At 39.8% G+C, this 144,179-nt stretch overlaps 6 protein-coding genes across 12 annotated transcripts; 2 read left to right on the top strand and 4 right to left on the bottom strand.

Annotated features, from left to right (window-relative positions):
• Positions 1-65,767: 65,767 nt before the first annotated feature.
• On the bottom strand, positions 65,768-71,080 carry hccsb (holocytochrome c synthase b). Of its 2 annotated transcripts, none has more exons than XM_026291990.1 (8): positions 70,978-71,080; positions 70,304-70,397; positions 70,147-70,194; positions 69,841-69,974; positions 69,224-69,372; positions 68,727-68,846; positions 68,497-68,583; positions 65,768-67,116 (listed from the first exon to the last, which is right to left on the bottom strand). In XM_026291990.1, exons 2-8 carry the CDS (start codon positions 70,389-70,391, stop codon positions 66,918-66,920), a joined length of 825 nt encoding a protein of 274 aa, XP_026147775.1. In that variant the 5' UTR covers positions 70,392-70,397; positions 70,978-71,080; the 3' UTR covers positions 65,768-66,917. The 2 variants fall into 2 exon arrangements, with proteins under 2 accessions (XP_026147775.1, XP_026147776.1); XM_026291991.1 differs by having other exon boundaries at positions 70,304-70,392; positions 70,978-71,040.
• An 11,847-nt stretch (positions 71,081-82,927) lies between these two features.
• Positions 82,928-98,108, bottom strand: cnn3a (calponin 3, acidic a). Of its 3 annotated transcripts, none has more exons than XM_026291984.2 (7): positions 97,725-98,108; positions 87,389-87,510; positions 87,064-87,130; positions 86,644-86,781; positions 86,411-86,527; positions 85,095-85,241; positions 82,928-83,463 (listed from the first exon to the last, which is right to left on the bottom strand). In XM_026291984.2, the coding sequence occupies exons 1-7, from the start codon at positions 97,779-97,781 to the stop codon at positions 83,122-83,124; spliced, it is 990 nt and encodes a 329-aa protein (XP_026147769.1). In that variant the 5' UTR covers positions 97,782-98,108; the 3' UTR covers positions 82,928-83,121. The 3 variants fall into 3 exon arrangements, with proteins under 3 accessions (XP_026147769.1, XP_026147771.1, XP_026147770.1); XM_026291986.1 differs by lacking the exon at positions 97,725-98,108 and adding an exon at positions 97,550-97,665; XM_026291985.1 differs by lacking the exon at positions 97,725-98,108 and adding an exon at positions 95,209-95,336.
• A 674-nt stretch (positions 98,109-98,782) lies between these two features.
• Positions 98,783-107,084, bottom strand: alg14 (ALG14 UDP-N-acetylglucosaminyltransferase subunit). 2 transcript variants are annotated; one of them, XM_026291995.1, is made up of 5 exons: positions 106,908-107,084; positions 105,579-105,718; positions 102,874-102,996; positions 99,626-99,894; positions 98,783-99,401 (listed from the first exon to the last, which is right to left on the bottom strand). In XM_026291995.1, the coding sequence occupies exons 1-4, from the start codon at positions 107,050-107,052 to the stop codon at positions 99,664-99,666; spliced, it is 639 nt and encodes a 212-aa protein (XP_026147780.1). In that variant the 5' UTR covers positions 107,053-107,084; the 3' UTR covers positions 98,783-99,401; positions 99,626-99,663. The 2 variants fall into 2 exon arrangements, with proteins under 2 accessions (XP_026147780.1, XP_026147779.1); XM_026291994.1 differs by lacking the exon at positions 98,783-99,401 and having other exon boundaries at positions 99,421-99,894.
• Positions 107,085-109,259: 2,175 nt separating this feature from the next.
• steap2 (STEAP family member 2, metalloreductase) lies at positions 109,260-115,124 on the top strand. Its single transcript, XM_026291976.1, has 5 exons — positions 109,260-109,656; positions 110,976-111,142; positions 112,529-113,056; positions 113,537-113,701; positions 114,419-115,124. The coding sequence occupies exons 1-5, from the start codon at positions 109,260-109,262 to the stop codon at positions 114,710-114,712; spliced, it is 1,551 nt and encodes a 516-aa protein (XP_026147761.1). The 3' UTR covers positions 114,713-115,124.
• A 4,364-nt stretch (positions 115,125-119,488) lies between these two features.
• On the bottom strand, positions 119,489-136,688 carry plag1 (pleiomorphic adenoma gene 1). 2 transcript variants are annotated; one of them, XM_026291978.1, is made up of 4 exons: positions 136,389-136,688; positions 130,616-130,729; positions 128,475-128,830; positions 119,489-128,270 (listed from the first exon to the last, which is right to left on the bottom strand). In XM_026291978.1, exons 3-4 carry the CDS (start codon positions 128,720-128,722, stop codon positions 127,103-127,105), a joined length of 1,416 nt encoding a protein of 471 aa, XP_026147763.1. In that variant the 5' UTR covers positions 128,723-128,830; positions 130,616-130,729; positions 136,389-136,688; the 3' UTR covers positions 119,489-127,102. The 2 variants fall into 2 exon arrangements, with proteins under 2 accessions (XP_026147763.1, XP_026147764.1); XM_026291979.1 differs by lacking the exons at positions 130,616-130,729; positions 136,389-136,688 and adding an exon at positions 129,614-129,803.
• A 139-nt stretch (positions 136,689-136,827) lies between these two features.
• Positions 136,828-140,703, top strand: chchd7 (coiled-coil-helix-coiled-coil-helix domain containing 7). 2 transcript variants are annotated; one of them, XM_026291998.2, is made up of 5 exons: positions 136,828-136,969; positions 137,079-137,198; positions 138,841-138,900; positions 138,997-139,095; positions 140,030-140,703. In XM_026291998.2, the coding sequence occupies exons 3-5, from the start codon at positions 138,847-138,849 to the stop codon at positions 140,132-140,134; spliced, it is 258 nt and encodes an 85-aa protein (XP_026147783.1). In that variant the 5' UTR covers positions 136,828-136,969; positions 137,079-137,198; positions 138,841-138,846; the 3' UTR covers positions 140,135-140,703. The 2 variants fall into 2 exon arrangements, with proteins under 2 accessions (XP_026147783.1, XP_026147784.1); XM_026291999.1 differs by adding an exon at positions 137,649-137,742 and having other exon boundaries at positions 136,877-137,198.
• Positions 140,704-144,179: the final 3,476 nt, after the last annotated feature.

Raw genomic sequence — 144,179 nt, 5'->3', positions numbered from 1 at the left:
CTGGGTACTGAGTATAAGCAGCCGCCTCGACAGCCAACGCATGGAATCATAGCTTTATGTCTCCTCCTGCTATCAGAAATACAGCATGTGGGTGAGGAGGTGTAATCAAAGGCCTCATAAGTCAACAAGCAGCTTTATCTGAGGTCTAGCTCATAGTTTTCTCGGATTAGACATCCCTCTGCGCTACTATCAGCTGCTTTCATTGTCAATCAGGATTCAGTGGTCACATGGGATTAACCTAGGATTACTGAGGCTAACTGATACTGTAGATGTTGCTTCTGGAAAGAGATGCTGTTATATTTTCTCAATGGAATTTTTTAATGCTTTAAGCCAGCCTGGGGGTGGAACAACAATATATGGTCTAAGTGACGAACTAATGTTGGGGTGGTTTGATACTCCTGATACTGTCTGCAGGTCTTGTTTTGACCATCATTACTTGATCACTGATTGGACTGACATTAAACAATTGGGTCCATATTTTCTGCTTATGTGGTATTCATGTGTGCAGCAAGGAATAACGTGCTTTCATTATAGAAAAATAAAAAGAATGGCTTTGGATTTGCTAAATCATATAATAGTAATGAAACAATTCATTAGTACTAATGTATCAGTACCAGTATCAGATTTTGGTCCAGCTCTCCATTATGGATCTAACCCAGACTGGATGGCATCACCACTCCTTAATTAATGGTGTGCCAAAATAAGATTTTTCACCATTGCTTAATTTCCTAAAAATACTGTATAGTTTTCCCTGTCTCTAAAATTATTTGATTGAACTGTTCACAACTCACACACATGTTGTGATACATGTAAACATAGTTTTGTATTAAGGGGTCTAAACTCAAAGGTTTTTTTGGTTTATTGAAAGATATGAAGTGTTGTCAGCTGATTCTCTACATGAGGATGGATCAAGCATTCAGGCTTTATGAAACATATGTATGCACACTTGTGTTCTGATCTTAATGCACCATTAGTACCAGTTGAGGGTGTTGATGGTTGCAATCAATCAAATTGCATCGCAGGCATTCTGTCAAATATAGACCAAAAACAAAAAGTCAATACAATATATTGGTCTAACTGTGCTAATAACCAGAGCTGATACACAAATCCTTCTTGGGCCTGCCTGAGGGCATCAGTTGTGTGGCTGTGGACTGCGATCGCTCTTTCCACAACAGCAACAACATCCAATCACAATTAAACTAGTCTCCATGTGGTCAACAATCATGCAATGTGACAGGACAATTTATATAGATATGTATATGTATCGGTCAAACCAAGCTTTTGTATCTCTGGGGCCAAGCACAATACAAAATGTTTTATATAGTCTAAACAATTATACAGAATTTTGCATTTTACTCCTGCTTTTATATTATAACCATGTTTTTATTTGATCTGGTCCTGTTTTAATAAACAGGCAGATTAAAATTGAACCAAGACACCCACCTCTGTTTTATCTAACATCTTTCCTCTTTGAAAAGCATAAATAGAAATATATTGGCCTTTCTGGCCAAATGAATAAATAAATAAATTGTTGCATTGCTTTGTTGTGCTGCCATGTAAACTTAAAAAAATAGACTAAGGAATTGTCATATGTAATGATTTTTAATTTCTGGCTAACTTTAAGCCTTTGTCTCCTGATCAACTCTGCAAAGCCAGAACCATTTCTCATGACTTTATTAAAATAATTCTCAGGTTTCCAATTTTCTTTTACACAGTGGTTCAGCTGCACAGACTGGGGCTATTGTAAAGTAGATGACTAAGTGTCACATCAAAACCAATGGAGATGGACTGTGAGTCGCAGCCACCTCATTTCGTCTGTTGTTATTCGTAAAGCCTCTAAGATCAACAATGGGGAAAGAATAAAAGGGCTTTGATTTCAGTGGTCCAGCCTTTTAAATGATGTGCTATCCTTGAAACTCTTGGGTTAATAAACATTTAGATACAAGGAAAATAAGTGGTGGCCAGTGGGGACCTGTTTGATCAGTCTTTCATTTTGCTGCATGTCAAGTTGCTTCTTTGTGGAGTGAGGAAATAATTCAATTTGTGTAGAACCTAATTGTAATATTTTACTGTATTGGTAGTGTGCCCTAGGCCTTTTCTGTTGTCAGATTCACTGAATGACTTGTGACATGGTAATCATCTTATTTATAGTGTTATCTATACCACCGTACAGGGTCCTGAGGGCTGGGGCGCTGGAGCCAGTCCCAGCTGGCACTGGGTGAGAGGCAGGCTACACCCTGGACAGATCGCCGGAGTATCACAGGGCTGGCACATAGTGACAGACAAACACTCACATTCATATTCATATCTACAGGCAATTTACCAAATAACCAGTGGGAGTTTGGGAGCTTGCCAGAGTAGTTTTAAGGCTACGAATAGGGGTTTAATTTTAAATGAGGATATACTGTAAACTTCTTTACCCTCTCTTGAATGTCTCAAAATATGATTTGTTTTAAATGATTAATTACCATATGTCAAAGAGGGAGATTGTCATAGAGAGATTAAAGGATTTTTTAAACCTGTCTCATTTCCTCATAAATTGGGTATGGCGACTTTATAGCTAAGACTTCCTCTATTGTAGAAATCTGAATATAGCTATAGAATCACCTTACCCACCTCTAGAGGATATTCAGAAGGATAAAGGAAAAAAAAAACAAGTCCGGTCCCATCAGCCAAACCTGATACACCTGCTACATACATAAGAAAATAAGCAGGGAAGGGAGGAAAGTTACAAAAATAAACAGAGAAGCATGTCTCACATCAGTTGTCTGATTCTTCATCATATGCAAAACGATTACGAAACTACTGTACATATGTTGGATTGTCAGACACGGTTAAATATACCCACTGCTTGGGATGTTTGTTCTCTGTGGTGAACTGATTTGTCTTTCCTGCTGTTGAATAAAACTAGTGTTGGCACACTATTCAGTTTTGATTGTCAGTGACAGAAATGTGGTTCAGAAACTTCTTGTCATTGGCTAATGTGCACCCATGTTATGTAGGTGACCTGTTGTGGCTGTAGAAAGTTTTAATGCAAGTATTTTGTTTTTAGTTTTCAAGCTTAAACCTAACCAAGTAGTTTTTGTTCATTAGCCAAAGGACATACAGTGGGTACGGAAAGTATTCAGACCCCTTTAAATTTTTCATTCTTTGTGTCATTGCAGCCATTTGCCAAAATCAAAAAAGTTCATTTTATTTCTCATTAATGTACACTCAGCACTCATAAGTATTCAGACCCTTTGCAGTGACACTCATATTTAACTCACATGCTGTCCATTTCTTCTGATCCTCCTTGAGATGGTTCTGCTCCTTCATTGGAGTCCAGCTGTGTTTAATTAAACTGATTGGACTTGATTAGGAAAGGCACACACCTGTCTATATAAGACCTTACAGCTCACAGTGCATGTTAGAGCAAATGAGAATCATGAGGTCGAAGGAACTGCCCAGGGAGCTCAGAGACAGAACTGTGGCAAGGCACAGATCTGGCCAAAGTTACAAAAGAATTTCTGCAGCACTCAAGGTTCCTAAGAGCACAGTGGACTCCATAATCCTCAAATGGAAAAAGTTTGGGACGACCAGAACTCTTCCTAGACCTGGCCGTCCAGCCAAACTGAGCAATCGTGGGAGAAGAGCCTTGGTGAGAGAGGTAAAGAAGAACCCAAAGATCACTGTGGCTGAGCTCCAGAGATGCAGTAGGGAGATGGGAGAAAGTTCCACAAAGACAACTATCACTGCAGCCCTCCACCAGTCGGGGCTTTATGGCAGAGTGGCCCGACGGAAGCCTCTCCTCAGTGCAAGACACATGAAAGCCTGCATAGAGTTTGCCAAAAAACACATGAAGGACTCCCAGACTATGAGAAATAAGATTCTCTGGTCTGATGAGACCAAGATTGAACTTTTTGGCGTTAATTCTAAGCGGTATGTGTGGAGAAAACCAGGCACTGCTCATCATCTGCCCAATACAATCCCTACAGTGAAACATGGTGGTGGTAGCATCATGTTGTGGGGGTGTTTTTCAGCTGCAGGGACAAGACGACTGGTTGCAATTGAAGGAAAGATGAATGCGGCCAATTACAGAGATATCCTGGAAGAAAACCTCTTCCAGAGTGCTCAGGACCTCAGACTGGGCCGAAGGTTCACCTTTCAACAGGACAATGACCCTAAGCACACAGCTAAAATAACAAAGGAGTGGCTTCGGAACAACTCTGTGACCGTTCTTGATTGGCCCAGCCAGAGCCCTGACCTAAACCCAATTGAGCATCTCTGGAGAGACCTGAAAATGGCGGTCCACCAACGTTCACCATCCAACCTGACAGAACTGGAGAGGATCTGCAAGGAAGAATGAGGAGGATCCCGAAATCCAGGTGTGAAAAACTTGTTGCATCATTCACAAGAAGACTCATGGCTGTACTAGCTCAAAAGGGTGCTTCTACTCAATACTGAGCACAGGGTCTGAATACTTATGACCATGTGATATTTCAGTTTTTCTTTTTTAATAAATTTGCAAAAATTTCTACATTTCTGTTTTTTTCTGTCAAGATGGGGTGCTGAGTGTACATTAATGAGAAATAAAATGCACTTTTTTGATTTTGGCAAATGGCTGCAATGACACAAAGAGTGAAAAATTTAAAGGGGTCTGAATCCTTTCCGTACCCACTGTATATAGCCCATATAAAACTGGAGCACACCCTATTCATTACTGCGATGACGATATTGATGTATGGGATGATAACGTCCTGCTGAACCTTACAGTAGGTGAGTAGGGACTTTCTGAGCCACAACTATCATCTGATAATGCTATCTGTCAATCAGGTTCCATACCATGACTTTTAGGTAATTCTGAAAAAAGCATTTATAATATTTTGTGTATCTGTGACATTTTGGTCCTGATAGCTATTAGGTCGTTTTGAAGCAACACAGTCTCTTATAAATTATGTTTATATACAAACATACAGAAACAGTAAATTGTTGGGTAGCTGGAAAGTAGAAACCAATAGTTCCATGTTTTTGCTTTATTTGTTTTTGCTTTTTGGTACGATTCTGATTCAGTATAGGTAGACAGACTGTGTGTATACTCAGGCTTTGTGGCCACACTCCTTCATTTTGATGGTTACTGGCTGTTGATTTTGGCCAGTGGGCTCATCCAGGTTGTGAGACAGCTGCTCACAACCTGGAAAAAAGGAGTACAATATGCATCTGCAATTGGTTTCCCATAAAAACTAAACTAAACTGCAGATTGTATGATTTATTTTTATTGTATGATGCTTTAATATTACTCATTGTGTTCATTCAGAAAAATGACTTTTACACATGATCATTGTCTAGAGAAGGAAATGTGGAACTAAAGCCAGTGTTTCACTTCAAGTTATAATAAAAAAAAAAATCCTCTGGTCACTGAAAAAAAAAAAAAAACTTCCACATTTGTCTTTTCAATTAACAGCAACTGCCTTTCAAGAACAGAATCTGCTGTCAGTGTGAAGACCATGGTGAAAACAAGGCAGAAGCAAAGGGAGACAAAGTGTGAAATTATCAGGACAAAAAAGAGATGCCCTTCTTTCTGTGAACATAAAAGACAAAATGAAATTTGTCAGTCTGAAGCAATTCATTGAGTCCCAATGTTTATCAGCAGTGTTTCTGTGTTATCATGCATCATTGTTACCCTATTGCACAAAAATTATGCTTTTTGTCAGACTGCATTTAATGTATTGCACATTATTTTCACATAAATGAGCACAGATCTGTCTGTTTCACTTCATGTAAATTTACATTATGCTGTAAATTAGTTGCAACTGGTACTCTGCACCCACTTGGTATGGAAGTGCCAGGAAGATGCAAAGGCTAAGTTAATACAATTATTTATCTTCATTTATTATAAATAAACGATGTAAAGGATCAGCTCTGGACACAAATATCAATTTCTGTTGTCCCTGGGGAGGTTGTTTTTTTTTTTTTTTTTAAATACCATAAATTAAAGTTAACCAGGTGAGGTCTTTACATAATAGATATCAAAAATCATAATAAGAGTAAAATTAGATATAATTAGATATTTGAAGATCAAAGGAGGCACAACAGCAGATGCACACACATACACACAAATAAAAAACAGTAAATAAAATGGTGCCATTACTGCTCTTAATTTTCTAACAAAAGCACCATATGTTTTTATAATTCTGAAATGTGCCAGCAGCTTGTTCCAATCATGTAAAGAAAAGGCTGATTGAGCAGCACGCTCTAATGCAGCCACCTTTATCTACTGACCTCGAGTAGCTTTCCTCACAAATCCAGCTAGACCTCTATGTATTGCATATTTTACTGAATTATACCAACTTAAAAGTTAATATTTTCATAAAATATCAGTGATGATGCTAAATTTACTCGTTGTCTAAAACCCTCAGGGTTTCCTTATATATTATCCCACTAGAGTTTAAATCTAGTCTCATGAGTCTAACTTGTCAAACAGTATATGTGGTATGAGGGAAAGTCATTGCATTCCTTAATAACTTTTCAGCTTTAGCTGTCAAGTAGTTTCTAATAAATCTCATATTGGCCAAGTTACATTTTTGTGTATTCACAACTTTCTTTACTTGCTTTTTTTAAGAGAAAGGTGTGAATTAACTGATTCCCAGGTACTGAAATTCATACTTTTATACATTTCATACATTGACGTTTCTCTCACTGACCAAAAACCTCAGGGTCAGTATGTAAGTGATAATGTGTTTTAAAAAAAGAACTGAGCAAAATGAAAGTAGCTGAACAAAAGTTAAAATATTGAAACTGAATTAGTAAAAAAAACAAAAAAACAATAGTGCTGTGAAGCCTGTGGAGAACAGATATGTATGGTTTCTCTGTTTTTAAAAGAAAAAAAAAACAGCCTTACTGGTTTGAGGTGCTTTGCTCCCTATGATGAAAGAGAAAATCATAAAATGTTAATTTTAATGACCTGTATCCTCTCAACTAAATATTCCTTTGCTAAGAAAGGAGTGAGTCTGGCTAGCCAGGCTAGCATTATTGGGAAGAATATTAAGCAGAGGGTTTATGTGAACAAAGCCTTAGAGATAATATAAAGCACATTTAAGATAAAAACCCTTCCCTACAGCAAACTTCTCTCTCACAAAGGTACTGACATTCCTCACTGTCATGCTTTGACAGGAAAAAAGGAAGTGTGCATTATGTGAACATTTCAAGAAACAGCAGCCCCAGCTACATAACAAACTTTTTTTATTTTTTTATTTTTTTTATTTCACTGGGAATCCATTCAGATTTGGGGTCTTACTCCTATGCATTTATTAGCATTTATAATCTTAAGGGTGTTGAAAGTGGCCCCAGACTTTTAGAGTTTCTATAGCCATTTAGGGAGTAACAAGTCTGGGAATTCTAGCGTGTAAAGTTGTGTGTAATAAACCATGAGGACATTTCTTCAAAGGTAGCATTGCCATTACTATCTCAAATTTAAGTTTTTGACTGAGACAATAATAGGATTACAGTTGCTATGCCGGAACTAGCCTTTTCATCAGATTTGTATTTGGACTCATATTGTATGTCTTGACCCCTGTGTTACTGCCTCCCTATTAGTGACATTGTCACTCTAAAACTGGTCTCTCTTTATAAGGTTCGGTTCTCTGTGATAATGTATTGTTTATCAAGCTGCGTTCTAGCATCTCTTAGCTCCTACTGTCAGAGCTTTGAGATTCATTTTTGTAAGATACATTAAGACACTGCAGTGTATTATTCTAATAGTGGCTAATGCATCTGGGCCCTCTAGCATCAGGCAGAGATAGGGAGAAAGATTTGGTGTTCTTTAAAGCTGACTTTCTAACTCCAGATTTTTTCTTGAGATATTTTTGATTTTCAGACCAAGCGACGCTGATTGAAATTATATTTATAAAACTTCACAAAACTCCTTCTTGTGATTCAGAAAACAGAAAAAATGTCTGTGCAGTAGTACTCGCCAGCATGTGGAAACAGATGTTTTTGTGGAAAATCTCTCCACTATTTGACAAGTCTTTGGTATTTTACCAGTGGTGCTCAGGTGTCAATAACAATAAAATATATTTATGTTTTAAAGAGAAATGTCAATCTCAAAGACAGAAAAAAATGTACTGACATCCAACTGTCCAAAAAACAAACAGAGCATGACTAAATAGAGAGGAAAATAAATGAGCACCGCTGAAAGGGAGTATTGGGTTGGCTAATCCATCTATTCATTTATTATCTACTGGGTGGGAAGTGGACAGGTCAACATCACAGGACCAACAAATACAAACACTACATTTACACATAAGGGCATTTTACAGTCACAAATTAAACTAACCCCAAACTGTATGTCTTTGTGGGTTTTCTGCAGATGCTCCAGTTTCCTCCCGCCGTCCAGTCTACAGTCTCTGTTTACTGTGCAACTCTGCCACCATACCCCTACTGCTCTCCAATTCTTCGTCCTTCCTCCAACACCCCTGCCCTGCACTCTAGCAGAAGTAAGTACTCTTCTCTTCCTGGCAGGTTGCTTGATACTATGAGACTTTGATCTACTGCGACCTTTTAACAAATTCTCCATTTCCTGGAGGAGCTAAAGTGATCGAAGGAGCCCAGGGAGAAGGAAGAGGGAGGGGCGCCTACAGAGGGAGACAAGAGAGGGGTGAGACAAATAGGCAATAGAGGAAAGACAGAAAGGGAGGAGGCTGAAAAAAAAAAAACAGGTCACCATGATCAAAGCAGACTCCATTTCTTTTCCTCCCCCTCTACTTCCCCCTCAGTTTCAGAGTGATTATCAAGCCACAGTGTGGCAACCTTACAGAGTTGGCTCCTTATTGAAAAGTTGTCTGCCCACGCTGATAAAGTACTTCCTTAACTTTTACCGCACACGGGCCTGGGTGGGAAAGTAGCTTACCACAGCTTTCCTAACATGTTAATAATGTGAGGCCTCAAACAAGTTTGTACTAGTTAAATACTGTAAAGCCTGGTGCTTTATTATGTAGTAGTTCAGTAAAGTCCAATACTCACAGCAGTGACACTAGGGTGTTAAAATGCATCGGTAAGGGTTTCTTTATTAACGGACATGAACAGACACTAATGTAAAGACTTTACCTTCTGTAATTTTAAATTCTTATGCATCAGAAGACTAATGCCTTCTAGTTTAAAGCATTCACCCAGATGAAGATTTGGTCTGTGAAAACTGCTGATAAATCCTGTGGTTTCTGGGCTGTAGAGCGAATGGATCTGAATAGCCTGATTGGAAAAATTTGACAGTACAAAAAGTCACGTCACCTGCAACGATTGTGACACGTCTCATCTAGGGTTCTGACCTGAGCTGCCACCTCTCAAGCAGACATAAAAGTAGCATTTAATAAATAAATAGTCATGTTTATTTTCAAAATAATCTGTATTACTAACCTGAAAAAGGAAAAAATGCTAAATAGAATTTTTAAAACTTGATTTCATAAAATTTTATTTTGTATTTAAAAAGTAGAAGAGCTAAAGAATATTTGTCTATTGTCAAAATAAAGCAGTTTCAATTTCATTTTATACCTGTTGCCTACATGGACAAAAATCAACCACTCTGTGTACAGTGTAAATAAATGGTCAGGGCACTTTTATCATTAAATTATTATTAAAAACCTTCAGTGCTACACATAAAATTATTAAAAACATTCCCAAACACAGCACAGCAGAAATGTCAAGAAAGATGTCATTTCTGGCTCAGTTTTCCTCAACATTAACTCTGAATATCCTGATTTATTTTAATGTCAGCTATATACTTATGGAATAATCGTCACATTTTAAAACTAGAGAATAGAGTGCCGGTAGATTTTCTTGTAATACTGTGAAAATTTCAGTGACCATGATTTTAATTAGTTTTCATTTAGTATTTGTACAAAATCTCTTAAGTTAACACTCCAGTGTGCTCCAGGTGTGGTGCAGAGCTGCTGCCAGTAGTTTTGCATTTCTGTCTGGAACACCTTGACTCAGTTAATCAGGGACATAGACTTGCTCCGGCAGCTTCCGTATCCATCCTGATACTGTATAAAACTCATTGTGCCCTTTGCTTCTCTTCTCTCCGGCAGACTGCTTTACCACTTTGTTGTGATGGTGGCTTCTTTGCAAAGGCAATTAGATATTCAAAAGATGTTTCAGTCTCAGTCCATTTCAGATTCTCCATAGAATGTTGAAGGTTCTCAAAATTTCCAGACACTGTCTTCCTTCTCTTGTTACCAGTATTGAGACTTCTACACAAGCTGCATTCACCATCCGATTTGTATATGGGAAAACATCTATACACTGGATTATAGATATAAACAGTATAATCAATATAAATGCTGTACAGATTTCCAACTGTGAGTGTGTTCCACAGAGCACAGCTCTGTCTGGATTGTTTTGTTTGTTGCCTTAAAAGCTGCTGCAGCTGCAGGTTGTTATATTTAAGCTCAGCCTCTCAACATGTGTTCTGTTTGTAATACTGTAATACTGTCTCCGTTCTCTGCAGGAGCAACATGCATATAAATATTCATGAGTGTTTTGCATTGATAAATTATGGGCATCTGTTTTGGGTGAAACATGAGGGTCAGCACTGTGATTTTTTTTTTTATAGACATTCATGTGTGTAGTTTTAGAAATCTTATTATTTTTGGACTACAATGTAGTTCCAGCCAGAATCACACCAAAATTGTTTTAGCAGAGTTTTGGACCACACTTTTCTCTTTCCAGTGTGTTCCAGCTGAATTTAATGTGTGCATTGTCAACACATCGCTTCCAATATATTAGTTGACACATTTTGTGAGAACAAGACCCCTACACACTTCACATGCAACACTTGTGATGTAGAAAAGAAATGAGCTGTTCTACAAGGAAGCTAGTTAAACTCTTTAATATTATAGCCTCTTTAATATTTGCATATGCTCACTAGGAATCATAGAATTTAAAGATGGTCGCTATAGTTTTTCATGCTCCAGTTTTCATTTTGGTAAATTAAAGCTACACCAAACAGCAGTTTATGGAGGCAAATCTAATTGCTGTCTTCAACCCATCTGAAGGTGAAACCTTTCCCCAAAAGATATGATGAATGGCATGACCTCAAGTTCTTCTTCTGTTTAGCATGAGGTGAAAGGTATTTCCTGCCTTCAATGTACACTGTGGAGAGACAGATATGCCCTGATGGAGCATTATACTCTTCATATTTTATTGAAGCTATCATCTGAGTTAAGTCAACATATTAGTGTTTTACATTATTAATTCCAATTTCTCTTGGATTCTGTTTGAACTCTCCCTGTATAACTGAGGTCAAATCCTTCCTTTTTAGCAAACACACACCGTTCTCTCTTTTGCCAGGCGCAAAGAGAGAGAGGGTCAAAGGGTGGATGGAAGTTAAAACTGTTTCCTGAGGAGGAGCTGCAGTGAGTGGGTGTGGAACTATATTCAGTCTGTGGGTTTTTGAAGCATTTAGATTGCCTCTGTGGATTAAACTTTATTTACAGATCGCCTTTCTAGAGATGTTTAAAAAATTATTTATGCAGAATTTAAAAAAAAAATATATATAAAAACCATTGATTGTTTATACATGTGTGCTTGCATTTTTGTTAGTTAGTATAAATATGTATTTTTAGTGATGTGATTTTCACTAGCTGATGAATATCACTGTCAAAGGCACTGGTCCTTTGCTGTGATTAATTTTAAATGAGCATGAACTTCTTTAATGTACAATTGTGTCCATCAGAAAAAGGCAGCACTCATTCAATCATCAATTTGTAATACATTGTCCCAATTTATAATCTTTCTTTTATATCCTTTGTAGCAACCCTGGACAGTTGCCCCCTGGATAAGAAACTAAAAATCCTTAATTTCATCTAAGGAAAAAGAAATGCAGTATATGTTTCTGCTCGAAGGAACCTCTATTTTACATAACAATAAAATGAGACACTTTATCAAACCAAGGGAAAAGTGTTCATTTAAAAGAAACACCCAAGGACACCAAGAGTGGAGAGGAGGCCTGGCACCTTACTGTTTTCCAGAGATGGATCTCATTAGAGTCAAACATACAGCCGTTGTTCAGAGATGAACTCTTCTCTTAATGGACCCTTTTTTCATAATTTAGACTCACTCAACAACCTTCCAGACAATTCAACGATCCTTCATACTGACTTTAGTGGCCCAGGTCCCAGTTGCTAATCCTGGACCTACCAAGCTTTTTAGTAGTATAGATGGACTCATAGTTCATAGTTCTATATGAATGAACAATATAAGTGACAATTCATTTTGTTAACAATGTTCATTGACTGGTTACACAGCAGTGGAAGTAACTCTGGGTTCTTACAATTTCCTAGAGCCCAGATATTCTGGTAAACAATATTTCCTCCACAGCAGACTGAGCCTGAGTAAACTAGTGGACGTCTTAACTATTTATCAAGAGGGCCACTATTTAGAAATGTGTCAGCAGTGGCTGTAACCTAAATGTGACTAATGTTGCAGTAAATGAAATGCTTGCTTTCATATTGTATTTAGTATTTTAATAATGTCATTTGATTTTTGTGGATTGATTTGTGAATATTCTCTGATAGCATATATCTAGACAAACCAATAACTAGTTTTTGTTAATCCAGCCAGCATTTGTTGTGCATATGCTCTAATTTAGTTAGCTGTAGATATTATAAATCTGCTTCATGAATATCAATACCTTGTAAAGAATATTTGGTTCTGTCATTGTTCACTGCAGAAGAGACATTAAGACTAGCCAGTTCTGTACATTTTGGATAAATTTATTTAAACTAGTTACAAGATTTACAAGAAGATATATGCAAGATGGGCAATTATTGGCTGTTGTCTCCACCCTCATATGGGCTGATTCACGGCTGCTTTTCTGGGATGAAAGACTCACTGTCACACTCTGACTGCCTTCATGCCTCCAGACCTTGACACAGTGGATGCTCTCTTGGACCTGAATAATATTGGGCTTAAGTATCTTGATGTTCCTTCTCCTCTTAGACCCCAACCGGAGAACTTCAACCTTTTCTGTGCCCCAATACATTGGGTTAAGCTTATGCCTCCCACACTGGCAGCACCATGGTACTAATTGTAGTGTATAAGTTCACCAAAATGGCACACTTAATCTCCCTTCCCAAACTCAAGGATATTGCAAAGGTCCTTCTACAACAGCTTTTTGATTACACTGACTGACAGTCCTGAAAAAAGAGGCTATAATATTAAAGAGTTTAACTAGCTTCCTTGTAGAACAGCTCATTTCTTTTCTACATCACAAGTGTTGCATGTGAAGTGTGTAGGGGTCTTTAGCTGTCCTGAATCAATCTTACGGGTCCCCTGCTGGTTATAACACTACTTATTGCTTCTCCTGCCCCTCTCTCTAAGTGTCTTCCTCTAATTCTGCATTTTCTTGTTGAAAAATCTAGAAAAACTCACTTCTGAAATTCCCTTTGATGATGGTACACTTTAGTGCTGCTCCATGTTATGTGTTACTTGAGAGTACATGACATTTAAAATACAGTATATTTACTTGCTAATCAAGCAAAGATAGCCTTCCTGCATTGTTTGGCTGTGCATTTGGAAGACCTATTATCTAAACATCATGAATAAGTGTTTGTCCAACACAGTAACACACCCGCAGCTCTTTGATATTAACTACAATTGAAACAACAAAAAAGTACTTAAGGTAGTGAGATATTAGGAGAGTTCTGTGTTTGGGCTTTGAGTAACACTGTAAAGAAAATTCAGGAAGAGGAACATACTTCTGGAATCAGTGGCTCCTCCCATATCAAAGCTCCATTTAATTTAATGTAATTAAATCATAGAAAATAGTATCAGTAATGTTCTTCAGATGAGGAGTCCTGTTCCTAAACTTACACTAATGGCAAAATAGTGTTCCTTGCCTGTACATTATAAAGAAAATATACTCAGCATTTTCAGTTTGACTTTTCTTTTTGTATCACAATTGCATCTTCACTTTTTTATCTCTTTTGTAGGTACTATATGCTTTTGCTTGAATGCAATGCAGAAAGTGTGTGTTTGCGTGGGTGTGTGTGTGTGTGTGTGTGTGTATGCGTGCATGCGTGTGTGTGTGTGTGTGTGTGTTTGCTTGTCACCAGGTAGCTGGGTCCATTCATCACTGTTTGGAGATGACAGGAAGGGGTAAGTGGTGTCTGGCCCAGTGTATTAGACTCCCCTAACTGTGCACACACACACACACACACACACACACACACACACAAATACAGAGTGGTTTCACAATGTATGCTTTGTCATGTTGCATGTAAGAAAGAGGCAAATAGAGGAAGAAAAGGACAGTCAGCTGGTGGTATAGTAGCTGGTGGGCAGTGAGAGATTATGAATCAGAATCAGTTCATCCTTTTAGGAGCTAGTTAAACAGATGGAGCCAGGGTGGATTTAAATCTGTAATTGGAGATATTTGTGTGTATCGACTGATGCTGTGGGGTGTCATTGCAATCATGTCTTTTAATTTTGACTGTGTCCTTATAGTATTGAAAATGTTGGTAGCTTGAGTAAATACCTAGTCTTTCTGCACATGTGCGTGTGAGTTTGCTCCTGGGAGTCCGGATTAAAATTGTTTTTCAATTTCCTGGGTAAGGCATCAGAAACTCACTCTGAACACCCACATGGGTAGCAGGTGTAAAGCTGACTTTAGGGAGTCCAATGCATTGCCAGTGTGAATATCAATAAGCCTTACCCACCCTGGTGTGGGTGCATTTGTGTGCGTGTGTTTGGAAAGAGGTACTTTTGGATCTGTGGCAGATCTCATGTTGATACTTTGTTATTCATCCTTATTAAAAAACTGCTTGGATATACACACACATACATCCTGGTGTGGTCTCTCTGCATTCCCTACGACTTTACCCTAAGCTAAACTATCATCACTCAGTATTTAACCTGAACCAGTATCCCTACCCTAACCTAAACCTAATTCTGACTTTCAGACAGATGTAATCAGATTGTACTGTAATTAGTTCCAGTGTACATCTCATTTTGTCACAGCAGCTAGCCACATAACCCTCACATCACTGTTGATGCTATACCTGACCTTACCCTCACTTCTTAATCACCTTGATGACCACGACTCACTCCTGTTCATAAAAAGAAAATGGAAATGTATAGAAATTTTAAACAAAAAAGCTCTACATTTGGATTTGCCATTTGTCCCTCCATCTGTCAGCTCCATACTGACAGCACACATCCTGCTGTGTTGTCTAAGGTCAACTAAGTTTCTTCTCCCATAATTTACTCCATCTGCTCATCCATCCACCCATAGTATATTAATGAATGCATCTATTCATCCCATCTTTCCACAGATTCATACAGAAGCATATGACATAACACATATTTTAGTCTTTTGGTCATTTAATGATAGACAGATTTTGAAAAGGAAAAAAATAATGTAAGACCACATGCTGAAACCAAAATTCAATCCTCTGTCTCTTGGATTACATTCCTCCCATTAAGTATCTGGATCATCAAGGTGTAATCAACCTTAGTTGTGGCAATTAAGTCTTTTTTTCTTCCTTTGTCTATTTTGGTTGTGCTCCTAGAACCTTTGCTCTCGGTGCACATGTTTTTTGCTTTTTTGACCAGGCACTTTAACACCCATTCATACTGTGGCTTATGGGACCCTAACACAAAATATAGCCTTGTGCGATAATGACCTATATATGATCTCAACTCCACAATGGATGAAACATCTTCAAAAACCTCAAAACAAGTCCAGTTGGCAGCACGTTTTTATGTTAAATGATTTGTGCAATTTGTTTATTATAAAACCCTTGTACATTAAATTTAGGATAATGCTTAAATTATTCCATATTCTCCTTGTCAGATCCCACAAAAATACACCAAAACAAACTGCAGTCTCTATACTTTCTGAATTTCCTACCTTATCTGTGGCACACTAGCTGATAGATGCATTGATAGCACTGGATTAATAGCGAGTGCGCAAATATTTCAGACAGCAAACTTGTGGCATGACATGCAGAATGATTATATTTTTTTAGGTTTCAATTAAGGCACAAAACAAACTTGGTACGGTTTAAGAAATAAAAGTAAGTACTTTGTTGTGTTTAAAGTACCTTCACTACAGGTATAGTAATAAATAGATAAAATAATTTAGAGTAAACAACATAATCTGAACCAACTGAACCTACAGTGGGTACGGAAAGTATTCAGACCCCTTTAAATTTTTCAGTCTTTGTGTCATTGCAGCCATTTGCCAAAATCAAAAAAGTTCATTTTATTTCTCATTAATGTACACTCAGCACCCCATCTTGACAGAAAAAAACAGAAATGTAGAAATTTTTTATTAATTTATTAAAAAAGAAAAACTGAAATATCACATGGTCATAAGTATTCAGACCCTGTGCTCAGTATTGAGTAGAAGCACCCTTTTGAGCTAGTACAGCCATGAGTCTTCTTGGGAATGATGCAACAAGTTTTTCACACCTGGATTTGGGGATCCTCTGCCATTCTTCCTGGCAGATCCTCTCCAGTTCTGTCAGGTTGCATGGTGAACGTTGGTGGACAGCCATTTTCAGGTCTCTCCAGAGATGCTCAATAGGGTTTAGGTCAGGGCTCTAGCTGGGCCAGTCAAGAACGGTCACAGAGTTGTTCCGAAGCCACTTCTTTGTTATTTTAGCTGTGTGCTTAGGGTCATTGTCCTATTGAAAGGTGAACCTTCGGCCCAGTCTGAGGTCCTGAGCACTCTGGAAGAGGTTTTCTTCCAGGATATCTCTGTACTTGGTCGCATTCATCTTTCCTTCAGTTGCAACCAGTCGTCCTGTCCCTGCAGCTGAAAAACACCCCCACAACATGATGCTCCCACCACCATGTTTCACTGTAGGGATGGTATTGGACAGGTGGTGAGCAGTGCCTGGTTTTCTCCACACATACCGCTTAGAATTAACGCCAAAAAGTTCAATCTTGGTCTCATCAGACCAGAGAATCTTATTTCTCATAGTCTGAGAGTCCTTCATGTGTCTTTTGGCAAACTCTATGCAGGCTTTCATGTGTCTTCCACTGAGGAGAGGCTTCCGTCGGGTCACTCTGCCATAAAGCCCCGACTGGTGGAGGGCTGCAGTGATAGTTGACTTTGTGGAACTTTCTTCCATCTCCCTACTGCATCTCTGGAGCTCAGCCACAGTGATCTTTGGGTTCTTCTTTACCTCTCTCACCAAGGCTCTTCTCCCACAATTGCTCAGTTTGGCTGGACGGCCAGGTCTAGGAAGAGTTCTGGTCGTCCCAAACTTTTTCCATTTGAGGATTATGGAGTCCACTGTGCTCTTAGGAACCTTGAGTGCTGCAGAATTTCTTTTGTAACCTTGGCCAGATCTGTGCCTTGCCACAATTCTGTCTCTGAGCTCCTTGGGCAGTTCCTTTGACCTCATGATTCTCATTTGCTCTGACATGCACTGTGAGCTGTAAGTCTTATATAGACAGGTGTGTGCCTTTCCTAATCAAGTCCAATCAGTTTAATTAAACACAGCTGGACTCCAATGAAGGAGCAGAACCACCTCAAGGAGGATCAGAAGAAATGGACAGCATGTGAGTTAAATATGAGTGTCACTGCAAAGGGTCTGAATACTTATGACCATGTGATATTTCAGTTTTTCTTTTTTAATAAATTTGCAAAAATTTCTACATTTCTGTTTTTTTCTGTCAAGATGGGGTGCTGAGTGTACATTAATGAGAAATAAAATGAACTTTTTTGATTTTGGCAAATGGCTGCAATGACACAAAGACTGAAAAATTTAAAGGGGTCTGAATACTTTCCGTACCCACTGTAAATATCCCACATACTGTTCCAGCTTGTCAAGGATTTATTCCACAGAATAAATGGCTAAACTGACACCAAGCAGCAGCATAACTAAGATTTTACCTGAGTCAGTAATGATATGAAAGTCATTTAACACTGAAATCAGTGCAATTTCCTAGCTGTGCTACTTGAAGCCACTGAAATTTAATTTAAGTCCATATCTGTATCCTCTGGTCTAACTGAATTGTTCATCTGCGGTGACTGTAGTGGTCTGTTTGTGTTGTTTGACATAGAGGAATTTATGAACAGTCTGATGATGGATTAGTGAGATTCTCAACAGTGGCCGACACAACAAGAATTTTTGATATTCCTGTTGATGATGATGGATTGTCTCGCCTTATTTATTACTGAATTTTAAATACAAAGCGTCTCTTTTGAGCCCTGAGATTCTGACAACAGGACTTGAAATATCACCACCTTTGCTAATAACTAAATCCAGGGTTTGTCCTTGTTTGTCTGTGGTATCTTTTCACCCCCAGAATTTTGCTAACTTTGTAAAATTACTGTAGCCTACACATTTTCTTGTGCTACTGGATGTGCTGGGATTTTATCAGACTGGATAGACAGAGGGGATTATTCTGATGCCATTGTGGAGGAGGATGATGAGGTGGATGGGCACAACTTAGCCATGAGTTAAGTCTGGCTGGGGACTGCAAACCAGAGGTGGTGGATGCTGAGGGGGAGCTAGGGAAGAGGGGGAGCTTTGAAATTGAACTTTATTGAAAACAGCATTGAAAATTGCGAGGTCTTAAGTTATATCAGAAATATGTCTATATCACAAATAAATTGTGTGTAATTATAACAAAAGGACATTTAAAGTTATATTGAGACCTATGTTTCTGGACTGCGTTGTTAGGCAGAAAGATTATATCTTAGAGAAAGAGAAATGACGGGGCTAACCACTTTGCCACTGTGCTGCCTCCCAGTCGGTTATGTCAGAGTGAAAAAGGGCAATGCTTCAAGTCTATTATGGAACAATGCAAATACATTTGTATTCTCTGCTTCTCTTTTCTTTTGTGCGGCAACAGAGTGGGTGTGAATGCTGCTTACAGAAAGACAGATTGAGCAGATGGCTCACACTATCTCCAGTTCCAATTAATGTCTGGCTTTTACTGCAGCTCTTCTTAACCTGCAGTCGCTGGCCCAATCATCAAGCTACACCAAGACCCATATGGTTGGAAACTCGCAGAGGTGGCAGTTCATCCCTGGCAAACTGCCAGATAAACATGCTAACACTGCCCACGCGCGCATACACACACACACACACACATACACATACACACACACACATATATGTACTTCGCTCTCTATGAGGATATTCACATGTATAATGCACTCCAAGCACCTTACCCTAAGCTTAACCATTACAATTAAAGGTCTAACTTCAGCCCTTACTCTAACCAAAACCTAATTCTAATCTTCACCCTAAAATCACGTCTTAATCCTGAAACAACTCTTTGAAGGTGTCAGGACCAACCAAAATATCAAAATTTGTCCAGAAAGAAATGCGAGAAGGGATGGAAAGAAAGTAGATGAATAAGGGAAATAAAGTATAGTATTTCCATAAAGCACTTTTTTCTTGGCAATAATTTTTTTTTCTACATTCAACAAGTGGGTATTGTTTTATGTCCTTGAATACAAAACTATGTAATGTACTTTACACTATAAACTACACAATTTATGGTTCTGAAATTGTGGCTCAGGGATTCATTTCCTTGGAAAACGCAAAATGACTAAAACACAATCCACCTATATTTCCTAGGCCTACTTGTGCAAACCAGTGGAGCGAAACAACAGAAACCCTGCACCCCTAACAAGGGCACTGCATTATGCATGAATTAAAAAGAATGAATGAATCCTATCCCATGAAGTTACGCATGGAGTGTCAGTATCCTCATTTCTTGTTTTCGCAAAAATCCTAGCAGGAGAATTATGAATTAATTCCAGGTGATGAAATGAAGTCTGTGTGACACCTGCACACAGAACATAAAAATCTAGTGGAAATAAATGTAAATATGGAGGACCCTGTATAAATTCTCATAAGAAAGCCAAGAACTGAATTTTAAAAATCTGAACAATCTTCTGTACTTGGTCATCACAACAAAGACCAGAATTGAATAAGACACAAATTTATTGCAATTGGCTTAATGCTGTGTGGCAAGACTGTCGGATTAAAGACTATTTGTCTGAAAGATTTGGGTGGGCTAAACAAGAGAAATATTTTGTCATGACTGAGTTTGAGGAAGATTTGGGAAATCTAGTATTTAATATTGTAACGACTGGTGGGTTTTTTCTGGAGCTAAGCTACTCTAGCAAGCACTGGCCCTGTACTAGACGGCTAGCAGGATGCTAGCAGCTATCGCCGTACTTGCTAGCGAGCGAGAGCGCTCGTGCCCCATACACCGCACGACCCCGAGCGTCTCAGTAAATAAGCGCAGTCTTCTTGATTGACCAACAGGAGGCAGTGTTCCTCTTTCACGCAGTTTATTGCTCAGAGAACAAGCCATCAAACTCCACACACTTACCAGCGCTGTCACCAAGCCCCTTTTCCACACACCTCGCCCAGAGTCATGGTGACAGCCACTCCCACTAAACAACCCCACACAAACACACACAATCCCTCCCTAACACAACCCAAAGTACACAATAACTCCAAACAGAACGTAACTCTTATCACATTTGAACAGGTAACCTATCTAAACACTGATAACAACTCCCACAATGTGGGACCGTGAGCGCGGGTATCATAGGCCCGCTTCTGGCGAGCCCCAGCGCCCCCAACGTCTCTCTGGCCAATTGATGGACCGTGGTCAACCGCTCCCTCAGGCGCCGAACATAGTCCATCTCCGGACCGCCAGCAATCTCCGGCTCAGGGGGCGCTCCGAACACCAGGTCCACCGGGGTTCGGAGTTCCCTCCCGAACATCAGTACTGCAGGAGTGCACTGACTTGACTCCTGCACTGCTGTCCGGTACGCCCACAGAACAAGGGGCAGGTGTTGGTCCCAGTCCTTCTGGTGCTGGCTGGTCAGGATGGCAAGCTGAGTCGAGAGCGTGCGGTTGAATCGCTCGACAAGCCCGTCACTTTGGGGGTGAAGCGGGGTGGTCCTTGTCTTCCTCACCCCCAACCGCTGGCACACCTCTCCAAACACCCGGCTTTCAAAGTTTCTCCCCTGGTCACTATGGAGTTCCTCCGGCACCCCGAACCGCGTGAACATCCCGTCCACTAGAACCCGTGCCGAGGTCGCCGCGCTCTGATCCGGCACCGCATACGCCTCCGGCCACTTTGTAAAATAATCCATCGCGACCAGGACGAAGCGGTTGCCAGCATCAGTGACAGGGAACGGGCCCAGGATGTCGACTCCGACCCTTTCCATGGGGGCCCCCACCAGGTACTGTTGCAGCGGTGCCCGGGAGCGTTGGCCAGGTCCCTTCTGAGCCGTGCAGACATCGCAGCAGTGGACGTGGATCTCCACATCCTGTAGACACCCTGGCCAGTAAAACCGCTGCCTCAGCCGCCGCACCGTCTTGCCATTCCCGAAATGGCCGGCTCCTGCCGCCCCGTGCACCCAGCGGAGGACCTCAGGCCGCAAGGCTCGGGGGACCAGGAGCTGTAGTCGGTCACTTCCTCCTCCCGGTGCCCGCCACCGCCGGTAGACCACGCCGTCGTGGAGCTCCAAGTTGCTCCACTGGGAATGCAGCGACTTCAGCTCAGGCTCCTGTGAGGACACGGCCGGCCAGTCCGGACGCGTCCCCGCCTGCAACCAGCTCCTCACCGCCCCCAGCACTCGGTCACTCGCCTGGCGTGGCCCCAGCTCCTCAGGGAGGAATGGCTCCGACACCCCGCGGCCACCCTCTGGTTCCGCCGCCGCTGCCGTCAGGCCCCGATACCATTCCTCCAGACGCCCACAGTACCGACACTCCTCCGTGAGACAAGGGCGTCTGGAGAGAGCATCGGCGTTGGTATGCCGCCTCCCTGGTCGGTGCTGGATCTCAAAGTCATATTCCTGCAATATTTCCAGCCACCTGGCCACCTGACCCTCCGGCTGGCGAAAGTTTAACAACCAGGTCAGGCTGGCATGGTCGGTCCTGAGCAGGAACTTGGTGCCCAAGAGGTAGGGTCGGAAGTGGCGGACCGCCAAAATTACTGCCAACAGCTCCCGCCGGGTAACACAGTAGTTCCTCTCGGCCCGGCTGAGGCTGCAGCTGTAGTACGCCACTACCCGCTCTCCAGCCTCTCCCCTCTGGGAGAGCACAGCTCCAACCCCCACGTTACTGGCGTCCGTGTCCAGCAGGAAGGGTTGACTGGGGTCAGGGTACGCCAGGACTGGGGCAACCGCGAGGGCGGCCTTCAGCTGCTGGAACGCCGCGGCACAGTCCTCAGACCACTCAAACCGCCGGCCCTTATCTGTTAAATGGTGCAAAGGGCTGGCAATGGTGGCAAAGTCTTTGACGAACCTTCGGTAATAAGAGGCTAGTCCTAGGAAGCTTCGCAGTTCCGAGATGTTCGTTGGGGGAGGCCAGTCTCCCACTGCGACCACCTTCTCTGGGTTGGTAGCCACCCCCCTTTCGCTCACCACATGTCCCAGGAAATGCGTCTGGCGAGCAAGCAGGTTGCACTTGGCCGGGTTCAACCTTAACCCGGCCCCCCTGATGGCTGTCATGACCTCTCGGACGTTAGCAACAGCTTGCTCAAAGTCTTTGGCGTGGATCAGCAGATCGTCCAAATAGACCACGCAGCGGGTACGGGGAATGTCTTTGAGGACCCTCTCCATTAGTCTCTCAAATGTAGCTGGTGCATTGCATAGTCCAAATGGCATCACTGTAAATTGCCACAGTCCTTGCCCTATGGTAAACGCAGTCTTGGGTCGGGCCTCAGCGGCCAGTTCAACTTGCCAATACCCGCTGCGGAGGTCTAGGGAGCTGAACCAGCAGGACCCAGCTACGTAGTCCAGGGCATCATCGATGCGGGGCAGGGGGTAAGAGTCCTTGCGGGTGACCGCATTCAGGCGCCTATAGTCCACGCAGGGTCACCAACCCCCGGTCTTCTTACGCACCATAACCATAGGTGCGGCCCAGGGACTGTCTGACGGTTCGATGATGCCACTCGCTGCCATCTCTTCGATCAACTCCTCAGCAGCCTGTCGCTTAGCGAGGGGCAGGCGGTGGGGGCGTAAGCGGATGGGAGCAGCAGAGCCAGTATCGATGGTGTGCTGCACCAGTGCCGTCCTGGTGCAGTCCTCCTCCTTGGCTGCGAAAATGTCCATGAACTCATTCAGTAGACTCTGCAGCTGTTCTTGTTGCGTCGTACTTAGATGCTCGCCACTTCGCCGCCCCAACTCCTTCACTGCGGCAACAGTCTCAGGTGACGGGGAGACGGGTGGACTGGGCGGAGGCCCAGGCTGTGATGTGCTGGCCCGGGCTGCGTTAACTCTCCGGCCCCCTCGCCGAGTCTTTGCTGTTCTTGGTCCGTGGCTGGGGTCTAGAATTGGGGGGTATGGAGGCTGTCGGGGTGTCAGTGGGACAGGGGTCTCTTCCTGGCTGCCTCGGCCCACCCGGAGCTGCACGGTTTCAGTGCCGAGATGGATGGCGACTCCCGGCACGTCAACCCGCGCCCCCCACTGGCCCAATAAGTCTAGTCCAAGGATGCACTCATCTCTTATGTCTGCGAGCCAGAATTCATGGCTCGTCTGATTCGTCCCCACCACCACCGACAGAGTCTTTTTCCCCGGCATCATTGTCTTTTCCCCTGTAACCGTGTACAGGGCAGTGTCCGTGGGGGTCCAATCCCCCGGCAGCGGACCAACTGTCTCTGGTAGCACTCCTCTCCGCAGCAAACAAATGGTGGATCCCGTATCCACCAGAGCACGGCAGGGCTGCCCATCGATTACACAGTCTAGATACAGTCCTTGTGCAGGCCCGCAGCGGCCCACCGTTGGGTAGTCATCATAGAGAGGAGTTGGCGATTCGGGCAAGGGTCCTCTCACTGCCTCGCCCCGCGGCCGTTTCCCACCGGTGGCGTCATCGGGGCCCTGGGACTAGGGGCAGGGCAGTTTCTAGCGATATGGCCAGGCTCCCCACACCGGTAGCAGCAGTCTGCTCTTGGTCTCCGACGGGGAACCACTTCTAGTTGGGCTTGGCTGGCCTCCTCATCCCCCGACTGTGCTACATCCACCTCCCGCTCGACCGCTCGGGCTAGTCGTCGCTGTAGCAATGGCTGACGCATCTCCGGCTCTTCCCTCAGAACCTCCTCAGCTCGCTCGGCCTCCTTCACCGCCTCTTCCAGGCCTCGAGGGGATGACAGGCGAACGTGCTGCCTCAGCCTCTCTGGCGTGAGGCCCCGCAGGAAGGCGTGGAGACCCAGCTCTTCTCTCGCTGCCCTCGGGAAGGTAGGGTAGCCCCTTCGGGTGTGTAGACGGATGTCAGCGGCGAAGGAGCCCACTCTCTCTCCCTCGCGTCTGCGTCTGTGGGCTAGCTCCTCCCTACTCTGCTCGGCCGAAGGTCCCTGTCCAAAACGTCGGTCGAGGGCAGTGGTCAGGGCCTGGAGGTCGCGTCGTTCGTCAGGGGGCAGGTCAACGAGAACCTGTAGCGCCGGACCCTCCAAAGCAAGTGCCACATGTGTTGCGGCCTCCTCCTGGCTCCACCCATTATGGGTGGCAGCCAGTTCGACTTGGGCCAGGTAGGGTTCCAACGGCGTCGCCCCACTGTACCGCTGCAGCTTGGCTGTCGATCGGGCGGGGAGTAGCGATACAGCCGCTGGAAGCTCCTCTGGCCTGACATAATGGGGTGGGTGGTTCGTCCGGGAAGCACTGCGACCCTCAGGCTGGTGTAACTCTCTGCCACTTCGCCTGGCCTGGTCGACCAGGTGCTCCAGCAACATGCTGTTTTCCCGGACCGCACGCTCTAAATCGCCTATAGCTGGCTCCATTGCAATGTCTTCTAGACACTTTAGTATCCCACTTCTGACACCAATGTAACGACTGGTGGGTTTTTGCTGGAGCTAAGCTACTCTAGCAAGCACTGGCCCTGTACTAGACGGCTAGCAGGATGCTAGCAGCTATCGCCGTACTTGCTAGCGAGCGAGAGCGCTCGTGCCCCATACACCGCACGACCCCGAGCGTCTCAGTAAGCGCAGTCTTCTTGATTGACCAACAGGAGGCAGTGTTCCTCTTTCACGCAGTTTATTGCTCAGAGAACAAGCCATCAAACTCCACACACTTACCAGCGCTGTCACCAAGCCCCTTTTCCACACACCTCGCCCAGAGTCATGGTGACAGCCACTCCCACTAAACAACCCCACACAAACACACACAATCCCTCCCTAACACAACCCAAAGTACACAATAACTCCAAACAGAACGTAACTCTTATCACATTTGAACAGGTAACCTATCTAAACACTGATAACAACTCCCACAATGCACCTGGCCGCCAACTCCCCGGCCAGGTTGCTACAATATCTAAAAGCCAGTGTGGCTATTATTAGTGTACTGTGGAAGACATACCTGGGTGTTTTCAGCTTAATACTGGTACTTTACATTATGTTTACTAATGACCTGATCCAAGCCAGCAAATAAATGGAAAACAGCAATAAACCTAGAGTTGACCCTTGTTGAACACCAATTGTGAATTTCCTCTTCCCTGTAAACTGCAGACTTCATGTACAGCTCACTGAACTCTTTCCTGAAAAGGTTCTGTGATGACTCTGCAGTGATCTCAATTCAATTATGTCAAATGACAGTGTTCCTAAGCTAATTTATGTTCAGTGACTATATATTTTGACCTATATTTAATCTTATATTGATATTTTTATTAGCAAAGTCCAGCATTACTTTAGTCTCACCTTTTTATAAATGAAACAATCCAATTTTAGGTTTAATTAGTTAATACTACAGAAATTTAGACCCCTTTTCTCATATCTGTGAAATACTTTTTCACAGATTTTTCTCTGCTGGCCTGTAATAACTATATTATATTTTCAATTCATGCCCTTAAGTATTTTATATAACTGCTTTTTATAAGGCAGTATTAAAAACACAACTAGTTTTTCTGTGCCGTTTAGGATAATGAAAGGTTTAGGTGTTTTATTCAATGTTAAATCTGGCTAAAATGTAGAAAATGCAAAAATAAACATTAAAAGTACGGTCACATAAGGTATTCACCACCATAGTTCATCCATTAACTGTGTGTTTCTGCTCATCTCCTCCACCCTTTGCTGTTAGTAAAAAAACATTTTTTTTCTCTATGCATTTGAAAAAAAAAGTTGGATAGCTGGATATGTTAGTAAGTGTAAGGCTGGCTATAACTGGCAAAGAAATGAGCTGACAGCAGTTCAACACATTCTCCTTTGCAAAGAAGCTCAGTTTGTTTTAATGAGTTAGCACCAATCAATGGTGTTATGGATGGTGAAGACAGGATCCATGGCAGCTCAGTGTGTGTGTGTGTGTGTGTGTGTTGGTCTGTGTGTGTGTTGGTCTGTGTGTCGAGATGAGAGAACAAGAAAGAGAGAGGCACATGGAGCATGCTAATATTTCTGAATGTGTGCATGTGGGACTTTAAGTAATTGCAACTCAGCCAGAGAGTCTGTGCAGCTGGAGCAAGGTATGGTGACCTTTCCAAATGTGTCAGTTAAAAAATGACACCAGCAGTCGGCACAACACCGAGCGGAGGAGGCCGTAGGGTGTTGATGGTGCTGGCTGTCCTCGAGGCTCCTCTTACTGTTGATGTTAGCTGTGGAGCAAGGCACATCATGAAACACGCTACAACACTGCTTCATTTTGACTATTGATTTCTGAACTTCATTAAAATATATCATAAAAATCAATAAAAACAAACCTATTCACCCTGAGGTGTTTTCAGCTGATTTTCACAGCACTAGCGTTTTACACTTACATTTTTGTGCAAAATACTAATATTGTACTTACAGCATAGTAACTCACATCTAGATAGCACCATATGATATCGGGGAGGTCAGACCAAAAAAGAATAGTATTAACATAGCATAATATCACAATAACTCCCCTGGCAGCGTTGGATTTCAAATTAATTTTGTTCATGCTAGAGAAGTTCCCTGAATCTTGACCACACCGTCCTACCACAACAGATCAATACAGACAAATTACCATATTACACTACCTCAACATGATTTAGAGAACATTTGAATGTCAGCTCTTGACAGAATATACTACTCCTACTGAACTGCAAACTTAGACATGTTAAGTAAGGAATGTATTTGATGGTTTAATTATATTCCAATATAACATGCTTTTGATTGAATCATGTTCTACCTTTTCCTACAGCAACAGCAACACTTAACGTTCTACAGGAAAGGTTGGTGGAGGTAAACAATGTGTGCTTTCATGCAGGAGATGTGAGTTTGCATCTGCTTGACCCTGTGCTCTGATTTAGATGGGAATTGCTTTTAATTTCCACTGTGAAACACATAATACAACTTTAAGTAACTTAAAATTAAAGTAATAAAGTAAATAAAATTGAAGCTACAGTCAGAAAACCAACTTTTGTGCTGGAGGATCAGATATTTTACCAGTTTGTGCATGTCTACGCAGCAAAATCACCAGTGTCTAATTAACACTAAAATGTGTTTATTTTTGAACAGTGAAAACATATATAGTAGGGGAGTAAACGCTTAAACACCATAAATGAGTACTTTTTAGGCATTTTTTTTTTTTCTATAGGCGAACCATTATTATTACCCAGGATGCGAATTGCAGCATGGGCTGACCTATTAGAGCTGATTGAGATTTTCAGAACAGGGCCTTAATGAGACAGGACCTTGCAAAGATATGCTGCAAAAAGTATGAGGAAAATAAAATTGCATCATATATACCTTTTCTAGTAAATCCATGAAATAAAAATATAAACCTGTAAATGAGCAAAACATGCCTCCCAATTGATCTTTCAAAACAGTTGAAGCTTGCAAAGCTAATAAAATGTTATTCTTATTTCAGGGAAACCTCTCATGCTTTTTGCTTCTAGGTGTATATATCATGTTGGCATAGTACTAATTGACAGTGGGCTGATTAGGAAAATGTTTTCAGATCAACAACAGATGCATGAGCAGAATTTCTGAGCCTGCTTAATTCACTTTTTTATTAATGCAGAGTCAAACCCATTTTATTCTATCTTTTGAATGTAAAAGACTTTTGACATGCTTTGTTTGAGTTATGAAAGGGCACCATGTACTTGTATCTCCTTCCCTTTTGTGCCTAATTCTCATTTACATTTTACATTCAGCAGCAGCCCAGCAGAAATCTCAGTTCTTTTAGTTGGAGTTTTTTCTGTTTGTCCTTTACCTTCCTGCCAGCCAAGTTAAACACAAGTAAAACTTCTCAGTCCTGATTCACGTAGCCTACCATACATTCTGGATGATATGCCTATTGACTTTACATCCAAATTATTGACAGAGATGAAAGTTTAACTGCTAAAAGCCATTTCTGAAATGGATGAAAACTGATACTGAGGTCAAATAGAGTGATGATATAGCACTGTTGTGAAAACTGAAATTCCACATGTGCTTGTCCAGCAGTGTTACAAAGTGATGCTTCTTTTAATTCATAGATAATGAGAGACAGCAGCTGCGGAGACCACACATACCCAGCCAAGCTTTATTTTGGCCTACCCTCACTTTACGAATAGAATTAACATAAATTAGTGACAACTGACATGACCTGCCATCTGTGACATTAACCAGTGAATGATCAGCATTTCCTAAAAACGAAAATGATCTTTGTTAATGGCAAATAGAAAAGAGCTATAAGAGCTTCGTGGCATTTTTGTGTGTGTTTTCCCAACTTAGATGTAAAAACTTTGTCTATTCCTCAATAATAAACTAAAATTTTCTCTTTCAAGCAAAATAAACTTTCTCTGTTAAAACAAATTGCAGAGCACTGCAACACAACCTTTTGTCTTTTGTCTGGATTATCGGCATACCTGTTTACTGACTTTGCCTTTTGCCTGCCCCTGTTGGCCAAACCTTACCACTAAGGTGAACTGTTTGAACTTTTATCACCATCTCTGTGGTTGTGCATGAGAATCATATTCCTTTTGCGCCATGACATGTTTAAGTGTATTCACAAACATGTACAGAAAAATCTTGTGATAATGCACTGTTCCAAATTTGGTAATGAATACTAGAACAATGTAGTATTATGACTGTAACAAAAAATAGGGTGTTCCCATCTTACGCACATTGCACCCAAATTTTCATCAAATGGTTTTCAAGGTTTTCTATGCATAAGTGGCTTTAAGGTTAAATTGAATTAACACAACTTCATTTAGGAATCTGTCCTATGCACAGTATAAACAAAATAACTGAAGTCTTCAAGCTAGATTTTAAAACAGAGAAATGAAATGAGAAGTGGTAAATGGCATGCAACTAAGATGCAGGGTCAGACTATGGAAAAAAATTCAAATTAATAGGGTGCTTTGCAGTTTCTGAAAATCTTTTGTGACAAATATAATTAAATTATGTAGCCAATATAATTAAATTGTGGAGTTTTATGTTCTTGGAGTGCTTTCTAATTCTCCAAACATGGCAGCAGTCGTCCATGTTCTGTGCTGAAACTGGAAAATATTTCTTCCTGGTTGAGATATTTCATTTTCAGCACTGAATAGATTCCCTGGCTGATTCAGATATAGACACAGCAAAGATGACTGCTTAACCAGCTCAATGATTCACCTCCTACTGCTGTTCATCCACATTACCCTTCTGTTCCCAAGGACCAGTGCAAGCTTAGTGTGTCCATTATGGTGTCTTTGAGGACAGCTCTGTCAAAGCCATGAACATTTTAATGGAGACATTAGTGAAAGGCAACACGTCATTACATGACCATTTACACATAATCACCCACTTAAAAACACCCCTTAGACAGAACTGCATAGCATGGGCCATTTACACACCAATACGTGTCTGTGAGTGCACATATGGACACTGATGTGTATACAGTATATGTGTGCGTGGATGCATGTTTGCACATATGCTCTGGGCTAATAGTCCGTCTGACACATGCCTTATGGTGATGTTCAGAAATAACTATAAAAATGACCCATGTGCCATCTAATTCATGGCATCACACTCCAGTCCTGTTCTGACTGTCTATTGCCTGCCTGGCTCACAGACACTCTTACAGGGAATTGCAGGCCCAGGTGGATAGACTGAGAGGCATTGGCCCTCATTTTTTGTATGATTCCCCATGTCTCAGCCGTTTACTGTGGGGCTTTTGGCTATCATCTCTCCATATGCATGTTATTATACTTATTGAGAATTGTCATTCTACAATACCCTTAGATGATACTCTCTGTTCTTCATAATCTATGGGAACTTAGTCCAAGAGATATATTTAAGCAATATGTAAAATTAATTAAGGCCAATACTTTACCTAAGACCAGTTATTTTACCATATATACAACACGATGATAACTGAAACCATATTTCCCACAAAATATATTTAGACAAAAAAAATAATTTGCTTTTACATTTTTTTAATGAAAGAAGTCGTTAGAGAAGGTTGGGTGTTTGGTTGGCTGCATAAACTCACAGACCTGTAACACTTGAGACTGCCCCCAGTCTCATGTCCCATCTCATACATGTGGTACGATTTTGTAACTAATTGCTTTGGCTAAAGGGGCATTCACTGGTATTTTACGCATTATCCTATAAATCAAATGAAAATGGGACAGGTGTCTCAGCTATGCTGCCTCTTTCTGTGACACTGCTACCTACAGTTTTGTTGTTTCTCTATTCTGTTTTGAAAATATGGTCTGCCTAAGGGCTGCCTGCCACCTACCAAAGGTTATAAGAAGCGTTTTTCAAACCACAGTCATTTCAAACAACCAGCAAAGGAGAAACTCTTGGCATCCAAAAGCGGTGAATGAGTTATAGATAATATTGATTGGTCACTTCTTAAATTGGCTTCTAGTTATATGTCTCAGCCCATACATCACATATTAAATAGAAGTCTTGTAAGTGGGATATTTCCATTTCAGTGGAAAGAGTCAAAAGTTATTCCTATTCCTAAAAATGTTGCCTTTAATGTAGTAGACCTATTAGTATACTTCCAATCTTGAGTAAAATAATGGAGAGAGTTGTTTTCGATCAGATTTCGGATTATTTGTTTGTACTGCTCTTCATTTGACAGGTTATTGGTATAAAGAGGTAAATTAATTTGGGTTATATTTCTTGATTTTAGTGCTGCTTTTGATATTATTAATCAATCTTTGTTGGCTTTTGTTTTTTCACCCAGTACTCTTGCATGGATAAGATATTTATCAGATAGGAAGCAAAAGGTATACTATAATGGTTACTTTTCAGAATGGAGTGTATTATGGTGTTCCTCAGGGCAGCTGCTTAGTTCCACTTTTATTTTCATCAATGATCAATGCCTTATACTTAACAAAAGTCTTCCATTGTGATGATTCTACAGTGTTTTATTCTGCTCACAGTTCTCATGATTTAACTGATGTGTACATTTCTGAGCTGTACATTATGTATGATTAGGTTGGTAAAGATGATATGGTTTTAAATGTTTTAAAAACAATGATCATTGGAGGTAGATGAGATTCATTGAGATCCCTGTGCTGAATCTGACCATTAAAAATGGCATGAATGATCAAGTGGATCAGTTCAAATTGCTGGGAGTCATGCTTGATCAATATTTAGCCTTGTCAGAGCATATTGATTGTATTAAAAAAATATGGGAAGTGCAATCTCTCTTAGCAGAAAATGCTCGGGTATTGTCACTCCGGCCATCATCGAAAGAGTTATTCATTCACTAGTCCTGTCGTATCTTAAGTACAGCTCAATTACTACTGCTGCTGCTAATATAAAGAATGTTAATAAATTTCAGATAACTCAAAATAAAGTATCTACATTAGTCCTAAGATGTTCATGCAGTACCAGTATTATTAATATGCGTAATAGATTATCTTGGCTTCTAGTTAAAATTAGACTACTACTGAGCTCTTAGCTGTTTTGTGGAAAGCTTTATTTTTGTGAATTCCACAATTTTTTAATTGATGATTTGGTGTATTTGAATCAAATTCATATGCATCAGACTCATCACAGTTCACAACTTAATTTAGTGCTTCCACAGCCTAAAACAAAAAATTAGAATGCTCATTTGTTTACAGGTCTTTTGAGGTATGGAATGAATTAGTTGTCTAAAACTGGTTACTTTCAATTTATAAAAGTGGCTGTTTCCTATTTTTTCATAAGTGCAGAAAATCTTCCACATCGATGTCCATTGGGCAAGTTTAGTCTACAACAGAGATATGAATAACTGTAAGTACTTCTATAAACTGTGGCTTGGCAAGAAGAAAGAACAAATTCAGACAATTGTCATCTTTATGCACCAAGTCTATTAAAAACATGTCAATCAAATCAAATGGATAATCTCAAGACATGCAGGGTGATGCTCAGCACTGTGTGTGTGCTTTGAAATAAAGTTGTCAGTCAACAAGATTACATAGACCTCTGTAATATTATGGGAAAGGGCCAGAGGATTCTGAATTTGTATGTGTGTGTCTGTGTGTGTTCTTGTACTTATCTTTGTGAGGACCATTTTGAGCACAAAACTATTGTAGTGAGAGAAGATTGGGAAAGTAAGGACATGCTCACTTTTTTACATCCACATTTTTAAGTTAAAATTAGAATTAGACTGATGTTAGGGTTAGGTTAAGATTTGGTGTTAGGTATTTAATTGTGATGGTTTCCCAATAGCATCCAATCTTGGGAGCTAAGCAGGGCTGTGTCTGGTTAGTACTTGGATTGGAGACCAACTTGGAAGACCAGGGGTCTCTATCCTCAGTGTGGACAGTGTCTGTGGATATTCATAGATGTTATTGTTGCTGGCAACAACGTGAACCTGTTTCATTACTCCCTGACTCTCAAGCAACAAAATCTTTTTCCAACACTTCCTTGCTTGCTTTTTATTATCATTATCAGTTTCTTTCTGTTTCCATCACTCTTTGTCCCTGTCTGTTTTTTTTTCTTATTACATATGTATTTCTATCCCACTCCAAAGGTGGCTCATGTTAAAACAACCATGAGAATCATCCATGGAGTGACAATATGAATGTTTCAGAAATGAGGCAATAAACAAAGGGAACCTGCAGGGGTCCTGTTTAGCACACTACCCAGCTCTGAGTGAGTCCAGCCTCATTCCAGTCACTGAATCAGCTTTTTACACCAGTTTGTCCAGCCGCTTTGCCTCCTTCTGCTTTATGCTGCCTCCCCGCAGACTGCAGCATAAAACAGCACACTGGCTGCCATAGTTTGGTAAAACATGTGCAGCATCTTCCTGCAGACGTCCATGGACCTGGGTGTTCACCTAGATATTTGCAGGCTGCCACCACTTCAATGTGCTCACCACAGATGTTGACTAGATAAGGAGGGGGCATAGACCTTCAAAAATCCACTACCGTCTCCTTAGTTTTAGAGGTGTAGAAGGCAGTTTTTGTGACTCCAGTCATTTAAGGATTTTATCAGACCCCTCCTCTTCCTGTCCATTCCTGATACACAACAAGCACAGTATCAACAGAGTACTTCTGAATATGACAACACTTAAAATTGTATGTGAAGTCTGCTGTGTACAGCGTGTACAGGAATGGAGCCAAAACAGTCCCCTGTGCTGGTCAAAACTCATCAAGCTCATGTCCTTTCCACTAACATGGAATGGGTGGGGTTTGTGGCCTACAACCAGCCACCAGGGGGCAATCAACTTATAATGGTTTCACTTCCGGGAAGCTATCATGGGATCCATCTTTATGTGCAATATGTGGTTAGAGCAGACAACGTGCAAGCGCTAATATATCACGCATAAGCAAATGTAGAATGCAACCTGATGACGATGTGTTTTGAATGAGAAAACAGTAAAGACTGAGCTTTGATCCAGCTTCAGCTATATATTATCACTGCCAGATAACGATGTGCTCAACCACTGACAAGAAACAAAGAACACATTTAGCTGGCCCATTTATCTGGCCCACTGAGGCTTTCAGCCACTCCCAAGCTGTTGATCAGTTGCTGTCACTGCATGCATCACAGATGAGCCTTCATAGCAGCAGGGCTATTTGAAATCAATGGGGTCATAACTGTGCCATAAATAGAAAGAAAATTGAGCTGCTCGCTAGAGGGCAGGGGAGCATGTGGCTGACATCAATAGCTACGACCCCAAGTGGGAGAAGCAGCGCTCTCCAAGCTCAGGCTCCAAATTCCATTCCATGGATAAATAGATGGGAAATTGAAAACATTGATAAACCCCAATGAGCTGCATGAAAGCTTTGAATATGTGTGTTGTTTCTATAATAACCAGCACACACAGGGCATTTATTGATGATAGGACATAGGATTCTGTGTGTGGTACACTGTATTTGATAATATGGTACCAAACAAATTGTAAGGGGGAAGATGATGAATCACTGTTGTTATGAATGGTAACACTCTGTGGGTGGACTTTGGTTGGACACTGGAAATTCTGAGCACTACAAACCTACTGGAACAGCAGTAATGATCACAAATAGAAGAATGGTTGTTGAATTATTTATATTGTTAGCTGGGTTTACAATAGACAAAATGTTGTGATATTTTTCCCTTCCCTCCTGATGTTTTATTCATTGCTGCAGTCATGGCAGCTTTGATAAAGCGAGTCAGCCTATACACAGTATTTCAAAGGGAGGTGAAAAGGTCATTGCACTGGAGTTGCATGCAAATCTGTTTAAGCTAAGCCATAATTTGATGTGACTCTGTAAAAATGACACTACTTTTTCTTTGTCAGTCCTGTTTAAGAAAAATTGATTCTCAGAAATGATGTAAGAAAAGGTCCGTGTTTTTAACTAAAATAATTAATAGGATAAATCAAAAGCTGTTGCAGAGATCTGAATGGGATATTCATAGAATTAACCAAATGAAAGAGGTATTAGTATTATTTAGTGTTGCACTACCATGAATTGGGAGATTTAATCAAATTTTAAAAAGAACAGTTCGTTCTGTAGCAACAGAAAATAATATATGACTGTTTTTACTGGATGAACACATTGTGCCTCATGACATCAAACTGATCTCCATGTACATTGTAATTGGATTGCACTGGAGTTGCATTTCCAATTTTCATTGGAAGTTCATTGGAAGTTTCATTGGAGAGTCATTTCCCAATTTTAAAAATTGGGAAATGACTTTCTTTCTGAAAGTGAAGTGATAAAATGTAAATATTAGAGCTACATGGTCAAATGAACTTATCCTAACTGGACACATAGACTGAAAGCAGGAGGAAAAACCTACTTCTGGATCATATTAGCTTGGAGAGAATCTCTGCTTCTCTCCATTCACCCTGGTCCCCAATAATCAATTCCATCGCATAGAGAGGAGTGTCTGGGTGGTTGTGCCTTTGCTGCTCTGAGCTCTGTCCGGGTGGTGTTGGAGTCCTGATGGCTCTGGGCGCTCAGTTGCCTCCGGGGGTGTGGGAGGCTGTGGCGGCTGTGCTGTAGTAGTTGTGTTTGGACGCGGTGGGCTTGGAGGTTCACAAATCAATATTTTAAGGAGAGAGGTAATCGTAAACCAGAAGAGAGCTAACTATTTCTTATCAGACAGAAAGCAATGGAAAAAAATAACACACACACACAAATCAAAAAATAGGAGACTCAGATGAGCAGCCACATGCATGGAAGTCATCTCTGTAATGTAATAATTTTTGCAATGAAAATTTTCACATTGAGACATTTGTCTTTACCACAGATTTGCTACAAAAATATTAATGTAGTTCATTAATAGCTCAGTTCTTCAGTACATTGGTTTGGATTTCTATTCTATTGTTTTATACAACTGGTGACCTGTCCAGGGTGTACCCCTGTCTTTCACACAAAGAGAGCTGGGATAGGCTCCAGCAGATCCCTGTGACCCTGGTTAAGGAATAAGGGGGTGTAGATAATGGATGGATGGTTTAAACTACATAAACCAAAATAAGCCATTTGTAGGGGTTTAACTTGCTTTAAATGTTGGAGGAGTCCAGAGTTATTGTTTCATATAAGCCATCATTAGTCAGAGTTTTAAGGCTTCCCTTTAGTTCTCTTTTGGATGCAAATGCTGAGAAGTTGTAGTGTGTCTCCATCTCCTCTGTCTGGAAACTAATTGCAGTAATTAATTTGTGTGACCTATAGTTTGTTCCAGTTCCTGTTAAAGTCTGGTCTGGGTATTACTCAAGTGTAAAATCAATTTACTGCTAATCACTGGGGGTGGCTGTCTGTAGGCTGCATCTGAAGAGCCAGTGGACACATGAAATGAAAGCAGCTCCTAAACCACTGCTTGTGTTAAAACAGCAGAAAGAGGGCTGGAATGGACAGAAGAAAAGCAGAGTACTGTGTTGCTTCACTCTGTAGCAGAACTTCATCTGTGTTGTGCAATGGTGTGATGCTGTTTAACTCAGCAACAGTCCACAGCTTTTACCATTTAAAGTTAAAAATCTTTCTCAGTGGTCAACGGATAGCTTACATCGAGATATTGGTGTTGTTCCAGCTTAGATACTGTATGTCAGACATATGTAATATGTAAATAATAATGCAGAAATTAGCTCATAGGATGGTAAGTTTAATAGACAAAGCAGCAGACTCACAAGCAGAGCTTTCATTCTGTAGAACGGTCCAATACTGATTGACCCTGAATACAGACATCATCAGTCCTGCTCAGCAGTTTGTATTCACACAACAGTCAGTCACATGTAAATCACACTTGCACAACATAGACAATATACTGGTCAGCAATGTAATTAGCGAGTCTGTGTGACTACCTGTCCTTTTTCCTGCTTCCTGCATTTTAGTGTCAAAAGTCTTTGTTGAATTCAAGCTGCTGTTTTATCTTTATTTTATTTTATTCTTTTTATTGATTTTTATCTCTTTTGTCACACTATATTATATACATATAATAAATGTATATATATATATATATATATATATATTACATGTGTTTTTTTCGATGTACAGTGTGTTGTTTAACTTCACATTTAAAAATGTATATTACATAACTATAATTTAGTTAGGTGTTGATTGATGTCTGCCCTTTGGCTTACTTGACTTACACTGTCCCTGGTTCTGATGGATGGACGCTAACATAAAATTTTCTCTGCATCTCATTCAGGAAATCTGCACTGAAAGATTTGAGGTCTGTGTTTTTTTTTCCTTTAGTCATTTTTCATGCTTGGAACTTTTTTATTGTTCTGCTTGTGTTTGTCTGAACCATTCTTGCATTATCACTTTATATTGTCTTTCCTTGGACTTATTGGCATTAATTTCCTTATTAATAGTGTCACACTCTTTAAGTTGAATGTTTACCAAGGAGATTAAATGAGATATTTAATTTCTTTATTTATAATCTTCTCACTTGGTGGCTCAGTCAGTGCTGTTGCTATGGTTACCTACAGATTAATACGAGCATGTTGATTTAGAAGGAAAAACACCTCAGTCATATGAAATGCATTGAGGCCATGCATTCCTGTAGTTAAACTTCCGACCAATCAGGATCCAGAATTTTCACTGGGCATGACATATAACATAAGTGACAAATTTAGTTTGCTTGAAAACCTGTTTACATAGTCTGGTGACTTGTTTGCACAGCTAAGACATCTGTAATTAATTTTTCATGTGGCTTTATGAGGCTTTGACAGATGGCACCGTTGATACAGTAGCTACAGTCAGTGCTGCAGCGCTTGTAGACCCAAAGAAGAGACATCTCCCCTGGCTTGTTTTTTACTTTGTTCTGTTATTTCTCCTAATCCTTGTCTGTTCCTGGTCTCTGTGACACCAACTAATCTCATAATTATGAGACTGTGTTCTGTAATAAATATATGAATATACATTTTCAACTTTTTCAGTGAAAATATCAAGGTCATTCATATTTCTTTCTTTGTAAGAGCTGCTCTAGATTGGCCTCTCTCCCTTTTGTGACGTCATCTCCAATTTGACTTTTTTGAGATGAGCAGTAATGAAAAAATGGCTCATTTCTGTGAGGACCTGTGCAGAGATAAGGCTGATGACCTGGACGAGGGGTCAGTTGGAGGGGCTATAAAGAACAAATTCCAAAAATACAATTACATTTTTGCTTTGACTTTTGCATCTGTCAAAATAGTATTGAAATATACTATACTGATTAATTAATAATTCATATTAATTATTATTTATTGTATCATTTAATGTAGAGTATTAGTGATACGCTAATAGTCTAATAGGGATGTGATAAAAATAAAACAGATAATACACTCACATCTATCATTCTGCAGGGACTCAGATGTCAAACTGATGAGCTTCAGGGGCCATTAGGGGCCATTGCAAAAGGACATACAATATGGCATTGGGGGACACTGGAGCAACAGTCTAAGGGATGTGGGAGTGTAAGGAGTTGTTTAGGGTTGATACCTGCAATGTGAAAAAGTGGAGTTAGCTGTTGAGAGGCAGGCACAACAGGCAGTAAGATTACAGACACTGACTTTATTCCTCTCACCTTTCAGGTATTTGAAGCTGGTTTAGTTTTACTCAATATTAGGAAATTTATGTATAGGAAATGCACAAAAATGGAAAAACTGTAATCCCACATCACTAACTCCAGCTGCATTACTACAGGGGCTCTGTGTGTATCTGGGTTTGAAGATAATTTGTGAAAATGTGAAGTGCTTCCAGCCGAAACGGGATGTTAAGTTGTTTTTTTATATGCAGGAGGAAACAAATCAGTGCCAGACTGAATAGAATATGAATTGATTGTGAGCTTTGGGCATGTCAAGTATGGGTTGAGAAAAGAGAAGGATTTTTGGAGCTTTAGGAACAATCTTAGGGATTACAAAGAGGGAATATTGGAGCTTTGATAAAATTGCCATCAGTGGAATCCATAATTTGCATTTCTGCCTAATGTTCAGCGTGATTACAAAGTCATAATGCAGAACATATTAAAAGAAATATCATACTTGGGATCATGCTGCATTGCTGTCATTGACTCTGGCATATGTCTTCCCTGACAACCACAACACAATCTCCTTCACCCACCCCAATACTTCTTTGACAATCTCAGGGCCCTCAACCTCAGGGTATGCTGGATGCCATTTTAACCACAGGTGTCGACTGACTTATTCTAAATTACGCCATCAATAGTTTTCTTTGCTCTTTAGGCATTCTTTTATATTGTAAAGTAGTACCTCACAGACACACTCACACTGTGAGCCCTGAGGCCGTTTTGTTGGTATGCAGACAGTGGCTCTCATTTTAAGCAGGGGGCCTAACTTGCTCTCCTTGAGACGTGACCCAGCAGAGCTATGGTCTGCTTGAGAGTGTTTGTGTGTCTTTGTGAATACTTGCACATAAACTGCAGGTCAGCGGCACCCACACTGTTCTCTAGGTGACAGCTGAGCGATAGTGATGCACATGTAGCAGAATGTAGACTTGACGTTACAAGAAGCACTGATCTACCCAGAGAAAGCCAGTCATATAGTCTTTAGCACGTTACTGCGGAAGACGTCCATTGTAGCTTGTATTAAATTATATTTAATACTTTTTCAAAGTTGTGTAATGCAGGAGGGCACAGTGTTCTGTCTCAACGGGGCACACCCCTTTAGGCTATTGGTATGGGTCCTATCCCATCTCTGCAAAAGTGAACTGAAAAGAAAATATCTGTGGCCACCTGGTGGGCCCCCCTCCAGCCCCCCTCATGTCCACGAGCTTGTTCTTTTTCCAGCTAAGGAGTGATTTCTTGAGATGGCTTCCTCTAACAGTGTTTCTAACAGAATCTGCAGTGGGTGCGTAGGGTGCATGGGTGTGGAGCATGTTGGTATGGCTCTCACCTACAGGGCAGCCTGTGACTTCTGCAAGCGACTGTCCCTCGAGAACCTCTGCCAGTTGAGTTGAGTTCTTTATACCACTTTATAACAATATAACAACTGCACAGCTGGTCAATAAAAAAATTATCTACTCTCTCAGTTGTCGTTAGACTTGAAAGCAGAACTTTGCTTGAATCGGCAGAGGGTGGGGGAGGAATCTGGTGCCACACATGAAGACGCGTGAAGTATTTCCATGGTAGCAGATGTAGGTACACATGCATGAAAAGCACTGAAGGGAAAAAAATGATCAACTCAACAATGAGTGATGTTTTTTACAGACAAAGTAAATCCTTAGCCATGTATAATTAACAATGAATGACACTGTTAATTCTGAATAAACAAAGCTTTTGTGGTTGATCTGTTCAGACAGTCTATTTCTACTGACAGATGTACTAGACTATATGCACATAATGTGGCACATACAGTAGCAAAACAGCCCCATTTCTATAATGAAGTAGCCTAACTGTACACGCTTAAGCCACAATCACAGCTCTTGTTTTCAGTGTATGTGTTTATTTTCTGTCCTTTGTGTACGTCCTTTGGTTGTGTAGAATAAAAGTAATGCAGAGATGTTTTTTGTTTCCATCGGCGACTACTGTAATTACTGGCAGTCTCTTTAAAAATTCCATCCGTACACAGCAAAAATCGCCAGTTTTAAATAAACTCAGTGTGTTAATTTAACATTCCTGGAATATAATCAAACAATCGAATTTGTTCCACACAAAACATATTTATCTTTGCAGCTTAGTTTCACAGGAATGTTTTAGGATAGAGGGTTGTCTGTCCTCATGAAATCAAACAAAGATTTCCAAAATATTAAAGTAAAGTAACATAATAATTATCACAGTTTACAGCTATCCCTGACCACAGGGCTTTTTTTCATGTCAATTTCTAAGCACACATTCATTATACTATGGGCTACAGTATGATCTGTGCATGTGCTGGGTGTTGTACGTGTTAGTGTAAGCATAGCGCCGCCTACAGACATTGTAGTGTAGTACATGCTGTGCTGCGGTACAAATGACAAACAGTCGAGGTAAAGGTGTCAACAACAACAAAGCAGAGTGACACTTTGAACCACTACTACTATACAAATACAAAATATAATTTTTAGGTACATGTTAAATATCTGAGTAGTGTATGTATGTGCAGACCTGTAAATAATGGAAGTCAACACAGGTTACATTTACGTTGCTTGTCAGGAGGCAGGAAGTTTATTTGGCACACTAGGCTGTGTAAATGATTGACTGATTTCTAGTACCACTATGCCTGAAATGGATGTAGTATTATATGCTTCAGTTATTTAATATCAAATCTGGTACAGTTCAGATTTATTGTAACAGGTTCAGTAGAATCATTGCAATGCATTTAAGTTTTTCAAGTTTTTAATGTTTTTAACAACTGTCCCTTATCCAGAGCCCAGTATTGTTTTTTTTTTAAACTGTACTAATAATAACCCAGGTCTAAAGGGGTTAAAAGAGAGGATGTACAAAAGTATGATTGAAAGATGCCATTCAGTGCTGACAAAGCAGCTGGGAATGCATTGTTGGACTGTGTTTACAAATCAAATGTAAGTGACTGGTCTGATTACAGTTATGTTGATGTAGATGGATTTGCTTTATACATTGTGTGCATAAAATCTAACTCATCACTATTCACATCATATTTTATCAGTGTATGTGCTACTTGCTGTGTGAATCACCTTTTAAATTTCTGATGAAACTTTATGTATAGTGTTTTATGGTGGTATCATATCATACTGTAGATTCACCTATTTGCCTTTTGTATCGCTAATGATGTATGTGTTTCTCATTGCAGTTCAAACAAACATGACAATGAATATGAAAAATAGAGCCAAGCAATGTTCTTCACAGTGTCCTGATATCACTGCTTGTTTTGTGCCAACTTGTACATTGCACATTGGCACCTATCACAATATCAGTGATAACAAAGACATACACTGTAACAAAAGCATCAGTCAGCAGTTTGATTAGTGTGCACTGCCTTTTGTAAAAGTTCAACAGAACATGAATTCAGTACCATGCAATGCTACAACACACATCCATTACACAAACATTTTGGATTCTCCTCCCATGTGTTAGCTTTTGTTATGTATATGAGCTATTATGTATGGGAAGTGATTGTATTTGATAGAGAGGAAGGGGGTAGCATAAGGAGGGGTGAGATTTTAATTATAATCTTCTGTGTTTGACACGAGGGAGGGCTATTTCTCCAGGGGGATGGTCTTCAGCTGATGCTGCCCCCTCATCCTCCCCTGGTGCTCCATTATCACTCCTTCTCTCCCACTTGATATTAAGACAACAGAGGATTGCACCATGTGACGACAGAGAAAAACCAAAAAGCAATTTGGTCTGATGGAGGATGGGGGAGGGAAAAGAGGTTGAACTGCAAGGCTCAAGTACTTGAATCTAGTCTTATATTAGTATTTATGGGCATTTGATTCTATTTTTTTTTTTTTTTTTTTTTTTTGTCATTGGTCACAAGAATTTTTGTTAGATCCTTTTGTAGGTCCTGCTTCCTGACACTTTGTAGCAATAAATCAAACATTTAGCTAATGATAGAGCCATGATTAGATTTATATTTTAACTTTAAATTAACTGCAGCATCAAAAACGCTACTTGATTCTGACTGAGGTGGCATCGACTGATAATTTGCAAATGTGAAGGTAGAGACTCCAGTGACCACAGTTAGATGTTTCCTGGGTCCAGAGCCACATCTAGTCAAATTTGAAGCTGCTGGCTGAGGATGATCGTAAATATGGTCTGATTGTTATTCACGTTGGCAACAATGACACCTGATTACGCCAATTGGCGGTCACTAAAATTAATATTGAGTCGGTGTGTAACTTTGCCTAAACAATGCTGGACTCTGTAATTTTCCAGGGCCTCTCCCCAATCTGACCAGTGATGACACTTTAGTCGCATGTCATACCTTAAAGACCTCACTGTACTATATCATCCTAATAGAGCACTTCGCTCTCAGAGTGCAGGGTCTACTTGTGGTTCCCAGAGTATCCAAAAGTAGAGTGGGAGACAGCTCCCAGTCTGGGCTCAGGAGGCAGACATGTCCTAGACTACTAAGGCTGGACTTAAAACCTTCCTTTTTGACAAAGCTTATAGTTAGGGCTGGCTCACATGACCCTGAACCATTCCTTAGTTATGCTGCTACAGGCCTAGACTGCCTGAGGACTCTCCATTAGTGCACTGAGCTCCCCTCCCCTCCTCCTCTCCTCTCCTCTCCTCTTCTCTCCCCTCCTGTAATCGACTCACTGGAAGCTATGATCCTGAATCCACATTCCTGCTCTCTTCCTCCTCCCTGTTGTTTTCAGAGCTACTGCTTCTGGATGCAGTGTAGTGTAGTGTTTGAAGCATATATGATTTATAATGTTGTTATTCATATAGAGTGAGTTAACAATATTAACAATACAATACATCAATGATAAGTCAGTGGGTGGAGCTGCAAGACTGAACGGACTCTAGTGTTAATACTGGATTTTTGCTACATTGGTCCTTAATTGAATAAAACATGTGATATAAGAATAAACCCAAACAGCTTAATAATTTATTAGACTGCTCAAATAGGTTGGGATCACTCATGTCTAACTGCTGTCAAAATCTCTGATTCTTATCAAGCACATCAGCAATGAGTGGCAAGATGGCTGTGATAAAATGGAGAATCTGATAGGGGCAAAATCATTAAGGATTAGCCCTGCAATGAAATAGTGGTTTTTACTTTCAACACAATGCTTTTAGGACTTTAAGTCAAACCACACTGGTGGGTTTGCATCAAACTCTTATCTGGACTGAAATACTTCATTAGTGCACATGAGAAAACATAGACCTTTAAATAGAAAGGAAAATAAAGTCTTTCTTTCTTGCTGTTGATAACATGTTCTCCCAGCATTGATGAGTGGCTATATTTTCAGCACGCTTTTCTCAAAAGTTCCTTCAATCAAAACAAGCTGGACGGCTCAAGAAAGCAGACAAACAGCCTGACTAATAAAGCAACAGGAAGGACCGAGGACAGGCTGCCAGAAAACCATCAAGTTTGATTATCAGGCTTTTAGCCCTGATGCCCTTTACCTCTTCCTGCCATTTGTCTGTGGTGTTTTCTTAATGAAAAGCCTGCAGCTGAACCCATTCCAGATCTATCTGTAGGAAAGGAGTCCTAGCCAGGCAACACTGACGCTGATCAATAGCCTGCAGAGAAGACAAGCGTGGCCCCAGACTCTCTGGGCTTAATGGGGGGGAATGGACGTGGAAGTAGAAAGAGCAGAGGTGTGCAGTTAAAGGCTGGCCCAGTAATCTTGGTGGAGAGAAAAATTTCAGCGAAACAAGCAGAGTGTGGGTGCTGGCAGAGAGCAGGGGCTTAGAGAGAGAATTATGTTTAAATGAGATTATAGGTTGCTACTTGTAGCTCGGGGGTTTGACCTGCAACAGGCAGGTTGTTTTTCCCTGAAATACCCTGCCCAATAGTTTTATGGGGGTGGTGGGAGCAGCAGACACATGGCCCACAATCACCAAGGGAGTGAAGGAGCCGATTTGATGACATCATACATTTGTTTATGTTTTACTATAAGTTAAATGTTATCTTTACTCATTACTGTGTTTTTTAAGGCAGAGAAATTTTCAAAAACTATGATTTAATATCAACAAGAGAGTATGCACCTGCAGGCACTATAGATTCCTGCACTGATGTTTGTCTGACAGCCTTTGAAGGGGCCTTCTTACCTTCATGGTCCCAGTAGTCTACTCCAAACAATTTCTTAAAACACAAAGCGAAAACATTTTTATTCATCCATCCATCCATCCATCCATCCATCCATCCATCCATCATCTATACTCACTTATTCCTTTAACCAGGGTCACTGGAGCCTATCCCAGCTTTCTTTGGGTGAAAGGCAGGGGTACACCCTGGACTGGTTGACATTTTTATTCATTCATAGTTAGTTTTAAACAACACATTATAGTGTTATAGGGTCCTTAGTCTTTGATAATTCTAGTATGGATACCCCAGATCACAGAGCCCACCATATCCAGGTCTCTCCATTTCTTACTGCAAATGTTTAATACTGACTCATTTAGGGAAATACTGACTCATTTAGGGAATGTGGGAGGTAATGATATGAGGTTTCATTTCAAATTATCTATTAAACACGGGTCTTCCTCTTATATGCATAGGACCATCTGTTGGTGAAATGTTTTATCAATCAGATCTACACAAAACAAAAATAGCTTTTTTTCTGTGTGAGCGTATAAGTTTCTCTGCCTCTTCTCCCTCCCTTCAACAAGCTAAATGATCGCAGCTAATTACATGGTTAATTTAGCCACAAAAATGCAAACCATTAGCTCAAATGTTAAATTAGGACAGAAAGTAGGAGTACTCTAATGGAAAATTACAGAAAGAGCTCCGAAACATTATTTCTTAGGAAATCAAATGCAATTTTTATTCAAACAGATTCAGAAAGACAATCAGAATAATTCATGAACACATTTTAGTTGTGCACCTTGACTCCCTACCACATTTACTTGAGAAAAATGAACTAATGACAAGCTCCTCCACATAAAAATCAAAAAATCATTATTTAGCTAAATCCTAATCTGGTACAGCAAACCTATCCACCTTCTGTGGGAGCTGTACAATACAACTATTGTTAGTACACTAACTGTTATTGTTTTGCATTAATTGAACTGTCAGAAAAACTCTTGAAGGTATAGTTTGCTAAATTTCTGCTAGTACCATTTGAAAGCCATTCTCTGACAGTGGACAAAAGAGAAAAACAAACCAAGGACTGTTTTGTCTCATCTATTGCAGGATAACAGAGTAAAGACAGACCTCAGTTTAACCAACGCATTGTTGACATGTTGTCAAGTACATTTTGTGCCTCATACAAACATTGAACGATACCTTTGGCATCGTTTAAATCTAGTTTGAGTTTTCCATCTGAGTTATATTTCAGTCATTTATTGACCATTGGAATAGTGAAACAGAGTTAAACACTACATTACATAATGATAAATATAGCTGCAATTTAAGTATGCTGTGATTCATTCATTCTCCCAGTATTGATGCATTTGCACTGCTGCTCAGAATAACATGAAGCAACATAATGACAATGATTAGAAATAAAACCTATGCTCTTATCTTTTCTGAGAAAAAAATACATATAATTAAATATTTCTTATGATTACACATATAACATTTCTATAAGATTCAGAAGTTGTTGCCTGTTCTCACTTCTCCATAGAATGAGTGTGGTACTACTCACATCAGCCCTGGTACAACGGCTGATAATAGTTTTTTCAATGGTAAGACAACAGCCAATTCTTCTGACATTTCAGAGTAGATCGTATTAACTGCTTTTCTTATTTCTTCTCCTCTCCTCCTCTGCTTTGGAAACTATCAAAGTATTACAGCTATGTTTTTTAAGTACATTATATATCGCCAAAGAGCCTTGGGGATACCAGCAGCATGTATGAAGAACAGTTTATCTTATTCTGCCTCATTTCACAGAGCCTCACACTGTGCATCCTGAATAACCAGTATCTCAAAGCCTGTTATCAACAGTTTCTGTTCTCTAGCTCAGCTCACGAGTGATAGTGTGTGATGTTTGAGATGTCAGTCACTGTGTTAATGTTGCTGTAATCTCTGAGAGTCCCACTGATACATGTGAACATACAGACCAGAACCTGCAATTCACCAAGACGTATTAGAGGCACTCCTAAAATAGCTTCATTTAACAGCAGCACTAATAGTGGGCCTGTACACCTGAGATTAGAGTCATTTCTCCTGGAAAAAGTTTAGAAGTGGCTTTACGGTTTACTGTCTGGTCGATTCTTAGTTCTAGTATCAATCTTGTTTAAGGGATCAATTAAGTCAATATAGAGTTTAACAGTAGCAGGTTGATGTATTACTCAGTTGTGACAGACCGAGCAGTACCAAAGGATTCAACAGAAATTGCACATTTTATCATAATTCAGGAAAATCACAGTTGCATATAATAACAATAATATTTAGATGAGCCAGTTCCAGGATTGTGGTATTGTAGCTGGTCACTGCTCTCTGGCTGTCATTAATAAAAATTTGTTTCAGCTAAGCATTTCCTGCTAGTCAAAATATGCTATATTGCAGTGGGCTACAGCTGTACAGTTTCACTAGAAAGTACCGTATAATTGGCACTGATTTAGTAAAGGGATTTGCACTTATATAGCAGTTTTTATGCAGTCAAAGTGCCTTCCAATATTTGTCCATTAATCCCAAAGCTATGGAAACAGATTTGAGACAATAAGCACTGAACACCAACATATTAGCTGTAATTACTCTTTGGCAAGGAGAATACTGTATTTTACTGGTTATACTGGGTGTTTACAGGTACTTAAACTGGTACAAAGGTACTGGACGGTTTATAATTTACAGCAAAAATGCAGAGAGTCCATCACTTCATTTCATTTTTCAATACTTATTTACTTCCAATGTCCTCAGTTCTGGGCTTATTGTGTCAAATCTCTTTCCGTACAAAGCTGCCATAGTATTATTTACACACACTAACAGCCCACTGGCAATGGCCACCAGGATCAACTTACAGTTCAGTGTTTTACCCAAGGACACTTTGACAGATGGACTGGAGAAGCCAGGGACCAAAACAAACCCGCAATTTGATCTTTGGAGGAAACACTGGAGCAAATAAGTTGGTAGAATGAAGCAGAAAAATATAAAGAAATAGGGAAGTTAAAGTTGTCCAGATAGTGCTTTACAACTGAACCCATCTGTGAAAAGCTGCTATAACCTGACAAACCTAAAAAATGTACTTCTTTAAATCTGGACCACTCTCAATGTAGCCTGAACATTTTCTAACACTTTTCCTTTATTGAGTAAAGTGGAGATACAGAGATGAAATATGGTACGTATTTACCACCCTCACATTACTGTACTTGTTGTCTGTTTCTGTGGATACAATATAAACACTGTGATCTACATAGAAAAAGTATAAGGTTATTATCATTTGTGCAAATGCAGTGAAATTGGGCTTAAAATCCACAAACAGAGAAAACAAAATGAAAGTTGTTGAACACACAACTCAGACAGTGATGAAAAAAATATGTATTCATTGTCCTGCAAGTCCAGCACTGAAATAGACTGCTCATTCAGTGAACACTTGGATCAATGCCTCTGGACTGGCAGTCGCACCTTTTCTTATCCAGGTTCAAGATCGTGGTTACAGACAGCTGGTGCCAATTCTTATGCTAGTTAGGACACCATGCTGTTTTGTTGAATGTGTGCAGCTGAAAATCGATCAGATGACAGGCTGTTGTGTGGACTTTAGTTCTGTGCTGTGCTGTCATATTTACAGGCCAGTATCCCTGGATACCTTTTATACACTGTTGTACATAAAAGGGCAGAGCTTGAAGCAGGTAGAGAAGGATTTACTCATTTCAAATGAATCTAATGTAAATTAATTTGAGTCTGAAAAGTAAACAGCAGCTAAAGTTATAAATCGTATGTAGTGCAGTAATTACTCTGAAAAGTAGTTAAATATAAAGTAGCAGAAAATGGAAATGCTCAAGTAAAGTACAAATACTTCAAAGTGTACTTTAGTACAGTACTTGGCTGAGTGTACTCATTACCTTCCAACCACTGGTCCCTTGTTAAGATGAGTTAGCTGAAGAGGCTTGGCTGATTACTCTGATGGCTGATGAGGAGGCTCATAGGCTGCTGGTCAATATGTGGTGGCATATTGTTGGCTCTTAGTGGCAGACAGAAGTGTACGTTCTGTGGTTTGCCAAGATGGGATGGCTGGAGAAGATTGTTGACTTATTCAGGATCCCAGGTAGCAGTGGAGTAGGAATGAAAATCTAGGCAGGACCAAAACATCTTTTACTACAACAGTCCATAACTACAAGAGCAAATGTGTTTCTGTCTCTTTGCTATTCATTTCATCACCATGAGCAGCAGGCTGCATAAATAGATTATTTTTGCACACACAGTCAGCAAAGTCCTTTTGTTTTTCTGACTCTCCTAAAGCTGGCTCTAACCAACAATGTTGTGGTTCATAATCATGGATGCCGGGATGTCCATAAGTGTATAGCCACAACCTTTTTCCAATTTCTATCACACTTACTACATACAAAATACAGTTGAAGCAACAAATTATTATGGCGATAGACAATAAACAAACAATTCAAAGTTCTCCAGGATTTTGCAGATTTGTCCTTCAGCATTCTTTGAAACAAATGTTAAACTTTTAGTACTAGGAATGCACCTTTCCAGCTTTTCTTGTCTCTCTACTGTGTTTAGTGATACCAAGTTAATGATTTCAGACCAGTGCTGACTTTATCCCATTTCGTCTTATTAAAATAATTTTTATTTGAAGTAGCAGGTGGCCAGAGATTGGCAATTTTATGAAAAATGTTGGGTAAAACACAAAATTTTATGGAATTGATTAAGAAACTGCATTTAAAAAGTAGGAAAAGTCATGGCTAATCCTTTTAACATGATTGTTACTGGCATCTGCCCTGCAGCCTTCAATGCTTTGAGATGCAAAATATGATTCTGTCTTTATTTACTGACCTTTCAATCACTCAGAATTAGTTCGTTTTACCTAATGTTATGATGTTATGCTTTCCCCACTGTGACTAATAATTTATGCATTCAAATATGCGGCAGTAGGGACATATTATGGCCTACATTGATTCAATATGGGAAAGAGCATTTTATTTACCAAAATGGGACCATCCTGTATTACATGGGACGGGTGGCAACTCTAATTTCTGCTGCTGTAATTTAAGAGACTAGTACTTTAAAGTCATTTTTTCTTGTTTAATGATAATGATAAGGGATTTATAAAGTAACCTGTGTAAATCTTCAGTTAATGAACCTCTATCATAGTGGCAGCGCACAACAAAAATATATTATCAAAGATGTTAAGGGCATTGAAATGGATTACGTATTTGACATTAGTGTCATGAAAAAAAGTGGTTTTAATAATTTTTTAATTGATTCATCACACTGAATCTCCAGGATCAAAATGCTCTTATTCACCATAAATGGAAACTGCTATTCATGCTTTTATTTCTCTCTTTTTTCTGTCTGTAGTTAAATTGCAATTAAAGTGCAATTATATGCTGTAGATGAGCACACCACACCTTTTTAGCATCTCTGCAGTGGTTGGCAGTCAATTTTAGGATTCATTTAAAGCAATTCCTTATTACTTTTAAAGCCAGAACAGGGCTGACTCTAAGCCACATGTCAGACATCACACATCTGCAGTCAGATCTCTGCGACTATGGAAGACAGCCTCCCTCAAGAAATCAGGTTGATAAAACACGTTTGCATCTGGCCTTCCTGAGATCTTTTATAGTAATATCTTCTCTAATTCTGTTTTAGCGTCCTTTATTGTTGTTGTTGTTGTTGTTACGATTAATACACTGTGCCATGTTGCCTATCCTGTATATTAATAGCCAGGCAAATGTTTGACTCAACAGGTTTTATTTGAATTTAGAGATTGTGTCAGACCCTTAAATGCAGCCTCACTTTACTTCAAAAGAACAATGGACAAGCTGGCTATGGATGTGCTTGTATTATTGCGTTGAAGTATGTATTTTAATTGGTTTTGGCCTCAAATGTAGGAGACTGTATTTACTCTGTAGGCTTATATTTGAGCTGCAGGTACATTATGATTTAGAGTGAGGGGAAATTATGAAATTGCAAATGCAATCCCCATTATGACAACTAGCAGAAAAACATGAATAATTGAAATTACTCTTTAACGGAACTCGTTAAGGATCTACAGATCTTCTGGTGAAGAGGTAAAATGAAGCAAAACTTTCAAGACTCTGATATATAAATACACATAGATAAATGCACATTTTACAGGATCTTACATCCATGTCACATGTGTGGCAACATACAAGGAACCACACACACACTGATAGAAAATGTGCAAGTAGACTGTCCGCTCAGTCAGTGAGTTAATATGAGCATGTACACAAATACATACTGTTAGTGAAAAACAAATACTCCAGTGTTATTTAAAGAAGTCCAATTAAACCTAATGTTCAACATAATCTCTCTCCACTTTCATTAACTTGTGTTGCTATAGGAAGGTAGGCGAGATGAGCACTGACAGGGACCTCCCACGCCTCTGACAGCTCTGGCCAGTCTGCTGTTGCTGCACAGTGCAACAGTATCCTCTAGTGGCAGCATGCAGCTCCTGGGCTGCTCAGTCTTTAAAGAGCTGGATTCAACTTAAATCAAAGGTAAAACATGTGGCACTCTATGAGAGACTAATTCACTCAGGATAAACTAGATGTTTTATGTTTTTCGGATGCCAGGGAGGAACAATTTACCACACAAATAAGCCTCTCAAATCCCTCTGTTTGTTTCATGCGTCCACGTATCAACACAACACTGTTTGACATCCTATTATAACTAATTATATCAGCATATAATGCACCGTAATTTATCAGTAGATTTCCAGCTTCCTCCAAACATATATAGCATATATATATTGAGGTGGCTATATATGCATATATTGCATATATAGCATATATTGATGGTGAGACAGGTGTCTCTCCAAATAGATTTTTTTTCTATTAAAATCTGTGAGCTGTCAAGAAAATAGAAGAACATTCAGCAATTGCTAATCTATACTTTTGAAAATGCACAGTGATGTGATCCATTGTGAGAAAAGCAATAGAAAATTTTTGGTAATTACAGCTTGCATACTTTTTTAAGACAACACTGAATAAATTCAGCAAAAACTAATTTTTGTTAAAATAGATTTTATTTTGGCACTACAGGAATACTTGTATAAAACCAACCTCCAGCACTTGTCATGTAAACTATGGCTACAGTGATATCTCTATTTATTCTTACAGTATGCAGTCCTAAGGCTTAAGATTTCCCTGTACCAGCACAGTTTCATTTCCCATCTAAGCTTTCATGTGCATATCAAAGCTCTTCATCAAAAATGAATATCTATAAAAAAGATACAGCTAAAAACACAGCAGGGTAGCACTCATTGAAATGTGAAGCATGAAGGAGAGCAATAAGCCAGTGACACAGCTCAACAGGAAAATAATATTAATGAAGACCTGAGAGAGGCGTATGTGAATGTGATACTGACCTCGTGTCAGTCCACTCTGATTGACCCCAATGGAAGCTGGCTGAGCACCAGAAGTGTTTCAGTTCACTCAGCTCACAGCATCCTCCACAACACAGGGAGGTCGCCATTCAAACTCTAATTTGGCGCTGATTTATCACAAGCTAAATCGTATATTGTAACTTTGGCCAGTATTTTTAATGGTTATGATAATACCGTAACTCACCAAAGTAATTGGTGACAATCAGGAACACTGCAACAAAGTCTGTAAGGAAAAAAACATTAGTACCAGGCAAAGAAAATAAAAGATAAATACACTGGGTCACAGTCACTACCTGCAAGCATAATAGAAAAATGTGCAGCTATTGAAGATGGACAGATTAATATAAGGGTGGATCTGTTCTATCAGACGTGACGTAATGCTCACGTTGTCTGGTGATCAGCTGATAAATCTTTAATATCTTCAAATGAAGCAAACATCTGTTAACACTGACTTTTTTACTAAGTGACGACAACATAGTTATTTGTATGATTTCATCATGAAACTGTTCACATTCATGGGTGATGTCCTGCCCTTACCATTAGACACCCTAGATTAAAAAATATTATTGCTTTCTGCTTCTGGTGCCTCGTATCAGTGCAACACTAATTTTTGATAAGTAAAACCAACCTCTTGGATTTAATTGCATGGCTTTGCATTTTTGTCACATAACAACAACCCTGGTTAATCACAGCAGCACTGTGTGTTTCTCTGCTTTTATTCTTGAGAGTATGGTGCAGCATGCTAATGAGCTAATGCAGTCACACTGTTACTGCAATTAGGAGTGTGTACAGCGGCTAATGTGAGGAAGTGGTGACTAACATTAGAGGCTAATAGAAACAGGTGTCTGCTGGTGTTACTCTGTATGAGGTGGGGAGGCATGGTAACATCTCAGATAAAGAACCTTTCACTCGTCTGTGCTGTACAGATGATAGAAATTGTCCTGAGCAGCCCTCTGCTTTATGAAACACAAGAACACAAGAGAAATATCTTTGTATATTTTATTTTCACCATTTCCCTTTTTCCTTCATCTTATTTTGTCAACATTTCCTACTCACACCCCACCCCCAACTCCCTCACCCCATCAACCTGCACCCTTTTTCCCTTACCCACCCCCACATTCTCATATTTGCTGGTGTAGCGTGGCAGTCTATCACAGCAAATGGCTGTTTTTATTTCAATTTCACAAAATTGGATTTTAATGAATTCTGCAATGAATAACCAAGCAACAAATTATTTTTCAATATCCTCCAATGATATTCCACCATCTCTCTGTATTAGTGGAATTAATACTTGGAGCGTGCTGCAGATGCTGCATCAGGTGATGCAGGATTTGATTAGTAGTTTAAAGGTTTCAGCAAATCAGGTGTGGGGGCCCAATCATGTTTTCTTTTCATTTTTTAATCTAGGAAAAAAATCCCTCAAGCACCAGTGAGGAACACTAAATTGCACGAATTTAATTAGTATACTGGGCAAGTGACTTTGCCATTTCCTCTTACGTCTTGAAACACTTTGGGGGCTGCCTGCAGTAGTATATCCATCTTTGATGGTATAGGGAATATCTAACATTTATGACAGGCAAAGCCGATCCGAATAGGGTGCTGCTATTGTTGCCACTCCCTCCAAATATTCCACCCTGACTGTGCAGTGTTTAATGTCATAAAGATAAAAATCCAGGTGGTCTGCATACAAATGACAAAGTCCATAATGCACAGCTATGTTATGTTATGGTCCCAACCCTAAAATACATATTTACATACTACTTCATGAGTTTGTTGTATGCAGTGTACTTGCTGTTGGATTAGGTTAACTGACAATGTTGTTTCTAACCTGACTCTTTTGATGTTGTCTACAAAACAAAGTAGTCCCAACAACATCTCTAAAGCCCATTCATCCCTGAGAAGCACCCAGATCTGCAACACTCCTCCCCTAGTGGAGTGTGCATGGATATCGACCAGTAGATCTCTCACCGGCACAATGTAAGCCTGACTAACACTGTTGCACAGCCAGTGAGACAAACACTCTGCTGATGGAGGTGAGCCCAGCAAATTGTCTCTATAGTGCACAAAGAGATGCTCTGAATGGTGAATATCCACTGTGGCTCCTCATAGCATGTCAGAGCACGCACTCGGCACAGATGATGAAAAGCCGCCTCCTGCTCAGAAGCATGCGGAGGAGGGAAAAACCCCCCTTCCAGAGTGATCACTCTCAATCTAAAGGAGCTGGTGATCTTGGGCATGGAAGCAGGATTAGAGCATAGGACAGCTGCTCAAGTGCCCGAGGTATTAGCCACCACTCCAGAGGAAAATCCCAAGCCCTCATTTTCAGTGACCAAACCCACAAGGGCTGGCTTATTACCTGAAACTAAGCTACAGCAGAAACATCTCTCTGTATAATGTATCACAAGATGAGTAAAAACAACATCATCCAAAATGATCACACAGTTGAACCAACACCTTTCTGAAAATGAATATTATCTCCTTTATTATCCATCCGTCCACCCATCTCCTTCCGCTTATCCGGGGCTGGGTGGTGGAGGCAGTAGCCTAAGAGGGGATACCCACACTTCCTTCAGCTCTTCCGGGGGGACACCGAGGCATTCCCAGGTCAGCCAAGAGACATTGTCCCTCCAGCGTGTCCTGGGTCTTCCCCGGGGGTCTCCTCCCGGTGGGACATGCCCGGAACACCTCCCCAGGGAGGCGCCCAGGAGGCATCTGGAACAGATGCCCGAGCCACCTCAGCTGGCCCCTTCTCGATGTGGAGGAGCAGCGGCTCTGCTCCAATCTCTCCCAGGGTGACCAAGCTCCTCACCCTATCTCTAAGGGAGCACCCAGCCACCCTGCGAAGGAAGCTCATTTCAGCCGCTTGTATCTGAGACCTTGTCCTTTCGGTTATGACCCAAAGCTCATGACCATATTTTACGTTTACGTATCCTTTATTATCCATTTCAAATATCAGCCGGCATTGGCTCAAACCCCATTACCAACTACAGGATAAGCAATGGATAGATAGTTGGATGGATTATCACCTCATGAAGGAGGATTTATTGCAAAACCCATTAGGCTTAAGTGTAGTAAATAAACTGCCAAGTGAGTACTGTATATGCATATACTGAGTGTAGTCTTTTTTTAGAACAAAATGAATAATTAATGACTAATTTGATTTCAATTGAAATTTTAAGGACATCCCAGTTTTCATTCCAAATTACACTGCAACCTTTTGGAAGTTATTGAAAAATACACATTTATAAAATAAGGTGTATGGCTGTTAATTTGAATTTATTCATTGCTCATATAAAATATTAATTAATTAAACAGCCTGTATTTTCTTTAATGCATCAGATTTCTAGTTTTCTGTTATTGGAAATTACAGACACGGAAAGTTAGGAAATTAAACAATTCATAATGCATCACAGGGCTCGATTTCATATTTTTAAATAAAAAAGGAGACACTGTACATACAGTGAGAGGAGTAAATATGTTTTTACTGCACCAGCACCTGAATCAAATGAAACCTTGGACCTTTATTTTTTCATCTCTTCTTAATTCTTCCCAATCTGAACTCCACCCCGTCATTCAGTAATCCCTCCCAGTATAAATGTTTCGTCTTGTTCTTCCTCACTGAAGACAGGATTAATTAGGATTAAGTGACTTTGTAAATTATCAAGGCAGTGTTTTGTATTATTGATCTGCTATACATGGTGAAATAGGGTGATCATTGGAGAAGTAATTATAAAGGGCCTCAGTCCCCAGTCTTTCTCCTTGCTTTTCATTGGTGCGCTCATTAAAAGACATTGGCAGGCAGATGGGACCTATTTCTCCATTTGCCAGTTGACTACACCGTAAAGGTTGGTGGGTCATGGCTCCCGGTAGTGTGATAAGTGGCAAGCGCCAAACTGGAGGAGGACTGATTATGTCCCTGAGGAAATGCGTGATGAAGCTGTCGGCTCCATCCAGGCTGTCTACTTCTATTTCATCCAGCACCCCATCTCTTTTAACCCTCTCAGCTCAGTTAACTTTGCCTTCACTCTCTGTGCTGCTCTGTTTCGGCACGAGTCCTCTCTTTGTCTAACTCTGATGTGCTCTTTGATTAATGTCTTGGCTTTCAAGTCGGCCGATGAATAATACTTTTTAAATGGTTTTCAAAAGCTGCCATGAAATCAACATTATTCTGTGCAACAACAAATATAAAATCTTATTTGTCTGGCTGATAAATCTTAAATAACTGTACAAGAAGGTGCAATAAGTTTGGATGTTAAAAGATAAGTATAACCGGTTCTTAGAGAGTCTGAAGTGGCTCTAACACCAGCTCCAAAACAGCACTTAGTTAGAGTCATTGTATAGTAAGATTGCTGTTAGCAGGGAAGACTTTACTTACTGTACCATTCTTCATCCCAGCCAAGTCTCTGGCTAAGAGTGCTCTGTTGTTTGACTAGGTGGTCGTGGAGGAGATGTGAGGTGCTGTATCCTTTCCACAAGCAGCTCCACAGGCTGGAGAGAGCACAGAGCCAGCTTTCCTGATCAGTTTGTTGGTGGGTCTGACTTTTAAAACTAATCTTAGGAAAGTTTTCTAAAACAGAAAGATTTTTTTAACAGATTTTTCTCTTTTTCCATCAAACAAGTTTCAAACACACACACACACACATATATATGTATATTTTTTGCAGGTTGCTCTGGCTCTAAAAAGTCTCGTTTAACAAAAGAAGCCATAAAGATCATTTTTCTTTCATTACTCAGCTAAATTGCTGACTCCTTTAATTAAATGGCAGGTGCTTTAAAACTTAAACACAATCCCACTATTCTGATATAGGCAGTTGAAGTTGAAAGGATCAGACTCTTCCACTTATGTTTCTGTCCCTTTGCCAAATGTGAAGGTCCTTCTGTGAATGCAAGATTTTGTGACAGTAGCAACATTTATTACCATTTAAATTTATGGCATTCTACAGAATAAATGTACAAAGGTTTGTGGGACTATAGTGATGCTGTGTTTAGATGATAACGAAGGAGCGAACAAACAGTCTCTAATGCAACCACAAGGGGGCACAATCCAGTGTCCTCATGTGGCGGTCCCAAGTCCGGGTAAATGCAGAGGGTTGTGTCAGGAAGGGCATCCGACTTAAAATCTAAGCCAAATCAAACATGTGAATCAGAAACATGACAGAGGATAGGGTTAAATGGAGGCAGATGATTCCCCTGAAGGGAGCAGCCAAAAGGAAAAGAAGAACAGAGTCTCTGTGGTAACAGAGGGGATGCAGGCTTGACCAGCACCAGCCCTTTCAGAGCCTTCTCCCCAGCAGCCCTGATGTCAAACCCAAGTCATCTTTAATAATGTATCTGCATCACCTACAGCCATTGCAGTGCTGCATCCTTAGCTGGACAAACCAATGCTAAACATACTGCCTCGGGCCTCTTCAGGAGAAAGCATCAATTAAACAAGGACAAATTCTCAGGGCTTCAGTACCAAAGTGTTAATACAGAAGTGTTTACCTCCACAGCACAATGTGGCCACAGGGCATGAAGCTATGTGCAGTAAAGACTGTGGTGAGGTGGAGGCCTGTACAGGAAGACACTTTTCTGTACAAATTGTAAAGAGTGTACAGTGAGAATATGAATGAATTAACAATATTTTCATTTCAAGTGCTATAATCACAGCTTTGGCTGTTGTTTTTTTTAAAGAAATATACCACAGCCTAACTTTCCTCCCCCTAATCACAAAATAAATAAATTAATATAAAATAAGGACAAGCTCTTTCCTCTGTGGAAGACCAATTAGTCCACCAAATCCATCTGTCATCCTCTAAGTTCACTGTACTCTTGGGAGAACTGGCTTCCCCCTGAGCTTTATTCTGCTGTCTTTCCTTCTCCCACTGCTTAATTCCAGTTAATGAGCAAAGTGCATTAATAGGCGTTGCATTGTACACTAGAACTAAATATAAACAAGGCTGTAAATAAACATCTTTGATTTCCGTTATACATATTGATGAACTGCTTTTGGGATTTTCCAGCACACATTAGGCCCTCTATACATTCACTGTGCATCTGCACATGCATATAGACTGTGACTTTTACATGTGATCCCCCTCTAGTCTCACATACATATATTTTAGCCTTTTTTGTGTGTACTTGATTTTTTTATTGTTTCCTTAATCAAAATGATCTCTCACTTAAAACAGGAATACAGCTGACGTTTTCATTAACTAGTTAGTTCTGTTTTAAACATTTCTCTATAACAGTACTAATTAAAGCTCATATTGCCTGTCATATTAGATATTCAAATAGATAATTAACACCTATGAATAAAGGTTTCTGATTCCTTTTTTTTGCCTGTTTAGTGAAATATCCTGGTAAATATTCGATGGCTTGCCATAAAATTTGGATATTCATGAGTCCCAGAAAATGAAACTTAATAACCTTGGTGAATGGATCGACATGAATTTCAGCATAGATGTCCGGGATGCTCAGCAGATGAATCCTAATGACTTCATTGACCCTTTGACCTTTCTTGTAGTACCACAGCTTGTTAAAGGTTTCACTTATTCAGTGTAATATCTCAACATCTACTGAATTAATTGGGACAAATTTGGGCTCAAAGATTTATGGAACAATCCTAATGACTTTAGTGATTCCTTGATTTTTCTAGCACCTTGAGATTGTTGCATGTGGTTTAAGTGAAAAGTCCCAACTACTTCTGGACATAGACAAAAAATTTGTTTCAGACATTCATACTCTCCTAAAGATTAACAGTCATGTTGTAGCTTATGTTACTCAAAGGTAGAGATACAAAACATATATTGTCATTTAGGTTGGAGAAAGCTGATAAAAATTGCAAAGTAAACCTCGGTGATACAAAATATGACTCATTCCTAGGTTTCTGTAAAATGTAGTATTTTTGACAACAAGTATGGTCCAAGAGCTTTTAGATGAGGTGACAGCCAGGTGTTTCCATTATGCCCTAAGGTCTTGAGGCTGAAGGAGATCGACTGTGGTGCTTTGTTCCACAAAGTGCAGCTGCCTTTTTCTCCTGAGAATAATGGTCAGAATAACATCAGAGTCAGACAGAAATCTAACTAGCATGCACTGTGCAGCCATCTCAGTCATCTGTGGTGGTTCTGTATAGGTCTGTCTCATCTCTAACAAACCCATCGTAATCTTCTACTTTGTTTAGTCTGTTTAAATGTAATGATCATGAGATGTCATCTAACATAATATTGTGTATGAAGATAAAACACTTTGACACAAAATGTTTCTTTTTGTCACAAGGTTGCAGCTGCTGGTTATTATACTTGTTTGAAATCAGAGTTATTCAGTTCAGGTCAAAATACAGCACTGTGCAAAAGTTTTAGGCATTAAAAATACACTGGGGATGATTTTATTATAAATGAGATAAATAGTTTTTCCATTTATAAATTAATTTGATACAAAGGTAAGTAAAGGGAACCAAACCTAAATCTAATCAGTAGTTCCAGCACTCCTCTTTGCCCTTAACCCAGAAGCAGTTTGGTTTCTCCTGCTACTTTGCAGCACCTTGGAGAAGCTGCTGCAGTTCTTCTGTAGATTCAGACTGTCCCAGTGTTTCTTTCTCTTCATATGATCCCAGACTGACTCCACAATGCTCAGATCAGGGCTCTTTGAGGGTCAGACCTTCTACTGTAGGACTCCTGTAGGTTCTTATTGTCCCTGAGAATAGTTCTTCATGAACTCTAGTGGGTTCTTTAGGAGCTTGTTGTCCTGCACAATGAACCTGGGATCAATCATCTAAAGATCCTAAACGCCCTGCACAGTACCATATGTCAGGAAATTGTTACTGTGGCCTAGATCATCTGGCTACTGGCGATTCATTACATTTAAATATTCCATCATTTTCCAAACCATAGCTGTAGTATGTTTGTACCATGTTCCCTCTTTACATTTGAGCCACTGTTGTGCCCCTAACATTTTACCAGCTTCATGATATGCTTTTATTTTAACAAGCACTGCTGAATCATAACAGAAATGAACATAGACAAATGTTGGCCTTTTCACTTCAGCCTGGTTCAAATTAATAAATGGCTAAAATAATACCTCAAGCACAAACTTAAAAATTGGCTTCAGGTCCCAGTACTTGCACACAGACATGCTAATGATTCTGTGTTCAGGCTATTTATCTGATAAGTCAGCAAACATGCCCTGTTGATGTTAAACAGCCTATAGAGCAGTCTAACAAGATGATTCCTGACACTGATAAGTGGACAGAGCTGGTTAATAGTGGGGTAGGAGATAGCTGGTGGCAGACGGAGAGCTAGAAACTCCCTTGTTTGATATGGAAGTGGGGCCTGTGGAGAGCAGATATGATAAAATATCTGACTCTCCCACAAAATGCCAGGGGCTGTTTGGACATCTGCTGTGTGCTGTGCAGCTATCTGGCCTCTCTGAAGCTCATGGGAAATCAACATGCACATTATTTCAGGCAACATACGCATAGTTCTGCAGTCGACCCACACAGTCATGGATTTAACGGAGGAATTCACCCAAAGGACCAGCTGGTGACGTATGATGCTTCCCACACCCACTTTGTTATTATTTCTACCAGCCAATTATAGCCAATGAGACACTATGTTGACATATCATGTTGTCTTCAACATGGAGGGTAAATGTTCAGGTTTCAGCTACCTTCAAATTTAAAAAGAGGTGTTTTCTGCCATGATCTCAGCACATTTCTGGTCTCATGCTTTTATTTTGTAGCACTTCTGTTCCCTGGTTTCTCTCTTTTTGTAGGTAACTTTATTTTTGTCATTTGTTTTCACCTGTGCCTTGCTATTCCTGTCTTTCAGGACCCCTAAATAACCCGATTTACTTTCCCTGAGTGTCAGATCGTACTCATGAGGTAGCCAGCCACCTACACCCGCCTGAATTAATCTATTTTTTGCTTCATGTGAGGTGTCTTAATTGTTTGGTTCCTCTGCACACCAAATATGTCAAGAATAGTGACAACACTCCCTCATGTGTTCAGCTTCACAACTGCAGTATAAAAATGTGACCCTTAAGCCCTAAAGAAAGAAAACATTTGATGGTTTTACTAGATCATGCTTCAACTTGTTCACCAGCCTCAGCAAATCTTTTCTCTCCACCAGGCTTTGACCTCTGCAGCACGTTAACATCAGGATACACACTGACCAGTGGGTGGTGGATGGTGACCTTTGAAGGTGAAGATGTGTATGAGGTCCGTTGCTGACACAGTTGTCGATAACGGTAAGAAGTGTGTAATCAGAGTACACTAATAAAAATAATGATAATACACACATACAGTCCTGTGTAGAAGTTTTAGGCACTGTAGGTGTTTTTAAATAATCACATGACACCATCAGGTGTGTGACTGATCCCAGGCTCATTGTGCAGGACAAAAGTCCACTAGAGAACATGAAGGACTGTTTTCCAGGACTGACTGATCCAACATGTGGTTTCTGCCTGTGTTGTCTCTGGACCATTGACGGTGTATAGGGGGTGGACCTAAATGATGTGACGCCACACATAGCGAGGTACCATATTTGGACAATGAGGCAGTATCAGAGAGCGTTCCCATGGCGACCACTGAGCCAATCAGCAGCGAGCATGTTGAACATACGCGCCCTCTGGAGAGAGCGGCTAAAGCTACGAGCTCAACAAACTGACCTGACATCAGCCATAATTCTTAGCCTGAGGCTAAATATCAATATCTGTCATGCAGAATTAATTCTACGTACAAAATCGAGGGCGAAGGCGATTTGTGTGTTGGTAAAGCGACCTGTCAATCAAATGTGTCAATCATCCCACGTAGAAGACGTAGATTAAAAGCGGCACCTGATTGGTCAGTTATTTATCTCAATATCTTGTGTTACGAAGCAAATATATGAATAAAGGCATTAGGGCTATTAAGAGCGTGTTCAAAAAAGACGGCAAAGCCACAATGATTACTGTGGCAACAATAGTGACTTAGTAGTTGGCGCTGATTTTTCAGTAAAAGTCACTGGGAGCCTGCGGCTACTTCCTGTAACCACCTCGTCTACAGGTCCGACTACGCTGACACTGTTTGCTGGGTTAGTGGTTCCTCTTCCTGTTGCTAACATGTGTTTCTGTGCAGCTCGTTTACAGATTAGCTCCAGTCTAACTCACCTAAAAAACTAAATAGATTCTTTGTACAACAACTAAGAAATCGTCCCATATTCCTGTACTAGTCAAGTACCGTCTTTTTGTCCGGTACTTCTTACTATTTCCAGACTTTGCGCTCATTAGCCTCCCAGTTAGCTCAACTAGCTGCTAGCATGGCCTGTCCCTGTGTCTCCTGCTCGGTCTGCCACATGTTTAGTTTTTCCTCTGCCTCCTTTAGTCACAGTGAGACCTGGAATAAGTGAGAGCTTCTGGTAGTTTTGGGGACGAGGATCACTGGACTAGAAGAACCAAAGCCAGCTAGCTTAGCCCCGTTAGCGGTTAGCATGTTAGCTGTCCAACCGCAGCTGAGCTCACTAAAATTAATGTTGAGTGGGTGTGTAACTTTGCGAAAACAATGTCGAACCAAAATAATTTCCTCTGGACCCCTCCCCAATCTGACAAGCAGGAGTTATTTGTAAAAATGAAAACTACTTCAATAAGAATCCTCTTATTGAACAGAAAAACAGAACAGTCAGATGTGGATTATTAAATATCAGGTCTCTTTCTTTTAAATCTCTTAGTAAATGATTTGATAACTGATCACCAAATTGACTTGACAGCAGGATGAATATGTCAGCTTAAATGAATCAACCCCCCTCAGTCATAAAAAATATCATGTTCCTCGAAGCACAGGTTATTGTATTTGGGCCTGAAACGCTCAGACTTTGTGTATCTAAAAATAATAAATTTAAGGAAACGATTCCATCTTTATTTACATCTATGCCATGTGCCAACACAGTGGAGGGCAGCTGCCTCAATCTTATTCCCTACCAAGTGGATTATCTTGACAGTGCTGTAGCCTCACTGCTTGAAATTGTTGATACTGAGGCTCCTCTGAAAAAGAAGTTAGTGAATAAGAGGAGAGCTCTCCGTAAAGCCAGAACTGCATACTATTCATCACTAATAGAGGAAAATAAGAACAATCCCAGGTTTCTTTTCAGCACTGTAGCCAGCCTGACAAAAAGTCACAGCTCTGTTGAGCCCAGTGTTCCCTTAGCTCTCAGCAGTGATGAATTTATGAGTTTCTTTACAAATAAAATCACAACTATTAGAGATAAAATTCAGCAGATGCTTCCTAAACCTGCAATATGTGAATCTTCTACTACAGTAGCTCTTGAATCATCTGTAAGACCTCAGTTATGTTTAGACTGCTTCTCTCCTATAGATCTCTTTGAATTTACATCAGTAGTTGCTTCATCTGAATCATCAATCAATGGGAGCCAACGGCTACTTCCTATATGGATTCAAACCCAGAAGTGGGCTCGCCATGTCCACCCCGTCTACAGGTCCAAATCTGGGACTACGCTGACAATGTTTCCGCTGGTAAGTAAAACCACTTTTGCTAACATGTGTTTCTGTACAGCTCGTTTACAGATTAGCTCCAGTCTTAACTCACCTAAAAACTAAATAGATTCTTTGTACAACAACTCAGAAATCGTCACATATTCCTGTACTAGTCAAGTACCGTCTTTTTCTCTGGTACTTCTTACTATTTCCAGTCTTGGCGCTCGTTAGCCTGCATGTCGTCATTCCGTCACTGGCTGTCCAGGTGGTGTCCAGCAAACGATGTGGGCTTCATAGACACTTGGGCCACTTTCTGGGGAAAACCTACTCTGGTAGCGAGAGACGGCATCCATCCCACTTTGAATGGTGCAGCTCTCATCTCTAGAAATGTGGCCGAGTTTATTAGTTTATTATTGATTTGATAACTGATCACCAAATTAACTTACTCTGTCTTACTGAAACCTGGCTACAGCAGGATGAATGTCAGACTGAATGAATCAACCTCCCTCAGCCATAAAAAATACCATGTTCCTCGAAGCACAGGTTATTGTATTTGGGCCTGAAACGCTCAGGAATAGCTTATCTAACAATATAGCTACTAAGAACTACAGTGAAAATCCTTGGAATTATTTTTGACCAGGACATGTCCTTTAACTCACACATAAAACAAATCTCTAGAACTGCCTTCCTTTCACCTGTGCAACATTGCCAAAATTAGGAACATCCTGTCTCAAAATGATGCAGAAAAACTAGTCCATGCATTTGTTACGTCAAGGCTAGATTACTGTAACTCATTACTAGCTGGATGTCCCAGTATCGCCATAAAAAGCCTCCAGTTGATCCAGAATGCTGCAGCCAGAGTCCTGACAGGAACTAGCAAGAGAGATCATATTTCTCCTATATTACCTTCTCTTCATTGGCTCCCTGTAAAATACAGAGTAGAATTTAAAATCCTTCTTCTCACATCCAAATCCCTTCATGACCAAGCTCCTTCATACCTTAGAGACCTCATAGTACCATATTATCCCAATAGACCACTTCGCTCCCAGAGTGCAGGTCTACTTGTGGTTCCCAGAGTTTCCAAAAGTATAATGGGAGGCAGAGCCTTTAGCTATCAAGCTCCTCTCCTGTGGAGCCAGCTCCCAGTCTGGGTTCAGGGGGCAGACACTCTCTGTACTTTAGAGGCTAGACTTAAAACCTTCCTTTCTGACAAAGCTCATATTTAGGGCTGGCTCAAGTGACCCTGAACCATCCGGTAGGCTTAGACTGTGTGAGGGCTTCCTGCTGGTGCACTGAGCTCCCCTCATCCCCCCCTTCTAATGCCTAAAACTTTTGCACAATATCTATCAGATTAGGTCAGTCTGGATGAAACACCATGCTGGATACCACAGGCATGTTGGTCTTTCCTTATTTTCTTTGGCAGGGACATCTGTGCCAGTCAAACCTGCCTGTGAGCCACAATGGCCAAAGATATGGCAGCTCAAATGTCCCTTGTCAGCTGAGCATGAGCGATAAGGACTGAGATGACCAGGCTCATTGTGTTGCAGTCATCTGGGTGGGTTTTCATTCTTCTTAATAGCCCCCAACAAAATGGCCAAGAGTATTGTTTGGGCTGATAATGTGACTATATTGTATGTACAACATAAAAGGTGATAGATTGTGTTGCAGTCCTTCTCTGGGCAATGTAGGATGTTAGGTTCTGGGCCCAGGATATCAGAGTTGACATTTCCCCCTAAAGCTGGGTTATATGTGCAAACTGAAGTGTAGTTAGTTCTTGACAAACTGAATTAAATTTTGGAGGACTGGACGTTGTTCCTCAGTTTCTACAGCACTTAGAGGAAACCACTTAGGGGGATGACTTGAGTCTGAGTGCTTCCCTGCCAAAGAGGGAGTTGTGTGTATACAAAGGGAGAATATGGGTACCCTACTAATGCCTGTGGGCTTCAGAGCACTCTGTATACAGATGTGGGCAAAATTGGTGTTCCATTAAAGAAAGAAAAACCCACAGTGGCCACTGAAATAACTTGAAACTGACAAAAGTAGTAATAAATAAAAATTTATTGAAAATGAACTAATGAAAATCAGACATTGCTTTTAAATTTTGGTTCAACAAAAGAAATAAAAAAAAAACTGGCCTGGACAAAATGATGGTACCCTTAACTCTTAATATTTTGTTGCACAATCCTTTAAGGCAGTCACTGCAATCAAGCAATTTCTTTAACTCTCAAGAGACTTCTGCACCTGCCGACAGGCATTTTGGCCCCCTCCTCGTGAGCAAACAGCTCTAGCTGTCTTGGGCTTGAAGGGTGCCTTCTCCAGACTGCATGTTTCAGCTCTTTCCACAGATGTTCAATAGGATCAGGGCTCATAGAAGACCACTCAGAATAATCCAATGTTTTGTTTTTAGACATTCTTGGGTCGTTGTCCTGTTGCAGGACCCATGACCTGTGACTGAGACCAAGCTTTCTGACACTGGGCAGCACATTTTTGTATCCTTTGTGTTGTGTTTTTCTATTTTCTAAAATATGCTTTCTATGGTTGCTGTGTTTTTTTGTTTTTTTTTTTATACAGTATTATCTTAGGTTTTCTGTATCCATGCTTCCTCTATTCCCTGTGAGGCAGAGGATATTTAATTTCATTAGTTTTATCAGTGATGACCAATTGCAATGTTGTAGTATGTCCAGCAGATGGTGCTAAAATACACTAAATGGACATGGTTGGTCTATGGATATTTTTCATAGTTCAAGTCATCCCTTAGGTTTAAGGAAATCTTGATACTCCAGCCTAGAAAAATAGTTTGAAGTCATCTTCAGGACAATGTCCCTCAAAGTTTTTCCCTTGTTTTTCCCTGTTTGGTGCAGGTGTAATTTACTGGCCTTCAGAGTTTGGGATGAACTGGAAGCTTCACATTCGGCCAGGACATGTCACTCAACACCAGCGCTAGACCTCACTTCTGCTCCTGTGGCTGAATGGCAGAAGTCACTGCACCCAACTCATTGGTGAGCTCAAGAACGTGTGACAATAAGAGGATAGATCTTTGGAGAAGGTAAGTGATAAAACCTCCCAATAATTGCTCATGTCCTTCAAACTCCACATCTGCAGGCTAGATTTTTAGACACATACATGCTCTGGGCTTCTGCCTGTGTAAACTGTCTGACCTTTAACAGTTTGGACATGTACAAACCTTTCTGGTCACTTAATGCCTTCTACAGTCCTGATTACCTACATCAAAGTAGATTAGGGGCTGAAACACTGGCCATAAGCATAAATCTCCAATCGTGATATCATCCTGTCCCTGTAACTATTTGAAACAGACTCGTGTATGTTAAACGCCTCTTGCAACTGATGCATTTCTAATTGTAAAATCCAGTAATGCTAATTATATCATTAAACTATTGTTAGGTTTCTTTTCTTCACTGCATTTTAAGTCATGTTCTTTTATTATGCTAAACACTTATCTGGATTGACTCATATAAAGCACTTTGTAATGCTTCACAAAATCTGCTTTATAAATAAAGATCATTATTATCACTCTTATGTTACAATGAGCTGAAATGAGGAACATCATATTGACAATTATGGTGTGTGTTGGTGTCTGTGGGTGTGTGTGTGTGTGTGTGTGTGACATGTCCATTAGGAGGTCCATCGCCACCAGGCCACTTTCATGCGGTCCCAGACAGCTTCTAAAGAGTCAAAGGCAGGGCGTACATCCAGGATGGAGAACTGGTATGTGTCTTTGATGATTTCACCATCATAGTAGTCAATGACATAGCGCACCTCTTTTCCACAGCGGTCAATGATCCAGTCATGCCGGTCAAAAGGCAGCTCGTAGCTAAGGGTAGAAGGAGAGAGAGAGAGAAATTATTTTATCTTGTTTTTGACAAATGCTGATGCCTGCACTACCCTTGAACAGAAATCAGGAACAAGCGTAATAGTTGGATGAGAAGAGCCCTCTTGTCTCTGACCATCCTCACTACATTCTACAGGAGCACCATAGAAGGAAGACTGGCTGGAAGAGTGTAAGGAGAGTGGTGAGGACAGCAGAGAAGATCATCCTTCCCTCCATTCTGGTCATTGCACAGAAGCACTGCGTGTCTCGGGAACATCACAAAAGACTCCACACACCCTCACCACACACTGTTTTCCCTGCCATCCTCTGAAAAGAGGTTTTGCAGCATGTTCTGCAACAATTGTTTCCCTGTAGCCATTAGACTGCTGCACTCGTAATGATTATTGCTATTTGTACTATCTTGCTGTGTACTATTAACATTTTAGATTAATGTATTTTTAATGTATGTATATTTTATTCATCTACATTTTAACACTATGCTGTGTGATGGAATTTTGTTGTGTACATCTGAATGACAAAGTCTAAACACTTATTCCAGTTTCAGAATACATGTTTGTAAAAACTATATGCAGGCTTTAACTAGTTCTAATATTATGAGGTGAGGATGGGGTCACAATCAACAACACAACACTAAAAACTATGATTCAAACCTTTGATAATGATAATCTAAATCCCTAACCCCCCAGTCACTACATAGTGGACTCAAACACTCGCCCACTACTATTTTATGACGTAGCACGGGCCGCCGGCGAATGCAGACGTCACTTCTCGTTTCAAACTCAAATTATTTTAATTATTTTGTGGTAAAAATTAATTTCTCATCCCGAATGTTTTATTAAAATGTACAACTTATTAACCATCTGTTCATAATTTTCAGCTACAATCTTGAATCTAAATTTATAACTTTGCATGACGCTCACTACTTTTTACAATGCATTGTGGGATATTGTGAGGGAACCAGGGTCAGAAATGTGATCTGACACACTGCAAAAAAAAAAAAAAAAAGTTAAAACACTAAAAGAACAGAGTTGAATGTTTGCAGAACATGTTTCAAACCTTTTTTATCACAGGATTGTAACATTGAAAAAAATTAACATTTTCAGAAAATCAAATCTTACTTGCCGATTGTGACCCTGTTCTCACCTCATAATATAGTAATATAACTGTTGATATTGTATATAGTAAAATTAAGTAGTAAAGTAAGTAAATATAAGAGCTGCTGGACAATCTGAATTTCCCCTATGGGGGATGAATAAAGTATCTATTTGTTGTCTCCACATTTTCTTTCTCATACTTCCAATCCATGATGTAAGTTAACATCTAAGCTGGGGCCTAAAATTCAATCAGATAAACTGAACTCACCCCATCCAGTGGCGGAAGCGAGCCCGGGGTGAGTACTCTTTGGCTTTCCCTCCAAACCTTTTCAAGGTTGGTCCACATGGACAGTCACTGGAGGAAGGCAGGAGATAAAATACCCAAAAAGAAACTAAATACTTTGGTCACTGTCAGCGTGAGCAGTCTTGTAGAGTACACAGAAAAATCTGCAGTTTTGAACTAATTTATATGTTTTTTGTTGTTGTTTCCGGACTCACCGTGCATGAAGGGCCTCCCATTTCAGTATCTCCTGCCAGGCCTGCTCATTGTTCTGGTTGTGAATTTTAATTATATTGGTCATGTCGTTAGGAGCAAGACCATCATCTCGCCAGCGCCACCTATAGCACAGTTTCACACACAAACAGCACAAACTGTTAAACAATCTGAGGATCCTGAATAGCTAACCCAGTGTTTCTTACATCATCAATACTGCTACTTCCATCAATCTAAATAAATGATATATTAGGAATTGAAGCTAATGCTATATGAAGACTAAGCCATTTGGTCATTAAGCCAATTAAAGACACATTTTATTATTTTTATTAGAAAAATGTAAAACTTGTGGCCAACAGGCCCCTCATCTAATATTTAAACTCTTCAAACTAAATAAATAACAACATGGCCACAGGTCTTTAAATGTGATGATGGATTATGTGTTTAACCCATTGCTTATTTCAGATCCTCAAAAATAAAAATCCCTACAGTATGAACCGACCCCTTCCGCAGCATGGCGTTCCAGAACATCTGCTCCGACGGGTAAACCCAGTTCTTATCTGTGTTGTGACGTGGGATGGTGGATTCCTCTCTGGAGACAGACAGGCTGAAGGGCTGGTCTGGAGCTGGCATTTGATTGGGTGGAGGCATCTGTTCACACAATAGAGGAAAAAGAAAAAACATTGACACCCTGCAAAACAATTATGTAATGACCCTTGAAACTTTAAAAATGTAAATACATTTGTTCTATCATTGACAACATAGAAAGTGATTTATAGAAAATACAATACTTTCCCTCAAACCTACAACATAATTATAATTACTACAATTTATGAAAGAGTGCGCTATAAAGAAGTATGAGAATCCTTATTCCATTCAGCAGCAACACTTGCTACCATAGTTTAGTTAAACATGTGCAGCATCTTCCTGCAGACATCTAATGACCTTCAAAAATCCACTACCATCTTCTTTGGTTTTAGAGGTGTTCAGTAGGAAGCAGTTGTGTGTCCAGTCACTGAAGCATTTTATAAGACTCCTTTTCCTGTTCATTCCTGTTACATGCAATAATCACAGTCGTTACCCTCTCCCTCTTTAATAACACTGAAGTGGTGCAGGTACCATATTTGCTGGGTCGATGTCACTCTTCACATCTGCTGCAGCTTTCATGGGGCATTCCACAAACTCATAGGCCCGATCCTGATGGACTGGACCTGCTTCTGCTGTGTGCATTGGACACTCCGACGGAGGAGACACTAAAGAAAACAAGAATACCTGATTGAGGACTTTTGGGCACAGTACTAACCCACAGCTTTCAATGATTTCAACAATTCATCAACTCAGACCTAGGAAAATACAAAACAGTACAGTCAAGAAAAGAAAGTCTGCTAAATGTGTGTAACATAGTATTGACTGTGAATTTGATACCTTTTACAGGCTGAGATTGATGCATGGGACACCCCGGAGGTGGAGATGCTAAGAAACATATATAAATATAAGATAAAAATACAACACAACTTAACAGCAGTTATTTAAAACTGTAGAAAATCGTGATGCAGTCGCTGTGTCTGTCCTGCAGCACTACCTTTGACAGCCTGGGCTTCTTGAGGGGCAGCCATCACAGCCTCTGCCCTGACTGTAGGAGCAGCAGGTGTGGTCACAGAGGCTCCCATCCTGCCCTGCCATAACAAAGACATCAGAAATGAATGAAAACAACACACAGTCATACACTTACCATGATATATAATGAGCTGCAGGTTGGTACTGCACACTAAGATAAACACTTCACAGCCTGCAACACTAAGCATCTAAAACCACCCATGACTGAAAGCTGATCTGAGCCTTGGTCATATCTTTACACTCAGTGACGATAAATAAATAAATACCAACTCAAATATGGATGAGAATCGGAAGAAAGGCTGACTCGTGACTGACTGACCCCACGATTAGCATGACAGGGTCAGCGCAGCTACAGGTGGATAGCTAGCTAAGCTAACAACGTCTCATTAACTTCTCATTCTGCTACACAAACATCGTCAGAATAAAAAATAACACACTTCAATGAAATGACGAACAGTCTGGTGACCAGGACGAGCAGCTACTAGTACTAGTTTCTCTCCGTTTACCCGTGATAGCTAGCTAACAGCTATGATAGCGATAGCCGATACATTGACTGTTTGTGTTTCCTTTTAACTCTGACGTGATTTTAACATAGTACGGAAACTAAAACTCATGCTGGATCCAAAAGAAACGACTAACCTTAGAGAAACAGACCCAGAAACGTTCCCCTGTGAGGTTACTCTCCCAATGTCAGCGTGATCCCAAGACTCGGAAGTAACGTCTTAAGGAAGTGACGTCTTCCTTCATCTGATGCTGCGTTTAATGCCCATGCTCCTCGGTCGGATATTTGAGGCAGGACCGCCCTCGAGGTCGGAGCGTCACCCAAAAGAAAAATCAGATGTTTCAAATTGTGTTCAGTCAATAAAATGTTTAACGTGTCTGTTCATTTAGGCTATAATGCTAAATCATATTTGACATTGCTGTTGCTTTAATTTTATGAATGTTTAACTTGAACTTCCGACCTCAGATGTGCAGCGAACGCAACATCGCTCCCAAGGGCTTGGGATTTAACGTTTACTGAATGTTGCGCAATGGTAGTTGACACGTGCCCTACGTAAGACTTCTTCGGTGCTGTAGAGCGCACGTGGAGGAGGCGTAATACTGCCACGGGTGGATAACGAGAGGATAACAGGTCACTATTATCAAAGTGACGCGTCTGAGACTTCTATGGAGATATACGTGCGAAACTGTTATGTTTATATGGTGGAAATCCATATATGGTCCATTCATCATCTATACCCACTTATTCCTTTAACCAGGGTCACAAGGATCTTCTGGAGCCTATCCCAGCTCTCTTTGGGTGAAAGGCAGGGGTACACCCTGGACAGGTCACCAGTCCATCACAGGGCCACATAGAGACAAACAACCTCACACACTCACACTCACTCCTATGGGCAATTTAGAGTCACCAATCAACCTGACATACATGTTTTTGGACTGTGGGAGGAAACCAGAGTACCTGGAGAAAACCCACACAAGCACAGGGAGAACATGCAAACTCCACCCAGAAAGGCCCCTGATGGGTTTCAAACCAGGAACCTTCTTGGTCCACTGTATTCCTGCCCTTGCAGTTTCTGATTGAAATGGAAATGGGCATGGTAATGTGTCTAACATTTGATGAGATCTGTGAGTACTGCAAATCTAATTATCACCCAAATGACATTTCTCCAGCAGATGGCAGCATGAACACAAAACACCCAGACTATGCTGCTTGGTCACTACTTCTTTCTGTGTGTTGAGAGCAAACCTTCTATTTTTGATGATGTACCTGCATCTGTACCTGTACTCTTAGAAAATTGCCAATAAAAAAAAAAACAAAGGCAAAAGATAAAATTTAGAAAATCTTTACTTGGACTGCTTATGATAACAAATATGACTGTTTATATAGAACACAACATAGATAGCAACAGATGAACAAACACTGTCATTACATAATTGTTTTACAGCTTTTTAAAACACTAAGTTGAAATAATTCTCTAATCCTGATTGTGTGTTTGAGAAGTGAACCCCATGAACATACAGCTGATCACTTATTACTTTGACAATGATTTCACAGCAATTTTCAGTTGTTCTTGGATCGGATTGATAATCCTATGGACCCCTGTGATAAAGTCTGTTCTGAAATAACTTGACAATAAGTGAAAGCACAAACTGAAGTGTCCCTACACTCAGATAAAATATAAGTTAATAGCATAGATGTTGGAATTTATTTTCAAGACCTTAAAATGAGTTGTTAGTGAATGTAGTGGAATGCATTCATGTAAATGACAAGGAGGTTGATTTGATCGTTCTTAATTATCATCTTTAGAGAAATCATGTATATACTCAGGAAATATAAATGAATGTAATATCCCATGAGGGAAGTCTTCTCATGTAGCTTACATCAAGTTATATTTAGCAGCCAGGGGCCAGTAAACAGCAATCAGAACTGAAAAAGTCAGGACCACTTGCACATTCATCATTCAGGTCTAACTTAGGTATAACCTGCATGCAGACCAAAACATCAACACTAAGCTGCAATGTGTTGTAATTTACCAAAAATCAGATTAAGGGTCATTAAGACCTTCTGGATGTTGTATTTTCATGTCGAAGGTTCACCTAAGATGTCACAACCTGAGCCTGATGGACTCTGGTGCTGTCGTCTTGGAATGTGCATGTGCCACCTAATATTTGCGCTTCTGAATAATTTAAACCTTAGATTAAAGAAATGTAATTAACCCCCCACTAAGAAGTGTTGCATTGCAGCTCTTTAGTCCCAGTGCTATGAGAGAGGCTCTTACTTTCAGTATTAAACATAGCTGTGGTATGTGATGCAACTTCACAAAGCTTTTAAATCATTTCCAATCATGGTAACGTTTTTTTTTCCTGGTAGTGTATGAGTGCAAATGGGATTTACAGCTTGCTTAACAACACCTAGTGTTTAAGCTTTACTGTCCATGCAGGTTCTATGATGGGTGGCTAATGGGTTCACATACGGCCCCGTGATCCTAACTTCCTATGTTCTGGTTGGTCTTTATGACCTCTGACTGCCTACTTATAGTCACAGATTTCACTGTATCACCTTTTAGACTAAGAGATAAATTTAAATTTTTAGCATCTGAACAGTGTCTTCGCTGTGTTTGCTTTTCTCGGAAGAAATAAGTTCTTCTGTTTGTTACATGTTTTAGCTATACAGACCAAATTTCAGTTTTAGATTGGCCTGTGTTGTTCCAAAAAAACAGGAACAGTAAATCATTTGTTTTGGTAAACGACAGGAAAACCTTAAAGTCCTTAAGTCACATATTTTCTCAGACTCTGGCACACACAATCTGTGGGCTGGAATTTGTTACTCAGAGAAGAGATTACTGACCCTGTGTTGGGTTTGGGTATAACAGGCTGGTGGGAAAAGAAAAGTGAAGTTGATTCTGTACTGTTTCCCATGTGTGGAGTCTTTTTCCTGGGCCCAGAATAAATTCCTTTATTTAAGTTAGTTGTTCTTCAGTTTTGTTGCTGTTAAATCTCATAAGCCTGTTCCATCATCTGCCTATCTGAACATCAGCTGACACATTTGGTATTTATTAGCTGTTGTTTTTTTGTCACCTCTGGCTGCTCCTGATTATCATTTTAAACTAAAGCCAGCAGCTTGAGAGAACTGGCACTTTGCCTCTGTCTCTTTCTGTAGTAACTTTATTGGCCTTTATTGGTAACTGTGGTGAATGCACTGGGCTACAAATATTAGGAAATTATCGACGGCTGAGATAAAATGTGCTAATTCTTACTCATTTTGATTTAGATGAATTAGAAAACAGGTAACAAGATGCTGGTTGGCTAAAGGTTTTAAGATATTTCACGATAAATATTTATAATTATCTCTACACCAGTGAGTACAGTGAGTCTGATGATCATGATGCCTCGTAACTTCTCGACAAAGTACGGTAGAGGCTACACAGCAGTGGGACCAACCCACCAACATTTAGGTCAGTTCTTCATGAAAAAAGGTTACATGAAACATCAATAAATGAATGTAAAGTTATGTTATTGGTATCAATAAAAAGATACATTTATGATGATTGGTGTGGCACCCCCACCCCTCCTAACTTTTAATTATTTTGATGCAATTTTGACCTGAAGCTGTAACTGAAGCCAGTTAAAGCTCAGGACTTAATTTTCCTTTATTAGTGACTCAATTCTGCTAAAATTTAGCTGCTTCTATTTCCAAGGCTTTCTCCTTGTAGACCAGTGGTATTAGTGGATCTCATAGATTTTGCTCCCATGCTTATTGCTGAGATAGACATACAAAATGACTATGAATACATATCATCCAGAAAAAGTAAAAAAAACATTGTAGATTTGGATTTATTTCTAACACTAATCACAGTAGAGTCTAAGGGTCCCTTAGGTGGTCATTTAGGATACACAGTGTCCTGTCTAACACATCATCTTGGTTGACCTAGTTACTTGAAAATTCATGATCTGCTGCATCAATTATCAAAGGTTATAAAAAATTTCAGAGGAGTAATGATGCTATAAATAACAGACCTTGTCAGTGTGGCTTCGATTCCTCAACATTCCCACTGATGGTGTGAATGTGAACAGAAAAAAGGCGCTTTAAGGTCTGTAGTTCTTGGGTCTGTTCCTCAGTGGGGTAGTTCCCAGAACTGATTCCCTGGAATTGTTTGGTCTGAAACCATCTGTTGGTTTCTATTGCTGTGTCATCAACATGGCTCCTGGTGTTCCAGTATGCCCATGGATTAGACCAGCACCTTATACGACACACAAATCAGGTGCCCTCCTGGCCTCACGAATGAACTGAGGCTTTCTGTATTAAGGATGTGCTTTAAGAGACACTTGGTGGCTGCAGTGATTGTGAGCAGCTCACCCTCATGGCAAATGGAGAATGTTGTGACATGTGTTATCCCTACTTCTCTTGCCACGATGTGCTTGTAATCAGCTGGTTGCTCTTAGTATAGAGTAGTTTAAAATATTTCAATGTGTGCAAACAATGCTCACTGTTTTCCCATCCATTCATCATCCACGCTTGTCCAGTGTTTAGTCTGTTGGCAACAGATTCAGTAGAGCAGTCCAGATGTCCTTTCTTCCCAGCAGCATTTTTCAGCTCATCCTGGGTCACCCTAAGGCACTCCCAGGCTAGATAAAATATATTCAGAAAGGTGTGTGATGAGGACAACAAACAGACTCTCCTCACACCCAGAGAAAACAAAGATTTCTGCCCCCACCCTAATTCAATTAACTCTTACAAGCCCACACACCGATTCTAAAATCAGATTAAAAACCCACACTTGCCACCATACCAACTCAGGGCACCAACTTTAATCTGGAATTACTCATGGATTTGCAGGCAGAGTTCCCTCTCTGCCCTGACATCTCCACCTGGTGTTGTGCCCGTATGGATTTGTCAGGTTCCCCTCATTGCACGTCATAACCGGACTTCTCTTCAGCGGTCATGCTTCACTTCCCACCAATTCACCCAACTACTACTATACATCGCACCAACACTTCTCCAGCATAACTTCACATGCGTCTGCTTCCGTGTCCTCCCACACTGTGTACTGCCATCCTCATTTCCTGTTCTCAAGGCACCTTAAACATAGTCCTTCCATCATTCAGTCACAGGTGAAGATAATCAGTACTCAAGAAGGGAGCTAACACTAGTTTCAGCTTATCCAAAATAACACCAACCAAAAAAGATCATACTGTCACAAATAAATAAAATACACCCAATTAATCAAATCCATACATAAAACCCTCCCTCTATGAATAAAGAAGAAAAAATACTACCCTGAGACATATATAATGCAACAATCTGCCTACAGATCTCATGCTCCAACTTGCTTTCATTTGTGAACAAGATGCAGAGATACTTGAAGTACTTCACTTGAGACAGCAATCCATTATGGGAGAGTCGTGCTCTCGGAAGCTGTGGACTCCCTGCTGCTTCACATTCAGCTAAAAACCACCCCAATAATGAAAGTCACATACTGTTAAAGCCAACAAAATCACATCATCTGCAAAGAAAAGTGTTTCTAAAGACACAAACCAGACATGCACCTGAAGGTCATGTCATTGAAGTTCCCAGACGAGCAGAGATAAGGAACTGGGCTGGAGAAGGCCACACATTGGCAGGTTTGACTTCTTGCATTGAATATAGAAACAGCCTGCTTTGTGTAGGGTGATACAAGAACCAGATGACTTGTAACAATGGGCCTGGTGCTCCATACTCCCCACAAGACCTCCCAAGGGACCAAATCATAAGGTTTCTCTAAGACCACAAAACACTTGTATACTGGACAGGCAAAAACTCAAGTATTCAAATACCATTGCAAGAGTGAAGAGTGTATCATCCACCATACTAGAGATGAATCTGTTTTTTCTTTCAAAATCTAAGGCAGGCCCAACAATTGGTTAGAGCCTCCTTCTCAGCACACTGGTATAAGATTTCCTGGGGAGTTTGAGCAGTGTGACACCTTAATAACTGACACACACTCTTTTGGATCATACCTCGCTTTTCCATTTCTGACCCAACTGAATGTTCTTGATGCCTAAAATCCCTCTCCAGAACATCTCTGAACTCCTACATATTAGGTATATTTTTGCATCCACGACATGTCAGCCCTTCTGACCTGCCAGCTAAACATCTGTTGCTTGAAACCCCCAGGGCAACCACGCCAGGAAAGCCTTCTTCATTGCCAATGTCCACCAGCTGGCTCTTAGGTTGCTGGTGATTGTTATGGCCAATCCATGGCCAGCACAGACGGACGCACAAAACACCTCAGGATAGATCAGGTCATTCCTACCAATCACCTTCTCCAGGTTTCTCCACCATTGCCTATATGAGCACTGACATATGAACAGGACTATGGAGTTCCCAGATGGTGACCTTTCCAGGACCCCACCCAGAGTCATCACTGCCATCTGATGTTTGGTGTAGAAAAGCAGACAGCAATCAGAGCCCTTCTCAGGTGACACATAGTGACACATCTTTGACACAACACTTTTGTTTTTAGCTTGAATTGTTTTTACCATTTGTAGACATCTTCCTAAGATTTACCAAGATATTCAAATCAAACTTCTTATTCTTTTCATTTTGTTTTGCAAAAATATGCTCTTTGTCCAACAATATTCGATAAGAAATAAAAATCAAATCACTGTGTGATCTTTTGCATAACAGTTCTGCGAGTTCATCTGATTCTGTATATGTGTAAACAACAGGGTCACATACTTTTTCAATTAAGTCTTGTGACAATGTTGGGGTAGATTATTAAGATATACTCTAAAGAACAGTTGTCTAACACTGAGATACATCAATTGTACGGTTCATGTGACTGAACAGTAATTTGAAAACACTCTGTCATATTAGATCAATTTCAACAGTTTACGTGCATGCTTTGAAGTCTGTAGTTATAGCTGCTGGACTTCAGTATTAACTGGAGTTAATCCAAATGTGTTTCATAAGTCATGGTAAAAATATCTTCCAGTTTGTCAACTTAAAATGATAATGTCATGAAGATGATCACCACCTGCTTTTAATTTGTAAAGCTGGTGGTTTAATTCATATATTCAGAACAAAAAACATTTTGTTTTCATCTTTTAGATGGTCACAATATGTGTTAGCTAATGTGGGTAAATATACTCAGCAAAAAGATTTGCCTTTAAGTTCTACTTCAGGAGCCACTATGTGAACATATATCATGTAGTACAGTCATTTTTCCTCTGTCATATAATTAAAAGCAGATGGTAATATTATAAAAAACATCCAAATCTACATAACAAATTCAAACAGCTTTGAGAGTTGGTTTTCACATTTTAAAAACTTTTGTTACAAATTGTTACATAACAAACTACTGCTCAATAAAATGACATCTTATACAGTGGCACACAGCAGAAGCTCAGCTATGGTTGGACTCTAAGCTGATTTTGAAACCACGTTTAATTTTGGTATTTGTGTTTGGCATTGCTACAGATGTTTATTTACATTTGATGCCAGAAAGAAACTTGATAGAAAAGTTACTTTACCTATAGTGTACTAGGTTGGCATTGCTCACAAAATTCAACATGCAGTTAAGTTAAGTTTGTAAAAATAGTCATTAATTATTTAACCACACACGCACACACACACACACACACACACACTGGCCTCCTGTGGGAAACTCTTGTGTTTTTTGACCCAATCCTCTGCCCCAGCATGCTGTAAAGAGGGGGATTAACATGTTGGTTTTAATAACCTGCTGGTAGAAACAACATGCACTGTAATTATTGGACAGCTCCAGGAAAACAGTGGGTAGAGACAGCGGCTGTGGCAGAGGTTATGGGAAGCTCAATGTGATAAGGTGTTAAGTGAGGCGTATATGCCTTGTGTTTGTCAGACACAGAGTGTGTGTCATCATTATGCAACTTTTCCAACATTATAGGTTCCTGCACTGAAAAAGGGTTAATGAGTGTTGCAACTGATGAATTCCTGTCATGCAGACATCAAATAAAAACTGCACACATTACAGTCAATATTGTGCTTTGATGGCTAGATATTTGCAATAAGGTCTTCCATTCATTGAGAAATTGAACTAAAATCTTGATACTCTCCGTCTACTCTAGGGCCCCAGCCTACATCTCAGCCAGCGAGGTCCATAGCTCAGGATGATCAGTGGTCTGTCATCTGCAGGAAAATCATAGGTCCGTCTCCATCCCCTCTCTCCTTGTCCCAGGTGTCTATGTGTCTTCCACAACACTGCTCATCTCCTCCTTCCTCCCTCACACTCAGAGTCATATTGAATTATAGGCTGAGGAGGAGCGCTGGAACTCCCATGCTAATAAAGTCCAGGCCTTCCAGAGTGTTTCCACAGACAAAGGCCGTAGCTCTGTTTTACGTGCACGCTCGGCAGGATTTATCACTTCTCTCAGAATTGAATCATCACAGTCCAGGACATGAGGAATACATTGAACACACTTAACAAATTGATAAAAAACAATCAGTTCAAATAGAATTGTACTATGGGAAATGTGGGCACTGACTCGAGTATTTCTCATGAAGAAGAAAAGTGATCATCTGTCTTCTTCTGTAGTGGTTAAACACTGTCAGCATAAATACCCAAACCTTTAAACATACACCTTATCAGATTTAGTGGTATTAACTGTGATACAGCAGCAGAATGGTGCTATAGTTGTCTACTGGGCCAATGAAATGATAACATGCATCATTTATCAAGTGTTAGACACTCCCACACATTTCTGATCCCTAGCAGCATTTGTAGCATGGGGAGGGTATCACTAGGTTGATTTCTGCTTGCAACAAGCCAAGTCTGCAAGATTGGTTGTGTTTTCATGCCTTCCCTCTAAAGGCCCTCCATGGTTCTGTGGTTACTGTGCTTTTTTGGACTCTCGACTCTCTCTATAATCATCTTGGGTTTTCACCCTGAATTCTGCAGGCTTGCACAAAGCAGTGATTATTCCTGAGCAGCAAATGGGTTGGTGTGGGGGAAGGTCTGGGGTTAGGAAGGGCTCTGAATGAATGCCATTGCATTCTCATGAAGCCTATTAGATGCTCATTCTTTGTCTTCAACTTTCGGAAACCCCAGTTCATGACTGAAGCCACAAAACAGACACAAGCTTGTTGAATTCACACATCACAATGAAAGACTAAATTTAACCTGAGGGAGGCAGGGCACCACTCCTCACTACATCATAACAAAAAAATCTCTCCATGGCTGTTCATTATTCTTTCATTACAGAGTGATTTTCCTAAATATCATGAAAACAACACATTAAATGAACTAAAGGACAGAAAGCTTGTTCACTTTGCTCTAATTTAACCTAATGTGACTACAAATGTATATATAGATACAGGTTCACACTCCAAAACCTGACAACAAGTATAAAGGGAAAGTCAAGAAAGTCAAAAGCATTTAAAGGGTTTTAACCATGATGTTAGTTTTAAACAGTGTTTCCATTGTTGCTGCCACATTAACAACATGCTGCATCTTGGAAAATTCTGGTCTAAAGTCTGACCTTTCCACTGAATTCCACTGATATTTTAATAGAGAAAATGCGTGACTTTCTGACATGTCTGGAATGTACCACGTCTAATTGACATTTTGTTGAGTCCTTTGATCACACCATAATGAAGAGTTTCCTTTAGATGAGTGTAAATGCATCTGTTACTCATAAAGTGTTTGAACAGCTTGCATCCTCATGAAATCTTTGTTTTGCAGAGTTGTTGAGTCTCATTCTTCACTTCCTGAGCTCCTGCCTAAAAACATTCAGTCAAACAAAAATCACATCACATTGTCCTGCCAATGGGATTGCTGCATCAGCTATCCTGAGACCTCCCTCTCCTCTGGCTCTCAGGTGGATGTGTGGATTTAGCTCTACATGCTTCGAGAGCCCCAGTGTCTTGTCTGCCTCTACTTCAAGATACTAACAGACTCTCTGCTGTGTCTGGGTATGCAACTGATAAATATCTGCACTCTGTTTACTGTGCTTTTGGTGATGTCAGTTTTAACCACCAATGACAACTCTACATCTGGCTTAAATCCCACAGCAGGAACAGATATTTGGGGATCATTTATCTCTCTCTCTCTCTCTGTCACTCTCTTTTTTTTTCTTTTTTTTTTTTGCAGTATTTAGTGCAACACACTTTGACTATTGTACAGAGTCTGATCTGCTGAGACATTTAACTACATTGCACTCATCTAACCTCTGACATAAAGTGTGTCCAGACAGTTCCACTAGCCGATAAGTGTCACACTATAATCTACAGTATCAGTAGTAATAACAACAGGTCAATGTCAAGTAATCCATCCATTCATCCATCATCTATACCCACTTATTCCTTAACCAGGGTCACAGGGATCTGCTGGAGCCTATCCCAGCTCTCTTTGGGTGAAAGGCAGGGGTACACCCTGGACAGGTCACCAGTCCATCACAGGGCCTCATGTAATACACAACCAGAAAACCACCTGCCAGTTGTTTCATAAACATTAAACCCACAAAAACATCCAAACAGTAATCCTGCTGTGCCATCCTCCTTCAGAAAAAATGTCATTTTAATAATAAGTGCACCAGTAGCTAAAAGTGGATTGTGTTTTACTAACTGAAACCTGGCCCAAGCAAACTGTGAATACTGAAATGACAGAGGCATCACCTGTCAACTACAATTTTATTCAATGCACTGAAGCTAATGAGAAGCTATAGGGATGGTGGGTCTGTACAATAACCTTCTTAAATATAAAACAGTATTCTTAATATTCAAGGATTGTTATGTGCTCTAACACTTTTTAACATCCTCAGAGGCAAAACAAGTTATTAGGTCATAAACATCATGTTGTTGGCTCTAATCAAATAAAAATACACACCTTCAGTCTTATTTTCTCCAGAGGTCTTAATGGTGCTGCAACAACCATACTAGTGAAATTTCTGTTTACTTGTGTATCTTCTTTGATGTGATCTGTGCAATCAAGCAAAAAATACAGAAAAATTAAACAAATAAAGGTTTATCGATGTTAATATACTCTCTGTCTATACTGTATGTCTGCCGATGAGTATATGAGTAAAGACAGCTTAAGACCTCCCTGTTTTCTTTGGCTCATGATTGATCTTTTATGTTTATTCAAAGTAATGTATGTATTTTAATATATTTTCCTGTGTACATTTTGTTGCTGGGGTTTTTCACTTTTGTTTTAATACCTTTGCTGTATTTAATTTTTTGATGGCTTTGTTGTTAAAGCTAAAAGTGGCAGACACCAAAAAACTCGTTTTACAGCTGCTACTGAACTTCAAATTGATATTTGCACAGCACTTAATACTATTAAGATTTATGTGGATATTTACTTTTAGGTTTTTTATATACTTTTTATATTTTTACATACTGTAAATCTTACATTATTTTAGATTATACTGTGGGAAACACCCACTTGACTATTTCCCTGTGGTATTTATATAATATTCTAATTCATAACTGGGCCTCATTTTTTCATGTTTACCTTTTTATTGTATTTTTATATTATTTACCTCATTTGTTTGTGACTGTGATTTTCACTTGGGTTAATTATGGACTTAATGGAATAATAGATTAGCCTTTAGTATGGCTGGACATGTAAAATGTTTCTAACAATAGTATGCAGACAGGTTTTCAGACAGGAATGTAAGGCTTTATTTATAGCATACCAAGTTTTTTAAGAACCATATAGCAGTGGACTGTTTTGCAATGAGAATCACTGCAAAAACACAGTTTGGGAATACAAAAGTAACAATATGAAAATACAGGGCATGCGATAGCACAAGGAAGTCTAGCTGTAAACATGCTCTTCATTTAAAGAAAAATAAACTATCTAGTGATTAAATGTGATGAATAAATTTAAGGAATACCAGTAGCACAAACTGCAGCTGGGTGTATGGATACAGGCAAAACGGAGCGGCAGGAGGCAGACAAATAAGCCTGCACATGGGAATTCACGTTCACATGGATCACGTTTGCACTCCACAAATAAAAACACTGGAATGCAGCAGCTTCTCCTGATGCTCCCTGATACTACCTGTTATACCATCTGTTAGAAGAGTAATCACTACTTTAGTGTTCAATCTGTAATACTTTTTTTTTAAAAAGAGGGTATCTATGCTACTACAACTTCTTACACCCTTTTCAGCTCAGATGGAAGAGTCTAGGTGAAGAAGGAAAGCACTCAAGGCAACATTTCTTTTTATGCTTCAAGCAAATATAAGGACTAATGAGGATAGCAAAAGACTTGCTCTGTTGTGTAGTTGTTAAAACTGTGCTGGAGGTGGAGGTCTCCACTAACAGTCAATGCTCTGATCATTGTAATGGAAGCTGTAGACGTCCTGGTAACCCCCATGGTACTCGTCTTCCTGGAACTCTACCTGATAGTCACTGTCGCTGATCTCGGAGGCGTTGGTTCCAGTGCCCTGGCTACCATTAGTGTGGATGACTGGCTCTGTTGGGGGTGCGCAGTACTTGGGGTCATAGATTTGTCGACCGAGACCGTACACGCTCATACCCCTCTGAGACGCCACCTTGTTGGTGCCCATCTGGAGGGAGATGGTGGAGTTGTCCAGCGGCTGCTGTGCCACCTTCTGGTCAAAGATGTCTCTGCGGGTACCAGGGGCTGACATGCCCGCCTGCAGGAAACCAAAGTGCAACAGAAACTTTACAACATGATACTCGCCTGGTACCGAATGCTCTGTTCTAATGGACACATTCTTGTAGATCGTAGGACCAGTGACAGCACAAAAAGACGAGCCAGTTATCATGCTCCAATAATGTAAACCTCCCATGGTAGTCTGGCCTTCCTCGATAAACGCAAATCAATTGGTACGGATGACCAGGAAGATTCTAATCCAAATCTCAGGATGTCCAGGACTGGAAGCCATTAGGGATCACAAAAGTGCAGCAAATGGAAACAACACAACAGGACTTACACCAAGATTTTGGGGATTCACAACTGAGAGAACAGACACATTATTCTGAAAGTTTGACTGGCATCTGAACACAAGTCCACATCATCACAAAGTCCTAATACTCTTACAAGAACAACAGACTGATCCTTGAACATCTTCACATCATGAACCCACACACCTGACTATCGCCTGAGCACAACTTTGGGTTCTTTAAGCCGGTTTAAAGACACCACTTCACTGTTCTCCTCACTGATCATTCCCCACATTCATAACTCAGCTCATCTCCTATAAGAAATATACATTTAAAGTAGTTCCCACAAAGGAGAGTCCGCTGTCAGATTGTTGGTGATGTTAAAACTACTGCTTTGCTACATTTCCTGAGCAGTAAACCCCAGTGTGTGAGTGTTATAAACCTTGATATGCTTTCATATTCATGCATCCGTTATCTAAACTGTACTTACTGGATCATAATTTCATGTTTCACCAGTGTTTGAAATGACACACTCCCACCAACACAGCCCAGTCATTTTAAAACTAACAACCCACAAAATGGAATAATGGAGCAGACCTGTAATATTTTTATTTTATAGAGTTCTACAAATTTCCAATGTCCATCTGCAGTTTAATTTCCATGCTGTAGAGATACACAGCAATTTAAAGACTTCTGGCCCTGCGTTCTTCAACAATTATCTCTTTGCAAACTTATTTGCAGGGAATAAGCTGTGTCTTTTCAGACTTGATGCTGCCATTACTATGGTATTTTTTGTGGTGGTTAGTGTTCAGAAGATCTTGTTGAATGACCCAATTATTTAAATACAGACATTATTTCACTGAAGACCTACATGAAGCTGATGTCTACAAAATATATCTGCTGCAGGATGCTGATGGAGGAAGTTTTGTCACAGATCAACACAATAAACTGCTGTATTGGAGTTTCTAAAGAACCAAAGGGACATGGCAATAGTTTGACATAATGGAATTTGCTTATCCCAAAAAGAGTAAGCACACATTTGGAGTCTCCCAGAAGGTTTTCCTGGATCTCGACTGTTCCCAGAACAGCACAACCTTAAGCTGATTTAAGATAGTAGACCCTTGCAGAATTACAATAAGATTTGTAAGTAATTTTATAAAACATGTTCAATACATTCATAACCATGGTTGACTTTTAAGTCCACTCCCTAAAATTACATCCCAAGATAAAAAAACATGGTTTTATCATTCCAATATGTGTCCACAGGCTATTTTACATATTTGGACATATATATATTTATACATATATAGATATAAATCAGCATTTTTTCAAAAGACAAAGATCCAATAAGAGTAGCATTAAAAGAGGAGTAGGTTTTAACCTGGCTGGCTCCTTTGTTGGTTCCCATCTGCAGGCTGATAGTGGTCTGGTCGTAGGGTTTGTCAGTTTGAGTCTTTGGATCATAAAGATGTCTTCTGGTCCCATAAGCTGTCATTCCAGCCTGACTTGCACACTTGTTTGTTCCCATCTGAGGACAAAAGGTCAACAATATGATCTCATCCAATCCAATCACAAATCAGTCCAACTTGTTGAAAATAGCACAAAAATGATTACAGGAACATGGGAACAGGGAAAGGGACATTTAAAGAACCTAATTCTACCAAGTCCAGGCTTTGTTGTCCACTTTTGCAAAGGATGACATTACGTGTGTATAGGACTTTTCCACTGTAGGAAGTTTTGGATGACCAGAGGAACCTTTGACGCAACTTATTCTTTTTCTCCACCTGCTTTGGAGGTAACATTTAAGAGCTAAATTCAGTCCGGTGCTAACCCTAAATCAAGTTCCAGGAACTAGAGTGGAAGCAGTGAACTGTTCATGATTGGTTAAATGTAAGTGTTATCACAAATATTAGAATAGCAAACACACTTCTAAACCACTCATGCACACTCAAGTCTGTATTCTGTTTGTTCAACATCCAATGTTCAGCAGCTCATACAGTCTCTATTATTGAAGTTGTCTGCTCAACTGTGTGCGTGTGTGTGTGTGTGTGTGTGTGTGTAAGGGGCACAACCCTAGCTTTGTATAAACAATGACTAACACAAAGAGAAATTCTGTGAAAAAATAAAGAGGAATCAACCAACTCAGCCGTTCAAATTCTGCTGTGTTACACATATGGGAAGATCCAGGTTACAGCTTAAGTTCCCATGGTGAAAAAAAAAAAAAAACATATCTCAGTGGACTAATTTGCTTCATTTTCCCACGGGCTTTGACTTTGCTGTGGAAACACAAATCACAATGTGTTGGAGGAACTTTTACCCCTGGAAAAAAATCCTGGATAGAATTTCTTAGGAAACTGAAGTACCTGGAGATTTTAGTGGAAAAGCATCTAGCGTATGAATTTTGGAGGAACTGATTCTTTATTTAAAGGCAACAATATGTCCCAGTTTCTGTCACTGAATAGACTGAATACATTGCTTGTTGTTTTGACACCTGAATTTCCCTTCCAGGGGATCAATAAAGTGTGATCTAATCTAATCATCTGATCCCAAACCAGTTCAATTTCTTCTCTTTCGCCCACTGGATTTGTTTCACTGGCACAAATATGGTTATGATTAAACCTAGAAATATAAATGTAACAGCTCTCAGTGATGTCTATATAGATATTTAAAGATATCAGTTCACCAGTGTATAGTTACCTGTAGTCCAATGACACACTGACCAGCCTTGATCTTCTCTTCGTCAAATTGTCGGGTTTGTTTGTCTGCATATTTCACTCCAATATCAATCTTTGTGTCCATACCTTTGGTCTTTGCCTGGGAGAGGAGATATGTTGGTCAAAGGCCTGAGGTGACACGAGGTTTGTTTCCTAAAATAACAGAAAACGTGTTTCTCAGTAAACAATGACTCTCTGTATTCTGGCCTCACTCACCATGCTGGCCAGGGCCAGCAGTGTGGTCTGGACTTGAGTCATGTTCCCATTTTCAAATAGGTCATTCGCTTCAAAGATGTCATTGGGCTTTAGACCATAGGCCAAGATAGCTTTGATGAAATTCCCAAGGTTTTCCAGCTGCAGAGAGGAGTGGAAAAAGAAAAAGAAGGAGTGATGAGGGCTGTGATAGGAACTACAGCAAAACTATGAGGAAGCAATAACAGCACAACAAAGCTGTTAGTGAAAAGCAGTGAAAGCTTTATGAATAGGTTCACTTCTTCTCTGTGCTGGACAAACCAGTGTTATAGAAGATGAATGTCCTTTGTATGATGGTGACTTTTGCATTGCCATCTTTCACTTTTTGGTATCAGCAGACTCTGTGAAAGCCCTGCATTGTTTCCAGTCCAGAACAGGTCTTACCTTGTGCCAGTTCAGCTGTGAAAGGTTGATTTTTTTCACTGAACCAGGTTGCAGCTTATTAATCAGCCTAAGAAAGGAAGGAAAACACAGCATGTGTCAGAACATAGTGTGAGCTCATGTAGGATACACATTAGTTTAAGTTCTGCCATCACAGACGTTAGAACCTCACTTCTTCTTCAAACCCAAAAAGAATGACCCCAACCTTTACCAGAACCCTAACTCTTACCCCAACCTTAAACCACACTGTGGAATTGCATATACATGTTTCTGTTCCTACAGTGGGATAACAGGCAAAGACACACACTCACACAGCTTCACTACTTACTCGCAGAGGATGACTCCATCCTTCAGCCCTTTCTGGAAGTTCTCTCCGATGCACATTCCTGTTACTTCCTCAATCCAGAAGCGGAGCTCCTCTTCCTTCTGTGGGTCATATTTCTGAGCAATCTGAAAGATAAAACATCATGTTAGCTCTACACTTCTTTTTGGAACAAACATCTATAAATAGAAATTAGACATAATAGGTTCAATCTGCAGTAGACCGCTTTGCATCTGTATATAATAATGAGACACAAGTGAATTTTGAGTTCCTCAACCACATAATTACTTTACAGTGAAACAAATAAAATAGTGCCATTTTTCTACTGCTAATCCAGTTTTTATTAAAATCACAGTACATCCAGAAACCTCACCACAGACAGTGTGTTAGAAGAGCTCAATGAGAAGAGCTGCTCATATGGACCCTTATGTTCACAAACTGATCCTGCCAGAGCCATTAAAACTGACTTGGTCTAACTTAGGTCCTGGATCAGGTCTCTGTTACAGTGAACACAACAGAGCCTTGAAGACCTCTGCCCCACAACCCAGGGGCTGATATTGAAAACATTACCACTAATAGTCCTATACAGATCATAATAATTAAAGTCAGATTAGATGATTCCACAGGTTATTATGGTTTTTGAGGGTAACTAACCAATCATGACTTAACTAGTTCTCTGTTAGTACGCCTAATATAAATGAATCAAACCTCTTCTCAAACTAAAATAGATGTTGTAGATGTGTGATAGCTTTAGAGCACCAATACTTTGAAGTGCCATTAAGTCCCATATTCACTCTGTTTGACCTCCATGTTTTATTTCTACCAGTTGCTGAGGGAAATATTGGACTCTTTAGTTGCTAATTGAGAGCAAAGACTATTAATCAGAGTGAATACTCAAACAACTAACAATAAACTAATCACTATAAGGCTCGATAAAGCCAAGCAGAGACACGTACCATATGGTCACATTGCCTCACACTGGCATTAGAAGTCAGGATCCTTGGCAGTCTGATTCTTGGTGTTGTCATTTGTTTCTAGATTCAATAAAAGGACAGTGGGGCCAGTGCACTGTGTGCCAAACCATTCACTCCTGTTGTTTCCACACTGAGCTCTAAATCAAACATTACTTAGGCAGTCTAGCAGGCTTTATACTCCCTGTGTACTGCTTGTCAGCAGGTTGGATCTGTTAAGATACTTCTTCAATGGCTTCAATTCCCTTTGTAGTAAATGAACAACTACCAAGAACATGGCCATGACTTTGTTGAGGCCAAGTCTTCATTAAAAATGGTCCTATATTTTTACACTTTTAACACATTCAGAGTGTTGCACTTGCTTGTGTGTCATGACTATATATCCCTTCTGTGCTGCCTGTCAGAAAGCCTCAGAACCAAAAGAACAACTTCCAAGTTTCAACATGCTAATTTTCCAAAACCAAAAATCCAGGTCACACTGGCTCAAACCAGCAATTAAACTGTTTCAAACCTTTGTCTTTAAGCTCTTTTTTATTCTTTACACAACAAATCCTTGGATGGTGCAGTGGTGCCCAGGGCCTTTTCTGTGTGGAGGCTGCATGTTTTCTCTAGGTACTCTGGCATCCTCCCAGAGACCAAACCCATGAAGGTTCGGCTAATTGGTGACTCTAAATGGCCCGTAGAAGTGAATGCAGGTGTTTGACTGTCTCTATGTGTCTATTTTACAGTATGTCCCAATCCAACAGCTATTGTGTCTCCTGCAGTAAACACCGTTAACTCACAGACCAATAGAAGAACAGGTCTTTCTCTAATGAATTCACCTACAACATGTGTGACATCATGCAAAACAAATACAAAATTCTTCATCAACACTCTTGAATAAACAATATTCATACTGGGGATGCCGGTTAAACGTGAATCCTGAAATGCAAAGACAAACCTATAAGAAGGGGGAGACAATAGCAGGTATAGGGGAAAACAATCACATGACCAGGACAAAAGAATAGGCGGCTTTGAACCAAACGATTGTAAGGTGCCATCAAATCGATGTAGTCCTGGGTTTACCTCCACAACCACAGATCCATTTATTTCTCCTAAAATACCAACTTGTCCCCTCGCCACAGTATTCCTCAGTTAAGTGTTTTTAAAGTTCAGACATGGTTAATTATTAATGAAAAGTAACCTCCTTGTTTTCTCAGTTTGACTGTGTATGATCATCTTCATGCTGATCATACTGTTTCAGTTAACTTGCCTATAATCCTGGTTGGGTCATGTGTGGTTGAATTCCTCACTGAAATTACATAACCAGATTGTGCATTTTTATGAGGGTTCTGGATAGTAGCCCTAGTTTCACTGGCTCTATTTTCCAAAAGCATGCAGTTCTGTGCTGTCATCAGGAAATGTTTCTGGGTACAAAGATAAAATAGGGAGGGATTTTGTCTGGTTTTCACTTCCAGAAGGCTCACATGGTAACCTTCCAGATTTTTCCCTCTGAAGCGTAGTTTAATTGCTCCATCAAGAGAATTAGATCCCTTTTTCCAAGGCCTGACTTTTTCTGTCAGAGTTCTTGGCAGTGCTCCTCCAAAGAAATTGCTGCAAGAGGAGAAGAGAGAAAACTTCCCCACCCCCACCCTTCAAATCAGTCAAGCTCTTTGGCCTCACAGTGAGGCTCCTCTATGTTGTCAAATACTACACACAAAGATCTTCAATTCCTTTCACTCCTGATACAGTGACCAGAGAAAACAGTAACACCTTTAACTCTGCCCTTCCACTGGAAAACATCTTCTTTGGCATTTAGCAGGATCTAGGAGGAAGAGAGGACATATGTCTTTTCAATTCACTGTCTTTTTGTTCCATGAGATGTGACTGATGTGACTGATGTGACTGCTGACAGGCTACAGTGGAGGATGATAAGTAATAGACCGCAGCTGAAATGAAACAGCCTTTTTAAGACTTAAATGTTTTGTCCTAGATGCTTTTGTAGTTCATTAAAAAAAAAGTATCCCTAAATTCTTATACCATACAGTTTATTATTGTATCAGTATATGTTTCTCTGATTGCTGTCATATAGTAAAGGTTCAACATGAAGCTACATTTCATAGTAATGTCCAATACCCCAGTTTTTAGTTTTGATTAGAGCTGAAACAGTGAGTGAACTAATTAATGCATGTTTTGTATAAGGCCTGGCAATAAACACAATCTCAATAATTATTGTGACAAACTTCACCTCCATGATGATGATCAACATAAGTCATTTCTGCTCTCTATTGTTAATTGTTACAGCAGCTGCTACACTGCTGACACATGTAAGATGAAGCCGAAAAGAAAAACACATGGAAAAGAGCAAACACGAGGAGAGTCAGATGTCTGCAGAAGAGGAACAATATTTGCTGCAAGATATGCATGAAAACTGTGCACACAAAGACTGGAAACACAGAAAGCCAAGCTCTGCTGTGCCAGTCTACCAGCAGCAGCAGTGCAGCAAACAAACAAGCCTGCTGCTGGACAGTTGAACCTCAACAGCAGCGTCTAGTGTGTGAAGCAACAATTCAGTCTCTTGTCTGAGGTGTCATTGCCATGTTAAGGCATAAAAATAAACAAATGATCAGAATCAGGACAAATCATGTGGTCTGTTTAGGGTTCAGCAGCTCTAAAGTGACTACATTCTTTACTTTAAATGAACAGGTACTTAACTGGATCGTCGTTTACATTCATTGTTACTTACACTTAGAAGTTACAACCTGCCTGCACTTCCTGCTGAATTCTTATTTGTTGTGTTTTGTCCTGCTTTATTAGGTGCTTTCAGAAAGGAGGAACCTGTGTGTAGTTCTTAGAACCTTAGTTCTTAGCTCCCACTGAGGAGGAGGTACTTTTCCAGTACAATGAGTGATGTGCGTTTACACTGATTCATCAAACTCCAGCAATGTGGCACCAGCAATTCATTTCATTCAGCAGCATAAACAACATTCATGGAAAAAAACAAATAGATCAACACCGAAGTCCAGGCTGCCTACGCAACGGAGAAAATTCAGAGATTTAGAGGAATCAAAACGAAATGTGGAAATTTTCACCAGCGTTGTTGTTGAAGGCTGTGCAGAAGTGATGTCTCTAAACCAACCATCAGCTGGCTTAGATTACTTCAACGTACCTACTGGCAGTGTGAATGGACACAGAAAAAACATCTGTAGATCTCGGGTGGGGAAGTTCCTGGAACTGATTCCCTAGAACTGTCCGATCCAAAAACATCTAAAGTGCCAGGGCTGGACTAGAAAACAGCATTGAGGTACTGATCACAGTTGTAGGATATACACAGGCCCACCATGCCTTGCTCATGCTGAGGACACGATTATCACCAAAGCAAACCCCTCCCCCCACCAGACTGGCCATAACGCACACACACCACATGTTGCATCTGCAAAAGACTAAAGAGCTCTCGTCTTCTAGACACTAAAACTGTTGCCCCACCACTGAAATGTAATGAATAAGGAAAATCAACAACAAAAGAATTTAATGAATGGAACATTGTTTCCCCAAAATGAGTCTGAAATATATAAAAAATATAAAACGACAAATGGATAAAGATGCTGATGGTGAAGAGACAAGGTGGCAGACACTAATAATGATGTCCCAACAAAGTTCATGAGTGTGGTTAAAAACTGTGGGCTGAGCAGACAAGCTCAGAAAATCAGTGCCGTCAGAATTTTAGCAACATCTTGACCGACAGAAAAAACAGAAAACAAGGGCCTGAGATTCACATTTATGACTGATAAAGTCAGATTAAATAATTGATCCTTTCGTGTTTCATTATAACTTCATAGTTATTATATAACAAAAACACTCTGATACTAGAGCTTCTTTCCATTTCCTCTCGCTCTAAAAATATTAAATGTGGGGGTGGGTGATGCAACCAAAATAATGCACTACTGAGCGAAATGGCTGGAGAGACGTACCCAGAAAACACAAGACAGAAACTGCAAAGGGTTGGTCATGCTGCCACTTTTAGGTTGAATGAAGTTCTTAAAAACTTTACACAGTGGGGTGGTCTGTTCCACATCGGACTTTGCAAAACCAAAATATTGCTCTTCTGAAAACTAAATGTGAACTGATTTTGTATGTGAACTTCTTACTTTCTGGCAGGAATAAGTGATTTATTTTAGCACACAACTGTGACTGTTTGAGCCTTTTCTTCATCAGGGATGGTATCGCTAAAGCTAATCAGCACAGAACTGGTCTTAAATAAGATGTTCCCGCATCAAGAAGAGACCTAAGGTGCCGTCCATCGTTACTGTTCCAGCCCCTGACATGGATATTATTTGAGGTTTGCTGTTTATAAGACTCAGAAAAAGGAACAAAATGTGTAGAGAAAAGTGTCCGTACGAGATACCCCTCCAGTATGAATACATAAGTATCAGTATTGCAGCAGAAGTCAATAGACAACCAAGTGTTTTACTTTTGATCCGTTATGGAACGATTTTTGCATGTGTCATGAATAATGTGCCATCTCCTCAAAATAACATTAGAGTGAGTGAGAATGGCCTGTTTAGGGTCAACATGAACAGGGAGACACGGTAGCTAAACGGAGAGCACCCAGAAACATTGCATTACATATTTCATGTATATGGGAATAACATCCTATGGGCAGAGCAGTTCATCTACAAAGCATCTGTACAGGCGTGAACCTTGATGTTCTCCGTTGTAGCGAGACTACCCCGCTACATATTCTATATGTATGGGGTAGATACAGTGACAAACGGCAGCCCTGGCAGAGTCCAACATGCACCGGAAATGAGTCCGACTTAACACCGGCAATGAGAACCAAACTTTCACTCCGGTTGTACAGAGACTGGACCTCAGCGGGCCTCAGACCTCATATTCCCGGTGCACACCCCATAGGAGTCCCCGAGGGACACGGTCAAATGCCTTCTCCAAGTCTACAAAACACATATGAACTGGTTGGGCAAATTCCCATGACCCCTAAAGGACCCTGGTGAGAATATGTGTTCCACGACCAGGACGAAAACCAAATTGTTCCTCCTCCAAAAAAGGTCAACCATGAAACAACATAATACATAAAATAAACAAAGTCATCTAAACAAAAGTACAACTAAAAACTATCCAGCCAGGACAAAACCTCCAATGACAGGTCTAATAACAAAACTACAGGTCACTGAAAAAACAACCAACAAGGAAAACAACTATACTCAGAAGTGGCCAAAATACCATCAGAAGCAAACCAGTACCACCAGCAGAGAAACCTTGGTCCAAGCAATTACAATAGTTCACAAAACAGTAACACAGTAACAACAAATAATTGTGCCTGTAAGCCACAGCAAATATCGAGGGGGAAGGCACAGATTAATTCACAGTCTCACTGTCACAGTCTCATCATAGTCCGATATGATTAGTGATTTTATCAACCGATATCAGATCTTTCAAATAAAGATCGATTTGAATTAAAAAAAATCGATCGTTTAATCCCAGCTCTAGTTCCCAGGGCCACCAATTCAGCAGGTAGTATTAGGGGAATTCAAATGCAAGTGTTTAACAAATATTGTACAAATACTGTACTGTTAATCACTAACAAACAAAAAATGAGTTTGCAGTGCAAAGCAATATAATAACAGGCATTTCACTAAAACATTAAGGTTAAATTGAAATGTGTTCACTTAGATAACATATTTTAGAGAAAATGAGCCACAGATGACTTGTCCCTGAAATGCAAAGGTTAGAAAACAACATGTTTTCAACTGACCAGACTGAAAAGTAAAATGCACTGGGCTGGAGATCCTGTGGACAGGGTCCTCATCAAGAGGTTTTAGTGGAACAATTTCAGGAATGTGATGCATGCAGCTTGCAGACAAGCATGTACTACTGATCACACCTTATGCAATGGAATTCATGGGCCCCTGTACAGGGGCCGGACATTTTACTTCACTGAACTGATTGTAGTTTTGGAAGAAAATGTATAAAAGTTTAAAGAAAGTATAAAAATACTTTTTACAGTCTGAGTATACAGTCCTCATATATTTACACATGAATGGACACTGCTCTGTGTACACTACACTCACTGCAGTCTGTGAATATGGTCCTTACATAATCCAGTGTGATATCAGGCAAATGACTAATTTAACACTACTTTGCTCCTACTGTGTGGAACAGATGGCAGGAGGCAGCACCAAAAACACTGAGATGGATCTTAAGCCAGTGCTTTGAACTGTTCTCATACAGCCTACAACAGCTTTCACACTTCAGCCATACCACCTTCTGAAGGAACCCAACCTCATGTCTAATCACAGCTCTCCAATTCACAGTCCAATAGACAGTGCCCTAATACAAGTGACTCAACAATATTATTGAAAATCCAATACACACAATATATGGGATTCAAATTTCACCCTTGACCTTTGCAAACAACATTTCAGGAAACGATCCGAAACAAAAGTCAGTTTATTAGCTAAATTGAATCTTTCAATCACATGAAGTTCACCAGAAGATGTTTACTAAATCTTCCTGATTCTGTAGCTACTAAACATCAGCTCTTAAGTTTCTCTCTGTTTGACCCAAGTAATCAGTTTTTCCAGTAAATGCAACAGAACAATAAAAATTGACCTGCTCTGGCAGATTCTTCTACATATTCTAGCATCAAACATCCCCACTTCAAGACCATGGTGCTCCCTTAACATAGAGGAACAATTAATCCACCACCTACTGGTGCTGTGTGGGACTTAAAACTAACACACCATTTGAGATGAAGCTAAGAGACAGACTGTAAACACTGCAGGAGCCACTCTCAGAGGGCAGAGAGTGAATCAGAGTTCAGTGGAAAGTTATAACATCTTAGTTGAAAATACTGACCTGTCAGATGAAACAGTAAGGATTACATGGATCCCACGTCCATCGAGACCGGAGCTGAACCTCCTTAAATCCAAATGACACCCTGCCAGAGCTCAGCTCTTGTCTCCTTCAGTTTCACAGTTTCAGCAGCTCACACATTTCTGGCTAGAAGACATCTGCTTTCAAACGCTGCCTCATGCTGCATGTAAAATATTACTTTTCTGGAGCTGAGCACAGTTTATGCACGAGGCACAGCAGCGGCGTCTCTATACATTATTTATATCTGCTGCTGTGAAACAGTGATTTTACTGTGGCCCTATAAACCTACTATAAATGCTTTTTATTGAACCGATTCACAGTTTCTATAGTAAAGAAAGCAGCTGCCTTCCACTGAGTTTAGCAACGTCATAGCTGCCATTACTTTATTTTATTCATACAATATGAGATCATATGATCCAAACATGTATGATATTACAGATCTATTGTGAAGAAAAGATGAACCTATATATTATTAACTATAAGTATAAAACATATGGTAATATGGGAAACTAAAAAATTGGTGATAATTTTATACCTCATGCTTTACAAGCAGTCAAAACAGAATGGGTCAGTTTGTGTGGTTATGTATTCAAACTTATGACACACCTTTTGTCCTCCCGGATCACCAGTTTTTTTTAGTTTCAACTTTTTCATGAACCTGTTTCCAACATATTACCATATATTTTACACTTATAGTAAAGAACCATCCATGTCATCACATATTAACTTTTGAAAATGGGTCAAATTGACCCGAAGACAACAGGAGGGTTAAATTATCACACATTATCAACTTTTATTTGAGATATTACTGCTTTGGCTTGTGTAGTACTGTTGAGTACCAAGTGTGTGCTCAGCTGTGTTGTGTTGTACCCCGTCTCGAACTCTGTGTTTTCAACATGTATAAACTAGCAGCCGCACATGCACAGTGACAGACGTGCCAGCAGAAAACAACTGTGTTGCTCAAACACTGACAGAACAGATGTAGTGTCTAATTTTGACACACCTTCTTTCCATGGTGAGAGACAGTCGGTGGATTTGCCCTTTGGTCAAGTCCAGACAAACAAACCTGTGAACAAACATTTCATTTTGTTCACAGGTTTAACTTCAGTACCTGACAGGTGATCTGATCTGCTGAAAGGTCAGTAGCAGCTAAAAATGAGCCCTGATCTGAGAGTTGAGCTTCAATAACAGACTGATCAGTGTCATAGTTTAGTAAATTTGATCTATGGTGAGTCTGCATCATTTTGGAGATCAGCACTGTGATTTTCACTTACAGACACTATGCTGCTCTGTAGCACTCACCTGTCATAGTGAATGGCAGCACTGCAACACCAGCAAACTGAGCCGGACAAAACACAACGTAGAACAATAAAGAACTGGCATTTGGATTGTGAAAACCAATCTAGTAGCATCCACTGATCCACGCCTGCTGCTCAGAATCTGTTCAGGATCTTTCTGGTGTGTGGTGTGCACAAACAGGTCCCCCTAGCCTCCCAGGCGAGTAAACCAGCACCTCCATGCTGCAAAATTCATGTATAAAAACTGTATGGTAATGAAATTATACCAAACAGTCCCTTAATCTCTGCTCTCACAGACCAAAGAACTAATTTCTTAAAATGGCAGCTCTACATCTGAAAGTTCAGATGAGTCACTTCCTGTTGGGGGAATATTTTCCACAGTGACCTTACACATGCTTGAGACTTTAAACTGGATAACCACAAACAGGCAACTCACTTTGCGTCACTCTTCGTTTTCTTTTTCCAGGCTGCATTTGTGGTTCTGGCTAAAACGCTACATGAGGTTTGACATTAAATGTAATATCTGATGCAGCTCAAAAGACAGAGATGAACCAAAAGCCTTCAGTTTACTACAACAATGTAATATCACAGCAGCATATCTGTCATATTAACAGTACTACTACACAGTAGTCTGACTATAACTCAGTACAACAACAGTAAACACAGTCAGTGTGCATAAATAATGTGTTCATTAGGAGCAATAACAACAACAACAACAACAAACTGGCTTTTCATCAAATAGTTTCACTTAGTAGCTTTGACTCCATGGCTACATTTCAAAAGATCAGACCCAGCAACAATGGGGACAGTAAATATGGATTCAAACCCATGGAAAACTGGTGTGGAGTTTATAGTCCAAAAGCCGACCCCCTCGGCCAAAGACCAAAGACTAGGAGCTGATATATGTATGTTTAATTGTAGGATATATCCAAGCCCCTGGTAACGTTAGGCCTTAATCCTCCGCTAAAGATGCGCCTCACTTTTCTTCTCTCGTTACGGTTTGATGTTTAGTGAAATACAGAGACCTGATCCCTGCGGTTTCCTGGCTCCTGATTTTCTCTCGGACCGAGCTGAAAAACAACTTGGGAGAGTTTGTGCAGCAAAGGGGTCTCCCCCTGTGATGAGGAGCCCAGAAAACCTAAAACTCCTGCAAGTTGTTTTTCCCTGTGAGACAAAAAAGGTAAAGATCCCAGCACTTACTTTGCTTCTCACTTCAGCAGATAACCCGTAGGCCGGCCCCTTATTAAAATTACTCATTTTCTTGGCTGGGCGTGTAAAAGCAAAGGAAAATCCTCAGCAGCGGTGTAGTGCCAGCTGTGTCCCCCTTCAACAGCCAGACCAGGAGGAAGGTACTCCGCAAGGCTTCACAGGGACCAGTACCCCAGACCCCAGGATCTGCGGGACGGGATCCGTTTGCTGAAAGTGTCTTTTAAGTGATTGACGTAGACACAGCAGCCAATCAGAGCAGCCGGTTTGAATCGGGTTACTCCCACTGATGCTCTATTCATAAGACCCGTCATGAAGCAGGTTTTATTTTAATGCAGAATCCAGTTAACCCTGATACAGAACAATATGGCATCAGGTCTACATTTCTAAAAGGGACTGTCGTGGGCTGCTCTTCTTATCCAGGAACAGGAAACACAGCACAAAGAAAGAAAAACACAAAGCACTGACATTTAAAACACCCCAGAACAGGCTGAGGACAAATTCCTCAACTAGACATCATCAAATGTGGTGGATGAAATGTTTAAATGTTACATTAAAAGCATACAAATCCCAACAAATCCTCAACACCCACTCATCATATATTTAACCTATTCCCTTCCCGACTGTAGAAACAGATGTATAACCAAAGATCGTCGACCAAATTTGAATAAAGTCACAATAAACTAGAAAGTGTTTCTTTTCCAATGATACCAAGCTCATCAATATAACCTTTAAAATGTTAAGTACGACAGCTGGTTTCATTTGGGTGTTCCCAAGGAGGAGAAGTAAGAGTTCTTTAAGAAACATAAAACCACAGATTGCGATTTTCACAGGCAGGAACACCTACAACCTGGAGGGATTGATCGACCATCTGGTGACTGCACACTGACCTCCAGAGGCCTCAGACTCAGTTGTGTGATTCACTGTGCGAAAATGTTTGTCTCAAATAACAATGTCAGTGATTTATTTCACTTGTTTCACTGTTCACACAAGCCTGCATAGTGGAAGTGTCTGGGTACAGTACTTTGTGTAGTTTGTTCCCCAATCACTACTTGTTTTCTATTTGCTGCTTTTTAAAAAATGTTTTTCCTTTTCAAAAATGTGTATCATAAATTACACTTTATATTTACATTTAAAGAACACGAAAAGGTCAAAGTATAAATAAAACATAAAAAATAGAAATTAAGTTTATCAGTGTTTAAATTATATAGATACACACACATCTGTGTGTACATTAATTCGAATATGCAACAAATATAATCTGTAGCTTCGCCCTCTGATCTACCGTCCATGTTAAAGGTTCACGTTCACGTTCATTTGTTCTTGTCTTCTTCTCCAGGCTTACAGTGGCCCACATGTGCAATATTCAACACATTTTTGTCCATTAGAAAAATAAACGTAGAGTTGATTAATAAAAGTGTCCTTTTTTTCTTAGGGACAAGAACTATTGTGATATTTCTTCTCAAGGACACCATACATTATGGTTCAGTTTCTGTGTAACTGTAGCTGTCAGTGAGCTCCATGTTGATGTGGAAGTGTTTATTTATTTCTTTTGTAAGATGAATTCATTCATTCAGGATTATACCAAGCTCCTTTCCAGCAGCTGTACCGGACACTGCAAGTTCATTTTCAGGTCTTCAACTTCTTGTTCAATGAGCAGCAGGAAGAAACCTGTCAAGGCAATGTGCAGTTATGGTGCTTTCCTCCTTTAAGAAGGTTAAATATTTTTAATACTGGCAGAAAATGTTTTCCTATGGAAGTACAGTGTGGTATTAATTACACCTTCCAAATGACAGATAGATGTGTTAAATTATAATATATAATTATAACACAATAATAACAAAGAAAACATGTATTCATGGGCATTAGAACAAACATCAAATATGTAAACCTACATTTATGTTTTTCTTTGTGCCCATGTAAAACTGATGTTTCACACTAGTCTTCCAAGGTAAATGGATTTGGGATATCTGTCCCTCAGAGCAGACCACTGGACAAAGAAATAGTCTGATATCGGGTATAGGATCTTCCCTGTGAGTGACAGCGTCTGCACCCGGCAAATACTTTCCACATAAACTATCTGGACTTTCTTCATTCCCAGAATTCCGAGCAGGAGTCCTGCCACGCACAGCGGAACGCAGGTCCCCGGGCCATTACACAGCACCTGAAAGAGCATAGACAGGACGAAGGACGAGATGAGCACGTTTCCAAGAAGTGACACATACTCTTTCTTCTTAAATCAGTTAGAAATCAGTGTCCTGGGGTGGCTCTCCAGCAAGATGCCACATTACAGGAACTTGGAAAAGAACCAATCCTAGAAAATTTGGTTTTGTTATTTTAAGATCAGTATTTATTTAATTCCTGTGTACCAGTACAGAAATTTAGTACATACAGCAGGTTTGTTTTTCATCCAGACATGTTTTTCTCGTTTTCTATGACCCGGTGGGGTATAAGGTCCACTGGGGATCCTACTTTTGCCCAGTTGACTTCAGTTGCGCTATGTTTGGGTTTGAGCCACCACAGAAAACTGAAAAGCACGTTTGTCTTGCCATGTGGAAATATTTGGGTTTGGATAACAATGCAGACACTTTAATATGTATGTTTGTGTTTTTGTAGATACCTACAAACCAGGCCATTGTTAGACATTTGGATTCCTTACGCAATATGTGTTTTTACTGCTACTCGTCAATTTAATATGCATTTACATAAGCAATAAGATTCTTCTCTTCCAGTAATACTGATGCAACTACAAATATTACTCCATTCAACGAGTAAAACTAAAAATGCTCAGTAATAATGGAACTGACATTCAGGCCAAAATATTCAGATTTTCTAGAAGGAATATTAATTTTGATGGAAATTAGAACGAAGCATCACTACAGCAAACATGACAGCAGACTTAAGTGTATATTTTTATAGTTTGGTTATTTTTTGCAGACTTGTACACACAATTGTCTTTTCTAATGATACATAATTATAACCAGCGCCTCGTCAAGGTGTGCTGAAACTTTATGGATTTATCATATATAAAACATGTGCAGTGGAAAAGATTGTTGATTGTTACCGTCTGTGTCAAAACACTGTGACAATAGCAAAGATGCTGCGAGTCACAGCCAAAACCATGACTTTTCTCTAACCTTTGCTATTTGTTGTGACACATTAGATACATTTACCTCCTTTGTCCTCTTACAATCCTGCAACTGAAACAATATCAAAACACAAATGTCTTATTATTCTTATTTTCCTTTCTTTGAACTGTTCAGTTAGAGGATGTTTCAGGACATTATATCATCTGTTAGCTGCACACACATCGTGGGGTTTCAAGCTAAACATTACTGAGCTGAATTGTTCCTCAACACAGAGTGAAGAAATGTGTTAAATACATAGTATGAAGTTTAAAAAGGCAAGCAGACACTGACGTTACGTGGTATATATTCAGGCTGTGAGTCTCAAAGACAGGAGGGGGAGGGGACAGAGATGAATTAAGGGCCTCGGGGCTGAAGGAGGCAGAGGGAGTTGGGTTTACAGGAAACCAGACAGAGCTGACCTGGACTCTGGAGAAGTCATCACACAGGCCTACAGTACAGACACAGCAGAAAAGTAATATCCTCTCCAATTTGGTCTGGAAACTACAGAGGACCATCCTGCATTCTTCATTCACAAAGCATGGAAATGTCACTCTATATGATCAATCAATTCCATAAAATGTTTAATTATGTTTAGGCATTATTCAATTCATAATTTTATTTTTTTAAAGTTAAAGTAAAAATGATTATATTTATGAACTAAGCACATTGTGTATTTGTATTTTGTTTTTATTTCTACCAGAAAATGATCAATTCCTCATATTTCATCTAATATTGTCATACTCCTTTTATATAGAAACATATGATATAAATGACAGGGAGGTGAGGTCTACATAAAACACATCATGTCTGTGTATGTCTGTGCTGAGAGACAAACTCCACACAAAAGCTGGTTCGACAGGACCAAACCCAGAATCTTCTTGCTGTAAAACGACAGCGCTAACCGCTGCACTGCCATGGTGTCCTAACAAAAACTTTCTAGGCTTGTCATTGTATCTCTACCCTGCAATTGTGTCTAAATCTTCTTCTAGAAATACAACATGTCTTATTTTGATTAGTATATCATCCATGCTTCACAATGAGTATCAGATCATTAAACTGTGCCTGCTACCTCTTTAGAAAAAACATGTCATTAAAGCTACTGCAGCTTTAGGTGACAGGAGACAGGAACACGTAGGAAGAAAGAAGCTTTAAATTTGCTTCACTTACTGTTTAGAGACAGAGCAACAACATCTCATAGACCCAATTTGTACAACAAGATTTGATAAACTAGGTCTGAAAGCCCGACCAATCAATGAACTACAGCGTTCAACATGTCAGCTCCACACAGTCGACTTCAGAGTGCTTTGTCTTGATTGATGACTAGTTTGCACAGCTGCCCAACACAAACCTGCCTGTAAATGTCATTTTCTGCCTTCAATAAAACCCTTATTTACAGCATGTATCACCTTTATAGTCTCTGTAAAGTCAACAAAGTGGTTCAGTTTTAGTTCGGCTGATCCTGGCCTATCCACTTGTATAATATGCATTTTATAAACTTTAAATCCACCCACAGTCATGGAAGGTTCATTCAAGACGATTTTTAAGTTCCAAGGTTTAACAGGCCATAGGGTTGGAAGCACCACACGACAATTATAAACATGTCAAAGATATATCCTAACAAAAACAAAAAAGTGGGACAAATGGCACAGTTTGCCTATTGACAGAGCCTAGAACCTGATTACCAGTGTGACTGAGGCCAGAGGCACAGATCCAACTGTAATCATTGGTAGAGACTCCAGGATGAACACATGGGTTCAGATGGTAAAGCTCCACTTTAAGGACATCTAGTGGTGACTGGCAAGCGCACACACAGTTTAGTTTGGTGCTCTACGTCTCCAAAGATGCAGATCTCAAAAGAAACAGATTACAAGTAGAATCCGTGCATCAGAGAGAGAGAGAGATGATATTTAGGCTGACTCTATACTCTGTCGTGCTCTGTTAGTGTGTGCATGGAGGGGGTCAGAGGTTTATTACTGTGTGTGAACAGCTACTGAATGGTTTGTGTGCCCACTCACCATGTCCGGCTTGAGTCTGAACACCAGTGGAATAGAGTATCGCAGAGCGTTCAAGGTGCTAACAACAGAAGAAGTCCAAGACTGATGCACCTCTCGGCTCCGTGGGATCCGACAGATCGTGAACTGTGAAACAAAGATATATGTCTATTATAGGGGCTTGGAAACATACGTATAGTAACAAAAGTACTCCTGGTACTCCTGCATTTGTGCTCTTTGTCTGAGTGTAACTATTTGAAAATCCCCTCCAAAGATGTTTGAGGCAAATCAAAATACTCTGTTATGAAAAAAATAATGTCTAAGAGTTTTTCCATAAAAAAGGGCCTAAAGAGACATCCTTCGATATGAACTCCAAGCTTCATGAAAACTCAAGCATAATAAGAAATGAGCCCAGGCTGTGTGCACACACTGCCCAACACCATTGCTTCATAGACAGTGATGTCACAATGTGGACAAGGGTATTTTTCCCCTCCACTGTTGCCAAGTGCTGTGCTGGTTTTTGTTTTGTTTTTTTGTAAAGTGCCTTGAAATGACTGTGTTGTGATTTGGCACTATACAAATAAAATAAATTGAACTGAACTGAATTGAAACTGAAACTGAATGTATCAGGATATGACGGCAGAAGGGAATTTTGGAGCAACTCAGCCATGTTATGTACATCTGAGCCTCACTCAGACCCAGACTCTGAGGAGACTGTTGCTCAACAAAAATCGATGAGTATCAGATTTCACAGACTGGTGAGGTTAGCGTCTTATTTTTGTTTAACGTTAGCTGTTAGCACAGCTTCTACGTGTTTTCATCACATTTTCATTAAGCGACGTGTGCAGATGTTTTTACAGCGTGGCGTACATCAGTATCTCTCCATTTTTTCATTTCATTTTTTAAGCTTAATCTAATTACATAGAACAGGCAGATTGGATTATTAGCAGCAGGTTAAAGTTGGCACTCAGGTAGTGAGGTTTGGCACCAGTACCAAACACAATACTTCAACAACACTACACGTCTTATATAGGCGAACGTTATTTCGTACAGCAGCACTGAAACCTGCAGATATTTACCAGAATTGGCTTTAAATGGCTTTTATGATGTCATGAATTTTGTTTGTCAACGTATTTTTGAAGCTCACATTTCAGGAGAGCAGACATCCATCGCCTTCAGAGAAAGACGATAACCTGCACATACACCAGTCAGTATAGTATAGGGCAAATATTTATAGGGTACAAAAATAATAACACTTTTTATTGAGTGAAGGAGGGTCTTTATATAATACACGTTACAGTTGTTTCCCCCCAAAACACCAAGAGGTCTCTTTGACTGCTTCATAGACTTTATTGTTAAATGGCCTCTCCCACTCTTGGCCAAAGACACAAATGTGGGAACTTTTTAAAATGTGACCTAAGCTGGGTTATTGTATTGTGATCTATACAAACAACATATCTACATCAGAAAATCTCCTTATGCTTACAGTAAAAAAAAATATATTAACAGTGGTTTTTGCAAGTAGGTATCTCGTTTGAGTGGCACATTAGATATTCAGGTACAAAGTAGGAATCAGTTTAGTGCAGCACAGATTAAATGTATACTCATGCCACCTGCTGGTGAAAACTAACACTGACGCCACCACTTTACTCATACAGCTGCAAAGGTCAAGGTTTGGTTTTTATATCTGGTAGATGTATATATATATAAAATGAAGATGGAGGACTATTTTAAGAGCACCATTAACTGAGTACCCTGACATCCAAATGGTTTACTACATACGCCAAATAACTGCAAGGTCCACAGTCTAATTGCACCCAGGGACCTTTGTTTCATGTTAGACTCCCTCTTTCCCCCCAGTTTTCTGTCAAAGGAAGGTCCAAAATAGCATACAGCTGCATAAATAAAAAAAAATACCTGCATACAGACTTCAAGCCACAAAATGTATTCAAAAAGGCAAGGTTTTCTGACAACAGGTGGTAGACGTGGTTAACCACAAGCCACCAAGGGTTTAGATGGTTAAGGTTCATATCATCTCATTTAGCTCATCTCATCATGCATACAGCAAAGTGAAAGACTATGAATGTGATAACTGTTTTAAAAATGCTCATATAACACTGTAATAAATGTTAATTACAGAAACTGTAACATGACAGGGAAATGATCACAAAATATCTTTTAAAAAAATCTTCAATGTTCTGAAATGTTTAAAGTATATTATTACTGCACACTGCCTTTTATTGTTCACTGTTCAGTTTGTACTGTTGTCAAAGCTGCAGCTAATAAATGCAGGTTACATACCGTATTTTCCAAAGTCTCCTCTCTCAGGTTGCCTGAATGCCGACACGGACTCCAAACTTTGTTTCAGCTGCAGACTTTATTACCTGCAGCTTGAAATCTACAGTATATCTCTTTCTTTAGGGTGGCATTTTCACTTGTGTTACAGTGGAGGTGGAGTTTAGTGTGAACATGAGTGTTTAGTCACAAGTGCCAAGAGTTCCATCTAATGCTGGTGACTACTCGACATAAGTTGTTTCGCTGTATAAGTCGAACAACAAGCCAAAAACAGTGTGACTTATAGTCTGGAAAATACAGTATCCAAGTCTTGTTTTTTCACTTTCACAAAACACGCAACTTGGTAACAAGTTAAAATGTCAAGACTGTTTCTATAAAAATATTGCAACAGGAACATATATATCCAAATTTTACACTTACGCACAGCTGTGTACCTGTGACTGTTGTTTCGAGCTTTCAAAAGTGCAGATTTTCTCCTCACTCATCTTGTCAGTGTCAGCAATAACATAGTATCGAGGTGTGTAGGCTGCAGATAGGCACTCCATCAGCCGCAGGATCTCCATAGTGTGACCACCTGGAAAAGACACGATAGCTGTGTCATACACTGTGTTGTAAATTATACAAAATAGGACAATAGGTTCCTGGTTTGAAACCCATCAGGGGCCTTTCTGTGTGGAGTTTGCAAGTTAACCTAACTTAATTCCCTTACTAGTCCCACAATGGGGAAATTCTATTACCACCCAAAGTGCACACACACAAACACACACACCCGGGGCAGTGGGCAGCCAGTGCTGCGGCGCCCGGGGAGCAGTTGGGGGTCCAGTGCCTTGCTCAAGGGTCTCCATTTCACCTCAGTCATGGTATTGGGGTGGACAAAACTGGCTGTTCACTCTGCCCACCAAAATTTCCTGCAGGACCTGAGACTCAAACCTGCGACTTTAGTCCGACTCCCTATCCATTAGACCACGACTGCCCCCTGCCTCCCACGACTCCCTGTACTTGTGTGGGTTTTCTCCAGGTACTCTGGTTTCCTCCCACAGTCCAAAGTCACCAATCAGGTTGATTGGTGACTCTAAAATGCCCATACGACTGAGCGTGAGTGTGTGAGATTGTTTGTCTCTATGTGGCCCTGTGATGGACTGGTGACCTGTCCAGGGTGTACCCCTGCCTTTCACCCAAAGAGAGCTGGGATAGGCTACAGCAGACCCTGGTTAGGAATAAGGGGGTATAGATGATGGATGGATGAAAATCAGGGATATGGGCTGTTTCTGGTGGATGACTGTGAAGGCAACACAACAGAGTAATCAAGGCCATCCTAGCTCCCTTCAACAGCATTTGGTACATTCTAATACTGTACAAGTTATGAGTCCATTCTGTGTCGACACAAAGGAACCTTGAAACAGATTTATTTAAAACATACTATTGACAAAATACAATTTCAATAAAATTAAAATAAACTATATTATGTGACGTCTTGCCTCTAAACATTTGCAACGTGTCTCGTTAAATAAGCTCCACACCCCCCATTCTTACCTTTGTTTTGGTATAGTCCAGTACGTCCGTGTTGTTAGCATAGAAGCTAAGGAAGTTAGCTAACGGCAAGACTTGAAAATGCTCTCAATTTATTTTAAGTTGTGCGAAATAAAGTGAAATCATGGCCAACATCAATACACGTCTTCCGTCACAATAAGCGCCAGTACTAGTTATCCTTTCTGACGGATAACAGACACCCCGGTGCATAAATGTAAATGCAGTTTCATTACCTGATCCGGCAACGACGAGGACCGCAATCGAGCCTTTGGTGCCCGGTTTATACCGTGATCCAGTTTTCACAACAAAATATAACCGGATAAAACACAGCAAAATCACAAGTAGAGCAACAAACGCTGCTCCGGACACGAACGTCATGGCGGCTGCGTGGACTGAACCTGATACGGGCAGATGTTCCTCCAGCTGTGCCCAAACCCCGCCCCAAAAGCAGCGGACTGGCCCAACCACAAATGGAGGGGGGGTGAAGATTTGTCTGTTGTGTCTGGAAAAGTGGAACCTGACAAGATACATACAATAAATGGAGTTTTTAAAAAAAAGAAACGTTAAAGACAAGATTTATGCAATCAGAGGAAAACAGAAAAGTATTAGGTGGAAGAAAGAGAAAGAATCTATCAAGCTGCACATTTTCCATATAAAAAGTGGTAAAAAGAGTTAAAATTAACAGAAAAGCATCAAAGGAATAATAGAAGAGAAAAGATGAGAAAATGGCACAAAATGGAAGAGCCCTCAAGAACACAAAGATTGACTGATTAGATGGATAGAAACAAAGCTGAGTGACTGATCAAAACTTAGATAAAGATCAGATCAAACCTGATAGTTATGCCATTTTTATACTTCAAGTCTATTTTCCGGTATATTCCATTTACTAATACAGCAGTAAAATTGTATTTTACTATGTATAAAAACTATAAAATGCCTGCCCAGAAGTTTCTAGATCTAACTTTCTCCAAATCTCCAAATGATAGAAACCTCAGGTCCCTGTCAAAAATAATACCAAGGTGTAACCTGACCAGCCAGGCTTTAAAAATATATAAAATAATAAAATAGAGCTGTATCTTCAGCATGTTTTTTTCTGGCTATGCAGAAACTACAGACGTTCATTATTATATTATTTTCAGAGGAAAAGCTGGTGTCTCCGACAGGTCTTGAATACAACACGCGTTGAAGCAGAGGAGGCTGACCACCGTCACTCAAAGGATGGGCAGCCCGCAGCTGGTGTGCGTTCCCGAGCAGCATCCCTGGGACTGACGGGTAGGTGATCTGCCTTACACCCATACACTCATGTGTTATATGCGTCAGTGTGTTGTCATCATGGCTCTTTGTGCGGCTCCATGGCACAGCATCGGCCGCACCGCAGCGCTACAGGTGCACACAGGCTGCCTATGCACATGCATGGGCATGTCCGTCATAAAATCACCGTGTCTCCATAAAGTCGGTATTAGAGGGCACGATGCATACATGTCCTCTGATCCAGCTGAGGATGGGCATCTACAACTCGCCGGCCCGAGCCCTTTAAATCGTCCTCGCCGCCAAAACCAGACAGGGGCACACGCACATCAGGGTATTAAAATCCTCTGCTGTCAGAGCAACACTAAAATATCACCACAGGCATTTTCAGTGTTGTGTATGAAAAGGCAGCACATCTGTAGACTTTGACGAGCACCAATAAGGTTTGAGGTCAGCAGTGACTCTTCATTATAATGTATTAGCACTTTCTATAGGGCATCTAAATAAAGCCCAGGCTGTACTGTGGCCTTATTATCAGGGAGCATGTAATTTCCCCTTTCCCTTCTCTGGCTATTCATTTGTTAATAAATAATAATAAAGAGTCATTATTAAAGCTGACACTGGGCATGACTGGCTGACACATAGAGACAAACACTCACATTCACATCTACAGGGAATTTACAGTCACCAACAAGCCTAAAGCCAAAGTGGATTTGTGGGAGGAAGCCAGGCCCGGATAAAATGCATGACATGCAAACTCCACAAAGACAGGCCCCGGGGTCGAGCGGGATTCAAACCTGAATCTTGTGGCTGTGAGGCAATAATGCTAACCACTGAAGCCCATGCACTTTTAATTGTAAAATAGTTAGTCTGTCTGTCTGTCTGACATTCAGTAACATCACTGCTTTGTGATTTATGGTAATTATCCTGATATTCAATCAATCAATCAATCAATCAATCAATCAATCAATCAATCAAAACTGTATTTATATAGCACCTTACAACAACCCAGGTTGACCAAAGCACTTTACAACATTAAAACCATTAATTATTATTCTGTTGAGAAGTGTTTCAAAAGCAAAATGCAGCCAAGGATAAAGTTGAAACTAAAGTGAAAAGCATACGGTAAAATCTGAAAATATTTTAGCATCTTTTTTAGGTTGATCTGAGGTTTAATGAAAAAAACAGCTACTGGACGGAGCTGATGCATTGTCATTCTGTCTGTGATCATGTGTACAACATTAGTAATAAAATTAAAACCTAACACATTAACTGTGATTTATATTCTCCCCTTCTTACCTTAGATCCACTGGAATCATCCTAAGCAGGACAGAAGGATGGACTCCTTCTCTATGATGGACAGTGGCAGGAGCCCTGTGTTCCTCACAGCCTCCTCCTCTCACCATCTCAACCACACCCAGATTGGTTTCCTGCCCAATGGCATGAAGAACGGAGTTGGCATTGAAGACACAGGGACTTCCTGCCTGTCTACCAAGCCCACAATAGCCATCCTGGGCTCAGGCGACTTCTCCAGGTGCCTGACCATCCGTCTGCTGCGCTGTGGCTTCCATGTGGTTGTGGGTAGCCGTCATCCCAAACTGGCAGCCCAATCGTTTCCACATGTGGTGGATGTGACACATCATGAAGATGCTGTGGGCAAGGCCAACATTGTGTTCCTGGCAATCCGTCGTGAGCATTACTCTGTCCTGTGGGACCTCAAACATCTACTGGAAGGTAGATAATAACATGCAGACACACTGAGAACATGACAGGCACGTTAACTTTTATGCTGTAAGCAAATGGTGATTTGTTCAAATGCATCACTACCTTTGTCAGCAGTGAAAGCAGAACAGATGTTCAATCTGATGCAGTAGCTAACTGAAGCACATCTAAATTACTTCAAGCTGATTTTTATATTACGCAAAACAGGAACACTGGCTGCAGGATCGTGGCTGCGATTATGTTTCTAAATGCTTTTAAAAAAGCAGACATAATGTAGTCTGTTAGGCTGATGGCCTGGGAGGTTTATTGATGATACCGAAGCACATACTGTGCTACACTGAGTGAGTTTGTTCTGTATTAAATAGAATCAATTCTGAAGTGAATCTTACTACACTACTCACATGCCAAATGTTCACAAAAATAACCTTTGGTCACTGTAATCATCCTTCCCGTCCACACTGATGTGAAATGATCCAGTATGAATCTGAATCCAGTTTCAGAAATCTGTCCTTAGTGTTATGACTTAAACAAATCACAGAGAATCATCCAAATGCTTTCAAATGATCTGTTGCAGAGCTGCACGGGGGGAGGCCGTCACTTAAAGTGGTAGTTTTGGTTCTAAGAAGGTTTTAGCATTGGTGGACACACATATTACAACTGCATCATTTTATGTATATACAGGAGTCGATAGTGTATGTGAGTGAAGTATTGGATTAAGACAGAGTCTGTGCTTAACATTTATATTAGTATGAATCCAGCATTTTGCAGACAGAAATGGAACAAAGCACAGTTAAACTTGGAATGTGAAAGATTTATCCTCATCCAGTTTTCAGGATGCAACCTACTGAGCACAGAAAGACGAAGAAAACCATGTAGAGGGCTTCTAGTTCATGGTTTAGTAGATCTGAAGTTCTCAAGTTTTAATCTTTGCCTCAACCAATGAAGCAGTTGCTTGGATGAGTTAAGGCGTTTTTGTCTTTTAGAAACAATAAAGTGTTGTGGTTATTGTTGTACCACATTGTGGATATACCAAAGCAAATAAGACATTTGCAATGGTCTGATATAATTTAAAACAGTCACATTCATACCACATGCTGCATGTGGTATGAATGTGACTGTTCATCATCATCTGTATTTATAGTCAGAGTCAACCCTAAGGAGGCTTTTCTCTCTAGTGCGACACTGATTGTCACACTTGACTTGCACAATCCTGAACAGATTAAATAGGTCTATCGTGCAGATGTAATTGTATAGAACAGCCCAAGTTTAATATATTATATATTTCATATCTTTAGCTACATATGTTGTTTGTTTGTCTTGTTTTTATGTAGGGAAGATCCTGGTGGATGTGAGTAACAACCGGAGGGTGAATCAATACTCAGAGTCTAACGCTGAGTATCTGGCCTCGTTGCTGCCAGACTCAATCGTGGTCAAAGGCTTCAATGTCGTCTCAGCCTGGGCCATGCAGCAGAGATTCCCCAAAGATGCCAGTTCACAGGTACAATCAAACGTATTCTATTATTTGAGAAGAAAAGAAGAAGAATAAAAAGAAAACAATAACAGACTTAAGTCAAGTTCCAAGAACAAGCTTTTTCTGACAGTTTTTTTAGGTACTTCCTGTTTCATGCCTTTATTTTTATGGTACTTCCTGTTTTGGCTGCAGTATCACCTACCACAACTTTACATTCACTTATCAAGCCCTCATTGATTTCACCTGTGCCTTGTTACCTGCTGAGTTAAAGGAGCTCTACGCTCTTTTCTCCAACCACCAGCTATAACAGGTGGTTTTACATGGGAAAGATGGTAACAGATGAAACTCTGTTAATGAATGAGAATGTCCTCCTTGACCCTCCTCTGGCCATTCACTGATTTGTAGGTATTAGATAAGACATAAGCCCATGTCAGGAAGAGAGGCACAGCTTATAGTTGTGAGCGCCATAGTTAAGTTTAGGTTAAGGGTATTTTTTCAACTATGCTGTATATTCCAATATCAAGAACAAACATTCATACTTAAATGTTGTAATTCACTGTGTTCAGGTTAAATGCATATTTTAGAAAATAATGTAACACATTAGTATTTGATAGAAAGAAGTAGAAAAGCCCAAATCTTTTTTAAGGCTCCTTACAGCACGTGATTTGTTAAAATCTGATTTTCTCTTGCAGTAGAAGAGTCAACATACTGACCGTTTAGAAGAAAGAAAATTTCTTCTTAATTTGAGTGTGTGAACCTTCTGCCTTTTTTTTTTATAGCTAGAATAAATCCTGTAATAATTCCCTAACCAGCAAGCTCTCCTGGTCAGGGGCATGGATTATAAAACAGGGCACAACTTGAGTCCTGCTTTTAAGAAGCTTCTTAAACCTAAATTTAAAGGAAACAGCATAGTGGTGAGTTTCATGCAAAACCCTCAGTGTCAGAAATATTGCTGTAGAGATTACCAATTTTACAATTCAGGAAGGAAAAAAAATCATAATGTATTTGTGTAATTGACCAAATTCATGCCAACTCCAAAAATGAAGAAAATGATCTATATGTTGTTCTATTGTCAACAAATCCCAGGCAAAGGGGAAAACCAACAACGTGATATTACTGTGTATTAATCCTTTCTGACTCGCCTAACCTGTTTCTGGCTATCATAGAAAATTTGGGGCAGCAGGATGGTGTCTGTGGGACTGCCTCAAAATAAACTGCAGTGTGTGTTCATGGTAATGAACCTATCACACAACATTGTGACTCATTGCTGTGTTTTAATAGTTTCTGGACGATAACAGGGCTCAATGGCACAAAAGAAAATGCCACTATATATAATTTGTCCTCCCTGCTCTTTTCCATATTTTCTGGTTGTCTTTTATAACTGCATCTCTAACATATTCTCCTTCTGTGTAGGTGTTTATCTGCAGTGACTCAGTGGAGGCTCGACAGCAGATTATGGAGTTAGCCCGCCAGCTCAACTTCCAGCCAGTAGATATGGGCACCCTGTCTTCTTCACGGGACATTGAGAACATCCCGGTACAGTTATTCCCTAGCTGGAAGGGTCCAGTCCTCGCTGCCGTGGCCCTCTCCATTTTCTTTTTTGCTTACTCTTTTGTACGAGACATAATCCACCCATATGTAAAATACAAGCAGAGTGACTTCTACAAGATCCCTATAGAGATGGTGAATAGGACATTGCCCACTGTTGCCATCACTCTTTTGGCTCTGGTGTACCTGGCAGGTCAGCTGGCAGCTGCCCACCAGCTCTACTATGGTACCAAATACAGGCATTTCCCACACTGGCTGGAAGGCTGGCTGCAGAGCCGGAAACAGCTGGGTCTTCTCAGCTTCTTTCTGGCTGCTCTCCATGTTCTCTACAGCCTCTGTCTGCCCATGAGGAGGTCTGAGAGGTACCTGCTGCTGAACACTGCCTACCAGCAGGTCAGTTGAATGGAGGGTTTCACCTCATGTCCACACTGACTTTCCTCTCAGTAGAACAACAACTATAGAAAATACACCAAAACGCTACATATGCAAGTACATAATCCTGTCTGCACACACAGACATGTTTCTCATATTTGCAGTCAACATACTAAGAGGCAGGTACTATGCAGTCTGTCATATTTTGGAAGTGATAACTGTGCAGACTTGTTTTAATTTAGTGGAAAATTTGTTTTGGAATAATGTTGAAGCACAACAGGCAGTATACTGACATATGAGCTTTAAGCTGGGTCCAATTTTATAAATATTAACTTTAAGAACATCCATCTTTCAGTTTTGTGCTTTCATGCTGCAAATAATGTAATCAAATTACAACACAGTCTGCAGCAGGACATTATTTCAACAGCTTTAACATAAAAACATGAAGTGAAAGATGGTAACTGTGATGAATTCCATCCTGAGCATCCTCTGTGTTGGCAGGTCCATGATAATGTGGAGAATGTGTGGAATGAGGAGGAAGTGTGGAGGGTAGAGATGTACGTTTCTTTTGGGATCATGAGTCTTGGGCTCCTGTCACTCTTGGTCATCACGTCCACTCCCTCTGTCCACAGCATGCTGAACTGGAGGGAGTTCAGCTTCATACAGGTACGAACAAATGAGAGGTGTTCAGAGTTTGACACTGTGCATTACCTCTGCTGTCTGGGAGAAGGTTCTCTCAAGGGATGGTGCAGGCTGATGCAGATGTTAGTGCCAGGTGATAGAGATCAGGGTAAATATGTATGTGTTTGTTTTAGCTAAGTAGCAGTGCACTTCAGCAGTGGCATTTGTGCTCCTTCTGCTTTGGTCCATTGTGTTGTTCTGCAGGACCCACAGGCTACTACATAAAAAATCTAAAATTGACTTCTCATGACATTTGCCCAATTTGAAAAAGCTGTTACACATCAGCACAAAATCAGTAAACAGGAAAAAGGGGAAATGGGCATAATAGAAACAAAATGCATAAAAAACTATGAGTAAAATATTACTGTGGATGGTCCTGCAGCTTGAGTTGAAGTAGAAGCAACAGGAATGGATGTGTTTTTTACAGAAGCTGTAGCTTCTTTTTTCTTGGTTGTCCTGGCCCACTCAGCCTTTTGCTACCAGCCTACTGCAGAGTTTGAATTCCCCTAATATAAACAGTTGCCAAACTGCAAAGACAATGTTGGATGTGTGTTACCCAGAGCAAAGTCAGTCACATGGGAATACCCCAGTGTAACTGAAGTCATCTGTTTGAACTGGCTCTCTGGCTTTATTCTCTTTGCTGTATTATCATAGTAGCTGTTACTGTATGTGGTGTTATCAGTCTTCCTATCTTTGCTCCAGTCCACTCTGGGATACATTGCCCTGCTCATTGCGACCTTTCATGGCCTGCTGTTTGGTTGGAAGCGAGCCTTTGAGGAGGAGGCCTACCGTTTCTACCTGCCCCCAAGTTTCATGGTGGCCCTGGCCCTGCCAGTGTGTGTCATATTGGGAAAGGTGCTGATGCTGCTCCCCTGTGTTGCCCGCAAGCTCCACCAAATCCGCCGGGGGGTGGAGTGTAGTCGGTACCAGTGCCAGCACCCGGAGCCAATAGGTTCAGCTGTCCTTGTTTCACCTGAGAGAGTCACCATTATGTGAGCACAGAGTTGTTTCCTTCTCTACTGGGATTTTTGCATGAACTGCCACAGTTTGTAGGTTTTTTAAGCAAATGAACATTATTTACCCATGTGATTTTCATTTAAAGGGAATATCAATTTTACTTTGTACCGTGAACTGTTTATATGTAAACAGTGTACTAGCTGCTGTAACTAAACTACTGACTTTATGTGATTATGTTACAGGTATTTCTCTATGTCAATTAATATTTTTTTCTTGTCACCTCAAAAACAGAATTATAGCAGAATCAGTCAGCCTCAATAAACCTACATGTAAGATGACCTAGTCCTTTTCAGTGTATTAGAAGTATGTGTACCTTTTCCATCCACACTGTTTGGTATAACATCATGGCTGTTGTAAATCTCTCCTCTTCAAAATGCCCCATCCACCTTAAATACCGAGTCTGAGTCTCCATCTATGAACTGACAAATACTGCCTTCCATTAGCCTGTAGCAGTAATAACATGATGTTTATTGTGATCATCTATCTAAAGCATGTTCCAGTCTGTGCAGGTTTGTTTTTTAAATCGATGGATTGTGTAATGTAGGTAATGGCTACTGTAGTAAGTAGCAAATATTTTAAATTCAGTGTACTGCCCTATATCTAGTGCCCCTATATTCATCAGGCTGTTGATTTCCATTATAATATATTTTCCTGGTCTTTGATAAAACAGCTTTATCATGACTTTAGTGAGGAGAGATCAGTGAACTGTAAAACTGTAATACAGAAGTTAGTAGAATCAACTGAACCTTTCCACTGTACATTTGCAAATTTTCCTCATTTCACAGTAAATTTAGAATATCTAGTTTAAATTGTTGGAAAATCTTTGAAGTTATGTCTTGAATCAGTGAATAGACAAGAGAAAGTTCATTCAACTCATTGAATTAAAGATATAAAGCGAGCAGACTTTCCACAATAGATTATTTGAGGGTTAAAACTCTTCTGAGACTTCTTCTTCTTCTTCTTCTTTTTGTATTGTAGAGAAACCAATCATGGTAGAAACCTTTCTTGTCTGTAATACATACTTTTTTAAGTCCTGGTTGTTTCATAATAATAAACGTGTTTCTGACCCTGATGGTTTACACTGTGCACTTCTCCCTGTGATTTAAACCGTTTGTGGGGTTTTAGTTTTGAGCTCAGGAAAGGAAGCTGGACAGATGAACTGAGTTTTAAGGTGTTTATTTAAAAACACAAGCTAACGGTTGAGGTAGAGGACCTGTGTCTGGCAGGCAATGAAACAAACACTCCCAAGAAAACAAATTCACCATAAATAATGTAGTTCCAATATAACTAAAGTTTGAAGTCAATTCTTATGGTCTGGGTGAACTAAAAATATTACTGAAGATTTCTTCTGATAAGCTTGGCAACACACATGACTTCAAAGTTCAAATAAGGACCAGATACTTGGGCATGAACAGAGTTGGAAGCCGGTCCAGGGTAGATAACTGGTAACAGGCCTAATAGGGACTGACGGACAAAATCAGAATCACTGGGCTAAAGCAAGTTCATCAGGTAGAATCAGGCTTTTAACAGGTAGAGTCACATTAAACAAGAAGGATCAGAATCTAAGGGAAGGCCAGGTACAGGTAACGAGTAGCAGGCAGGATTCAGGTCAGGGAAGTAAATCAGGCTTATTACTCAGTTCAGCTCAGGCAGCCAAATCAAATCCTTACTTAAGATTCAGGTCAGACAATCAGGAATCAAGTTCAGCCATCAAGTAGGTGGTAGGTGGTAGGTGGTAGGTTCTAGGTTCTAGGTGCTAGGTGCTAGGCCAGTAATCACCATAAGGTAACTTACAACCTGGCAAGTGTGTGTGTGTGGCTGTAGACCTGCTTGTATGCCAAGAGCCACAGGTGAAGCAGATCATGGTAATTACTGGGCAGAGAGCAAACACAGCTGAAACTATTCAGGCTAATGAAAACCAAGTTACCAAAGACTAAGGCAGTACAGGAAATGAATATCAGAATAAAAGTCCCAAATAGGAAGTCTAAAATCCAGGATCCTAAGTCACTACAGCCATGTTTGATCACATGACAGGGCCTCTTGCCAGATGAACATGTCTGGAAACCTCTCATGGAGAGGGCTCAGGAGGCATCCTAATAATTACTTCAGCTGGCTTCTTTAGATGCAAAGGACCAGCAGCTCTACTCTGAGCTCCCTCCAGATTTCTGAACTCCACACCTTGTATCTAAATCCAAGTCTGGCCACCATATGGCGGAACCTCATTTTGGCCACTTGTATTTGTAATCTCATTCTTTCAGTCATAACCAGAAGCTTGTGACCATAAGTGAGTGTTGGAACATAGACTGACTCAGACATTCAAAGCTTTGCATTCGGACTCAGGTCCGTTTCCTGAACACCTGCATTACTAATGCTGTAGCAACTCACCTCAGTCTCCTGCTCCATTTTGCTCTCGGTCATGAGCAAAACCTTTAGACACTTTAGCTCTTTCGCTTGAAGCAGCAACTCACTTCCAACCCACAGGGAGTATTCCACCTTTTTCCAACAGAGAACTCTGGCCTCAGACTTGGAGCTGCTGACTTTCATCCCAGCCATGCTCCAAACCAGCCCAGTGTATTTTAAAAGTCATGGTCTGAAGGTGGGAGAGAGAGGAATCCTATAAGCTAAGTTTCTCTATTACCCTCATATCAAAATAACAGAGTAGTGAGTAGTGTTTCTGTATCATATTCTGAAAATAAATGTGTCATCTCTGAAGAGGGGATGATTTCTAAAATAGAGAATTAATTAAATGCTATAATAATAATCCTAAGCATTGTACAATGTGCACTAAGTTAAAATATAAACACCAAACAAAGAAGTGTTGCCTCATAACTATTAAGTCTGACTGAAAGCTGATCCAGCTGAGCCATCATCATCAGACATTCCTTCCACATGGTGGTTCAGACAGAAGGACATCTCATTTCTCTGACAACATATTTACTCATGTTTTTATCTCCTTGCATCTTTTCTTGCATCTCTTTGTGCAACTGCAGTGAGAAAGACTTAAGTGAGGAAAATATGGATTAAATTAAGGGATTTGAGATGTACCCAAGTTCTGCAGCCTCAAATCTTGTCAACACACACACAGACAACCATTTAGTGTTATGGAGTATGTAATCCTTTGTTTGGGTTCAACAGGTTCATCTCAGTGGTTCAGTTTACGCAATCTACAGTAGGAGAGGACAGGGTAATGTGAGCCACTTTTTGCATTTTGTTGTAGTGAAGTGCATTATTTATGTGTCAAAAGTAACTACAGAGTTTGTGTGTGTGTGTGTTATGGGCTAGCTACTGTAATCAGTGTTACACAGTAAAGAGCCTATGTTTATCTTTTTCTGTCTTTCCACTGAGCCTTTTAAATCATACTGGAACATTTTATTTGCTATTTTTACAACATGATAAAATGCAGTTTGCTGCATTATTTATCAGTCTGTTCACGATAAACTCTTTCACACTCTTTTCTTCTGTTCTCTTGTAGCTGACACCCCTTGGCTTATTCTTGGAACGTCAAAATGGGCTTTTGAAATAATCTGTAGTCTCTCTATTCAGGACTGTGATGAACACCTGAACATCTTGCCAGTTGTGTGCAAACTGAACTTTTTTAGATACTCACACATAGGGATTTTTTTTTAAGAGAAGCATGAATGTTATTGCACATTGAAATAGTAAGCACAAGAAGAATAGCAGGTAACATTGTCTTGACATTGAATCTCCCTGTGCATATGTTGTACGTTCTCCAGCAGAAACTGTAGCAGTTATGACATGAGTAAAGTTGGGTGATGTTGTACTGGTGTGGTGGATGGATGAGTCTGGTTCTCTACTCTTTGGTGCAACACTATGAAATATACACTTCAATTTTCCATTTGGAATAAAAAATGAATGTAGTACGTATAAAGTAAATGTAATAAAAAATCTAACTCATTCTACAGCCTACCACACTTTTGTCGTTCTTTTAAATATTGTAGGGATAAATAGCTTTGTTGTAGAAGTTAACAGTTGTGTGGCACTTTCGGGTTTCTTCGCTTTGCTCCTCACCTGGACAGTCTGGTGACTGTGATGCGACTCTCATTATCCTGTCTATCTTTGTTCATTACTTTTTCCTCATTATTAAAGAAATGTGGGGTGGCCCAGAATATTTTCCCCTGTACAGTATTTTTAACTATGTCATTAGGACCAGAATGTGTGAGCGAGTGGGTGAATGGACAAATAATGTAAAAAGTGCTTTGAGTACACTTGAGTGTAGAAAAGCGCTGTGTAAGACCATTTATCAAGACCATTTATTTGCCCTAGTTGAAAGAAACTCTTCTTTGAAATGGAATTAAGAACTGCTTGTCAAATTTAAAATTGAAGCCCATTAAAACACCCAAATTGGTGACAACAGGTTTTAAGAATGGAGCCCAAGGGGAGCATGTAGAAAGAGAACAAAATGGGTTCAAGGGTAGAACCTTGCGGCACTCCGCTGTAGAGGACATGCAGTCACTAATATTTATGCATTACATATGATCGTTACCATGATGACAAAAGTCTGGAAAGCATGCTATTGTCTAAGCAAGTGGAGAAAAGGGACCCATATTGTTTATGTTGGAAAACCTACTGCATTATAATGGGTTTGTTTAGCTTTACTAAAAGTATAAATAATGCCATCAGTAATGAAGATGAGCCTTGAAAGAACCACTGACTTAAGTAGAAGAAGCACAGATGCATATGCAAATAAAATCATAGTGAACTACACAGTTTTAGAAATGACCATCAGACGTGCAGTTGGATCCTTCTTTTATGTTTATTGAACTTTCATTACATTGTGTAAAAATACTGGAGTTGACGACCGCAGTTCTTCTGTCTCATAGCAGCAAGGTATGTAATTCAAATCAGGTTACTCTGCCAGATAATAAATAATCTGCCTCTTTGGATAATGTCTATGCTTAAAAAACAACAGATAAAAGCTGCAGCATTAATTTTTATTTTACACAACCTATAAACATACACATATATATATTTACTTATATATATGTTTATGGGAAATACTTTGACTATATTTATAAAAATACAACAGTAGTTTGTAAAATAGATTTGATGTAACATATTGAGAATTAGCAATGAGTCCATTATTGTCACAGATTGGCATTATTGAAATGCCACACATAACAAAACCAGTTTGGAATGCAGTTTGCTATTAACTTCCTCAGCATCAGCACTGATGTCTTCATGTCAGTTGCATGACTTCACTTCAAATCTCCTACCATCATTTAATTTTCCAAATATCAAAACAAATAGGTGAGGAGAGGGTGGGGGCATGTCATTTTACAAGCACGTCTGTGAAAAGACTACAAAAGTCACAGTACAATAAAATATATGTAGCTATATAGTACAACTGGACACACACATCTTTAGCTACACTAGATACTTATTTGTACAAATAATACACTTCAGGACTAGGAAGGAGGTCTGTAGCACCTTACGGAGCTTTAGAAATATGTTAGCAGCTTGATCCAGTACCATAATGTATTGCAGTGTTTCTTACATACACATTCAATGAAGTTCACTGGTACCACTGAAGCTAATAAAGAAATATGACAGGAGTTGCTAAAGGTCTGTGCTTCTCACTGAAGAGCATGTCCTATCTCTTGGTCATTACCTGACTATGAAACACATTCTGTTTCTCTTATTTCATTGTCGAGGACTGATGCGATTTGCCTCACAATTATGAATGTGATCACATACCGGATTCCAAATGTGAATCTCTCTTAACTCTTTCAATTTTGATGCACTTGTTCTCCCTGCAAATCTAATCCTGCCATACACTCCATATGAGTTATATTGTACATCAAGTCAAAGCTGCAGCTGATTGTAAAATGAATGGCCATGCAACCACTTTCACACAGAAGCCACCAAGCATTCAATAATTCTTGTATAATGTCACACTGAGGTCAAAGTGATTAAAGAGGACCGAGCAGCCGATTACCCTGGGGAGTTGGTGACAACCAATTAACCAACAGCAACAAGTGTGATATAATGATTGATTTAGGCTTCATTATTGACTGTGTTCTCACCTAAACAAGCAGCTGGACAGTCAAAGACAGTGTTGATAGTGTTATATATATAAAAATAGGTCTACAAATTTTGTTAAAAGCCTCCTCAATGAGATACACAGAACACTTGTGCAAGTAAAGCAAAAATGACAATTTGATAGGAAAAACAAACAAACTGTTAAAATAGTACCTGTAAAAATAAAACATCATATATTGTATGTACATGTGACTGTTTTCTAAAGAGCTAAATATATAATCTATACATTTGTAATAAAGGTTTTACACAAAAGGTTTTGGAGGAAATGAAGGCATTCACTTTACAAAAAGTGCTATGAGAAAGAAAGAGTGGCTTGATAACATCTCTTGTAAAACCACAACCCTTCATAAGATACAAATAACAAACTTCCATAAATGCTTTGAAACATTACACATTCAACTCTGCACTTCACACACCCCAAAAATGTCTCATCAAGTCCTGTCATTCAGGAAATAAAAAGGGGAACTTAACACTTTTAGCTGATCATTATTTCTGAATCCCAGAGTAAGAAAACAAAAAACAAAATGAGTATGTGAGGTAAATTATAACACTACTGGGTTACATATGCATGAAACATGTAACTAAGATGCGGCCTCTGTTAACTGCTGTGGTGGTAGGAAAAAGGTGACAAAGTTTTTGCATGTTGTAAAATTCACATTTTTGCCTTACAGTGTGCAGTCCAATGTAAGTATTTAAAGGAAAAGTGTCCAGAAACATGTCATTTTGTTTTCTGCAATAATCTACATCAGCTAAAATAACCTTTCAGTATATGTTGTTGTGTTAAGGCTATGTCAGAGTATTGATGCTGATTCAACACCAATTTGACACCAAACTATAGGAAATAAAACCTGCTTTCAGGACGTAATTTGGTATTGAGTGCTGCTCACAAATTTCAGTCAATCCACAGCCTTTCTACTTTTCTGGCTAGTCGGCACTAACAGAATAAGAACTGTAAGAAAAAGGGACATATAGTCTCTCACCACATATCAAGCTGGCACAGGGCTGAAAACTAACCGAAACATTTGTGACCCTGTCATTTAGTATGTTATTCTATCATATGAAGTTAAAAACAGAGTTACATATTTTAATCTATTTTTGTTATCTCTCGGATGTTTACGGTACACACCGGACATGTTTCAATGGGAAGTAAAAAAATTTTCCTTGAAGGTTTGAAGAAAAAAATGCGAATAAGAATCTAAGAAACTGTATACCAGCAAAAATAGCTGTAGTAACTATCCAACACAACACAACACAGTGTTTAGAAAATCTAAATGCACAACAGTCGAGACAGCTTATGGTATTTGATATGATCAGTGCTAACTAGTTTACTATCTGATTGTGTTGTATTTTGTTAGCAAAAATATGCTTTGAAGCTTTTCACATAATATGTCCACCTGTACACATGCGATACACAATATTCCAACCCAAGACTCCAGGTTTCAATCAGCCATCTAAAATTTCAAGATGTCCTGTGCAACATCCCAGCATAAATCTTTAGAAATGTTGGGTTTGTTAAGATAATTTGGCAATGTCTAAGTAAAGGTTATGTTAGAGCATGCTACTGTAATTCTTAACCTGTGAAAAAAAATGTTAAAAAAAATATATATGTCACCTGCATCTGTTCTAAAACAGCTGTTTTGTGCTATTGAAAAAAAGGCACTTTTGTATTTTCCACAGTGATGTTTGATGAAAAGGCACAACTGCTAGTTAGGTTGTATGATTAGTGTATGATAATGTATGATTTCTTCCACACTAAAGATGGAGCAGTGAAACTACTTTGAAAGACTTCACGTTAAAAAGAGACAAGGTGAATTGTGCGTGTGTCATGTGGACTCAATGAGGCACTGAGGACTGCATTTGACTTTGCATCTGAGGCAAAGTGCAGCTGTACTGTTTCACTGCCCTGAGGCACACCTCCTTGATGGTTTGGTTGGTGGTGGAGTCTCCAAATTTTGTATTTTTTAATAATAATAATAACAATTATATTACATTGATAAATTATATAAAGCTTCTGTTAGTTCCACATATTTGCACCCACAGTTTTCTATTGCCTGTCGGTGTGCAGCTTTGCTTGTAGAGGGTGCCAGAAGCAGTTAAAGGAGGGGACAATATTGTCTGTTCCTCTTCAAATTTTCAGCTATCTCAGAACTCTCTAGCCACATGCCCATAAAAATAAGAGTTGAGGTTTTAGTTTCCACCATCTTAAACATTTCAGGCAAGAATGAAGATGAATGACTCTTCCATTAAGCTAGAAACCACAGTAATGACAGCTCAAAATATAAAGACACAGAATCAAAGCCTGCAGCTCACCATTAACAGGAGACACTTTGACTGTATGCTTACCAGAATTTTTTTTAGGTGTATAGCATTTATAGTCCAGATAATTAATACATGGATAGCCTGGTCTTCAAAACATACGCAAACTCCAAGGCCCAAGGTTACATGTAATTGAAATGTTGTTGATGACCTATAAACAACATTTTCCAGCTCTAGTTGTCATTACAGAACAATTAGACTAAAATTCTGGTCGCATTTGCATGAAAACTGGAATATTAACAATTTTCTTTGTACTCAATAGTTAATATTTGAATTATTTAGTGTATAAGTCAAAACAGAGTCATTGCATCTCCCAGCTTCCTTGTGTTCTTTAGCTTTCTCAGAGTTCATGTTTATAGATTTAGTCAAGGCCTATAGGACTATCATGCGTTTTCTGTTTTAGAGGGCGACTTCCACTGTAATCTAAACATAAAGTGGAGCTGTGCCAGAGGAAATCAGAGCATGTGGCTGTGGTCATTTTTTCTCACCACCAATTACTGACAAGCTTCTGGATTGTTAAAGGATTTTGGATCTTAGTGGAGCTTTCAGTAAATTTGTATTATTTCTCGACATGATTCCAACTTTTTAACTTTTATTGTTTACAGAGCATATAGTAGTAAAGCATGTTTTCCTTCTTTCCATTTTTGTACACCTCCCAGGCCTCTACAAATGTTAGCTGATTTATGTTTCAGGATAACATTTAGATTCAGATTTTAAAAATATAAAGGTTACTCATAAAATATTTTCTATTTAAATTGTTTCACATCCCATACTTCTGGCTAAAATACCAAAATAGCAGCAAAATTTGGCAGTTTTCCATTACAGTACAATAGATTACATATAGAACGTAAGAGTCCCAATACTGTATGTTCCACATTGGATAAGAAAAGAAGCTGCATAGGCATATTTTAGATTTATATCCAGCTCTTGCTTCAAAGATAGAGTGTGAATGGATTATTGGTAAGTACAACACACTTTCTGTTATATTGAAGTGTTGATCTGGTCATTTCTAATTTTACTTTTAATGTGTATATTAATGGTCTACATTGCAGAAAGTTGTTTACATTGGGGTACACTCTAAAACTGTGCTATAATTGTGACATGCACTACCAGTCACTGCCGTGGGGAAATGTGTCCAAATGTTTTGACTGGTAGTGCAGTGGGGGAAGCTGCGGCAGTTATTTTTAAGTCAAAGGGTGGGAGTGTGCAGTGAAGATTGTAATGAAGCTATAGAGCCTCTTGCACTTTTAAAAAGCAAAGCATTCGATGCAGCCCCACTACCCACCCCAATAATTGATGTAGCCCTTATTTGCATTTTTATGTTTCATCTTTCATACCACTACATTTCCCTTTTATAACACATAATATACAGCGGTACTTGGTACCATATGTAAGCACATGTAAAATCCATCCCCAACTAAAGGCTTTAGTTTCAGTCTAACATTCACATACAAGGTAAGCTAACTATCTTTTAAAAAATAGGACACAACTCCAACAAGGTGAAAGTGGAACGGCTTAGCAGCCATGTTCAAAACTATTAGTAATGACACACTGAGCCTGGAGTACTCTGACATAGATCCTGATGGGGTTAGGGTCATAAATAATGGCTATGTGTGTTGGTGCATCATGGTCAAAGGTTGTCAGCCTTTTGTCTGGATGCCTATTAACCCAGATAAGGGGTCCCCAACCCATGTTCCTCGAAGTCCACTGTGCTGCTTGTTTTCCACCTATCCCTGCCCTGCCCACTGCTGATTACCTGGATCAGGTGTGTTCAGTCAATCAGAAACGTGTATAGTTAGAAAACAAGCAGGACAGTGGCCTTTGAGGACGGAAGTTGGATACCCCTGACCCATATGCAGTGCTTAACAAATTTATTGGAGCTCCATTCACAAAAAAGGGAAAACAAATATATTTTGGAAACCTGTCAAAAGCTTGTCTGAAACTAAACATTTTATTGTCACTTACTAGGTTCACTGTTTTGAACAGGAAAGAGGAATTTCAAATTCAAGTCATGTTTAGATCCCCAAATGTGAGTCGGCATGTTGGACTTCTATCAGAAGTTAAAAAAAAATTAATCAAGCGTAAAATTTTCCCTATTAAGAAACACAAGTGAATAACTGTAACTGGGCATCTGAATAAAAAAACTAATAATGTGCTGTGATTTTTTTCCTGCCTTTCCTGTAAAATAGTGAATTCCAAAATTCAAGGATAACAATAATTACACATTTTAGTATTAGCTTGCACATACAGGTGTATTAACCTGTAGTTTAGGGCAGCTGTGTCACAAACATTACATTATGACCAGTGGTCTAATAAATTTGTTAAGCGCTCTACTGTATATGGTTGATCTCAAGTCCCTTATTAGTGATGCTATGTTGGATATAGGGGGAAACTGCAGAATGACATGACAGCCCCTGGTGGCAGCTCGCGCCCTACATTGCGACAGATTTAGTCCGATAGCTATTTTCACACACCTGAGCACTCTACAGTAACGTCTGTGTTTTGTTGACTTTGGCTTGGGTTTTGGGGAATAACTAAGAGCAGCACAATAATAGACATTTTTATGAAAAATGTTCCCACTGTTTCATGTGGGGGTTAGGAAAATCCACCAAAATGAAATGTATAACTGTAATACTGTTGCTCAGTAGTTCCTTCTCAGTACCTTGTCTCTAGTAATATAAATCAACTTCTGTTTTATGGATAGAACAAAAGGACCACACTGATGTTTTTCCATGTTTAGCCTATTTACTACTAATGACATTTACTTTTAGCTTCCTGCATGTTTTATTTATTTATTTATATTTTTTTAGGTTTGAGATGTTTTGACTGATTCAGTTGTTTTGGATCAATTTTTCCATTTTCCAGGAAGCTGTTGGTTTCATTTCATTTCACTTTATATTGGAAATAAACTTGCAGAGGCTTGAAACAAGGTTGTGCAATACAGCACAATGAAAATTAGGTAACGCACATATAAGCACACACACACGTTACAGCGATGACAAAAAAATCCAAGCAGACATGATCTCTGTCATGCATTACCTGAGTCAAGTAAGATAATTTCCATGCTGATTTTAAATGAATGAAACACAATAGCTGCCTGGAACATTGCTCTGGAAATGATCAGCTGTGCCTTACAGTACATGATGTATTAAATCAATGTAAATGGGCAAAACATCAGACTGGCCCTTTAACATCCTACAACAAATAAGAAAGGCATAAAAACAAAGATCACCTATGATGCCAGATGGCATCAAAGTTCAAAGTGCCATACAGAAAACAATATACATTGCAAAATATCCATACTGTGGTCAATCAGTTCTAAAGAAAATAAAATGCAATCGAATTACTATAATTCATCTGTGTGAAAACTCCACAACTTCCATAATATAAATTTATGGTTTTAAATGGACACATATCGATGTTATTAAGCTATGTCTATATTACTGCAGAGAAAAACTAATGTATATGTGGCATGCTTTTCATTGATGTTGGAGTTGAGAGTGGTGCTGCAGTGAAATATGATGCAGTGTGATCCTGAGCCGTGCTGACCTGCACAGCCTGTGACGGAGAGCTATTGCTTGTGATGTGATTACATCCTGGAGGCTACATCCCCTATAAGTCATATCTTCTGGTAATAAGAAGAGATCATTACAGATTATAAAACTTGCAAACAGCAAGAAACAAGAATTTCGAAAGTGTATTTGCATAAACACACAGCACAAGAGAATTATTTTGCCACTATTATGCAAACACATCCCAACAGTAGACATTAGAAAGATGATTAATCTAAACCTTATGTGGAGGTGTGTGTTTGCTGCTATCAGTGCTCATCATCATGTATCTGCTCATGCTGTCATAGAAAACAACAGAGTTGCTATTATCTAACGTGTTACTGGCATCTTGTTTTGGTGTCTGTCTGCTGATGTGTGTCGTTCAGACATGCGTGTCAGTTTGTGTTAGAGTGCATGTGTGCCTGGTGCAGTACATACTGGATCACTGAAATGCTTGATGAAAGCGAGGCAGTGTGGTGGGTGTGCTCATGGTGGAAATGAAGGAGGAGGGAAGCCCATGAAGCGAACTCTCTACAGCCTCTGGGCCTTCAGAGGGCTGCGTGGGCAGCTGGACAAGAGGTGTGGGCTCTTCATTAGGTAGATAAGAAACACCCTGCCCCCCACTGCCCCCTGTCTGGTTGTACAGTGGCCCATTGAGCGGAAGGAAGTTGAAAAGCTGTGAGAAGTCCAAGGCAAGAGAATCTTCTGGAGTGGCTGCTGCCACTGATGTGGACATTTTGGATATGGACACCTCCTCACTTGCTCCCTCCAGCATATTCACCTGAGGCTCCAACTCAAGCTTGGAGGAGGAGAGCTGGGATTCCTGGGCTGCTGAGGATGATGAGGGCATGCTGCTCTGCAGCTCCATCAGGTAGGTCTCCAGTTCTCCCTTTAGATTCTGCTCATGCTCCTGTGAGGAGACAGTGTATGAGGTAAAGCTGGAGCCCAGTGGGTACTTTAAAGAAAAGGGGTGTGTGGAGGTGGGGAAAGGCTCTGGTTCCAGGACAGGGCCTGTGTATATATTGAGCTGGTTTGGCCTCTGTGTCCCCGGGAGCTCACCCTTGATGTCCCCAGGCAACAAGTTATAGACTACAGGCTCCAGCGAATCTGCTGGCTCAGTCTTTACCCTCAGCAGCTCCCGGGCATGGCTCTTCTTCACATGACGTGTTAGGTGGTCCTTTCTGCCAAAGCGCTGGGCACAATATTGACAAAGGAAGTCCTTGAGTCCTGTGTGCACCACCATGTGGCGTCGTACATCTTTACGGGTGTAAAATCTGCGCTCACAGTGCTCGCAGTGATGCTTTTTCTCTTTGGTCCCACTAGAGGACTTGCCAGCGTGTGTTTTGAGGTGTTCTAAAAGAACCACAGTGCTGGGGAACAGCTGCAGGCAGACTTGGCAGGTGAGGTCTCCACTGTTGGCAGCATGGAGGGCAAGGTGGCGTTTGAAGCCCAGCTTAGTGTTGTAGCTCTTGCCACACTCCTGACAGGTGAACGCCTCCTTGTATGGGTCGTGAGTATGAAGGTGATTCTTTAAGTGATCCTTGCGGTGGAACATTTTCTCACAGTATGTACACTTGTGGTTTTTTTCTGGCGAGTGAGTTGCCATATGCCTTGGAACACAGACACATCCTATTAGCACTTAGAATTGCTGCGAATATGTGTTATAGTAGCATTTTTTTTTCAAACACATAAACACAAGATCTAAAAGCTAGAATCATCAACACATCATTCTGACTACAGAGCACTATGTTACCAAAGGTGTAAATAGAAAAGCAACATGATGCAGCCTGCTATGTACTGCTGCTTGTTTGTACCGTAGCAGCTTGTATTTGGAGACGAAAGCCTTGGTGCAGTCAGGGTGGGAGCAGCGGTAGGGTCTTTCTCCTGTGTGAGAGTATGAGTGCACCTTTAGCTTCTCCACACTGTTGAAAGCTTTCTGACACTCTTGGCAGAGGAAATTCTTCTTCGGCTTCCCCTCTGCTCTCCTGTGCCTCCCTGTGGGTGGTGTCAGCTTGGCTTTCTCCAAGATGTGGTCAAGGTGGCCCTGGGTTCCTGTGGCCATGGCACCCCAAGGCAGACCAGCTACATGGACAGGGCGCAGTGCCCAACTAGTACTGATGCAATTATTTTATCCAGTTTTATGTGCTCAACACCACCTGGACTCAGGGGCCTGAGAGAGAGAGAGAAGGACAGAGAGAGAGAGAGAGGATCACCTGAATGGTTTAGTTTCAGGTTGATGACTGATTTGCTGGCAGTAAAAAAAATACACTGAAACCTTAATCAAAATAAATCAACAAAACCGCTGATCTGAGTCTTGTATCATTAAACAAATTTAACTTTATCTGCCCCTCTTCAGGTTCTCTGCTTTCGTTTGAGCCTAACACAGTGGTGATCCTTGATAACTGGTATTATCTACTGGGTCATTTAAGTATGGCTTTTACAACACGGCTCAGAGTACATTCATGGATAAAACAACAACAGTTTACTACCTGTAACAGTATCAGAAAAGTGGAGGTGTCAATATCAAATGAGCTCAAATGTTAATACCTGTTGGAAAATTTGATTAATACAGCAGCAAAACAGTGATATTCAGCAAGATAAAAAATATATATCACATAGGAAAATTAGAATAATTTATAGACCTGACTACAGATATTTGACAGTTATCTCCTGGTCATTTATGCAGTCATGGAAGATGGGCTCAGCTTCTTCATGAGACTGCTAATCAGTTCTTAGTCTTAAGAGACAATGCTTTTTGGTTTGTGATCAGTTTTTCGAGAACGTTTCAAATGTGAACAAGAGGGTGGCTCCCGATGGAGCCAAACCTGGACAAAGCCATCAGGCTTGCTGCACAGATTAAGTCTGCAGTAGAACAGAGAGCCTGTATGGCTGGTGAAAACACAGCTTGCAAGTACAATGCTGCACAAGAAACCACATCCTCTGAGTGAGTTACCTTGGCTTATGCCTGTTTTGCAAAACCTTCAGACACATTCTTTATATGTGGGTCACAGTCCTTTGGCTAATGCACTCTCCTGACCAGATGCTAAAGCTAAATGCAAAGACTGTGGAGAGAAAGGACATTTTGCTCAGATCTGTCATAGTACATTAGCTAGAGAATTATGATAACCCATAAACTACTATACACTGTCATGATCAAGACTACAACTGCTACCGCACATGCTACAGTGGCCAATTCAGCATCCCAAGTCTCCATAGTTTCTGTCAGTGTCTTCAAAAACCAATTTCCTGGAGTATCCTGATCAGCAAGTGATTACAGCAGGTGCAGCACAATTTGCAATGTCGATGGTTCTGTGTCACAGCCCCCCCGCCTCCGTATGCCATGATCTACTGTTGAATAAAGGCAAAAATGCCCCAAAAATTAATTTAATGAAAAGATCCATAATCCTTAGCATTATCTAACTATGCCTGCTCTTCATCTGGTAAAAAATAGATTAAACACCTGTTAAAGGCCACTTCAAAGCTCAGGTATCAAGAGGTGGCATTGGAGCCCTTGTCACCGTCTTTGTTGTGGATCTCTCCTGTTGAGTCTGGCTTTTATAGCCACCATAAACTATCATTTAGCAGGTAATACTGTCCTGCCTCACTGGCTAGACAGACCCAGTCATGCACTTTCCCTCATCTAGTTAGTTGTGGCATCAACTTTGCACATAGTGCTATAGAGAAACTGCAGTAAGTATGATTGAAAAAAACTGATAGCTGTCATTCAAAGAAAAACAAATGTATGTGCAGATCTCAGAGAAACTATCACATTATCACAGACTTCTATCCACATCCATGGACATGTTGCTTTCTTGCAATGATTGATTTGGCAAATTGTTATTGCCAAATGCCTTATTGTCTTCATCACCCAAGTCTTTTTTTACTATCGTCATAACCACTATGGCATTTTTGTCTACGGACCTATACAAGCAACAAGCAGAAAAAAAACACTCACCTGAAGGATGTCCAGAACCACCTAAAGATGGCTGTTTTCCTTGTGAATGATGAAAAATCCATCAAGTGGCCAAGTATGCACTTTTTGGGTCACATAGTGTTTGCCAAAGGTATCCTGCCAGAGAAAGAACACACACATGCTGTGATGAATGCCCCTGCTTCACTCTTTTTTTGGTTTACTGTCATGAATTTTCAAGTTCATTTCCAATTATGTGACACAGTTCGAGATAGTGTGTGTATGTCTGAAGAAGGATACACTCTTGCAGTGGACAACAGATGTGGAGAAAAGTTTTGAGAGAGTCAGATTTCTCTTGGTAGATAGTGATGCTCTTTCCTGTTTTGACCCATGGTTGCCCACAACAGTGTCTACTGATGCTTCAAATTGTAGCTTAGCTGAAGTACTCACCCACTTGCAGTCAAATGGCACAGAGCACACTATCTGTTTTGCCTCCATAACCCTCGGAGCAGTGGGTGGCAAGTATTTGATAGTGGAAAAAGAAGCCCTTAGATGTGTTTGGGCTGTGAAAGAATGATGTATGTTCCTTCAGGGTTTCAAATTCATGCTACACACAGATCATCAGACCCTTACCACAATGGTTACAATGGACTTGGCAAAGAGGGAGTGAGACCACCACACTAGTCTGCTATGCTACTGAACTTTGACCAGGATGGAGTTTACTGTGCAGGGACACAAAGCATCACTGCTGACTGCCTTTTCCATCTCCCCATTCATGTGTCTGAAAGTTTGACTCATGACCCAAAGCCAAATGTTGCTGCAACTATTACAGCTGCTCTTAAAGCGCCGTGATTGGCTGACATGAGTGTGCCTCTTCTTCCTGCTTTTTGTGGACAATTCAGCCAAGGCTGTCCACAGACAGCACAGCTGGTGAGCCCACAAACTGAAACTTATTTTCATGAACTAAATTAAGATAACTTGTCTTGGGATGGTACAGTACCAACATCACTGTATGCCCCAGTTGTCGCCCTTGCACATGAACTTTACCAAGGAGTGGGGCTCAGTAAACAGCAACAGAGAGGATTATGTGTAGCCAAAAATGTTCTGATTCAGTCCACAATCCAGTCCTGTCAACCTTGCCAGGTGACTAACAAGTCAGCTACTTCTTACTCTGCTCTTCTTCCGCTGGTGCAGATTTCTGATCCTCAGTAAAAAAATCTGACAACTGACATTGTTGGCAATATGCTATTATTCTAGTTTAAGTGGCCAGATGTTGGATTCTCAGCCAATGTTACCATAACAGCTACATCAACTGTTCTCTCCTCTTTCACCTGAGTTTGTGGCAACCAGGAAGGTATTGTAACGGATAATGGGCCTCAGTTCACATCCCCTCCCTTTGTTGCTTATCTTGCTGAACTCGTTCACCGTAGGACTTTGATGTGTCATCCAGCTGCAGTCCAAATGGCAATAATATAGTCTGTGCCAGATAAATAAGCCATCATCCCTTCTGATGGATGACCATGCTACACTTCAAGAAGCTTTGGGTGTTTCTTCATTCCAGTGACTGCATGGTCTTCGAATGCGCATAAAGCTGCCTGTTATTCAATCACTGATGTTGCAGTGAATACAACCGGTTTGAAATGAGGATCCAAAAACACAGACATCTTAGGATGAAAACCTATACGGAAAGCAAACCTGGTGCTTGCAAACCTCTCTTCTGAGAAGGTACACAGCTAGAGTCCAAATGCCTTTCCATGTCCTAGAAGCTCACCCACTTTTCCACCGCTCAGGAAACTGAAGAACAGGTGGATCAAAGTACATATCTATTCAACAATGGAGCTCTTGCCCTTAAGCCTGGTAGCAAAATGGGAATGATGCTCAAGACATGTCTTCGTCAGCTACAACGAGCCTACTTTTGTTGTTCTTATCGTTATTTAACAGCTGATCTGTTCCACTGACAAAACGGGTAAATATATTTTTTTTTAGTGCTCAGTAACAAAATTCATTGACAAAGATTATATTTACTGTAACTGCTTCTTAAAAGAAAGAAAAAAAAGTCTTCCAGTGAATCGCTAGGTAAAAAGTCTTATTGTGAAAAAGCAGCAGGAAGTTCTTGGTATTTACTTACAGTGGCTTAACATCAATACATTTTATGATACTCAAAAAAAAAAAAAAACTGCGCAAGTGCTCAGCACCAATTTATTAGGTACATCTAATAAAAGCTTATTAAGCCTTTTGGTAATAAATATACTTCAACAAAGTTGTACTGTCCTGTTTGCAAGAGATGCTGAAACAGCTGTAGTTTTGAAGATGCAGTTTGTGCTGCTGTTGAACAATGTTATGTTATTACCGACAGATATTTCTTTTGTTTTCTTCACAACATTTATATCAGCGGAGGCAGGCGAAACAACAATGTCCATCTCCAGGAGCAAACCAGTCCCAAAGCAGCACAAACTACATTCTCTATAAAAGATCACACAGTCAACAGCTCTTTAAATATATTTCAGCAAATACTGAACATTAAACAGCATTTGTCTTAGCTCGGTGCACTTAATAAACTGCTGCTTTCTTTTCTATTTGCCTCCATACTTGTACATGTTGACTCCAGTTTACAGTGGTTTGACTGAAATGGGGCAGAGACGAGACCATCACTGTCACCGCTCCTGTGAATTATTTACTACATTGCGTCTTTTCCTAAAAATAAATTCAACTAAAAGTAATTGCTGCATGGACTATGCTCACTAGGAATACCCTGTGTCTCATATGTTGTTAGATTTAGGATACAGTGGCTCCTATGTTACATCATCTGGGAAAGGATGTCAATGATTTGAAGTGAATGTTTCAATATTAACCCAAAACCTGCATCTCTCTCCAAATTTTGCCAACTGCTCTGAGTAGTAGTAGTAGTGGTAGTAGTAGTAAACATAACCTCATAAATGTAATTATGCTTTATTGCCACAAGCGAATACAACAAATAATAATAATAATAATAATGCTTTTTGTCCCAGAGTTGTAATGTATCATTTGTTGCTGACAGTTTCTCAAAAGAAGCTGTTTTATTGGACATTTTAACAACAGCTATTTTACATGTACAAACAGAAAATATCATTACATTTCACTGAAAATATAGGCTTGTTTATATAGTATAAATGAAAACAACTTTTAAAATACACATTTAGGTTAAATAAATTGTATTTTTAACTATACTCAGTACTTTTTTTTTTTTTTTTAAAAAAAAGCAAAACGGTGTTGCTGCTGCTTACCCAATATAGCCCATCACTTCCCCTGGTGCCCTTCCGTTACAGCAATTCTTGTTTGATATGTTTTCCCCCTTTGTATCTGCTATGGGGCCACCATAAGGTAATACTTCTTAATATTAGGTATAATATTAACTGTACTAAATGATCACAAATGTATGTAATATTTGGAATAACAATATATACCTTGTTATTTAGTTCAGAGGTGTACTCTAACATTATGACACAATCAATTTATATTGTTATTTCTGACACACTAACATTGATCATCTTGTGTATATTGTCTTGTATCCCTGTGCTGGGTCACCCAGTTACCTTTACAGCTAAAACCACTTCACAGGCTGAGGAATCTGTCCTTATCAGGGTTGTTTTAGTATTAGTCCAGAAACCCCTCTAAACTGAAATCCATGAGGCCACATAGTTACGAACTAATTAAAATAAGTTTGATTTAATTATTTATTTCAAGCAAAGAAGTAGAAATGATGTTGCCTCAACCCAACCAAGTTTTAAAAGAAACATTTAATAAAATAGGTGAAACTGGGCTGAATAATAAGAAATAAAATTATATTTATATATATATACAAACAATAGATAAACTGTGTTTTGTGTATATGACTAATGTTGTTCTGTACAGTCTCTGAGAAAGACTATCAATAAAATCCTCCATCATCATCTAGAATTAAATGTAAATTATTAATTAATTTCTAAAACTTTTAAGGATGAGGTTTATCAATGGAATCCGTCTTTGAGCTTTTTTCAGTTTAAATTAACACTTATTACAAACAGTTTTTTCTACAATGATGTACAGCCTACATTTCTAATGGGAAACAGCCTAATTATTAAATAAAACTGCACTGATAATAACCAACTATTTTGCAATAATTAAAACTTATCAGCTCTTCAATCTGCAAAGAATTTTTTTTCACATCATTAGGCAAATATTTTAAAATGATTTTATCAATACCTGTTAATTTTAAAACATTGTTTTATTCTAACACATGAATATATGAATATGCATTTAATGATTTATAGTTTATTCTGGTAAAAACTGTTTAAGGGGTTTTTAATAATAATAATAAAAATAATAATAATAATGATATAATAAATGGTTACATCTTTAAAAAAGTCTAGTTATTTTATTGTAAAAGTGAATGTTTCAAAAAATATATCTCGTTAGTTTCGAGACAAAAATTGATCTATTGTGTCAGAAGAAGGTTTAGGCAGTAATGTTATAGTGCTGAGTTTTCCAATTCAAAGCACAAATTCACCACAACAGGATTACATCGCAAACAAAAAATGACTCAGTCACAGATCCACATGATGACAAAATAAAACTGGTGGTGCAGGCTTTTAGGAAGCAGCCTGATAAATTAATTATATTGTTTCCATAACAACAGTAGCAGCATATTTAATGCCATTATCAAATATTTTAAAACTGTATGAACATAGAAAGGAAAAAGATTATTTTGCATACAAATGCTTTTAAACATCAAGTGAAAGAAAAACTAAAAAACAAAGTAATAAGGATCAGTTTGTCATTTCTAGAAGAATTGATGAGTATTTACACCCATGGTCTCTTCAGTATTTTCATGTCAAACTTTAATTTGAGCTACAAAATCATTAAAGTTTAATGTACCAGTATATGCTCACAACTATTTCCATGTCTCATGTAGAGTGACTGCTCTGAGCTATAGCTGGGACAGGTGTAAACACAGCCTGGAGTCAACACTGACACACATTTGTTTTCAACAACTATTTCATTATCTGCTTTCCAAGCACAGACACCAACTCAACAACGAATCTCAAAGGAAGAAGCTTCTCTTCAAAGCCTACACTGACACAACAGGTTTGTACCAGCAGCACCTATATGACCACATATTGTAAAGACGTGCAGAGTGCAACCTGCCATATGCATGCAGGCTGCACAAGCAAATCTAAAGCATTGTCTAATTGATTTGCCTTAGGTTCTACCTCCATTTTGCTTCTTTATTGACAAGCAATTTCATGTCTTTTCTTGTTTAATAGCCATATCATCGGCACAACGTGCTCTATACCTGCAGTAGCAGTCTATATAGTCCTAGTCTATAAGTGAAACCGCATGACAAATGTCACTGTGGCCGCTGTCGTTTTGGAAATGAGATGTTTATTAAGTGTTGACAGTGTTTATGATTTCCTAGCCCATCAGCCTAAAACGCATGTGAATGCGGACAGTATGAAAACTGACATGATTGCTGAATAAAAAGCGCCTGTTGTTGTGACTGCTGCTGTTATTATATGACAGAAAATAAACTAAGTGTGGGTGCTATCTTCAACTTTACTCAACTTTACTTGGAATCGCTAATGTCTGTGGCCAAACACCGTGACACTATCTGCCGTGACATCATTTATTTAAATAGTTTGAAATGCTTACACCGTGCCTTGGTTTTCTCCGTGGTCACTATAACTGGGTACTGATTAACACAAACTTTTTCCCCAGCTCACCCCTCTCTCATAATTTAAATAACCCCGATATTTTAATTCAAGAACTGAATAACCGCTTACTTAATTTACATAAAACTTACCCCGGACGCTTTAACATCCTTTCTGTTGAGTTTTTCTTGACTTTCAACTGTGTTCCGAATTTTTAATAATTTTTTTCTCATATTTTTTGCTAGACGCGGCGGGCCTGAAAATTGTTTGCTTTCCTCTCTTTCGAGCAGCCATTGTGTATGCGCTGCGATGCAACCACACTATGACGTAGCCACGCCCACTCTAAGTCCCGCCCACTGCGCGTTTTGATTCGCGTACGACGCTGCCACTTTCGCTCCGATGTCATTTACGGTTAGTTTCGATAAAACTCAATTTTCGTACTTGTCAGACGCGCCGTCAATCGTTTAAAGTAGGCTCACTTTCGTTCACGACGGTAGGAAGACCCGCATGTCAGCCGAGAAACCCCATTGGCGCGGTGGCTTGTCAGTCGTGAGTTTTCAGGCTTCCTATTGGCTCATGTTGCTGTCGGTTGTCGATGACGGTGTGGGTGATTTTCCTGGTGCGACAGACCGCATGGTTCGTGACTTCTCTGTATGTAGTGCGATATATGTGCGATATAGTGGACATCGACAGACCCGGACGTGGTCCGAGGGGACACAGATGTCACCACAGGGTAAATACGCTCCTCGGTTATTTCCGCCTGTGCCGGATAACCTTCACTGGCTTGGACGCACAAGTCATGAACCCACCGCTGGATTAAAGCTCACCTTTGTCACTTACAGGTAGGAGAAGCTGTAGAGTCTGTGTGCAGATGTGAAGAAGCCTCTTCAAAGTTTCCCCTTTAGCGGAGCAGAAATGTCCATGAAGGTCAACTTGTCAAACTGCGCTTAGGAACCTGTCAGGTAAATAAAACGCGTTTGTTGTGGATTTGTACTCATCTATTTGTTACTACTTAGCTTCTCAGTTGGCTTGAAATTATTTTAATAGTAGCATTACTAATAAAAAGCCTCCACAGCAGCTGGAGGAGCAATTTGTCTAGTTAGTTTGTTAGTATTTACATTTAGTGTCCTTATTTTCTTATTCTGTGTTGTCTAGATAGATAGATAGATAGATACTTTATTCACTTTATTCAGGAAATTCAGATTGTCCAGCTGCTCTTATATTTACATATACACAGAAATAACACTATATAAAATAAACAAGATTTTAAACAAAGGCAGCCAGAATATATTTGCTTGTGTTTACTTTTTATAGTAACTGGGCAGCTTGTTATAAAAATAGGAATCACAGGTAGACCAGCATGCACCTGGGTGGACCTATGATTATTTATTTATTTATTTATTTTTAACCAGTCTTGGAGCCAGAGCAGGATTTGCTGGATTTCGTGTTGTTTGCCTGATAAAATGCAATAAATGGACACTGAGTCATCCGAGTTATTTGAATCACGTGAGTTGAGTCCATTTGTTTTCTTTGACAAATAGTCAGTGCAACAGCACTGTGTGATTATACACTCACTGGTCACTTTATTAGGTACGCTGTTCAATCACTTGTTAACACAAATAACTAATCAGCCAGTCACATGGCAGCAGCTCAATGCAGTTAGATGTGTAGATGTGGACAAGATGACTTGCTGAAGTTGAAACCGAGCATCAGAACAGGGAAAGAAAGGAGGTTTAAGTGACTTTGAACATGGCGTGGTTGTTGGTTCAGGGCGGGTTGGTCTGTGTATTTCAGAAACTGCTGATCTACTGGGATTTTCATGCACAACCATCTCTAAGGGTTTATAGCAGGGGTGCCCAGTCCTGGTCCTGGAGGGCCTCTGTCCTGCTGTGTTTTCCAACTATCCCTGCTGTACCCACTGCTGCTTACCTCAGATCAGGTGCGTTCAGTCCATTAGAATCTGGAAGATACCATCTCAGATGAGGGTGGAAGTGAGGGAAGACAAAGTGAAATGGTATCCCCCAGCTTCTGATTGTCTGAACACAATATTTAAAGGTCCAATATAGTTTGAGATGCAAGTTCTTATATGTGGAAATGTAAATAAGGCTCCAAAAACATACAGAGGAACTGTGTATTTTAATAGACAAAATTGCAGTTTAAGTAGTAACTTATCAGAGACACGTTGTGCGTGTTGGCTGACAGGTAATATGAAAGTGCTGTATGGAAAACCTAAAGATATGTCTGAACTAACAGACAGTAAGAGTGTTGGTAGATCGATACATGAATTTAGAGAAATACGTTTATCGCTGGTGACCTTCATTGTTTTCTGTATTATTTTGGTTCAGGATAATTCATTTTTTAGGTTTAATAGGGTGCATTTTTTTAATCAAATATGTATTTGCTGGGGGATTGCACCATAAATCCAAGGCAACTAGGATGCCCGTCAGTGTTTCATTTTAAAATCTGTACTGGACAGCAATTTATGTTTTTGGATTTTAGCTACACTTTTCTCAGAAATATAGATACTCAGTTTACTAAATGGAAAATGTTGTTTGAGCAAAATCTGAGCCTATGTTCATGTTCATGTTGTCTCTCTATACACAGATAGAAATGGATAAAACTGCACGAAAAGTTCGGAATCAGGACATTAACCCATGCATCGAAGTAAGTTTAATAATCCTTTACAGTCTGAATTGTCTCAAATGTCACCTTGCTGAAAGTTATTCATGTTCTGTTTCTTTTTTTATTTTTATTTTTCAGGAAACTGATGCCTCACAAAAATGTCTGGATACCTACAACTATAATAAGAATATGTGTTCGGCCTATTTCCAGAGATACAAGAACTGTAGGAAATACTGGGTGAGCGATTTTTTTTTTTTCCTTTCTATCTCAAAGAAAACATTAAACTAGTAGGAGAAAAAAAAACAATACATTGAATACAATGTGCAGGCACAGGTGATAATGGTATCAGAGATCATTAAAAATTGAGACCAAGTAGCTATACATCATCGGGCTTGCTCATCTTTACCTGTCTGTGGGTTGAAGGACGGCAGATACTCTCATGGTCGGGGTCTGTTTACAGTGAGTGGCAGAGGTTGATGAGAAGAAATGGTTCGTGGCATCAATGAGTGCAGGGGCAAACTATTTTAACCATTTTAACTATTTCTGACTCACCACTATTGCATGAACATAAAGGTCACAGCAGCACATGGTTCAGCAAATAGGCAAATTAAATGATTACGTTGTTCACTAGTAGCGCTCCAATAAGTGTATACCTTAATTAAAATATAATCAGTTTAATAAACCATAAAACACTGGCACATTCTGGGAACTTATTCTTATGTCAGGTCAGTATACAAAAGGTTTTTTGTTTTTTTTCTTCTTTGCAGGCCAGAGGAGGCAAAATTAGTTTATATTTCTTGTTGCTTTTATTCATTCCAGCTGTGAACAAATAGGAATTAAATGACAGTTCCAGCTTAAGGTCTCATCAAATACAGTGCAGACAGTATTTGGACACTTTGCCAGCTGGACAAGATTTTGTTCTTCAGGCTTTTGTTCAATGCGTCAGCACAAGTTGAAATAAAGTAGTGGATTACTATGTTAAAGCCTCAGCTTTAATTTGAGTAGGACAACACTGGTGATTTTATATTTTAGTTCAGCTTTTATTGTGATGAGTGACATCTCTGTATCAGCAACCTCAGCTATCTGTGGAAGGTACACTCCATGCAGCATTTTGTCTTGTTGATAGTTTTATATGTGAAGTATTTCTGAGTTTTTGTTTGTTTCCATGTAGCACAGCATAATGCTGCAGAGGAGAAGAGATGGTGTGAAACCTGACATGCCCACTGCTGCAGAGAGGCAGGAGATACTCGCTGGTATTGGAGGCAAACCATACTGAGAGTCAGCGGGTCCTGTGGAGGCCCTGCAAAGACCAGCATGTCCAAGAAATGAACTACAGGCAGACACATTCTGGTAGTGCTACTACATTGCGTCTCAGGATGAAGTCATGTTGAAGAGATGATTTGTAGCTGGACGTTATGCTGGTGCAGAATAGGCAGAAAACAAAGTCATAGAGACACAAGGCATAAGATTTTTTCGTTGTTAGCTTTATTAGAGTGACCTGAGCTCACACAATATGAATGGAATGAAAGCACTTTTGTTTCATCTTTTGTTTTTGATTTGAAAAAAACAAAAAGGTGATGTACATGTTTTGGATTATGGTGCTATTAGAAAACCAGTTTATTTCTGTGGATTTTGTCATGAATATTCAAAATCCTTTTAAAGTAAACAAATGCACGAACCCACACGTTTGTCTAAACCAACCCATGTGGAAGGCTGCTTCATCACTGAAATCTACAGCTTCCACAGCATTGGATTTCAACTCACCTACATGGTGAAATGTGCAACTGTGATGGGCATCTGTCATCTGTGTGTTCTTAATAAAAAAGAATGTGTGTTATATTTACACCATTGTTTCCCTGATGTTTGATTTGCCAGAAGATCATATTTCTTATGTCTTTTGTATAATCCTGTACATTAATTCTGTCCTCTCTCATTATAAATAGTCAGATGGCATTACAAAACATTTATCATTAACGCAGTGAAGTGAGAAATCAGAAAACCAGTGTTTAGATTAATGGCCGATGATGAGCCAGTGGAACAGAGATTCCTTCAATGCATTAGTTTAATATTTACATTTTGGACTCTGAAACAACTCTTTCACGTCTGAAACAAAAGCCATCAGTTTAAAAAAAAAAAAAAAAAAAAACTTAAATGGATTGAAAAATATGAATACATGTTAACACAAGTCAGGATGTTATGGGGGATATTACTGTTTGGTATGAAATTCACATCTTGTGTAAAAGGACCAACTTCATAAGAAGAATGAATGGTTTGTCTGACTCAGACTACTGAAGCCTCACATTAGCTACAGGTGGTATTTTTACATATATATAAGAAGGGATCACTTCACAGTTGGTATAATGGATGATTATATAACTAATGTAATATCAAATATAAACCTGTCCTGAAACGTCAAACAAGTTAAAGACATGAAGGCAAACGTGCCACGGCATTCCTCTGTAGTAGTTTTATAAGAATCAAGGTTTTTAAAAAGTATGCAGTTGTCTCATTGTGAAGCTCAGAGGACATTCATGTAAACCCCAAATACTGGTCCAACAATCAGTCTGTGCTGTGTCTGAACTTATGGAAATAGTGTTTAACCCAGATGTTACAGGTGTCACAAGCCTGTTAAATGCACCTGATCTGTCTGTCAGGTGTGTTCAGCAAATCAGTGAGAAGTTCAGAGATAGTTGGAAAAAAAGCAGGGCAGTGGCCCTTGAGGACCAGGGTTGAAAACCACTGGCCTAAGTGACATTGATGAACATCCAGGTGCTCTCATGTGACATAATGTCCAAAATGTTTGTGTCTTATTTTATAGTTTATTACTGGATTGTCTACACTGGCTAAATGTTGGAGTTATGTTGAAGAGTCAAAAGATTAAGTCAATAAAATGTATTTAAAGCATCAAGAATATAAGTAGATTCTTATGCAGCAACGTGGCCTTTGTTGGTGTTATATTACTGCATATAATATATTATAATAAATACAAATGCATTAACGTGTAATTAGCATTTTATTCATGTTAGACACGGTGAGAACTAAACTACTCTTATTCGCTTCAGATATTGACAAGCTACAGAAATGCATTTTATTTTTTAAAGTTTTAAAGTTGGTGTTTCACAGTAGAATATTAATGCACCTTCATCCATCATGGAGAAACTGCTCTCTCTCTCTCTCCCCTGCAATAATCAATCCCAAAGGTGTTTCTCCCTTTACCTAAACCTTAACGCAGCGTTAGCTGAGTCCCCCTTAGGTAAAGGGCTGTGCTTCCCTTAACCTCAGCACCACCTCAGGACGGTGGGGGGGACAAATACATCGACCTGAGAGCCAGCACAGGTACGTTGTCAGCAGATTTAGTGTGTCTACCTGCATAGAATTGTTTCTTAAGCATATTAACCTGCAGACTAGCTAATTGTTACAGTTGACAGGCCTGGATTTGTTGAGCAACCTGCAGTTTAACAACCACAGAATCACAGAAAATGGTGGACACACCTGATTTATATTTAAAAAATCTCCATATAGATGAAAGAAACAACCGGAGTGTTTTTGAGGAAGTTACAATCCCAACTCCAAAAAAAAAGCGATTGATGGACTCAATGTCACAAAAGGATGGTTATGTCCAACAACAGGAAACATGGATTACTGTGCTATTTTAACCCTGGGACTGTTTTTAATGTATATTAATTCATACATAATGCATTATAATGCATTACTGCGTGTCATTTTGAGCCTGCTGGGCGCCCAAGAGGCTGACAAAGATAGGAAAATAAATTGAGTTGTGCTGTGAGGACCTCTAGTGGACAACTGAGGGCATTTTACCAGATGGTAGTTTAACCAGGAGAGCTATGCAGCCCTGCAGCAACAAACCATGAATACACATATGGCTTCTAAGGATTTAAATGTGGAGGTTGGTAAATATTAGAAAACAAGACTTAATGTACACACTTTGCATCCACTCAGACTCTGCACAGTCCACTGACTTATTTTAAAGACTTTTTTTTCTTGTAGCTTTAAATTTTAAGTTGCACTTGAAGTTACATGTGTTAGCAGTTAATACAAAAAATACTGACACATTAATTGATAATGTAGGTGATTGATAGCTGCTGCCCCAGTTCTAGCTCAGAGTTTCTTGTTGTAAAATCTGTATCAGTGAGTGATGTGGTCTGGGATCAGTGTGTGGGCAAGTTCTGAACTCGAGTCACGAGTCTTGAGTCAAGAACTGAATAAAGTATTAGACTTTACAAAACCTATAAATGTTTGTGCATAACACAGAAAACTTCAGCTTTTTGACTTAAGTCCATCATGTAAAAAAAAAAAATTTGAATCCATAATTTATTTTTCTGATAACAGGAAACACATACAGGATGTAATGCAATGATTAATTAATACAGACAAACCAACCAGTTGTGAGACAAAGGTTTATTTAAGTCGTAATTATTCATTAAATGTACTACACCACCATTAAACTCTTTAAGGTGACAGTGAATGGAAACATATAGTTTATGACTTGGACTTTATATAGGAGTTATTAGTAATATGTTGTTAAATCTTGTTAAATAAGTATATGAAAGAATGAATCTGACAACAAAAAATATATTAACTGAAATAAACCAAAATCAGACAATTATACCACAGAATCAGTAGAATATGATATGATTAGCTGATTAATAGTTTTATAGTTTCCTGAACTGATCTCAAGTGATCAGGAACAGAGTCAACCCTTAAACACTGTAACTATATAATGTTCTATAAGTCATTATTAGACTGTGTTTTGCTTCACAGAAATTCCTGCACATGGATGAGTATATTGATCTCTGCTGCTCATTTGGGTATGCTAAAAGTTTCCTTCAACTGTTTTTTATCCTTTAATTTCATTTAGTTTTATTTATCTCTTTATGTCTTTCACCATGTATATATATGCAATACATAATAACAATAATGAGGGAATATACTCCCCAAGAACAAAGATATAAAATATAGATATATGAGTAACACTCCATCCTTACAGAGAAACACACCTCACAAAGTTTGATGTTAACTCATGTTAACATGAAGACATAGTTTTTAATCCACATTTATTCACTGCTGGCTGCACCTGGAAACACAATATATTTGTGAAATGCAAAAAAGAGATTGTGGCTAACCTTGTTGCTGATCAAACACTGCTTTTTTTATAAGCCAAATACATATGTTGTTAATTTACTTCATACGTTGTGTTATTGTAGAAAAAGAAAACTATACCAGCGGTAATCTTTAGTGAAACTGCAATATTTTAAACCACAGCAACTATAAAAAACTACTAGTCTCAGTTTGCATTTCTG

Source organism: Mastacembelus armatus, chromosome 20 (assembly GCF_900324485.2).
Source record: "Mastacembelus armatus chromosome 20, fMasArm1.2, whole genome shotgun sequence".
NCBI classification, from domain to species: Eukaryota; Metazoa; Chordata; class Actinopteri; order Synbranchiformes; family Mastacembelidae; genus Mastacembelus; species Mastacembelus armatus.
This window is presented reverse-complemented; position numbering and strand designations above follow the sequence as displayed.

Bases quoted from the DNA above. Each gene is read 5' to 3' on its own strand.
- steap2 (XM_026291976.1), top strand. From the start codon at position 109,260: ATGGACTCCTTCTCTATGATGGACAGTGGCAGGAGCCCTGTGTTCCTC. The intron at 111,143-112,528 runs GTACAATCAAAC...CCTTCTGTGTAG, and splicing joins CCAAAGATGCCAGTTCACAG to GTGTTTATCTGCAGTGACTC. The intron at 113,702-114,418 runs GTACGAACAAAT...TCTTTGCTCCAG, and splicing joins GGGAGTTCAGCTTCATACAG to TCCACTCTGGGATACATTGC.
- chchd7 (XM_026291998.2), top strand. From the start codon at position 138,847: ATGGATAAAACTGCACGAAAAGTTCGGAATCAGGACATTAACCCATGC. The intron at 138,901-138,996 runs GTAAGTTTAATA...TTTATTTTTCAG, and splicing joins ACATTAACCCATGCATCGAA to GAAACTGATGCCTCACAAAA. The intron at 139,096-140,029 runs GTGAGCGATTTT...GTTTCCATGTAG, and splicing joins AGAACTGTAGGAAATACTGG to CACAGCATAATGCTGCAGAG.
- hccsb (XM_026291990.1), bottom strand. From the start codon at position 70,391: ATGGGAGCCTCTGTGACCACACCTGCTGCTCCTACAGTCAGGGCAGAG. The intron at 70,195-70,303 runs GTAGTGCTGCAG...TATGTTTCTTAG, and splicing joins AGAAGCCCAGGCTGTCAAAG to CATCTCCACCTCCGGGGTGT. The intron at 69,975-70,146 runs GTATCAAATTCA...TGTTTTCTTTAG, and splicing joins TCAATCTCAGCCTGTAAAAG to TGTCTCCTCCGTCGGAGTGT.
- cnn3a (XM_026291984.2), bottom strand. From the start codon at position 97,781: ATGAGTAATTTTAATAAGGGGCCGGCCTACGGGTTATCTGCTGAAGTG. The intron at 87,511-97,724 runs GTAAGTGCTGGG...TTTATCTTTCAG, and splicing joins CTGCTGAAGTGAGAAGCAAA to ATTGCTCAGAAATATGACCC. The intron at 86,782-87,063 runs GTAAGACCTGTT...TCCTCTCTGCAG, and splicing joins CACAGCTGAACTGGCACAAG to CTGGAAAACCTTGGGAATTT.
- alg14 (XM_026291995.1), bottom strand. From the start codon at position 107,052: ATGACGTTCGTGTCCGGAGCAGCGTTTGTTGCTCTACTTGTGATTTTG. The intron at 102,997-105,578 runs GTACACAGCTGT...TTTGTTTCACAG, and splicing joins GCTCGAAACAACAGTCACAG to TTCACGATCTGTCGGATCCC. The intron at 99,895-102,873 runs GTGAGTGGGCAC...ATGCTCTTTCAG, and splicing joins TCAGACTCAAGCCGGACATG to GTGCTGTGTAATGGCCCGGG.
- plag1 (XM_026291978.1), bottom strand. From the start codon at position 128,722: ATGGCCACAGGAACCCAGGGCCACCTTGACCACATCTTGGAGAAAGCC. The intron at 128,271-128,474 runs GTACAAACAAGC...CTGTGTTCCAAG, and splicing joins TCCAAATACAAGCTGCTACG to GCATATGGCAACTCACTCGC.